General features: G+C 40.1%; 1 protein-coding gene across 5 annotated transcripts; it reads left to right on the forward strand.

The window, feature by feature from the left end:
* The first annotated feature begins 42204 nt into the window (after positions 1–42204).
* On the forward strand, positions 42205–115097 carry TAB2 (TGF-beta activated kinase 1 (MAP3K7) binding protein 2). 5 transcript variants are annotated; one of them, XM_066247907.1, is made up of 9 exons: positions 42205–42587; positions 43358–43496; positions 69600–69748; positions 84481–84671; positions 92702–94199; positions 108642–108802; positions 109009–109102; positions 110374–110454; positions 113190–115097. In XM_066247907.1, exons 4-9 carry the CDS (start codon positions 84570–84572, stop codon positions 113330–113332), a joined length of 2079 nt encoding a protein of 692 aa, XP_066104004.1. In that variant the 5' UTR covers positions 42205–42587; positions 43358–43496; positions 69600–69748; positions 84481–84569; the 3' UTR covers positions 113333–115097. The 5 variants fall into 5 exon arrangements, with proteins under 5 accessions (XP_066104004.1, XP_066104003.1, XP_066104002.1 ...); XM_066247906.1 differs by lacking the exon at positions 43358–43496 and adding an exon at positions 68739–68876; XM_066247905.1 differs by lacking the exon at positions 43358–43496.
* The last annotated feature ends 24746 nt before the right edge of the window (positions 115098–139843 follow it).

Raw genomic sequence — 139843 nt, forward strand, 5'->3', positions numbered from 1 at the left:
ACGTGAATTAGTCACACACTGAAGAGGCTCTGGCTGCCACCTCCCTCAAGGGAAGCAGCCCTTGCCATGCCATGTCAGACAAAAAAATTAGTGCCTGCATTAAAAAAAAAAAAACAATCTCTTCCCACCCAGCCAAGGTCATATTACATCCCAGAACAGCATTTTTGACTGCTGGTTCATAATGCATTGCAACTGACTGAGACAGCTTATGGGACCTGTAAGGTGAGAATGAAAGAATATGGGAAGATTTTACTTCCTACCTTAAGGAACAAAAGGGTGTCAAGTGACCACCTGGAGAGAGTGATCTAACAGTTATTTAAGAAATCAAACATTTCTCCAATTAGTAGGCCTGAGTGGTTCTAGGCAGGTGCTCCCGCTCCTGTCGCACTGAGCTCAGTCTGCACCCTTGGTGGATGCTGAGTGGGTGGAGATAGTAGAAGCTATGGATTTCAGGTCGTGACCTATGTAAGTGTGCTGGTAACCAATAGAGGAACAAAGAAAGTGATATAAGTATAATGGGAGTAAGGGAGGAGGAGAGAGGGTATGTTATATCTTTGTGCAAGATCACTGGAAGGCTATATTGATGATATCTGGTGTAAATAAATCCCAAAGTGTAAAAGAACATGACTTGGAAATGCAGAAGTAACTATCGAAAGACACGACTCACAAAGAAGGGGTGCTTTTATACAAAAGGACTAGAATGGAATAAGGAAGGGCAAGGGACTGTGACTTAAAAGTGTGTGTTTGATTTTAAAATCATATTAAAGGTATAAAAGAAATTACAAAAATTAATGGGGTGAGTAGTTCAAGATTCCAGAACTCAAAAAATGACAATCTTGTAGACGTGTTGTCACTACGATCCAACCACCAATGAGTAACTTGGCAACATCTCTCGCGCTCATTTGGGTTTCTCCAATTGAACACTCATTTGCCAGATCATGCACCTAAAACGCAAATTGACCTATGTCATTTCTCTTCTTGGAGCATTTAAGAGCCTCCCATCAACTACAGCAGAAAGGCAAGACTCCTAAACACAGTGTGTAAGGACTTCGTTAGCTCTCCTGTGAATTCTCTCACCACTTGCGGCACCTCTGCCAGCTTCACGCTGAAGCAACACAAAAATGCTTGTCTCCCCGCGTACCCAACGGGGCGTCTCCAGGTGTGCTCTCCACTCAGCCTGGTATCCATTCTTCAAGAACAGCAAGGCGTTCCTTCCACCACCGGAAACCCTTCCCTGACTTTTCTCAAGCTGAGTTGGATGCCTCTCCCCCCTTTTCCAGAATTCTTGGTGAATATTTTTGTCACTGTTCCTTGGGTGCTTCCCCACCCTTTTTCCAGAATTCTTTGTGACGGTTTTTGTCACTGTTCCAACAATGTTATATGGTGTCATAGCTTTGGTTCCCCCAGCCCCACTCCACCACCCCAAATTGCTTCCTGAAGTCAGTCTTTGTATCCCAGTGCCTATTGCCAAGTGCATAGTAAATGCTTGATAAGTAATTTTTTTAGTTTGTTCTAAGAATGCTAATCTCATTAAGACTAATAGGAGGTAATATTTAACAAAATAATTAGATCTAATTTTCAATCTGGGTTAACATGTATTTGTCACAGAATGATCCTTTTACATACATATTCCAAAGCATATAAACAATCTATCCTTACTCAGGGGCAGTGTAGGCAGTTGCCTGAATTCAAAAAGTTTCTGAGAAGTTCTCCTTAACCCACTCCCAAAGACTGTATTCATTAGATGCTAGAGAGGCCATCTCAAATTATTAATATCTACAGAAAGGCCTTCCCAAGCTTTTCCTTTTAGACACAAATAATCACGAGAGAGGTTGCCCCGAATTATGCTCACTCTCCTCGTGGAGTGATTTCCCTATACCCACCGTCCCCACAGAGCCAGGAGCATCTAAGATCACAGTCTGAGGGGGTGGGGGTTAGCTAAAGGGAGTAAGAGTGAACTTTTCTGGAATCCGGGGCACTATCATACAGAAATTAAGAGCATAACCCTTGAAATCAGGTAAGGCTGGTTTGACTTGCCCCTGACTCATATTTTTGTGACATTGGTCAGATTATTTTCCCTCTCTGAGTCTTAGTTGTTTTGAAGAGGCCACATTCTCCTGGTGTAGTTGCCAAGATTCAATGATGCAATGCCCAGTGAGTGCTTTAAGAGGGCACAGGATAGGCTATATCAGTAGAAGCTAGTTATCACCCACATTACCTAATGGGTAGACCAGCAGCACACCACCCCTAGGAGAGAAAGCCAGAGGGCACTGAAAACAATTCTCAAATATTTCACAATTGTGCCTGGTTCCTAGAACCTTGTACATTTCCCAGAACCTCTTCTCAAGGAAATAGCCTCCCACATCTCCTAGGCCTATCTTAATGCAATCTACTTCTCTCCTTTAACTGTGTCTGCATGTTTATCTATTCTGTTAACCTTTGGGAGCAACAAAGAATCTTGTCTTGTTATAAAGTAAGGAAAGTTTCAAAAACCTGTTCTTTAATATACTTCTGTATGGTCTTTATCACATACGGTCTAAGCATACTCAGTGACTCTTCTAAACACTAAGCAAAACTAGTGAGGTACAAGGTTCTTCAAGTTGTCTTATAGCCTCAGGCAGTGGTGGGTGGGTAGAAGCAAACTGATTTGCTTTTAAATTCTCAGTCAGTTTTTCTTGGGGATGCGTGAGAGTCACCTAGAGAGCTTGTTAAAACACATTGCTGAGAACTATCCACAGTTACTAATTCCTCGGGTCTTGGTGCCTGAGAGTTTGTGTTTCTATCAAGTTCCCAGGTGACGCTTCTCTCTGCTTGTTGGGCAGATAAAATATATTATGCTCACTTTGTTAAAGATGGCGCTGTCCACGTGGAAGCCCGTCACCCAGGTGATGATTTAGTTGCCCTTCTTGCTTGGGATGGGCGTGATTATATTAATGTGTGTTGGGGGAGGGCTTTCATGCCAAAAGGTTTTAAAAGGAGAGATCACATTGTTCGGGGGAAAAGTGATTATGTTTTAGGAGGAGCCCATGCTGTAGGAGAGCAGAGAAAGGCCACATGAAGGAGAGGAGAAGCAGTCAAGATGGCAGAGTGCTGAAGGAGAAGCCAGTTTGTGCAAACTTTGTGCAGAGAGAAGGAGATGGGGAACAGAGGTGAATAAGGCTAGTGAGCCAGAAACCTTTGATTCTAGGAAACTCGGATAAGTCAGTAGCTCTGTGCGCACTGAATGAGTGGGTTTTGGAGCCCAGTGTGTGATTTTACTTACTTGCCTGCTGGATGCAAGCTAGGATTAAAGCTAATGGCCTACTAGTTCTTGGCTCCATTGTTTCATTACCGTCTGTCTGAATCTAATGTGAACGTGCATGGGCCAGGCAGCTGTGATGGTGGACGTGGCTACTGGCTTTACACTGCTGCTGGCCTGGGATTGCACTTTGAGGACCACCGCTTCAAGTAACACAGTGTAGAGTTTAAAACAACCAAATTTTAGTTTTGCTTTCAGGGAAAGAAAAGCACCAAAAATGCATTTTATAAACTTTTTTAGTACTCTTTTAAAATAATTTATTTTTTGTTTGTTTGTTTTTTTGGTTGTTGTTGTTTTGTTTTTGGTATTTTTCTGAAGTTGGAAACGGGAAGGCAGTCAGACAGACTCCCGCATGCGCCCGACCAGGATCCACCTGGCACGCCCACCAGGGGGCGATGCTCTGCCCATCTGGGGCATTGCTCTGTTGCAACCAGAGCCATTCTAGCGCCTGAGGCAGAGGCCATGGAGCCATCCCCAGCGCCCGGGGCCAACTCTGCTCCAATAGAGCCTTGGCTGCGGGAGGGGAGGAGAGAGAAAGGAAGGAGAGGGGAAGGAGTGGAGAAGCAGATGGGCGCTTCTCCTGTGTGCTCTGGCCGGGAATCAAACCCAGGACTCCTGCACGCCAGGCCAACACTCTACCACTGAGCCAACCGGCCACGGCTTAAATAATTTATTTTTTTAATGAGGTATACATTACCCCCCCAAAAAAACTTTTCTTTTTAATAATCAAGTAGTTACAATCATGTTTCTCAAACTTAATTACACACTGCAATTAAATTTTTCCCAATGCCTGGTCTTAAATCTTTGAATTTGAAAAATTTTAGTTGCTATCAATGGACTTCTAGATCTGACATGGGCACAGAACATGAAAAATATTTTTCAAATAGTGTTACTACATGGTGCACATCTCTTGTGAACTATTTCTCTATACCCAAGAAAACTATTTGTTTTTATGGCTATTTTCAGTTTTTCTAAGTTATTACTAACTTTTTGTGGGTCAAATAAGTTTGCAAATATAATGTATATATTTGCTCGCTTATAGTTTGCATTGGGTGTGGGGGACAGGCTGTAAGCACGCAGGATCCTTATAGCCCAAGGCTTAGTTTTAAGACTAAGCCTTTCCCACCCTTTTAACACTAAGATCTTCTCAACACTAAGCTTTTCCCCACACCCTTAACTGTTGCAGAATATGAGGTGGTGCACTCTTATGAGGAATCCCATTATGCTCAGATAATTGGCTTTGTATTATTTGTATACTGGCTTAAAGGCTTTAACTTCTACACCATTAAATAAGGGAGACCAGAGGTGCTCGCTCTCACTCTCTCTCTCTCTCTTCCTGAAATTAGCATTTCAGAGGAGAAGCAGCGAAGATGGCGGAGTTCTAAAGGAGAAGCCAGTTTGTACAGAGAGGAGATGGGAAACAGATGAATAAGGCTGGTGAGGTAGAAACCTTTGATTCTAGGAATACTCAGAGTCGTCAGTGGCTTTGGGAGCCCTGAATGGAAAGGGAAGTGTTTTCCCACTGTGTGTATTTCTTGCCCGCCGGGTGCAAGCTAGGATTAAAGGTAATGGCCCACCAGTTCTTGGCTTCGTTGTTTCATTACCATCTATCCGGATCAAATGCAAACCTGCAAAGTCCAGGCAGCTGTGATGATGGCCGCAGCTACTGGCCTTAAACTTTTGATGTTACCCTACTTTGTTTTTTCAAAACAGGAGGTGAATAGCATTTTTTTAAAGCCTTCTAAACAGTTTTAAAGTTTTTTTAAAAGGGTGCCAGTGAGCCCACCATGCTTTGAAATTCTACCAAAGGCAAACTGGTTCAATCTTTCTGGAAAAAATTTTGCCAGTTTATATCCCAATTCCTAAAAGTTTTCACACATTTTGACATTAATTCCTCTTTCAGAAGCCAATCTTGATGAAATAACCTGACCAAAGCTTTATGAGCAAAACTCTTTACCACTCTGCATTATTTGTTTTAGCAAAACTTTGAGGCTCCACTATTGCAGCAGGCGAGGAGGTGAGCGACCTGTGGTACATTCATATGTTGGACTGTTTGGCACCCTTAAAAATGAAGAATTTATAGTAATATAGGAAAATGCTTCTGCTATAATGTTAAGAGAAAAAGCAGATTTAAGAATTGTATGTATTGTTTAACTTCAACTATGTAACCATAAAAGAATGTATTTTTTTAAAAGACTGAAAGCAGAACACAAAATATTAACTTGAGGTATCTCCAGATGAAAGGATTATAAGTGGTTTTCTTTTCTTCATTATACAGTATGTCTGTAAAGTCATGGTGCACTTTTGACCGGTCACAGGAAAGCAACAAAAGATGATAGAAATGTGAAATCTGCACCAAATAAAAGGAAAACTCTGCCAGATTCATATCTATTCTGTGCAGTTCGATGTGGGCTCACGCACAGAGTTTTTAGGGCTCCTTAGGTAGCTATCCCATATAGCCTCTACAGACTCGTCACTGACTGATGGCCTACCAGAATAGGGTTTCTCCACCAAATTGCCGGTTTCCTTCAACTGCTTATCCCACCGAGTAATGTTATTCCTATGTGGTGGTGCTTCGTTACAAACGCGCTGATATTCACGTTGCACTTTGGTCACGGTTCAAATTTAGCGAGCCATAGAACACACTGAACTTTCCTCTGTACCGTCCACATCTCAACTAGCATGGCCGTGCGCTGCTCTGCTGTATACACGGTGTTACATCATCATCTGCGCATGTGCACATGCTGCCACATCATCCTACAGAAACTGGGAGGGTTTTCCTTTTATTTGGTGCAGATTTCACATTTCTATCATCTTTTGTCAAAAGTGCACCGTGACTTTACGGACACACTGTATTTTCCTACACTGAGGATGTATTGATTTTATAAATAGAAGAACAATAAACACTGTTTTAAAAACAAGTAAATAAAACAGGAAAAACCCCAGAAAATGTGTGAATGTGTGCAAAAAACTGGAAATGCTCCCAGAAATATTAAGTTGGGAGAAATAAGAAGCCTCCCCTACACATATAGTGATGAGGAACTACAACAAGCAAACTTTGTTTTCTGGGTTTGTTTTTTAAGAGTGTACTAGGAAATTGTGACTTTTTCAAATGGAAAATGAAATCTGCTTTTCAAAAGTTGTTGTAAAGGCACTTTCTCTGATGCAAACTGCTGAGGTATATATACTGACTTCCCAGTCAGCCCACAAAGCGCGGGGCCTGTCTCGGTCAGCCTGTTACTGAAATCGTTTTCAATGCCGCACTGTGCCTGGTTTTAGTTTTTATATGTGTTAGAATAAAGACATTGTGCTCGCTTGAACCACCACATAACACGATTCCCTGTGGAGTGAAATTCAGGAAAAGGCAGGTCAGTGCTGAACACTTTCTGAAGTGCATTAATAAATAAAAGGCCTGAGAACCGATGCATGAAGCGTGTTGTTTATAAGGAGGACTTAAGCATTAATCTCAATTTAACAAAGCACCACCAAATAGTTTCACACTAGATAACATTTGAAGCTTTGATACTCGCACAAAGGTGGGTAACATGTTTAAATTCGATCAGCAAATTATTGTTAAGCCAAAGAATAAAATTATGGTTATGATGAATTAGTTAAAAAGTTAAACACATAGCAACAAAAATATAGCTCAATAACAGTAAATATTTTAAGTCGGTGGTAAGTGCAAAGTACCATGCGTGGATTATCTCACTCACCCAAAATCATTTCATAAGGTGGGTACTGCTCTTTCCAGATGAGGAAGTGGTCCCTGTGTTGTTTCTGTCTCACGCCACACTCTGCTCAATAGAGTGGATGTTTTTCGGGTTCCCTGTTCCTTCCTCTCGCCTCTCTACAGAACAGAGAATAGACAAGTGACAAACTCTCAGAGACTCCTAGACTCTGTGCACCTCAAGGCTACGCCCGAAGGAAACATAAGCTTTCTCCGTGACCGCATTACAGCAGTACCAGCGACCCCCCCACCCCCGGGCCGCGCTCACCCTGAGATGTCAGGGGCCCGGAGGGACGCGGCACAGTCCACATAGAGATAAAAGGGCCTTCTCTTCTTCGCCCAGCAAAACCTCTCCAACCCGCATCATTGCCAAAAACGGTAATCAGACTGGTGAAAAGCTTGATTTCCAGAACAGTTTAAAAACGATGCAATTATATTATACATGAAGGAACTTGCTAACTTTGGACTCATATACAAAGGACTCAGAACTTTGTTTATAAGTCCCCACAATATTCAGTTGTGGCACTTACACGATGTCTGATAATATTGTGATGAGAGTATTTTGAACTCATCTTGGTTCTCTATAAGGTTGAACAGAATAACTTTCTTTAAGTTAATGATTTTTCCTGCTTCTGCTCTCGCTCCTCAACAAAGGAACCAAAGTGATTCTTTTTTTTAATATTTTTTCAATTCTTCAAATACAGTTGGCATACAATATTATACTACTTTCAGGTGTACAACATAGTAATTAGATGTTCATATATGTTATGAAATGGTTACCCTGGTAAGATTAGTGCATCTCTGACACCTAGTTTTTACAATATTATTGATTATATTCCCTATGCTGCACCTTGCATCCCTGTGACTACTTTTATTACTGGCGATTTGTACTTCTTAACCTTTCTGACATTTTCGCCCACCCCTGCCAACCCCGCCTCCCCAATCTGGCAATCTGTTTGTTGGCTGTATCTACGAGTCTGTTTGTTTTTATTCTGCTTGTTCATTTGTTTTGTTTTAGATTCTACATATAACTGAAATCATGTGATGCCAAAGTGATTCCTTTAAATAGAGATCCTGTCTTTCCTCTTTGCAAAACCATCTGGTGGCCCCATATTGCTCAAAATGAAATCCAAAGATGGAAACAACCTAATACCCATCAAGAGGAGGACCCTTTTGTTATGCAAAAGCCACCACATCTTACTTGTTCCTTCTTGTAGTTACTTCTGCACTTCCAAATGCGATTCTTCTGACCCACTTTGGGATTTATTAATTGCAGATATTGTCAGTGGATTTCTGATAATAGTTTACGCAGATATAACATACCCTCTCTCCTCCTCCCATACTCCCATTATACTTATATCACTTTCTTTGTTCCTCTATTGGTTACCAGCACACTTACATAGGTCACGACCTGAAATCCATAGCTTCTACTATCTCCACCCACTCAGCATCCACCAAGGGTGCAGACTGAGCTCAGTGCGACAGGAGCGGGAGCACCTGCCTAGAACCACTCAGGCCTACTAATTGGAGAAATGTTTGATTTCTTAAATAACTGTTAGATCACTCTCTCCAGGTGGTCACTTGACACCCTTTTGTTCCTTAAGGTAGGAAGTAAAATCTTCCCATATTCTTTCATTCTCACCTTACAGGTCCCATAAGCTGTCTCAGTCAGTTGCAATGCATTATGAACCAGCAGTCAAAAATGCTCTTCTGGGATGTATTGTGGCCTTGGCTGGGTGGGAAGAGATTGTTTTTTTAATGCAGGCACTAATTTTTTTGTCTGACATGGCATGGCAAGGGCTGCTTCCCTTGAGGGAGGTGGCAGCCAGAGCCTCTTCAGTGTGTGACTAATTCACGTGACTCAGTCATAGTCTCAGTTTTGTTGAGGTGAGAGAGTCAATTTCTTGCTGAATTTGTATTTGCTCTGATTACTGTCCTAAAATATGGTCTGAAAAGTACAGTGAGTAACAGTTTTAATCACACATTTAATAATCACAATTACTTCTTGCCCCATTTTCTTACTTTCTAATTTAATTCCATTATAGTCAGAGAACATGCTTTGTATGACTTGGACCCCTTACATTTCTTTTTGAGACTTGTTTTATGGCTCAGGTTATAACCTAAGTTAGTAAATGTTCCAAAAAAGAATGTCTGTTTTGTGTTGTCCTATAAATGTCAATAAGTCAAAGTGGTGAATACGTTTGAGTTTTCTACCTTCTTACAGAGTTTCTGTCTATTTGTTCTATCAGTTATTAAGAGGGATCATTGACTGCTTCAGTTACAATTATGGATTTTACTATTTTTTTACAGTTCTATCAGTTTTTGCTTCATATATTTTAGAGTTTTATTATAAGGTACATAGTTACCTTAAATTATAATGATCACTTAGGGTTTTTATTATAAGATGTTTATGTCATTTTTTTATTTAAATGTCATCACATTTAGGATTATGTGTGTTTTAATGTATGTAAACATTTAGGATTAAATTTATACTACACTACATATAAAAATACTTCAGAATATTTTATACTCAACATTTTTTTAAATAAAAAAATAAATAAAACCACTCCACTTATACTTCCTGAAAATTCTTCTCTTCTCCTACCCCCTCTGTCTCCAATTCCAAACTAAGAGAAAAAAAGACAATTCAAAATTGTTCTAAGTATGATATTGCTGTTATTAAGCCCCCTAAACAGAAGTCTGCAGTCATGAAACTTGGCCTGAAAAAACAATTTCTGAAGCTCCCATGGTTGTTTACACTGGGAAGCACAACTCATTTGGAAACTTCCAACTTGCCAGCTTTTCAATCAGGGATACTAATGAAGAGATGTGCCCAGAAAAATTAATTTATTCATCTGGTCAAAAATGTTAATTCAATCCTCTTATACTGAGCAACAATAAAAATTTTCTAATTAGCTTGGGTTATATGATATTTTTATTAAAGAAAAACAAAGGAATTTAATTAAGATTAAGAATGTTAAGGAAATAGGTCATATGATTAACTGTAAAATAACTTTAATTTTTGAATAAGCTCATTGTTGCTTAATTAAGATATATTGATTTATGGAAACTTCAGAGGTGCTTTTGTTCCAAATCGGAAGTATGTTGGCTGTATTAATATGTAACTTTTATGCTTCTTAATTACCTATTGGAGCACTGTCAATAGCATAGTGTTCTTTCAAAAATAAATTTAATAATTAGTCCTTCCTCTATTTAAAGAAAAATTTATTTAATTTATTTTATGTGCTTTCTTAAAATAAACGAAAATTCTAAAATGCTACCTGGCATAGTCTGATTGTTTAATCTTACTACTTTAGCTCCAAGTCCTTACTAATGATTTTAATTGCATCAATCATTCTAAAATTGTGCTTTTTTATCTTGACCTGTTCAGTTCTCATGGATTCCTGATTATAGAACAGTTTTCTGATGCCGACGCTGATAGTTTAATCTATGGTCCATGGCAGTGGGAAATGAGGTTAATTAGTTTTTGTTGTCAAAAATTTACTAAACTATTCACTCTGTATAGAGCACTGTACTCATCAGAAGCACCACACCGCTGGCTAGAGAACCAATCTGCTTGCTATTCCTACTCTTGAATTCTGCAAATTCCAGTCATCCATTACTTCCTCCAGGAAGGCTGCTAAGATCCATTTATATTCCTTGATTATGTTAATTTGTATAATTATTATGTAAATTATGCTAATTTGTATAATTTTAATGAACATTCATTAGTATGTGGCTTCCTAACTTGTTTTTTAACGATGTAGTTCTTATGATCTGTCCTCATAGTTAGACAAAAACCTTGAGGACAGGCACTGTCTTCCGTTGCTCAGATGACAAGTAACTGAGATTCGCACTCATTCTCCTATAAAGCTCAAGTAATATGCCTAATGATCTCATTCAGCCACAGTAAAATCCTGAAGTCGACTTCTGGATAGTCAACAGAAGTTTAAACTGCATTTCATGCTGTAGTCTAATATGTTGAAACTTGACAATCCCTGAATGGAAATGTTCTCAGTCGCCCTCAGGTCACAGAGCCTGTGATCCCCAATCATTCTGATTGAACAGGAGTTCACAATGTGGTGTTCTGCCCAGAGCGGGAACTGAGAGATTGTGTTTGATTTTTCACAAAACAGAACAAAATGCCAGGAAGAAGAAAACCTTTTAAATTTCAGCCTCGTTATTTTAGATGTTATGATACCTTGTCAAAGTAGGCCCATGCTGAAGCATATTTCTATTTTTACTATAAAAATACAGTTTACCTAGTAAAATATTTATGTGGAAAAGGCGAGGGAATTTTCAATCATCCATTCAGTCAACAGCCATTCAGCACCTGCTAAGTACCATATATTCTCTTAGGCTCCTGGGATCATAAGAAAGCAGAACAGACTATTCTTCCTGCCCTTCTAGAGTTTATATCCTAGTGAAGAAGACACAATTAACAATTAGTAAATACACTGGACAGTGACAACTGCTGCAGAGGGAAAGAAGGCAGGCGGGAGGATGGAGGAGATGAGGGAGAGGATGCGAGAGGCGATTAAGGAAGTGCTCTCCATGAAGGGGACGCTGGAGCAAAGACCTGCAGGGGTGACGGCTAAGCCCAGGTCCATCTGCAAGTGCAAGAGCAGGAAGTGTGTACCTGCTGGGCAGACGAGCAGCCCAGTGGCCTGGAGGGGGTTGGGTCAGGAGGACAGTGGTGGACAATGAGGTTGGCTCCTGCAGGACTGTGGTTCTGCTCACTGGCTGCACATATGCGTCACCTGGGGGACATTTTTTTTTTAGAGAGAGAGAGAGAGAGAGAGGGGAACAGACAAACAGGAATGGAGATGAGAAGCATCAACTCATAGTTGTGGCAACTTAGTTGTCATTGATTGCTTTCTTATATGTGCTTGACCGGGGCTCAAACTGAGCCAGTTGACCCCTTGCTCAAGCCAGTAACCATGGGGTCATGTCTGTGATCCCATGCTCAAGCCAGCGACCTCGGGGTTTCAAACCTGGGTCCTCAACATCTCAGACCAATACTCTGTCTACTGCACCACCTCCTGCTCAGACTTGACTGTGGGATTTTTGAAGGACTCAACCTAAGATTCCAATCCAAAGACTCTGGTTTTCAAAGGCTCCAAGGTGATCTACTGAATGCCATGGTAAGGAGTTAGCTTTTTATTTTTAATTGGTTTCTAGTTGTATTTCAATATCATTGACATAGAATATTGTTTTAGTGTGAGATATGCAACAGTGATTTCATGTGTGTATAGATTGTGGAATAGTTATCAGAATAACTATAGTTAACATCCATGACCTCACATAGCTACAATTGTTTTCCTGTGAGAACTTGTAAGATCTACCCTCTCAGCAACTTTCAAATACTTGATACAACATTATTAGCAATAGTCACCAAGCTGTACATTACATCTTCTGGACTTATTTACCTTATAACTGGACGTTTGTGCCTTGTGACCACCTTCATCCATCTCCTCCTCCAACTACTGGCCTCACCTCTGTTTCTATGAGTTCAGTTTTATTAGATTCTACATATAAGTGAGATCATCCAATATTTTTCTTTTTCTGACTGGTTTATTTCAATTAGCCTAATGCCATCAGGGTCTATTTGTGGTAGGCAGTTAGACAGACATGAGCAAAGCAAGGACTATAGGCCAGTCACAGAAGGTCACCTGGGTGGAAAGCCCCAGGTGCCTAGCAACGGGCAAAATTGGGAAGACAAGGACCCCACCTCCAGGGTACCCTTTCCTCCACTAGCATGTTGCTGGTCATGCAGTTTGAACCCTTCCCTGACCTTTCCTGCCCTGGCATGTTGTTAGTCGTGCTGAATAGACCCTCTTAGAGGGGGAACTAAAAGGAGGCTGGACAATAACCCTTAAGCATTAAGGCCCCAGGACAATGAGGTTCTGACCTGCATCAGATACATCTCAACTTCAGCTGTGTTTCGGCTCCAGGCCCAGGAAAGCAACACACCTAGACAAGCAGTGCCAAGGCGGACCTCAGGACCACCTTCATTGACTGATGAAGCTGACCAATCAATGAAGACCGTGACTCTAAAACAGCACACCTGGAAAGCTGATGAGTATTCTACTGAGATTCTCCCCGGGACCTCCCCTAAAATCTGCACCCTTAAAAGCCCTTAGGACAGAAGACCCAGCGTGCTCTCCCTCCCACTAGCACAAGCACGCCTGCACCTTCCCCCAGGCACATTTTCCTTGCCTCTCTCCCTGTCTCCTAAGCACTTAGGGACCCTGTGAAACTCGCTATCAGGAAAACAATGGACAGTGGCAGCTCGTCCTGGGCTAACTAACCCAAACCTATCTCTAAGGCCCCTTTTCTCTGACTTCCCAGGGAGCCAAAGCAGCCCGCCTGCGCTCTCTCCTGCTGCTGCTTTTATCCAGGCCCTTCCTTCATTGCACTGTCCCCAGCTCGAACAAACGTCCTTCCCAGATCACCTGGATTCATGTTGTGAAATCTTTCCTGCAGGAAGTCAAGAACTCACACACTACTGGCCGGCCCCAGGCAGACCTGCTCTGGGCCATGTCCCCTTTCCTGTAACATACTAGTGTCTGAAATATTTTCTTATATGTAATACAGTGTAAATTTGTTTTATATAAATCTAGCATCTTATTCAGGATGATCAGTTTCCCTCTTCTGATTCTAGAGAAGTCTGAAAATTGCCACTGAAATTTTCTTCTTTTCTGAGTCCTCTCCAGTAAGCCGTCATTAATTCACTTCTTATGTGTGCTGCTGTTGTTTATTTGCATGGGTTTTTCTGGTTTCAAAATAAAACTGGTCTCAGATGCAGCTGTCCTGGCTTGTTCTTTGAATCTTTGCACATTCCAATAGCCTTTTCCACTGGAATGTTGAGTTTAATAAATGAAAAACCAGATGTTTCAGGTACATGCAGCCTGGGTTGAAAAGGACATCTATGACAGGCTTCCGTGCTTTTTGAAATAGTTCATTTATCAGTAGTATACATGTCAACTACGCAAAAATTTTTATTCTTTAAATGTAAGCTTGACTTGTTCTGTTAAAGAAAAATTTATATCTCTCAAAATGCTATCAGATCACTTCACAGACAATGACTTCATTTACACCGGCTGATAATATCAAAACTTATAAAAATACTTATTCTGCTATAATAATTGATATTATAATTTAATGATAATTTAATTACTAAAAACCTCAATTAATCCAAAAGAGTACTATAAAAACTATTGTTTCTATGGCAAAAGGGCAGAGACTAGAGAATATCAAACACTCAATAACAAGTTATTGTCTCTGAAAAAATTTTAGTTAATAGAAACTTTGTAACCATATATGTGAATAGCAATAAAACCTAAGCATCACTGTGTAAGTCCAGCATCTGATTACATCTGGTTTTTGCTGAAGAGTAATGCCATATATAATATATTATATATATACTATATAATATATATACTATATATAGTATATATTATATATAGTATACTATATTATATATATAATATAGTATACTATATATATAGTATACTATATATATATAGTTTGCTGGGGCTTCCATAACAGAATACCATTGGTTTGGGTAATTTAAACAATAACAATAAAAATGTATTTTCAAATAGTTTTGAAGGCTGTAGGATTGGTTCTTTCTAAGGGCCATGAGAAAAGGATATGTATTCCATGCCTTTCTCTTCAGCTTATAGATGTTTTCCCTCTACACCTATCTGTGTTCAAATGTACTCCTCTTGTAAGGACACCAGTTACACTGGATTAGTACTCAGCCTAATTAGGTCATTTTAACTTTACCTCTTTGAAGATGCTATCTCCAAAAATAATTACATTTGAGGGTGGTAGAGGTTAGGACTTAAACATATAAATTTGAGGACACAATTCAACCTATAACATTAGCATCATCAGTGGTTTCTGCCTGATTAGGTTGTGGCGCAGTGGATAGAGCATCGAACTGGGATGCAGAGGACCCAGGTTCAAAACCCTGAGTCACTGGCTTGAGTGCGAGCTCACCAGCTTGAGTGCAAGGTCACTGAGCATGGGATCATAGACATGACCCCATGGTTGCTGGCTTGAGCCCAAAGATCACTGGCATGAAGCCGAAGGTTGCTGGCTTAAGCAAGGGGTCACTCACTTTGCTGTAGCCCCCAGTCAAGGCACATGAGAAAGAAATCAATGAACAACTAAGGTGCCACAATGAAGAATTGATGCTTCTCATCTCTCTCCTTTCCAGTCTGTCTGTCCCAGTCTGTCCCTCTCTCTGTCTCTCTGTGTCAAACACAAAAAAATTGTTTCTAACATTTTTAGCACATGTCCTTTTCATAAGCAAAGACACTCAAGAAAAGCAACTTTGGCCTGACCTGTGGTGGCGCAGTGGGATAAAGCGTCGACCTGGAACACTGAGGTCGCCGGTTCGAAACCTTGGGCTTGCCTGGTCAAGGCACATATGGGAGTTGATGCTTCCTGCTCCTCCCCCTTCTCTCTCTCTCTCTGTCTCTCTCTCTCACTCCTCTCTCTCTAAAAAAAATCAATAAATAAAATATTTAAAAAAAAAAAAAAAAAGAAAAGCAACTTCATTGATTAATTTATAGCTTCTGCATATCCTATCTAACTCCAAGGTCATATCTAATTTGGCATCATTTTATAACTGATAACACCCCACATAAGGCAAATTAAGTTCCCAAATAAATAGATTGCTTTATGGAAATTGTTCTTAAAATGTATGCCATAGTAAAAGACCTACAAATTGGAAAGACTCTTGAAGAGTCAGTAGACCTGGGCTCTCTGAACCTTACTTAGTTTTCTCACATAATTGTGACAATCAAGTGTGATCATTAATGTAAGAGAGCATTGAAAACTATAAAGCGCTATGCAAATATACAAGATTTTAAAATCTTTTTTGAGTGAATTATAACACACATCACAGTCTTGTTTCTTTCTTTCCAGTCCTTATACAATATTTTTCCTCTTCACCTTATTATACTGCCAAAACCTCCAGTAAAATGTTGAATTGTTTTCTTCATCAGTGGATACTATAGTGGACTCTTAAAGTAGACTCAAGGTTCTCTGGATAAAATTGTGAAACATCTGATTTACTTATTTATTTTCTGATTTCTTTCTTTCATAGATGTTTAGTGGGGCTGCCAGTGAAGCCATCTAAGCCTTTATTTAGCCCCACTATCTCTCCTTTGAAGATAATCTGTTTTTTTTATTTTGCACTCACTTTTAAGACTAGTGTCACTGGTTTTGTTCAGTTTCACTACAATGAGTTTAAGTGGGGGGGGGGGTTGTGGGTTAATGTTTTCTTTTTCTTTTATTTATTTATTTATTATTTTTATTTTTTCTGAAGTTGGAAACGGGGAGGCAGTCAGACAGACTCCAGCATGCGCCCGACCGGGATCCACCTGGCACACCCACCAGGGGGCGATGCTCTGCCCATCTGAGGCGTTGCTCTGTTGCAACCAGAGCCATTCTAGCGCCTGAGGCAGAGGCCATAGAGCCATCCTCAGCACCCGGGGCCAACTTTGCTCCAATGGAGCCTTGGCTGCGGGAGGGGAAGAGAGAGACAGAGAGGAAGGATAGGGGGAGGGGTGGAGAAGCAGATGGGCGTTTCTCCTGTGTGCCCTGGCTGGGAATCGAACCCGGGACTCCTGCACACCCGGCCAATGCTCTACCACTGAGCCAACCGGCCAGGGCCAATGTTTTATTTTCTTTAACTTACCTGGCTTGAAACTCTGTAATTTGTGGATTAGTATCTTTCATCATTTCTGGAAAATTATCAACCATTAGTTCTTCAAATATTATTATTTCCCGTTATCTCACTCCTATTCTGAACTTCAAGTACACATATGTGAGACCTCTCAGTAGCCTCTGTGCTTCCAACCCTCTTTCTTCTTGTTTCTCTATGTTGTTCTCAGGATAATTTCTTCTGACCTATTACATAGTTCACCAATTCCATCTTCAGCTGCCTCTGATCTAGTTTTAAAACCATCCACTAGTTCTAAATTTTTCACTTATGTATCTATTCATTTACATAATTGGTAATTATAGTTGATGGTTTCAGACTTAATTAATCTTCTCACTTATCTTTGTGCTGGTTATTTTTGGCCATTGCACATTACATTTGTAAAAAGTATTTATAGGAATAATTCAAGACTTACCATCTTGGGAGGTAAGGGATTATCTAAATAATTTAATTCAGCGTTACTTTAAACAGGAAGTACATAGATTAATAAATGGGTATTACTTAGGAAGGAAGGAAAATAAATATGTGTTGAGAATATTGTATGTCAGATCCTCGTATGTGATATCTTACATAAGTCTTATAAGAATGCTTCAAGATAGATAGTATCTTTATTTTAAGGAGACAAAACTGAATCCCTCAGAGATTAACTAACTAGGCCAAAGTCACCTATTAGTAACTGCTAGAGTCCAGAGTTGGACACAGATATTTTTCCTACCAAATGGCTATTTTCATTATAACATGTTATTAGACTGTCTTCTATTTACACCCTTGTTCTTTTTATTTTGAAATTTTCAAACCATCAGATTGCATAAAATAATACATCTACGCGGTAAACATCTAGATAACCTTCACTAGATTGACCCGTTGGTAAAATTTTCACATAGTTGCTTTCCCTCTCCACCTCCTCCTCCTCCTCCTTCACCTTGCTTCCTCACACACTCCCTGCCTTCTTCTCTCCTATTTTCCTTTCATCTACCATTTGATGGTTACATTTCACCCTTAACACTTCATCACATGTCTCCTAAAAACAAGCTCTTTCTTCCACAGCCACAACACAATTATCATTACCGAATATGCAGTTAATTTTAACTTCCCAATTGTCCCAAAAATATCCTCTATAGTTGTGCTTTTTCTTATCTAGGATCCAATCAAGACTCACGCATTTTATTTACTTGTCAGGTCTCTGGCTTCTTATTTTTAAAATGAGTGATTAGAAAAACATCTGCCCAGATGCCGACACACAAATAATGGTTTAAGGTGTGAAGAGGAACATGAACGTGTTAGTTTATATCCTGATGTACTTTTTCAAAGAACATGTACAATTTACATAACCTTTAAACCAATATTTTTTCATTTAAAATGTTCATGTTTAATTTATTGAGTTGACATGGTTTCCAGTGTCTCATTTAATATAGCACCTTCTACCCACCCAATCGTGCCCCCTCATGCCCTGTGCAAAGTCTCCCTCCACCCCCATTTCACCCCTTTGTCCCTGCTCCCCCTTCCTCTACCCTCCCCTTTTCCTCTGGCTATTGCTACCCTGTTGTCTGTATCTCTGTGTTGTGTATATATGATTTGACTAATCCCTTCACCTTCTTTGATTCTATCCCCTCTTTCCCCTTCCCTCTGACAGCTGTCCATCTGTACTTGTGTCCCTGCCTCTGTTCCTATTTTATTCCTCAGTTTATTGTGCTCATTAGATTCCACATGTAAGTGAGATCACATGGTATTTGTCTTTCTCTGTCTGGCTTATTTCACTTAACGTAATAATCTCCAGGTCCATCCATGCTAACACAAAAAGGAATATTTTCGGCCCTGGCCGGTTGGCTCAGTGGTAGAGCGTCGGCCTGGCGTGCAGAAGTCCCGGGTTCGATTCCCGGCCAGCGCACACAGGAGAAGCACCCATCTGCTTCTCCCCTCCTCCCCCTCTCCTTCCTCTCTGTCTCTCTCTTCCCCTCCCGCAGCGAGGCTCCATTGGAGCAAAGATGGCCCGGGCGCTGGGGATGGCTCCTTGGCCTCTGCCCCAGGCGCTAGAGTGGCTCTGGTCACAACAGAGCGACACCCCAGAGGGGCAGAGCATCGCCCCCTGGTGGGCGTGCCGGGTGGATCCCGGTCGGGCGCATGCGGGAGTCTGTCTGACTGTCTCTCCCCATTTCCAGCTTCAGAAAAATAAATTAAAAAAAAAAAGGAATATTTTCTTCTTTTAATGGCTGTGTACTATTCCATTGTGTAAATGTGCCACAGCTTTTTTATCCACTTGTCTATTGATTAAACCAATACATTTTAAAGGAAGGTCTGCATTTTCTAATAATGCTGTTCATAATAATATTGATGTTCATAAAGTTCATGATACTTCTGCTTATTTTTATATATAAAAGTACTTAGTATAATATTTTTCTTACTGAACTGCAGGTTCCCTTTTTATTTAAAAATGCAGGGTTTTATGTGATAATACATTGAATTGTGGAAATTTGAAAAATAGTTATTTTATCTTTCACAATACGATAATCTATTCTGTTTTGCCTAAAATATAGGGGCATCAACTTAAAACACGCAAAGAAGCCATTGGTCCTAAATCACAATTTAGTTGAAGGAAAAAAATTAAATAACTTTAGGGGATTTTAGGAGATTATTATACTAAAGTAACTACTGTTCTAGATATCTCTGAAAATATGTGTACTATTCCTTGGAAATGTATTGTCTTTGGGGAAAAGTCATATAGTTTTAAAATCAGAAGACATCAGCCCTGGCCAGATAGCTTGGTCAGTTGGAGTGTCCTTCCGGAGCCAAAGGTTGCCAGTTGGATTCCCGGTCAGAACACATACAGGAACAGCCTCCTGTTCTTCTCTCTCTCTCTCTCTCTCTCTCTCTGCCTCTTTTAAAAATAATAATGATATAATAAATTAGTTAAAGTAAAATCAGAAGACATCATTTTAAGTCAAGACTCTACTACTAACTATATGTGTAACTTTGAACCAGTCAATTAAGCTCTTTGAACTTTTTCATTTGTAAATTAGAGATTGTAGTATGTACTCTTTAGGGTTATTTGAAGGAGAATGAAAATATGGAAGACATTGTACAAAGTCTAGAATATACACAAAACACAGAGAAAAACATCGATTTCTCTTATTTCAGGAGCAAATTCTTTTTTTTTTTTTTTTTTTTTTTCTGAAGCTGGAAACGGGGAGGCAGTCAGACAGACTCCCGCATGCGCCTGACCGGGATCCACCCGGCACACCCACCAGAGGGCGATGCTCTGCACATCTGGGGCGTCACTCTGTCGCGACCAGAGCCACTCTAGCGCCTGGAGCAGAGGCCAAGGAGCCATCCCCAGCGCCTGGGCCATCTTTTGCTCCAATGGAGCCTCGGCTGCGGGAGGGGAAGAGAGACACAGAGAGGAAGGAGAAGGGGAGGGGTGGAGAAGCAGATGGCGCCTCTTCTGTGTGCCCTGGCCTGGAATCGAATCCGGGACTTCCACACGCCAGGCCGACGCTCTACCACTGAGCCAACCGGTTAGGGCCTCAGGAGCAAATTCTATTAAGTGATATTTTATTCTCCCACCTGACAGAACCTGTTTGAGAATTTTGAAGTTAATCTCAGTTAGAGGGATTAATTCTATAACTGGCTAAGTACATTCCTTCTGCTTTTGTTGTTTCGGAATTTAAAAACCATGCCTAGTTCAATTATTGCTATCAATCATAACTTTTCATTGAGGATTTGCTTAAAGAATCTTTTTCACACTAAGTAAATATGGGGATTTATTTTTTTCCTTGACCAGAGAGCTAACTATGAACACTTTTATATATTATACACATAACAGAAAATGAAAAGTATTACAGTAAAAGAGGAAGACTGTGTTAAGAAGCCATCTGATATTAGTGGAAATTTTCATCAGCGGATATAGCACTGGTTTGAAATATTTCATTCTGATCAAAAGACTAATAATTACATTAGTGTCTATTGTCAGCTGCCATTTATTATTTATATCAGAAAGAAAGTTAATAAGCCTGATAGTGTTGTGAAAATTAATGGAAATCTATTTTTTTCTATATTTAGGTTTTCACTAGATAAAACGGAAGCTTCTGGATGAAGACAGAAGAATTTTTTTCTCACTTTTATTGAAGAATTTTGGTCTCTAAAGTATTAGCTATATAGGAACAGTATTGTGTATAAGACTAGGAAGATGGTAAGCTGAAGATAGACCTTGTAACCCTGAGACTTTGTGAGTGAATCCAGGTAAAGATGTCCATCCTAAAATGTCTATACATGAATAGTTACTTTGATTAAATTTAAACCCTTATTTGTATACTTGATTGACAGATCCACAATGTCCTACTTTTCACACCTAAAAGAAAAAATCAGACAGAATTGTTTTGATCCATAACATATGCTTACTGAATCATGGTACAAAATGGACTGGAGTCAGATCTTTTTTTTTTTTTTTTTTTTTTTTTTTTTTGCATTTTTCTGAAGCTGGAAACAGGGAGAGACAGTCAGACAGACTCCCGCATGCGCCCGACCGGGATCCACCCGGCACTCCCACCATGGGGCGACGCTCTGCCCACCAGGGGGCGGTGCTCTGCCCATCCTGGGCGTCGCCATGTTGCGACCAGAGCCACTCTAGCGCCTGAGGCAGAGGCCACAGAGCCATCCCCAGCGCCCGGGCCATTTTTGCTCCAATGGAGCCTTGGCTGCGGGAGGGGAAGAGAGAGACAGAGAGGAAGGTGCGGCGGAGGGGTGGAGAAGCAAATGGGCACTTCTCCTGTGTGCCCTGGCCGGGAATCGAACCCGGGTCCTCCACACGCTAGGCCGACGCTCTACCGCTGAGCCAACCGGCCAGGGCTCAGATCATCTTGATTCTAGAACTGGTTCTGCCAAAAACTCTGACCTTAAAGAAATTTCTTAGTTTCTGTGCAGGTGAAATGAGGAATTTCAATGAAATGGTCCCTCAAATCCCTTCCAGTTGTAAAGGTCTGCAGTTTTGTGGATTATTTTGAAATTTCAAATAAGACTGAAAGTGACTCAGCATAATTCTCTTTTTTCAACCTTTTCCGGATTGAATAAGAGTAGTCTTGAGAACAGATTAGTGTTATGCAATAGAACTTTCCATCAGTCATGGGTCTAGAACCATCCCTCCTCCCACAACTACATCTACCCCTACACACACATATATACACACATACACACTCCACTGTGGCTAAAACACAGACCCAGTGTCGGGCTCAGGAGAGACCAGGGGACCCAGTAGGGAATTAAGAAGGCAATGACAGGGAGAAGTGGGCTGAAGAGGCTGAGAGAGGGTGGGAGAAGTCAACCAATGATCTTTAGCTTTGAGGCCTACGTCATTGAAGTGGAAAGTTCTAGACTTTGCATTCTGCTATACAGAAAGAGAGGGTCCTAACTCAGTTATTCCCGTGCATTGGAAGTATCTTAGAAAAAATAAACCCATGTGTAAATTGAAATGCTGTATCAGGTGCTATACTACTCAGGGCTTGGCGAGTTTTGCTCTGAGACAACCTGGATAGAGAGTGAGCGATGACAAGAGGCCCCCTTCCTTCTCACTCTTGGAATCATAGTGAACTGGACTGATTCAAGAGGTCCACACTGGGATTGACCAAAACCACAACTCTATGACTGAGTGGGGGCTATTGACATGGTGGTCAGAAAGCATAGATCATCACCAGTGACACCAATGGCAAATCTCTGGCCCTGTCAGAAACCAAAACTAGAAGACCTGGCAAGGAGCCAACAGTTACAGAGTTCAGCCTCAAGGGACATTCAAGTTCCCGTTGCTCTAAAGGACAGTAACAAGGGAACTACAATACTCCTGGAAATAAACTGGAAAGCCTGCTAATCAAGTTATGGGTTCATGGGGACATCATAATTTAAAGTCCAAGGTAACTGTCATCTTATTTGTATATTGAGTTTATTGAAGCCTACACTGTATAGATGTTTTCAACTTTTAAAATTGCTTAGAAAGAAGGCCAGAAGCAAGTTAATACAAGGATGAAATGGTCATTTCTGCCTATTACAACAATAACATTCACCAAGAAACCATGGTCAGGAGAAACAAGAACGCATGTTTATAAATCCTAACTAAGTGAATGCCAGTCCACATGCTTAAATCTTTTTGTTTATTTATTTGTTTTTTCCATGTGAGTGTTGTTTTATGTCATCAGAAATATTTCCTCATGTGAACATTTCCATATAGTTCTTCATCACATACATAATTCTTAGTCACATACATTGTGACTTAGGAGAGGGTTTTGTATTCATGGAGTATTTGTCAGCGAACACTGTACTAATAATACTAACATCCTTTAAAATCTTATTTTTATTATTTCAAAATAAACCACTCCTATAAAGCTATTGCCTCAGTAGTCCATAAGGCACCATTTTGGAGGAAAAAAAAAAAAACTTTGAAGGTAAAAACATATTTTTCTATTACAGTCTTCTATTATACTGCTCACAAAAATTAGGGGATATTTCAAAATGAATATGAAGCAATTAAAAAAAGAAGCATTTGATTTTTTTTTATTAAACAAGAACATCAGAAAAGCAAATGACAAGTCAAAGAAAGTTCAATTATGCAAATGAGATGTAAAACCAACTTTCATTTCATTGGTGGAAATGCACTATAAAAAAAAAGCTGAAAGTACTGGAGTATCTGCAAGTTCCCTGATACCCTAATTTTTGTGAGCAGAATATGTAAAACAAAATTTTGACTAAGAGGTATACAATTAAACATATTTTCAAATCCAAGAAGGGGATTATTTTGGTATATGTAAAGTCTTAAAGTTGTTTATGTTAAAGACCTCTCGGTCACTACTATGAACTTATAACCTGCCCTGTTTCATATCGTCATTAAAAGAATATGCCCAAGTCAGGCTCAGGAGCAAATTGCACCATTCCCATGAATGTTAGAAAATTATTATCATATATATGTATACATATTTTGTGTGTGTATTATGTATATATACATATCCCTTATATATACAAATAGTATATAGTCATATATTTTACAAAATATATATACTTTATGTCAAAGAGTTTTTATTTTTTTATTTTTTTTATTTGAAAAGGCATGTACCAAAATGTGAACAGTGGATAATTCTAGTCTTAGAATTATCAGTACGTTTTATGTGTTTTCAGTTTGTTTTCCAGTTTCCCTAAAATGGTCATGTATTACTTGTGAAATAGAAATATCTATTGAAACACTATAGATGACCGGACAGCTAGTGGTGCAGTGGATAGAGTGTCAACCTGGAACACTGAGGTTCCAGGTTTGAAACCCCGAAGTCAACAGCTTGAGCTCAAGGATGTTGGTGTGAGCAAGGGGGTCTCAGCTTGAGTCTCCACATTAAGGACCGTACAAGAAGTAATCAATGAACAACCAAAGTGATGCAACTATGAGTTGATGCTTCTCATTCTCCACTCTCTCTCTCTGTCTCTCTCTCTCTCAAAGTAAATGATAAAAAAAAAAAAACCACTATAGATGAATAGTTATGGCCGAGAAAGATGTTCATAATAAAAAGTCCTATTTAACAGCAGACTTCCAATTTCAGGTGGGTACAATTGACCAAAGGCCTCAGTTGCTGGGCTTTGAAGTCCAGGACCACTCTCTCTAACTCTGTTCCCAGCCCATAACAGCCTGTCAAGGTTACTAAGGCAGGCCCCTTCCTGGACGACCTGGGACTCTTCTGACAGCCCATTTTACTTGAGGACCTCCCTGGAATCTTGCTGAAATTTCCCTAGACTAGACAGCTGTGCAGAATGCCACCAGCCAACCTCCTGTTCCTCTCCCCTTCCCTTGGAGTCAGATGTAGATCCTGGTCTGATCTTTTGCAACCTCTCCTAGGTCCCTGTACCATGTTCTCTGACAGGTGTCTTCCTATGGAATTCATGTACATTTAATACTTACTTAGTGTCCGCTTCTCAAAATACCTGAAATAACACAGGCTGCAAAGCATGTGGCACATTATTATACACCGCTCACAAAAACTAGGGGATACTGTATCACTTCATATTCATTTTGAAATATCCCCTAACTTTTGTGAGCAGTATATTTCGGTTGGAGGAAAAAAATATATGTGTGTGCATGTGTGTGTGCATAAGCATGTGTATATTTACATGTGGGTATACACATCGGTCTATGTATGTTTATAAATAGGAAAAAAATGGGACAGTGGCTTTCTCTGGGTAGAAAGAGTATAGGTAATTTTTGACTGATCTGTATATTCTTAAATTTCTACTGTAAGTATGTTTTACTGTAATAAATACATAATAAAAAAAGTAAACCTTACATGTTATTAAATTACTTCAATCTGTAAGATTTACTTATACCTAATTTTACACTTTACCAGATTTGTTTAAGAACGGATCCATTCATTCGTTTCTTCATGGACACATTTGCCCACTATCTGCAAGCTCTGTGCTAGGGACCGCCGTTGATGTGAAGGTGAAGATGACAGTGAAATCAGGTGGTTCCCCGAGAGAGGCACAAAGCAAGTGCTCTGAAGCTCCGAAAGATGGAAAGAGGACACCTGTTTGAAGGGCCAGGGGAAATCTGTGCAGAGGTGGCATTTTAGCTATGCCCTGAAGGAGCAGGTCACTTTTCACTGCTTTGGAAATTTATAGAAACAGTTTTAGCAGTTTGGGTCACAGTTTGAGAGTGCATCCGAGTTTGAGACTGAGTGGGTCCCAGCTACCAACTTGCTCCCTGTGAGGGTCCCCTTGCAGCCCAGTCCTGGGCCTGCATCACACAGTACTGAGCTAAGGTTACTGAACTCTTGGTTTTCTGGTCACTTGGCATGGTTTCCTCACATCGTTATCTCAGTTTAAAGGAGATCTCATTAATCTTAAAGATGCTTTTTGTTTTTATAGTGATCACATCCCATTAGTGTTGATGGGTATCGTGGATTTTGCCAGATAGTCCAATTCCCTGTTGACTCCTTTTTATCCTGCAGTGACAGAAGTCTGGGGATCTGACATTCAAGTGTTTGTTTTAGTTAGATCAACTCTCTTTTGGGAACTTCTAAAGATGGACCTGTCCTGACTCATCAGAAGCAAACATGTGATAAAACAGGTCAGATTCGACAGAGAAAGGTGGAAAAAATGGCAAGAGTAATCGCAAAAGGCTACGTCCCAGCGCTCTGCCTTCATCTCACAAAGCAGTTCACTTTACAAATGAGCAACTGGTGTCCCTCAATCAAGATCTCACAAGTTCCTCCACCATTTCACCTAAAGGACTAGGCTCATTTGTTTAAAAGTGGCTTAGCACTGCAGCCTTTCCAAATTTGGAAATATCACTTAAATAATGTTGAAAATTATTTTATCATGAATAGAACATCTTTCTTCCCATTCAAATAGCTTTCTGAAATGCTAGTGAGTGGTATTCATGGAGTAGAGTTTGGACAGAAGCGATAATCTAACATCAAATTCTGCTACATGAGCCCATAAAATTACTTGACTCACCACAAGCTTGAAATTCAAATACTGCAATAGCTTGTCACTTTGGCTACATTTCCTTTTTATAAAGGCCCTATCCAAATCTCGCAAGACCAGTCTGACTCAGGAACCATTAAATGTATAAAAACACCACCTAATCACTTCTGTACCTCAAACATCCTGCCTGTTCTTTGCTGTTAATAGATGAGTTGTTAGAATCTAAAACCTTGACATTATCATGTGGAAAGAAAAGTAGTTCAAAGGAAAAACAATAGAACACAAAGTTCTTCAGTGAAACGCTGACTTTGTGTGTAACATGGACAAAGCCGTTATTCATAAATCTGAGGTAACATTCTTTTCAATTTTATTTAAAGAAATGCTATAGTAGCTGAAACTGGAGTCTACAAGTGTTTCCTTAACATGTCATTTTTTCCTCCAATTAAGATACACAGACTTATTATTATAAAGTTCTTCAGAATTCTTAGGATTTTCCATTTTATAACAGCAAGTATTTCAACATTTATTTGGGGAAAAAATGTTTAGAAAACTTTGTGAATTTTTCTAGCTAGTAAACCAATAATTATGTCTAGGAACATGAAGATGACCCAGTTCCTTCTCCTCACCCCTGCCTGCAAACAATCACAGTTAGTTTTCTTTTCTTTTCTTTTTTCCTTTGTATTTATATGGGAATTTTGCTCTTAGAGAAACAAGAGGAAGGGAAAGAAGAGGGGGTGCTATTCTGCAGGTCTCTAACACCTGGACTAAACAGTCTACTGAAAACTTACTGTGTGCTGGGCATTGTGCTCCTGCTGGGTTCACCAGGACAAGAAACTAGGGAATGGGTGGGGGGACACTGACTTACAGCAACAGAAAGGCTTGAAAGACCATACAAAGTTTATTAATTTTGTCGTCTGTAAGCTTTTTGAGAATAATAACTCCTGTTTACTCTGTGTCTTAAAATGTGACGCTGTACACAACAGCAATTGTACTTTTGTCCGTTTAGGTTTCAGACCACACTTGGGACCTATAGGAAATCACTGACTCCTTACAATAATCCCTATGGTCCTGGCAGTTGGCCCTGTCCTCCTAACCCAGGATCTGGGGCTGAGACACTTTTTTTCTGTTCAAACATGGGCAGAGTTGTGATAAGTATTAGGGCCCTGAGTCTCACAGAAGAATGGGTTGAATTAAGGATTTTCGGCCACCTTAGTGAAATAATGGGTACACAGCCCAAACTACTTAATAGCCAGAGAACAGTGCACATAAGATCAGGTTCAATAAGGGTGGAAAAGAGTGACAAGGATAAAGAGCGAGTTGCCTTGCACTCTAAAGCCTTATTTATATGCATGGAAATCTACACAGCTTTGGGGGAAGTTTGAAACAGAATGACAAACCAAGGCAGAGACACACTCCCCACCTCTCCTCCGGTCCATCTCATCCTCATCCCTGCCAAAGAGCCTCCTGCAAAGCAAAGGCCAAGGCTACTCCAATTTTTTTTCTGCTGCCCTGTCATGGTTTATTTTCCTTTAGTTCTTTTAACTATCGTGGAAATGAGGTCAGTACTCCATGATTGTCATTTTGTTCCAAATTCTTGAAATATTTTATTATTTACAAAAGATTTCCCTACTGACTTAGGACAAGAAAAAAAAATAGGCAAATGTGCAAAATCTGAAAGTCCTAATAATAACAACTTCAATTGTCATGGTTTTAGTTAAAGATTAATCCTAAAGGATTTCTGAAGGAAAATATTTAAGAAACATAGTCTTATTTTGTTTATTTTTTATTAGACACTTTCATTTTGTTTATTGATGTATAAGTAATATATGCATTGTTAAAATTTCAAAAAATACCACCCCCAAAAGTATAAAGAATAAAACAAAAGTGTTGTCCCTAATGACGCTGTCCAATGTTATGTTTTGGAGTCTATCTCTCCAGACTTTTTTCTCTACATTCCCACATTCAGACACACACTCACTGTTTTAAAAGTGATCAGAGTATTTTTAATAATCTGTTATACAATGCATCTACCTTCTTCACTTAATATAATATTGTGGCATCTTTTCACATCAATGTATGTACTTCTACATTAGCTTTTTCTAATCATCGCCTCATATTATATCAGTGCACTATAATTTAGCTCGTTACCTATTATACTCAGGTTATTTTATTTTGGGTTTTGTTTTGTTTGTATTTTTCCGAAGTTAGAAGCGGGTAGGCAGACTCCCACATGCTTCCCGCCAGGATCCACCCGGCATGCCCACCAGGGGGCGATGCTCTGCCCATCTGGGGCGTTGCTCCGTTGTGGCCAGAGCCATTCTAGCACCTGAGGCAGAGGCCATGGAGCCATCCTCAGCACCTGGGCCAACTTTGCCCCAATGGAGGCTTGGCTGCGGGAGGGGAACAGAGAGAGAGAAAGAGAGAAAGGACAGGAGGAGGGTGGAGAAGCAGATGGGCGCTTCTCCTGTGTGCCCTGACTAGGAATTAAACCCGGGACTTCCACACACTGGGCCGATGCTTTACTACTTAGCCAACCGGCCAGGGCCTCGGGTTGTTTTCTATTTTTTTTCTATTTTATTTCTTTTATATAAAAGATTAAAATAAACATCCTTGAACATACACTTTCAAATATGTGTTCAATTATTTCTTCCTGGGATTGAAATTGGTAGGTCAGTCAGTTTGCATATTTAAAATTTTAACACATGCTGTTAAATAGCCTTATGGGAAGCTTACACTAATCTTACTCCCATCCCAGGATATAAGAATACCTCTGTTTCCACTGTGTCAATTTTGGGCCTTTGCTTTAGTTTCATTTTTACCATTTAATTTAAAAATTAAATGTCAATGTTTTTTAGTGAAATTGACTATGTAGAATAAATTTATTTTCCTATGTTTATGGACTATTAACAATACTTTTTAAAACCTGTTTATGTCTTTTGCCCACTTTCTTTTAGCTTATGGAGTTTGAACCTTATAATTTTTGATAACCCTTTGCATTTTAGGGATAGTAATATTAGTCTATGCAGGCTATAAACTCCACAAGGCCAAGACCATCTTTTTCATCATAATATCATCAGCCTCTAGTGCAGGGGTCTCAAACTCACAGCCCGCGGGCCGCATGCGGCCCGCCGAACAATTTTGTGCGGCCCGCAGACTAATCCACGAAGTTCAAAATATTTTGGATAAAATTAAGTAAGCCTAGGGGCCTACTTGTATTTGCCGAATGGCTGTGATCTTGCTCTGCGGCCCACATGCTGAGTTGAGTTTGAGACCCCTGCTAGTGCAACAATTTTCAATTTTTCATCTCATGGCACACATAAACTAATTATTAAAATTCTGTGGCACATCAAAAGATATAGTATCTAGTTTGTTGATCTGACAAATAAATATAGTTACAATTTTGTTTCACTTACACTAGTTTTTGCTGTGTTGGCTGTTGTCATTTATTTCTTTGACAATCTACGGGAAAAGAGGTCAGTGCTCCTGACTAAATAAATAGTCAAGTATGACATGTTTTAAAATTCTCGTGGCACATTGGTTGAAAATTGCTGCTCCTGTGCAATTTCTGCTCCAGGGTGAAAATTCAAAAAGTATTTGTGGTTTGACTGACTTTGCCCATCATATATATATATATATATGTGTGTGTGTGTGTGTGTGTGTGTGTGTGTGTGTGTGGTAAGTATATTTTTCCAACTTATGTTTCTCTATATCTTTTTTACATATTATCTCCCATCCAAAAGTTTTTAAACATCATATAGTAATAATCTATCCATATATTCCTTTATGATAAATGACATTTGAATCATGTAGTTCCCATATTAAGATTATAAAAATAATACAGCAAACATTTACATACATACTGCATGTGCCAAGATCCGTTGCAAATACTTAAGATGATCATTCATTCAATCCTGTAATAAAGCTTATGTATAGTAGAGTATGTCGTCCCAATCCCCCTCACCCCCAGCTATGTCTTCTTTGTAAAGCCATTCTAGCCATTTTTCTCAATTAATTTCATTAATTTAAATATGTAATGTTTCACATTTTCTAAATCAGAAGGAGGAGGGAGAATAAAATGAGATGTCTCGCTGTCTCCCCTTCCTCTCAGCTGCCCCCCATTCCTCCCATATGTGTGATTCCCCCCCTTTTTACACAAGTGGTAGCATTCTTATACACGCTGTCCTGCAACCTGCTTATGTGATTCCCTTATTGAAGTATTCAGGCGCTTTTCAAAATCACACTTTTGTTGTGAGTTAGTTAAATTTATGAACTTGTGGACAATTTTCATCCTTAAAGTATTGTCTTCCCACACAAAAGGATATTATTTCTATTTTTTCTAGCTTTCTTTTGTGTCCTTAAATAAAGATTTTAGCTTTCTTCTTATAAATCTTATTTATTTCTTAAATTTACTTCCAAATAGTTATTCTTTTCAGTCTTTATCTAATAAGATGGAAAAACAATATCTACTTTGTGTGTTTTTTAACTTGCATTTACATTATTGCTATTGGGGTCGCTCATTCTCATACACTTATTGGCCATGTCCATTCTCTGTAAGTCCAACTCCTCATCCTAAACATCTGAATGACAGAGAAGGTTTGAGAAGTTCTCAGGACAACTACAATCATTTTTCAATGCTTTAAAAATCTAATTCATTGTTCCCACCAAAATCAATTTTTTCACCTTACTTCTTTGTTTCTGTTAATAAACTAACAATTCTCTATCCTTCAGGCTCAAAAATCACGGTCTCTTCTTTGATCACTTTTTTTTTCTTCCTCACCCCCAACTTTATTTCATTTGCCTAAAGGGATTTTTTTTTAAATCTACCATCAAAATTCTTCTTGCTCTCTTTTCATCGCCACAGCTCTGTTTATGTCCTCTACATCATCGCCTAGGAAGAGTAGGTTTTATGGTCTCCCATATCCTTTCTTCCTTCTCTCCCTAAACAGAGGATAAATGAAGTACAAATGCAATTACAGCCTATTGCTCACAACCCTTGGAAGTGCACCCCTGCCTCCCAAATTTAGTTCACACTTCTACGTTTTTATGTCTGTCTCTCACCACTATCTTACATTCTCCCTACAGTTCACCAAAACCAAATGACTTAATGCCCCCCCAAATGCTCTATGCTTTTCTGACTCTTTCTATGCCTTTGCTCCCACCACCCCTTGCACCTGGAATGCCCTCCCTTTTAATTTACTTTTTATTTGCTTATTTCATTTTATTTATATTTTTTGGTCTCTTGCAATTCCATTCCTTCTTCAAGGCTCATCTGAAACATGGTCTCTAAGAAACCGTTCCTGTGATCTCTTCCTCCTGTGAACTGCTAGGGAATACTTACTTCTCTTAAACCATCTACCCTGTTATTATCGCCATTGTAAATTGTTCAAGCAAAGAGAGTTAGTCTTGCATGATAGTGAAAAGGACTTAGGATATGGAGTCAGAGGACCTGCTCAAAGGCTAACTGTTCACTTACTAATTATTTTAGATTGGGTAAGTCATTTAACCTTTTGAGCCTTAAGATCTTTAGTTGTGAGTTGATGGTCATAATAATAATGTACATAACAAAAGAATCTGTGAAGAACAAAGAAGACAATGCATGTTTTTTTTAAAAAAAAACTATGCAGATTGCAAAACACTGTGTAATAAATATTGGTTTATAGTTGGGAAGTTTTAAATGCCCTGAGTTCCTATACATTTGTGCATCACACCGATGTATCGATGTACCATATTCTACATCAGACAGTAGTAATATTTTCTGATAAGATTTGGCATCATAATCTAGTCCCCAAAATTAAGATGCTCACATTAAAAAACAACAGGCTTTTTTTAACAATGGTTTTATAGTCACTGAAAAGTGAAGAAGAGCCTTAGAAGTAGGGAGCACCCAAATCCAGCTTCGCGATGGGTGACATTGTTATAGACTGTAGAAGGTCGCTAATGCTGCTGACAAAATCATTCTAAATAAAACACGTTTTAATTACAGAGTATGATATATGGTGAAAAGGCGAGTCAAAGATCAGAAGATAGCCACTCTGAGTTTTTCAAGTCTAGTGCTGAGGTAAAGGGCAGCTGAATAGGTCAAGAGGACTGTTGTTTTTTCCTGCATCAATCTGCTATTATTATTCTGCTGAAATAAGTTTTTAAACTATTCATAACAACTTCTGGTGCCTCTCTCTACAGTGGCATCACAAAATACATGCATACTATATTTTGTACACATGAGAACATCACCTTTTCTATCCTAGGAAGAAATAAGACAAGAATGAATGAGTGACTCTTCCTATATATCATTATCTCCACTCGAAAGTTTTTAATCCCCTTTCTAATACTCTTATTCTGAGCAAAAGGCCTTGCTTTCTACATATATGAAAGGTAGGAGGCCCCCATTTCCTCTCTAGTGCTCCTCTCTTTCTAAGATTAAATTTCCCGGCCCTGGCCGGTTGGCTCAGCGGTAGAGCGTTGCCCTGGTGTGTGGGGGACCGGGGTTCGATTCCCGGCCAGAGCACATAGGAGAAGCGCCCATTTGCTTCTCCACCACCCCACCCCCCTTCCTCTCTGTCTCTCTCTTCCCCTCCCGCAGCCAAGGCTCCATTGGAGCAAAGATGGCCCAGGCGCTGGAGATGGCTCCTTGGCCTCTGCCCCAGGCGCTAGAGTGGCTCTGGTCACAGCAGAGCGACGCCCCGGAGGGGCAGAGCATCGCCCCCTGGTGGGCAGAGTGTTGCCCCTGGTGGGTGTGCCGGGTGGATCCCGGTCGGGCACATGCGGGAGTCTGTCTGGCTGTCTCTCCCCATTTCCAGTTTCAGAAAAATACACACACACACACACAAAAAAAAAAAGATTAAATTTCCCTACATTGTCATCCATCTTTCTCCTTTCTTTACTTTGTATTGAATTATAAGTATATTCAGTAAAGTGCCTAAATTGCACCTCAATTTTGGGTATATAACTCAATGATTTTTTTGTGTATGTTTGAATACCAACAACTACAACACAGATCAAGATGTAGAGCAATTCTGGCGCCTCAGTGGGCTCCTTCTTGACTCATCCTACTCAAAACTCCTCAACCTGGACCCCTCACAGGTAAGCACTATTGTGACTTGTATTGCCATCAATTAATTTTGCTTGTTCTTGAACTAGACATACATGGAATCAAACCATTTGTTTTCTTTTTTTCTCCTTTCAGAATGTTCATGAGATTCATCTACTTTGTTAAGTGTATCAGTAATTCATTATTTTAAAATATGTAACAGCTTTATTAAAGTATTATTCACATACCATAAAATTTACCCTTTCAAACTGCAAAGTTCAGTGGTTTTTTTAGTATATTCGGAGTTATGAAGTATCACTAATATATAATTTTAGAGCATTTTAATTATCCCAAAAAGAAATGCTGTATCAATTAAAAGTCGCTCCATATTCCTCCAGCCCCTGGCAAGCATGAATCTACTTTCTGTCTCTATGGCTTTGCCCATCTGGGACAGTTCATATACATAGAATTATACGATATATGGTCTTTTGTGACTCACTGCTTTCAGTCAGTATAATGTGTTCAAGTTTCATCAATGCTGTAGCGTGTATCATTATTTCATTCCTTCTCATTGCTGAATAGTATCCCATTGTGTGGATATATCACCTTTTGTTTACCAGTTGATGGACATTTGAGTTGTTTGTACTTTTTGGCTATTATGAATAATGCTGCTATAAATTATATGTACAAGTTTTTGTGTGAACATATGTTTTCATTTCTCTTGGTTATTGCCCAGGTTTTTAATTTAGATGAGGTACAATTTACTTATATTTTCTTTTGTCACTTAGGTTTTTGATATATGTAAGGAACCATTGTCCAACACAAGGTCATTAATGTTTAAGTCCTATATTTTCTTCTAAGACTTTTAGCGTTTTAACATTTAGGTTTGTAGTTCATTTTGAGTTATTTTGTTTGTTTGTTTGTTTGTATTTTTCTGAAGCTGGAAACAGGCAGAGACAGTCAGACAGACTCCCGTATGTGCCCGACCAGGATCCACCTGGCACGCCCACCAGGGGCGACGCTCTGCCCACCAGGGGGCGATGCTCTGCCCCTCCGGGGCGTCGCTCTGTTGTGACCAGAGCCACTCCAGCGCCTGGAGCAGAGGCCAAGGAGCCACCCCCAGCGCCCAGGCCATTTTTGCTCCAATTGAGCCTTGGCTGCAGGAGAGGAAGAGAGAGACAGAGAGGAAGGAGAGGGGGACGGGTGGAGAAGCAGATGGGCGCTTCTCCTGTGTGCCCTGGCCAGGAATCGAACCGGGGACTTCTGCACGCCAGGCCGACGCTCTACCACTGAGCCAACCGGCCAGGGCCCATTTTGAGTTAGTTTAGATACATGGTGTGAGCACAGTTTCCACTGCACACTTTTGCATATGGATATCCAGCTGTCCCAGTACCATTTGTGAAACAGCTGTTCTCTCTCCCCCTTCAATTGTCTTGGCACTTTCACTGAAAATTAACTGACTGTGAATAAATGGGTTACTTCTTCTTGTTATTAAGTAATATTTCATTGTACAAATATATTACAATTTATTCATTCTTGTCTTGATAGACATTTGGTTTGTTGTCAGTTTGGGGCTACGTATTAGCAAAAAGGGGACCTGGCCCAGAGCAGGTTGGCCCAGGGCAAGCCAGTAGTGTGTGGGTTCTAGACTTCATACAAGAAGAACTTCAAAACCCAAGTCCATTGGTAGGACATTTGTTCGAGCTGAGGACAGTGCAATGAAGAAGGGCCTGGATAAAAAAAAAAAAAGCAGCAGCAGCAGGAGAGAGCGCAGGCGGGCTGCTTTGGCTCCCTGGGAAGTCAGAGAAAAGGGGCCTTAGAGATAGGTTTGGGTTAGTTAGCCCAGGACGAGCTGCCACTGTCCATTGTTTTCCTGATAGCGAGTCTCACAGGGTCCCTAAGTGCTTAGGAGACAGGGAGAGAGGCAAGGAAAATGTGCCCGGGGGGGGGGGGGGGGGGGGGGGGGCACAGGCTCATTCCTAGGAGGAAGAGCACACTGGGTCTTCTGTCCTAAGGGCTTTAAAGGGTGTAAATTTTAGGGGAGGTCCCAGGGGAGGATCTCAATAGAATATTCATCACTTCTGTAGGTGTGTCCTTTCAGGATATGGTCTCCACTGATTGGTCAGCACCAGGGCAGGGGGTCATTAATCAATGAAGGTGGTCCTGAAGTCGGCCTTGGCATTGCATGGGTGGTTTTGCTGCTTCTCTGGGCCTGGAGCTGAAATACAACTGAAGTTTAGATGTATCTGATGCAGGTCAGAGCTTTGTTGTCCTGGGGGCTTAATGCTTAAGGGCTATTCTCCAGCCTCCTTTTTTGTTCCCCTTCTAAGGAGGTTTAACCAGCATGGCTAGCAACATGCCAGGGAAAAAAGGTGGGAGGAGGGTCTAAGCCACATAACCAGAGATATGAAAGTTCAGGGGGTCTAAACTATTAGACCAGCAACATGCTAGTGCAGGAAAGGGTACCCTGGGGGCAAGGTCTTTGTCTTCCCAGTTTTGCCCGTTACTAGGCACCTGGGGCTTTCCACCCTGGTGACCTTCTGTGACCGGCCTATAGTCCTTGTTTTGCTCAAGTCTGTCTAACTTGCCTTCCACAGGCTATTAAGAACAAAGCTACTATGCACATTCAGGTTTGCACTATTATAAATAAATACGATACGAATATTTGTGTACATGCTTTTTGATTGTCATATGCACTTATTGCCCCTGGGTACATAGCCAGGAGTGAAATTGTTGATGTAGTAGTCAGAGTTTTCCAGGGAGACAGAATCAAGAGGATAGGTAGGCAGGTAGGGAGACAAGCAGACAGACAGATAATGAATTGGCTCATGTGATTATGGAGGCTAGCAAATTAAAATTTTACAGAACAAGCACTAGCAGCCTGGAGAACCAAGGAGAGCCAATGTCACAGTTTTCTTTCAAAAGCCATGAGGCTGGAGAACCAGGAAGAACTGATATTACAGATCAAGTCAAAAAGCCACATACTGGAGAATTACTCCTGCTTGGGAGACAGTTGCTCTTTTATTCTACTCAAACCTTCCACAGTTGGATGAGGCTCACTCACATTATGGAGGGCAACCTTCTTTACTCAAAGTCCACCAGTTTAAAAGTTAATATATAAAACACCGTCAAAGAAATACCCTGAATAATGTTTGACCAACTGTCCAGGCACCACTGCCCAGCCAAGTTGACATAAAATAAACCAACATAGTTGGGTAATAAAGTAGGCTTATATTTAGTCAGTTTAGATACTGCCAAAGAGATTTTAATGTGGTTGAACCAATTTACACTGCCATCTGCTCTATATTTTTCTTTGTCAACACTTGACACTGCCAGACTTTTTCATTTTACTCATTCTGGTGGGTAGGTAGTGATATGTCATTGTTTATAATTTGCATTTCACTAATACAAAATTTTGTCGAACACTTTTCCACAAACTTAGCCACTTGGAAATCATCTTCATAGAATACCTCTTCAAAGGTTTTTCCCCATTTTAAAAATTCTGTTGTTTGGGTTTTTTTATTGATGTGTAGAATTGTTTTTACATATTCTGAATGAGTTCATTGTCAGATATATTTTCTACTCAACCCACTCTCCTGATAGTGTCTTTTTATTAATAGCTTTGTTTCTCTACCTTCTAAATTTAGGTCTACGATCCATCTTTAATTAAGCTTTTGTATATGGTGTGAGGTAGCAGTCAAGTACCTTTTTTCCATATGAATAGCCAATTGCTACAGTACCATTTACTGAAAATATTATCCTTTCTTCACTAAATTGCAGCAATGCCTTTGTCATAAATAAAGTTCTATTTCTGGATTCTCTATTATGTTCTTTTGGTGCATTCATCTATCTTTGTGCCAATACCACACTATCTTAATTATGGAACTTTTTAATAAGTCTTCAAACTTAGTAGAGTTTTTTTTTTACTTTATTTTTCTTCAAAACTGTCTTGAGTTATTCTAGATCCTTGTATTTCCACATAAATTTTAGAATCAACTTTTAATTTGCACACATACAAATACACATGCATACACAAATATCTGGCAATTTTCTTTCTTGTTCATTTTTGTCTCAGAAAATGTCCCTTCCCCTGGAAATTCAAACTCTCCTTTTGTATCATCATTGTTATTCTCATATGCTTCTCTTGGACGCTCAAGACCATCACCTCATTCTTGCATCTTCAATCTTTCACACTACTTTGAATTTTCACCTCAGCCTGTGAACATGGCCAATTATCTCTTATTTCTTACCAAATCAAAACAAACAAAAGCAAATGTTTTTCAACCTTACAGTACCCTCACATTGCCAACACTGAAGACATCAGAGCAGAGATAGAAAGAGCCTTCTTGGTCCTTGATGATAGTATCAAGTTTCTGTTCTGAATGTTTCAAACCTGAAGTCTACTCTACCTTGTAATTTCCAAAGTTGTGAGATATAAATTTTGTTATTGCTTAAAGTCATTTTAAATTGTGATTTGTTAAATGCTACTGAAAATATCCTTAATGATAGACCACTTTATATCAATTCCTCATTACCTCTCATTTGGGCTCTTGCAATGGTATGTGATCTTTATGCCTTTCAACCTAATCCATTTCATAAACATGCAGCTTGATTATCTTTCTTAAAGAACTATTTGATCATGCCTGGCCAGGCAGTGGGGCAGTGGATAGTAAGCATCGACCTGGGATGCTGAGGATCCAGGTTTGAAACCCCAAGGTCACTGGCTTGAATGCAAGTTCACCAGCTTGAGTGCAGGGTCACTGGCTTGAGTGTGGGATCATAGACATGACTCCATGGTCACTGGCTTGAGCCCAGAGGTTGCTGGCTTGAAGCTCAAAGTTGCTGGCTTGAGCCCAATGTTGCTGACTTGAGCAAGGGGTCACTGGCTCAGCTAAAGTGCCCCTGGTCAAGGCACATATGAGAAAGCAGTCAATGAACAACTAAGGTACTGCAACCATGAGTTGATGCTTTTCATCTCTCTCCCTTCCTGTCTGTCCTTGTCTATCCATCCCTCTTTCTCTCTTGCAAAGAAAACCCCAAAAAAACAAACAAAAAAAACCCAACAAAAACTATTTGACCATATCTTTTATCTCATTCAAAGACCATTAATTTACCTAAACAATAGTTCAGACTCAGTAGCTTAGTATTTGTGGTGTTATACACACCTACTTTTCTTCACATACCTCACGTTACAGATGCACAGAATTAAGTTCTCTCAAATATGCCTCTTTCTTTTCTGCCTACTGGATTACTCTTGCTTCACTTCCTCTTATGCATGTGCAATATTCTTCTTGAAACTGTCCCTGACGTTTCCCCTATTTTCATATCCTGCAAAGTAATCTCCTTCCCCTAACCTTCTATAGTGTTAATTACCATCTATCTTGTATTAATGTTGGTTATATAGTGTAATCTCTTCTACCTGTGCAGCAGAACTTTCTGCGAAGATGGCTGAGCACTTGAAATGTGGCCAGTGCAACTGAGGGCCTGAACTTTCCATTTTGTTTAATTAATTTAAGGGTAAATAGCTACAGGAAGCCAGTGGTCACTGTCTCAGAGGGCACAGTACTAGACAAAAAGGGTTCTAAATGTAGTACAAGGATTTTATCTTATTCCTGTTATCACTACAGAGAGCAACGGAAGGGCACGGACTGCTTTTATTCCCTCTTATTTTCTCCACATAGCCTTGTATTTAATAGACACTGAGTATTTATTGGATTATTAAATATGGAATTCACATTTACCAAACACAGAAGGGTTCCTAACTATTTTTGTTTCAAATCCAAATAGATTAAATAAGAAAGAAAAGCTGAATGACCAAAACTTCCATCTATTACTGAGAAACAGATGGCCAGTTCTTTTGAAAAGAATCTCTTTCTCTCTCTACCTGTCTATCTCACAACATTTCTCCTCTTTGTCAGAGGCAAATTCTCTGCAGTTCAAAGTTCTTTAGGTTGTTTTTTTTAATTTTCAACTTTGCAATAATTTTAAAGTTAGTGAAAAATTGCAAGAATAGCACAGAAAGGTCCATATTTACCAAGTTTTTAAAATACTTAAACATTTCTTAGAACTGAAAATACTATGTGGTTGCCAAGGACTAGGGAGGGGGAATTAGTATTTAGAGGGTATAGAGTTTCTGTGTTGCAAGCTGAAAAAGTTCTAGAGATCTGTTGCACAATAATTTGAATATACTTAACACTACTGAACTCTACATTTAAAAATGGTTAAGAGCCAGTTAGCTCAGTTGGTTGAAGTGTTGTATGGTAGTGCAGAGGTTGCCAGTTTGATTCTAGGTCAGGGCACATACAGGAGCAGCTCAATGTTCCTGTCTCTTTCTCCCTGCCTCTCTCTCTTAAAAAAAAAAAAAAAAGTTTAAGATGGTAAATTAAATAGTATGCTTTTTCACCACAATTAAAAAAACACATACCACCATCTTCAAGCATGAGAACAGTTAAGCCATCTTTGGAAAATAAGCTATAATTTTATTATAGACTCCAAAAAAGCAAATATATTCTCTTTTGTCTCTGCGAATTATTTTTGTAGGAATCAATCTGTTCTTATGTATATTTTGAAGACTCCATTTCTTGTGCTTTTTTATGGCTGATTTTAAGTTCCTTATTTTATAAAAGAACCCCTTTTTCATCATATTCTAACTTCAATGAAAATAGTTTCTTCAATAAAAACCATAATAACCTAGGTTCACCACTGTTTAGATTTTGTTCACCTCTCTCTTTCTGTATGTGTATGAAAGATGTGAAAGATTGTGTGTGTGTGCATGCATGTGTAAAATTTTCTGAACCATTTGGAAGAAAACTGCATACATAATGTCATTTACCCCTTAGTATTCATTGTGTTTTCTTAGGAATATAGTCTCATATATAACATATTCAGGAAATTTAACATTGATACAGTACTTTTATCTAATCTATACTCTATATTCCAAATGCACCAATTATCCCAATAATGTCCTATATATCAATAGCATTTTTCTCCTCCAGTAAAAGATCCAGTTCAGGGTCACATTTGCACTTAGTTGTCATGTCTCTCTAGGAAAGGATGCAGTTTAGGGTCACATATTGCATTGTTTCCTTTAATCAGCCGTTTTTGTGCTGTCTTTTATGATATTCACAGTGTTTTAAGAATAGAGGCCAGTTATTTTATGGAATTTTCCTTCGTTTGGGTTTGTCTGACACTTCTTCAGGAAGATCCAGGTCAAAGTTAAAGCTCCTCAGTTTGGGGGAAGGATGTACTATTATACATACTTTCTCTGCCACCCACTGGTTCTCAGACTTGACCTATTCATGCCTATCATATTCTCAAGTTTACGAAGCCCTGCATTTCTATGACAATATGTATGTACATATTTATTTTTATATACAATGCATAATTCTACCATTTCAAAAGCAGTCGGTTCTGTACTTGTACTGGTTTCAAAGACAAGTGAAATTTACTTCATAAGGGATTTAGTTTCTCTGACTTATTTCATCAATTATTTTCATATTGAATATGGAAATAATTCCTCAAAGAGGACTACTGTAAAGTATTATTAGTTGAGTGATTTCTCACTACTCCCAGTGAATAAATTAAAACTATAGTCTTTCCGGTTTTTAAATCCTAATTTACTTTAACACCTCTTAATGAAAACGACAATGTAGAGACAAATACTTAAATTATGATTTGTAAGTAATAATAAATATTTTGGGCTTTTGAAGTGGTAAAGGTTTTGAACTGGCACTGTATCTGAAGATTTCAGATATTTTTAAATGAGGGAAAAAGAACTGGGGATAGCCTCAACTTTAGAAGAAGAAAAAAAGCTTGTACTTAAAAGATGCTTTAAAAAAAAAAGTCTCTCACTGTAGCTATAGCACTCACACTGGAAACAAGAATAAAAATGGTCCGTGAGGATTTTTCTGGGGAGTAAGAATCGTTTCAAGGAAGAAACTGGCAGAGCTATGGAAATTTTGGACAGGGGCAGGAAAAGGCTGTAGCGTTTTGGACGCCATGAGAGCGATACGAAGAAGTATTTTTCATTGTGAGAAATGTTTTTCTTCTTTTCCTAGAGAAATTAAATATTTCTTTAAGAAGATAGAAGTCTCCCCTTCTCCCCACAAGTTAAAGTGTCTTTGGCTCTGCTTCTAGGACTTCTAGGAACGTGCAATTAAAATAAAAGCGAAACAACAAAACGCTTGCAGTATTTAGGGGTTTTTTCTTTTCTCTTCTTTTTGGAAGCGCTCAAGAAAACTCAAACACTTTCTCCAAGCGCGGAAGCTGGGAGTTGCGTGGCTGTCGGACAGCTGCCGCACACTCGGGGAGGACTGCGGTCCTGCACGGGCCGCCTCCGTCCGCCCGCGGCTTCGGCGCCGCGGCTCCAAGGGGGTGTGTCCCGCCCGGCGTGCCCGGACAGCGGCCTCCGCGGCGGGCCCACCTGCAGCGGCCGGCGGCCCGGCCCGGCCCGGCGCCCCACACCCCCCCACCCGGAGCTGAAGCCGGGTGCTGGTCTCTCTTTCCGTCCAGCCCCGCGGCTGTCGGCCGCGTCCAGGGGGAACCCTGGATTCCTCCCCACACGGACATCCCCCTCCAGTCTGCGCGGCCGCGACCGAGAGAGTCGGACAGACACAGAGGCCCCCGGGCCTCCCCGTTAGGCGCCGGCGCCAGTCCGCGCCGTGGGCAGCCTCCTCCCCGCAGCCTCCGCAAGCCGGGCGTGGAGTCAGCGAGCGCCAGGGGAGGGGTACAGGGCGGAGAAAGAGCATCCCCGCGCCGCCGCCGCCACTGCCGCCACCGCCGCCGCCCGGCTGGGAGAGGCCTCGTCACAGCCGCCGCCGAGGCGGCGGCCGCAGATCTCGCGGTGTTTGCCGGCGGCCGCGCCGCCATATTGTGTGACAGTATTTTGATTTGCACTGGGCTGGCGGAGCCGCGGCGAGAGCGAGCGAGAGCTGGGGGGGTGGGGGGAGGGCGGCGAGCGCGAGGGGGGTGGGGGCAGCGGGAGGTAGGGAGGCCGAGCGAGCCGGGGCGGAGGAGCGGGCAGCGGCGACGCCACCCAGCCACCGTTTCTGATCGGCAGCAGCCGCCGGCGGGGCGACCCAGCCCGACCCCCTCCCCTCCCCCTCAGCCACGAGCGGCGGCGGCGGCGGCGGCCGCGGGGAGGTGGCGGCGGCGGCGGCGGCCGATCGGAGGGGCTGAGCGGGGAGGGCGGGAGGGCTGAGGTGTCCCCCCTGTCGGGTGGAATCGGAGGCGGCGGCGGCGCTGGCGGCGGCCGTGGTGGAGGCGGCGGCGACGGTGACGGTGGAGACGGCTGCCCTAGTGGGAGAGGCGGCGGCGGCGGCCGAGGAGGAGGAGGGGGAAGCGGCGGCGAAGGGTAAGCGGACAGCGCAGCCGGGCCTCGGCGGGATCCCGGGTCTCGGCTCTCCCCTCCGCTCCGCGCACCCCCCTCCGCCTGGAACGGGCTCTGCCGTTTCGCAAGGCCCGTGCGGGGCGGCCGCTTCGCGCTCGCACTCTTCCTCCCTCCGCCTCCTTCCTTCCCCGGGTGGTGAGGCGGAGAGGGAGCCCCCCCAGGTCCTCCCGACCGGGTGGGGGTGGGGAGCATCGGGCCGGGCCTGGGCCCCGGGGAGGACCGTCTGGGGGAGGGGGAGGGGGAGAGCCCGGCTGGGGGGGTGCCAGGGGTGGGGAGGGCCCCTGCCTGCACCGGTGCCTCCGGCCTGCCCCTCGGGCGAGTGTGAGATCGGGGTGACGGATAGGCACCTCCTTTTGGGGAGCCGTGGTCCCGAGAAAGATGACCTGCAGGAGAGGCGTTGGCAGGAAAGACCGAGAGAATGCTTTCGGGGTCTGGGGGAGAAGGTCGTTCCCTTTCCAGTGTTGGTTTCCTGCAGCCCTGAAGTGAGGAGCAAGCCCCGCTGTGATCATGTGGCCCCTAGATTTCACGAGAGTTGGCTGCTCGATCAGCCTCACACCCTAAGACTGTGGTTGTGGCAGGGAGGCTGTAAAGGTCTGGGGAGCACTAGCCAGGTGACAGGTGTATCTTTCGGTTGCTGATGTTGTGGTATTGCTCAGGCAGAGTTGTATACCGGAGTGTCACAGGCCGGGTGAGTTTGTATTTATGTGTTTGGCCATGTTTCATTCCATATATAGTATATTTGAGATGTTAGGTTTCCATTCTTCAAGTCAGCTTAATTGTCGTGGAGAAATTCTTCAAATGTTTCTGATAAGAGGAGCTTCCAGGAGAGCGGAGGGAGTTTGCAGCTTCTCAGCGGTTTCTCAAGAAATTCAGGTACCCAGTCCCAGGCTGTTCTCAGTGCCTTTATTCATTGGCAAGTTCTTGAACACTAAGGTTGTATTCGAGGCAACAGTGAGGCAGTATAATTTTGCATCCATTTTGTCTGTTTTAGGTAAGTTTGTAGGTAAAGCTGTCGAATTTCAGGGTCAGGTTGGTTCTCGTTTTATAAAAGAAATTACTTTGTGCCTTAGCTCACACAGAGGAGTATGTTGCTCATTATGCAATTTCAGATTTAGCCGGGAATTTTGGTGGGCATGGAGAATTTTTGCTTTCAGTTTTTACACTCCTGCTGCTTACCACATTCTTCATACAGTAGCAGCGAAATGACACCTTTTAAAAAAATACCTTTGAGCTTTTCATAACAGTGAAGTCCTGATTGATTTTAAGAGCTAACAGCTTGCGAGACTTTAGACGAAAACATTGCATTCTCTACTAAAGGAAGACATGCTTTTCATCTCACTGTATGGTTTGCCTGAGGACATAAATTAGAAACAATAGGAGGAACTGTCAGATAAATGAGCTACAAATTAAATTAGAACCAAGTTGGTTTAGAAAGGATCCTATAGCTTTTAAAAAAAGGTGTGTGGGACGAATGTATTGAATGATGGTATTATCAGTGTGTTAACAGGAAATAGAACAAAAATTCCAGTGATTCAGAACTTCTGTTGGGGTTTTTCCCCCTTAAAATGTATTCAGTTTTTAATAGAGGGTGCTTAAGATTTAAATCTTGAAAGGATCAACTGAAAGTTGAAGGTGTTAATTAGATGAGTAAGTCATCCACTAGAAATATACTCCATTATTTCGTTTTTCTCTTGAGTGCATGGAATAACCTTTCCTGAATTAAAAAGTATTCTCAAAGGACACTAATGAAATGTAGCCTTTCAACCCTCTTTCGTGGACTGTCACATAGTAGAACCCGTGCTTTTGTAACTCATTTAAGAAGTGAGAAATATCAGAATGTCATGTATTACAGATTTCCTGAAAAATAAATTTTAACTTGGATCAATACCGTTTGATTGAAATAATACTTATATTTGTTCCTCCCTTTAATGGAGAGAAGTACTTGGCCTTCAACTAAGGATATTGTTTAAAACTTGCATAGCAATTATTGCACCTAATGAAATGAGGAGGTTTTTAAACTCTGCAGTTAAGTGGGTACTACCCAGAACCCTAATTATGTCATTACTGAGTACTGTTTTAGTATTTGTAACACATAGCACTTAGGTAAATGTTTTAACATGATTGGTCTTGTGGGTCTTGATAGAATTAAAAACCCATTCTACTTCTGTAGTTTTCCGTGTAAGGAAAATTCTTTTCTTCAAATACTGTTTAGATGAAATGTACATACATATCTATGAACATACTGCATTTTGGAAAATGGGTGTAATATAGACTATTTACATGAAACTCATATGAGTTTCAAGCCAAAAAAATCTGTGAAGAATGTCTGAATTTTATAAAACAGCATTTTTTTTAGGTATATAAACTGAACAAGACTATAAGTTTACCTTTTATTTAATGACCATCAACATTTTAAAGGCAAATTTTTGCCTTGTTATAGATGTTTGGTGGGGGGGAGTCCCTGCTAATCTTTATAATATATAAAGTTCATAAATAAAACTAATTCAAAAAGGCTTCAGTTCTGTTATATCTCTTCCTGGCTAGGCTCCCATGACCCAGAACAGCAGTAGCGTTTTCCCCTTGTTTCACTTAGGTCATCTGTATTTGATCCATCAGAAATTGGGACTCTTTAAAATAGAAGGGTAATGAGGTAAGAGCAGAGGCAAGTGTGAAAGTTGGGGCAAAAGAGAAATAAGGAGAAGATAGAGGATAAGATAGTGGGAGAGGATTAGATGAACAGTTTTAGGCAGCCAGGAATTTGGAGATGTAGGTAGGGGTGGCTGCCAAGCGTAGGAAAGTGATCATGCTGAACTGTATGAAGGAGATTTGCTCTGAATCTTTTGATAGACTTGACAATCTATATATGTCATCTTATTTTAAACTCTCTGTATTAACATGGTAAGGATTTGGAGACACTAAAATTATATGAAATTTGAATATATGTACATATTTATTTACCCCTGGCTCGCATTTCCAGAATACTTATTGTATTTTAACATTTCATCTTATGATTCTGATCCTAAAAAATCAAGGATACTTGTTTAATCAGAAAGCTAAAAACCTGAGTAAGTACTCTTAGGGGTAGCTAGTACTGTACTTTTTACATTCTCTTTAGTTAATCACTAAACTTGACTAGATAGAGTAAGATTAAGAATGGCTGTCTTTTTCTTTGTTTTCTAGATATTCCATCCCTCAAAACACCATATTTAGTACTAAGTAGTACTTAACTACTTGTAGTCAGCTTCATTAAAGTTACGCATTTCGCTTAGACTTTTCATTTGGATTTTCATTGACTCATTTCAGAATATGCTTAGTTTCCAGTTTCTTAATCCTCAAAAAAAGAATGAGCTACTGTTAAAAGCATCACTAACAAGTTGATGTTTCAGAAGGAGATCCAAGGCAGAATTGTTACAAAGTAAAAACATGGCAGCCTGACCAGGTGGTGGCACAGTGGATAGTGTCGGATTGGGATGCGGAGGACCCGGTTCGAGACCTCGAGGTCACCAGCTTGAGCGCGGGCTCATTGGGTTTGAGCAAGGCTCACCAGCTTGAGCCCAAGGTCGCTGGCTCAAGCTAGGGGTCACTCGGTCTGCTTTAGCCCCCCCCCCTCCGGTCAAGGCACATATGAGAAATAAATCAATGGACAACTAAGGAACCGCAATGAAGAATTGATGTTTCTCATCTCTCTCCCTTCTCGTCTGTCTGTCCCTATCTGTTCCTCTGACTCTCTGTCTCTGCCACAAAAACAAAACAAACACAACATGGCGATAGATAGATAGATAGATAGATAGATAGATAGATATCAATAAAAGATCTCTGAAATTTGATTAAAGTTTTGGCACTTAAAAATGCATTCATTTGAAATTCATTTATGTAGACCAGGGGTAGTCAACCTTTTTATACCTACCACCCACTTTTGTATCTCTGTTCATAGTAAAATTTTCTAACCGCCCACCGGTTCCACAGTAATGGTGATTTGTAAAGTAGGGAAGTAACTTTACTTTATAAAATTTATAAAGCAGAGTTACAGCAAGTTAAAGCATATAATAATAACTACTTACCAAGTACTTGATGTTGGATTTTTGCCAAGTTTGGCAGAATAAATCTTTATAAAACAACTTACTATAGTTAAATCTATCTTTTTATTTATACTTTGATTGCTCCGCTACTGCCCACCATGAAAGCTGGAACGCCCACTAGTGGGCGGTAGGGACCAGGTTGACTACCAGTGATGTAGACCCTCTTATCTCCTGATGGTGCTTGATGATGAGGCTTTGCTAAATGTGTCCATCTGATTTGCCTATCATTGTTAATATAAAGCTTTAATAAGAAATTTTATTATATTTCTAATTATCTATTCCAGTTCAACATTTGCTATCAAGGTATTGGTAAATTTCTTTTAACCTTTAATATCTTAATGTTAACATTTTTAGTGTTTGTTACATAGTAAAGGAAAGAGAAAGAAACTGTTGTAATATTTACTGAATGCCTATTGGGTACCCAGCTTTCATTGATTTCACAAATATTTACTGCACTCTTAGTATGTGCCAGGACCTTCAAGATACTGGAAATGCAGCAGTGAATAACATACACAAAATTTTTGTCCTCATATAGTTTACATTTTAATGTGGAAGACACAGATAAGTAAAATGTAGTTTATCTCGGAGAAAAAAGTACTGTGGGGAAAAGTAAAACAGAAAAGGGGTTTGGGAAATGGACATAGCCTATTCTTTTAAAAATGGTGTAATGGATATTATCCTTGCTTTCAGAAACAAAAACTATCCTATACATAGATTTTCTCGTTTACGAATATACTTTATAACTTGGGAACATGGTTGTGTTTGTACAGAGTTTCAATTAATAGCGGTTTCCTTTTGTTAGTACTTCAAAAGTTGGTTTGAGGCTCATAGAAAATTTGGAGCTTACTATCCTGGTAATCACCTATTAGCTTTGTGATTTGGGGCCAATTACAATGTCTTAGCTTCTCTGAGCTTGTTTTTTGTTTGTTTGTTTTTCTGTACAATGAATTATATCTGTAAGTTTGTTGTGATGAAAATTATACATTTTATGTAAATTATCTGATATAGAAGGGGCTCAGTAAATTGCAACTTTTTTGTTTACTGCCTATCTGGAGGTCAGTGAAACATAGCTGAAGTTGGTGACTCTTCCAAGATGTTCTCATAGTACTGTGGGACATTGTCTAATGTACATTTTATTTGAACAACTAAAGCAGTCTTGTCTGATAGCATGAGGTTAATTAAAATGCAACTGTAACTTATAGTCATTAGTGCTTTCGGGGGAGTTTGTACATGTTATCTGGTCAACATGATATCAGAAGTAAACCTGTTTTTTACCTTTTCCTGGTGAAGGAAGGTTGTGACTCGTCTTGTTGTATAGGTTGATGAGCTGGGTCTCAGCATTTTGACAAGTAGATACAAATACTGTGTAAGATCCCAATTCATGGAAATACTTGTAAAACGTTTAGTACAGTGCCTGACATAGTGTAAATGTTTCAATTCAGTAAATGTTTGCTATTTTTATTATTTATTACTTACTCCTTTGTTGTGTGAAGAAAGGTAACTCAAAGAATTTACAGAGTATTAAGGAAAACTTTTACAAAGATAAAATAATGCAAATGTGAATGACCTTTTTTGAGGAAAGAATAGACTAGCCAATCAAATTGCAGTTGTTTTTCATTTTTTGATTTGGAGATCACTAAATTGAGTTTCCCGGTGACCATCTCTTATTTTCTTTTCACTCCTGACTGCACCATGTCTTCAGTACCTGGCCTATAGTTAGGAGCTCAGGAAATTCTGTTCAACACTGAATGATTCTTATTGATAGTTTTTCTATATATCTCTACTCTTTGATAGTAAGCACCTTCTGAGTCTGAAAAGTGGCTACACTAGAATCTGTAATTTTAAGCACAAACTAAGATGTGATGCAAAGTCTTCTGAATGCCAATTTTTGTAATCTAGCTAAAAATTTGGAAAATATCCTAGAAATTGAAAGGAAGATATCATTCATTTGCAACTAGATTAATACATATTTGTTAACCATTCCCTGTGAGTTGTTGAAATAAAAGTGAATAGCAGTTTTAAAAAGTAGAGTAGAAAAAGTAATTCATGCATAAGTACATGCTCTTAGTTGCTAAAAGACAACTTTATCTTGTCTCTTCAAAACAGTTTCAATGAAACTGTAGGTTTATACCTGAATTTTATTTTTTAATTTTATTATGAATTAAGTGGCTCAGTCACTTTCTTAAATTCCTGTGATGTGGGAATACTGGTATTTTCATGGAAAAGGGAAGATATCCCACCTCACCCTACTTTAACAGTAACCATTTTTTATATGTTTAAGTCTTAGCACCAGTCAGCTTTTTCCTGTTCTGTGGCAAGTTATCCTCTGCCTAATGAATAATAATTTTAGCTTTCCTAAAACTTAGTACTTCCCTTAAGTTCTGAAACGTTAGTCATTTACACAAAATATTTCTTGGCTTTAAAAAAAATACCCACAAACATATATATAAGACAAATTGTTTATATTCAAATTTGGATACATTATTATTTTAGAAATGAGATAGAATTACATAAAATTGAATACTTTGATGCTCTAGTGGATTGTTTGCTTGTTTTGAACTGTAACAACCTCCCACCGGAAAAGGATATTACTGCTGAGTATTAGTTTGAGTGGCTTCAAAAAAGAAAATCTGATTTATCCACAAACAGGTACAACATAGACAAGGGCATATTAAGAATTTGTAGTATTTTAATTGCCTTGTTAAAGAAAACGGCATTCTTGTTTCACTTAAAAACAAAAACAGTCCTAGTACAAGTAACAGAAGCCAAACAATAAAATGGGTGAGGTCCTGTAGAAAGAGACAGGAGAAGCAAGAGTAAGCGATTAGAATTTAACAGATTTTTACATGAATGCTGATTATTATTAATAGAATTATTCAGAAGAACTAACCTGTTAAAGTGTGTGATTCTTGCAACCAAGCCCTCACCCCCAACATTGCCAAAACAGTAAGTCTAAAGTAATGCCACATTCCTGGATATATTACAGAGATTAGTGCTACCATCAAAGACTTGCAAGTTTCTGGGGGGTCATTCTGGCCATTTAACATGCCTGTTTAGTGCAGAAGACAGTTTCTGGGAGAATGAATTATTGAAAAACAAAACAAAACAAATGCAACTGTAACTTTGTGAGTTGGGGCCAATTACAATGTCTTAGCTTCTCAGCTTGTTTTTATATTTGTTTTTCTGTACAATGAATTATAATATCTGTAAGTTTGTGGTGATGAAAATTATACATTTTATGTAAATTATCTGATATAGAAGATAATTCTATATTCTATATGTAAAAGTAATTTTCACTTAGTAAATTCAGCTTTTTCCCAGGTTTATTAACTATACTTCCATCTGAATTAGTAAATGATATTTAGAATTTTAGCTTACAGTTTTACGCTAAGATTTATTAAGGAAACTTTCTTTTGACCTTTAATATCTTAATGTTAACCTTTTTAGTTTTAGCAGAATTAAGCACATCACAAGTTTGTTTCCTGCCAGTATGCCAGCCAGGCAGGCCAAGGATATTGCTTGTGTTATCAGTCTAGCGCCAGTAGTACCTAATTGAGAGAAAGGGTTTTCCATTCCCTATCAATGAGAGAAAATGCTTGCCAATATAAACAAATCTTGAAATCAACATCTTGATCTTGCTGATTCTCATACAGGCAAGTTTTGTTTAGTCAGAGAAATAAACAACAATAATTCTGATATGAACTGGAGGTAAAGGTATTAGAATGGGAAAAAATTATGAAATACATTTGGTCTTTTCAGCCTTGTTTTTATTGCTGAATAGTTCTGTTAGCAAAGTCAGCATGTAGTATATATGTATATACTACATGTCATCGCTAGGAAATAGTTAACTTAGCAATATAGGCAAGAAAACTTACTTTTTAAAAGGAATTCAAGCCCTGGCCGGTTGGCTCAGCGGTAGAGCGTCGGCCTAGCGTGCGGAGGACCCGGGTTCGATTCCCGGCCAGGGCACACAGGAGAAGCGCCCATTTGCTTCTCCACCCCTCCTCCGCGCTTTCCTCTCTATCTCTCTCTTCCCCTCCCGCAGCCAAGGCTCCATTGGAGCAAAGATGGCCCAGGCGCTGGGGATGGCTCTGTGGCCTCCGCCTCAGGCGCTAGAGTGGCTCTGGTCGCAACATGGCGACGCCCAGGATGGGCAGAGCGTTGCCCCTGGTGGGCGTGCCGGGTGGATCCCGGTCGGGCGCATGCGGGAGTCTGTCTGACTGTCTCTCCCTGTTTCCAGCTTCAGAAAAAAGAAAAAAAAAAAAAGAAAAAAGGAATTCAAAACAATGTGCATTCCATTTTAATCTCTTGAGCACAAATTATGCCATAGTTGCATGGTTAATTTTTAAAAAGCAATTAGTGACCTGATAAACTCTTAGGAACTTAAAACAAATGAATGTAGACATCACACGTAAGTAGTTATTAAAATTGAAAAGAGTTCTCAAGGAGATATCTAAGCGATCATTGTCAAAAGTTAGTAGAAATACAGATACTGTATTTTTGCACTGAGCATAACTGGCTATTTACCTTTTGACTAGCATGTACCTGAACTGTACTTGACTATGCACTGTCTGCCACTTATGATGATTTTTTAAGAAGTGGAAACATAAATACATGGAAATGGGGGGGGTGCCAAAAATTCCCATTTCCACATAGATGATTCTGTTTTACACATAAAAATGTATTGATATGTAGTGATTGAACTTGCTTTTTCTTTCAGGTTTTTTCTGAGATTTTTCTAGCTGAGGTGCTTGGTTGGCCTGAGTGAGACATCCTCATTCTCTTCATGAGATTTTTCCCTCAGGAACAATGGCATGAATTTACAGGATGACTGTTCAGAGCAGTCACTGTAGCTCTGCAAGTGGAACAAGAAGTACTTTTTGGGGAAGGTAACTGGCTCATGGGAAAATTGGACTGATGAACTTAGCCAAACCAAGCCACAGGATTAGTACTTCCACTTTTATAGGATATCACATGATCAAAAGAATAGCAAGAAACTCCACGGAGTTTGTTTCATATGCCTTTTATGACACACCTGTGCAAAGTAGCTGCCTAACCCAAGAAGTCTTGCCTGACTCATTCTTCCACTGTGTCTCAGCTCTACATTTTTTATTAGTCAATCTAATTCACTTATCCAGTAGTTTTGAGTTCCTACTGAGTGCCAGGTACTTTGCTAGGTGACAAGGATGGAGAGATGAGTAAGATAGTTCTTGCCTTCAAGAGACTTACAGACTAGAATGCTATTCTGTAACAAATGCAATGACAGGGTTAAACATAGAGCACTAGCACTTTAGGAATCTATAGCAGGGATTGTCTGACTCAGATATGAGACGGACATCTTCATAAGAAAGGTGACACTTCATGTGTGTGTGTCAGACAGATAAGAGGGACAAGTTGGAAGAAGAGCAGCCATTTCGGTCAGAGGGAAGAACATGTGCAAAGGATGGAGGAGGTAGGGAAGGCCAGGCATGTTCAGTAACTGAGTAGTTCCACAATGCATTCAACACCAGCGCTGGGTTAATAGGAAGTGAAGTGGAGAATCGGAAGACAGAGTATGAAGGTGCTTACATGCTTTGTAAAGTAGATTTGACTTCATCCTAAGTGATGGAAGACAAGTGATTAAATTCACATGTAGAAAGATCTCTGGCTTCATTGTAGAGAATATTTTAGAAAAGATCCAGGTTTAGGGGAGAGGCAGATATTTGAGAGTTGATAAAGAGCTGAATTAGGATTGGGATTAAGGAGGAAAATAGGTGATGAATTTGAGAAGAGAATACTGAGTGTGAAGTAAAACAAGGTAAGGATTGTGCGTGGCCTGGCTTGAATACTGGCTGCATAGTGTAGTGCCTGTCATTCATCAGTACAAGAACATACTGGGAGCAGTAGTAACAGGTGAGGAAGATATGAGTTGTGTTTGCTGATTTTAAGGTGTCTATGGAGAGAGAGGAAGAAGACATTGCTTTATATGGGAGGGGAGAAAGGGAAAACATCTCTGATTAGATGACATTTGAGCTGGTGCTTAATGAAGTTATCAAGAAATAGCTTAGCAAATGGAGAGGCCTTTAGGTGGGAACATGCTTGCAATGTTCCAAGAGCAAGGCGGCCATTGTAGTTGGAGCTGATAAAAGAGGGAGATGGGTAGATGAGATCTGGGTATGTGCTTTTCATGTTGTATCTTTAGATTCTAGTCAGGTCTTTAAATTTTATTCAGGATGAGCCAGGAAGCCACTAAGGGTTTTAAGACATGATCTATTTGCCTCTTTTCCCCTCACTTAAAGCATGATTTATTTTTTGATCATTGTGTGTACGTAGTTCTGTATCATTTATCATGTGTATAGATTCATACAGCCGTCACAGTCAGGAATAGAACTGGAATTGTTCACCACCACAAGAAAGTTCTTTGTGTTGCCCCATGTAGATGTACCTCATCTTACCGTGGGGTTATGTCTCAATCGAGCTGTCATAAGGCAAAATATTACTAAGATGAAAATGAGGTTGGTAAACCTAAGCTACCAACACCAAAGCTTAGTCTGCCTATTCCTTTTTCTTTCTTTTTTTTTTTTTAGAGAGAAGTGGGGAGGAGCATGAAGCATCAGCTCCCATATATGCCTTGACCAGGCAAGCCCAGCATTTCAAACCAGCAACCTCAGTGTTGCAGGTCAACACTTTATCTGCTGTGCCACCACAGGTCAGGCTTAGCCTGCCTGCCTTAAACATGTTCAGAACACTTATGTTAGTTGGGCAGTTTTCTTAAGGTTCATCTCAAAAGTAAATGTCTTCCTACTCTTACCAGAAGCAAGAGACACAAATGGGCACTTTGTAGACATGACGGGATGTGAAAACATAAAACCCTGTCCAGAATGCTGGCAACACTGTGCTATAGAGCATTGGTCATTTACCCTCGTGGTTGCGTGGCTGATGGGGAGCAGTAGCACGCTGCTGGTGGCCACATCACATGAGAGTATCTTATGGAATATTGCTAGCCTGAGAAAAGATCAAAATTTGAAGTCCAGTTTCTACTGAATGTGTATTGGTTTCACACCATCGTTAAGTCAAACTCTGGTAAGTCAGGGACCAACTGCATCTAGTCATACCTTTCCTTCAACCTTAACCCCTGGAAACCACTGATCTGTTCTCTATCACTATAACTTTGGTATTCTGGAAAGTGTTATATAAATGGAATTTTACATTATGTTATCGTTGGCTTTTTTCATTCAGCATTATGTCCTTGAAATCCATCCACTTTATTGTATCAGTAGTTGCTTTCATTTTAATGTTAAAAAGTATACCGTTGTATGGCTCTACTACAATTTGTTTAACTATTGACTGACTGAATGACTTTGGGGTTTCCAGTTTGAGTGGTAAATATAAAACTGCTATGAACAGTTTTGTACAAGTTTTTACGTGAAAACACATTTTTATCTCTCTACGATAAGTCCCCAGGAGTGCAGTTGCTGGGTTGTATGATAAGTATATGTTTAATTTTATAAGAAGCTGCCGCTTTCCAGAGTGGCTGAACCTTTTTACATTCCCACCAGCAATATATGAGAGATTCAATATATCCGCATCCTTGCCAGCATTTGGGGTATCCATATTTTTTATTTCAATGGTTCTAATAGGTAAGTAGTGACATTTCGTTGTAGCATTAATTTGCATTTCCCTAATGGCTAATGATGTTGAACATATTTTCATGTGCTTCTTTGCTGTCCTTATATCCTCTGTGGTGAAGTGTCTGTTCAAGTCTTTTGCTCATATTCAAATGAGACTTTATATTTTAAGTCTGGTGGGTTTTTTTCATATTCTGGATACAAGTGCTATTTTAAGTATGTGATTTGTAAATATTTTCCCATAGTCTGCAGGTTATCACTTCATTCTTTTTAACAGGGGCTTTTGCAGAGCAAAACAATTCTAATTTTGATAAAGTCTAATTTATCTTTTTTTCTTTTATGGATCATGCCTTTGTTGTCAAATCTAAGAATCCTTTGCTTATCCTTAGGTGCCAAAGATTTTTCTCCTATTTTCTTATAAAAGTTTTCTGAAAGCTTTATATCTTGTATATATAAATCTATAATCCATTTTGACTTAATTTTTATATAAAAGTGTGAGGTTTAGATTGAGATTTTTTTTTGTCTATGGCTGTCCAGTTGGTTTAGCACCATTTTTAAAATAAATCATCCTTCCTTCATTCAGTTGCATTTGCACCATTGTCAAAAATCAGATGGCTGTATTTGTAAGAATCTATTTCTGAATTCTTTGCTCTGTTCCATTGATTAATGTTTGTGGCTGTCCCTCCACCAGTAAGTACTATCTTGATTACTGTGTTTGTATTACTATATTCACTATCTGTGTTAAAATCAGATAGTGAAATTCCTTTAACTTGATTCTCCTTTTTGAGAATTGTTTTAGCTATTCCAGCTCCTTAACATGTAAAATTTGGAATCTACAAAAAAATTCCTGCTGGGATTTTGGTAGGAACTGCATTAAAACCATGGATCTGTTGGGAAATTGACCTTTTTATCTTGTTGTCTTTTAATCCATTAACACAGTATTTCTCTCCTTATATATAAGTGGTCTTTGATTTCTTTCATCAGCATTTTATACTTTTGAACACAAACCCTAAACATTTTTTTATTTAGAAATTAAATTTAATGGGGTGACATTGATCAATAAGAGTACACAGGTTTCAGGTGAACATCTCTATAACATTTGAACTGGTGATTGCATTGTGTGCCCATCACCCAAAGTCAAGTCAGTTTTCATCACCATGTTTGTCCCTTTTCTTCCCTCCCCTCTTAACCACTTCACTTTTATATATGTCCATAAGTCTGTTTTATAACCTATCTATCTATATGTGAAATCATACAGTTTTTAGGGTTTTTTTATTTACTTATTTCACTTAGGATAAATGTCCTCAAGGTCTCTATCCATACTGTTGTAAATGGTAATACATCATCATTTCTTTTGGCTGAGTGGTATTTCATAGTATATATGTACCACATCTTCTTATTCAGTACTCTGTCAAGGGACACTTTGGTTGTTTCCATGTCTAGGCCACATGAATAATGCGATGAACATGGGATTGCATGTGTCTTCGTGTATCAGTGTTTTTGAGGTCTTTGGGTAGATTCCTAGTAAAGGGATTGCTGGGTCATATGGTAGTTCTGTTCTTAATTTTTTGAAGAAACCACCATACTTTCCTTCCATAATGGCTGTACTAGTTTACATTCCCACCAGCAGTGAATGAGGGTTCCTTCTTCTCCACAGCCTCTCCAACATTTGCTATTACCTGTCTTGTTGATAACAGCCAATCTAACAAGTGTGAGTTGGTGTTGGTATCTCATTGTAGTTTTGATTTCTTTTTCTTTCTTTCTTTTTTTTTAGATTTATACCTAATACATTTTTTGGAGCAATTGTTAAGTATGTGTGTGTGTGTGTGTGTGTGCACGTGCTTTAAATTTTTATTGAATTTATTGGGGTGACATTGCTTAATAAAATTATATAGGTTTCAGGTATACAATTCTATAATCCATCATCTGTATGTTGTATGTTCACCACCAAGTCAAGTCTCCGTCCATCACCATTTATTCTCCCTTTACCTGCTTCTACCTCTCCCTATACCCCCCCCTTTCCCTCTTTATAATCCTCGTACTGTTGCCTGTGTCTGTGAGGTTTTTTTCTTTGCTTAATCCCTTTACCCTTTTCACCAAGCTCCCAAAACCCATCCTCTTTGAGTGCTGTAGTGTTTTTTATTTTGGTTTTTAGTTATTGTCAGTTTATAGCAGTATGCTTGATTTCTGTGTTGACTCTGTATCCTGAGACCTTGCTAAGCTAAACAGTTCTAGGAGTTCTTGGTAGATTTTGTGAGTTTTCTAATGTGTCTTTGAATAAAGACAGTTTTATTTCTTCCTTTCCCATCTGTGTGCCTTTTATTTCCTTTTCTTGCCTTACTGCTCTGGCTAGTATTTCCAGTTGTATGTGTAATAGAAGTGGTGAAATCAGACAAGCTTGTCTTGTTCCTGATCTTAAGGGGAATGCATTCAGTCTTTCGCCATTAAGTATATAATAGCTACATAGGGTTTTGGCAGATTCTGTTTATCAGGTCAACAAACTATTCCTAGTTTAAGAGTTTTTTTTAACATGACTAAATTTTGTCAAATTCTTTATTTGCTTTAATTGATATGATATGGCTTTTTTAATTTAAACTGTTAAATGATGGTAACTTTCCTTTTTAAAGATTCATTATGACTCTTCTTTGTTGAATAAACTGGGAGTGGGGCAAAGGTATAATCAGGGAAACCATATTGGAGAGTATTACAATAATCCAAATGAGAGATGATAGTGGCTTGGATGAGGGTAGTAACAGGGAAGGTTGAGAAGAGGTCAGATTTTGGATATGTTTCAAATGCTTGTGGGGAGGAATTGCTGAGGCATAAAAGACAAGTCAAAGAGGCCTGACCTGTGGTGGTGCCATGAATAGAGCATCAACCTGGAACACTAAGATCGCTGGTTCCAAATCCTAGGCTTGCTTGGTCAAGACACATACAAGAAGCAACTACTACGAGTTGATGCTTCCTACTCCTCCACTGCCTTTCTCTCTCTGTCTCTCTCCTCTCTCTAACATCAATAAATAAAAAATTTTTTAAAAGAGAGCAAGAAGTCAAGGATGACTCCAAGATTTTTGGCCCAAGCAATTGTAACTGCGGAGTTGTATTGACTAAGTTGGGGAAGATAGTGAAGTATCAAGTTTGGGCTGGGCAGTCAAGAATTTGTTTTTGGACATGTTAACTTTGAAAGGCCTCGTAGACATATAACTAGAGATATCAAGTAGGCAATTTAATGTACAAAATAGAATTTTGGTAAGGGATTCCGGGTAGAAATAAAAATTTGAGAGTTATCAATTGAGTTGATAGATGAGAAATTCTAGTGATATTTATTAAAAATTATACCTATAGCCTTTTTCTTTTCACTGTACTGTGATTTAAGATTTATTAGTAAAAAGCCATATTTTCTTAGTATTTGAAGAACTTTGCAAAAAGTTGGGTTGGTTCTCTTTATTACCAGACTGTTGTATATCTGACATTAAGTGTACCAGAATTCTGTGATTTGGAGAATATATATTTATTATAATATGTGTTTAACCATACTTATTTGATAGGTATATGGCTATAATAGTAGTATAGATAGATGTCTCTTACTAATTTCAGAGCTTTGTCCTAAATCTTTATAAAATGAAGTAGCTCTGTGTATTTTGAAAAGCGTTTGACACTACGTATTATTAAGTGCTTGGATGGCTTCCTATGGCAGCATTTCTCTTGTACTGGATAGTCAGATCAAAATCAAAAATTAAAAACAGGAATGCAAAATAGCTAGCAAGGAGAGAATTAGATAGCTAATCTAACTCAGAGCCAGAAATTGGGAAAGGGAGAGGGTAAGCCTCAGTTCACAGAATTGATAAAAAGACAGATCTTCTGAGTTCTAGTCAGATCGTTTATTTCATATTAAGGTATTCTGGAAAGTACTTTTTAAATGCCATGATCTTTTCTGTTGTAACTGGATAACTCTAATAATATTTTCTTATTGATAATTTCTATATCTCAAGCTCTTTATTTCATAGGATTTACCATATTGTAGTATAATAGTCTATTTACTTTTTAGTAAGTTCTTGGTCTTCAAGTCTCTTCTCTTCCTGCCTAGCATGTTTTTCATTACTACCAAGGTCAGTATTACAACCTTCTACTGAAAATCAGTACAGTATAATTCCATAACATCTCTTACCTCTCTTGGAGGAAAAGATGCAGCTGTAGATTTAGGAGATATTAAGTTCATTACAGCTTCGAAATGCCTTGGAATGGAAAAAGTCATCAGATAAGAGATAATTGTGTTACTGTGATTGTCCAGGTAACAGATACCTAAACAAAGATGTGGGAATAGAGAAGGAAATATTTAGGAGTAATCAGTGGAAATTTGCTATTGATTATATATGATGAGGAAAAGGAGAATTGAAGACCCTAAGATTTTTACCTTCAGAATCATGCTCAATTATTAATATTTAACATAGAGATACATTGTTGGGTGGGTGGAAGTGAGTTTTGGACAAGATGACTTTAGGTTGCTAGCATAGCATTGTAAGGCTATTAGTTTGCTTGTTCCAGTCTCCTACCCCCCTGCTTCCCCTTGACTCACTCACTTCCCTTTAGGAGAAGTAATTTTTTTTTTAATATCGTAATCAACAGTAGAGATTGAATTGTGTGGCAAGCAGTTTATTTTTTCCTACCCACATTCATATTATCTTCCTCTTTTGTATCATTTCTTCCAGTGAAAAAGATTACTTAGGATAGTATTTATTACCATCAGTACTACCACCCCACACTACCTCACCTCTGGATATTGGTAGATTTTATATTTTTATATGAAATTATAAAATAACTCGGGAGGACTTTGTGGAGAAAAACAAAACTTTATGAAGTATTTGTGATTCAAATATTAATGAGTAAGGAACACCTCATCATCTAGTATCATTAAGTAATAAGTAGTCTACATAAGATCATTAAAACATCCCAACATCTATTTCTTTATAGATTTTATATAGAGGTTTTTATATTTGTATATACTATGTAGATTTTATATATATGCATATTTTAATAGCTGCAAGTCTATTTTTTATAATAGTTTATATGATTCATTGCCTTCTGAAATGGGGAACATTCCCCTCCCCATACTTTACTCTTTTCTGAAAAATAGGAATGGCTTTTCGTTTCAGAGCTTCAGAGAGTCAGGAGCCCCAGGTCCTAGTCCAAGGCCTAACAGAAGATTCCTGTGTGAGATGTTTGGGTTTTTTACTCCTAAAACCATGGAATCTGGAATAGTGCCTGGCACATGTAGTAGGTGCTTAGCAAATATTTCTGGAATGAATCATTGTCTTATGCCTACTTTAGTACTCCTTTCCTGATTTATTACTTGGAATTTATTACTGCTGAATAAATAAGCTTCTGAGTTTTTAATATAATAGAAGTATCTATGTTTTGATTGAGGTAAACTATTAAGCTTACTTTATAATGTCTCTTTTAACTGCTTAGTGGAATTATTGGCCTTTTTATATGTTTTCTGCTATTTAAATTTGCCAAACAAAAGATACTTTAGTACTTTATTGACAATAGTTTATTGCATACATTCTGTATGCCTATATTATATATAGGCAGTCTTTTTGTTTGTTTTTTTAGAGACAGAGTCAGAGAGAGGGACAGACAGACAGGAATGGAGAGAGAAGAGAAGCATCAATCATTAGTTTTTCGTTGCGACACCTTAGTTGTTCATTAATTGCTTTCTCGTATGTGCCTTGACCACAGGCCTTCAGCAGACCGGGTAACCGCTTGCTCAAGCCAGCGACCTTGGATCCAAGCTGGTGATCCTGGCTCAAACCAGATGAGCCCACGCTCAAGCTGGCAGTCTCAGGGTCTCGAATCTGGGTCCTCCACATCCCAGTCTGACACTCTATCCACTGCGCCACCGCCTGGTCAGGCCTATAGGCAGTGTTCTTTATGCAAGCATAGAACTCATGTCCTCAGTGATCTTATGCCTATGAAGAGGCAGAGAAGTGAAATTGTAAGAGAATAATTAAATGTTGGATCGTGAAAGCTTGACCCAGAGTACATTAGGAGTTCTAGGAATAAAGAAATTCATGGGGACTGAAGCAGTAGAAAAAGGATTCAAGGAGATGCAACTTGAATTGGTTTTGAAGAGGTAGTTAAGTTTTTGATAAGCAGCGAAGTGGGAAAATGACATTCTAATAAGCAAGGGCAATAACATAGTCAGGAAAGAAAGCATAGTTGAACATGTTCAAACAAGCCTGACTGGCTTCTTCTGGGTGAAGGGGATAGTGGAAAATAAATCAAGTGGATTTAACAGTTTTACTCTAGTCTCTGTGACCCCTGAAGGGATCTAAGGATAGAATTTGGAGGAATCCATGCAATCAGATGAGGAAAAAAAAATCACATCTTTATATTTTCACTAATAACCTCACTGAAATTTATCATTCCTTTGATTATGATTTTAAGCAATAAACCACAGTAGAATTTACAATGCCTGTGATTATTATTAATAGAAAAAACACTGATATTTTCATATTAAATCACAATTGTGAATATCTCTGAATATAATTTATGTAGATTACTACTTCAAAATTATGGTTATTGTTAGACCCCTGCTAGATTTTAATGTGTTAAGTGTTAATAAAGAAGCAGATATATCAATATATCACAAATACAGATTTTAAAAGCACCTGGTAGCCTGACCAGGCGGTGGCGCAGTGAATAGCGCATCGGAGTGGGACACTGAGGACCCAGGTTTGAAACCCCGAGGTCACCAGCTTGAGCGTGGGCTCATCTGGTTTGAGCAAAGCTCACCGGCTTGAGCCCAAGGTCACTGGCTTGAGCAAGGGGTCAGTTGGTCTGCTGTAGTCCCCTGGTGAAGGCACATATGGGAAAGCAATCAGTGAACAACAAATGTGCCGTAATGAAGAATTGATGCTTCTCATCTCTCTCCCTTCCTGTCTGTCTGTTCTTTTCTGTCCCTCTGTCTCTGTGTCACACATACACACACACACACACACACACACACACAAAAGCATCTGGTAATGGTGTTTCTATACAATTAGTTTTTTGTAATCTTATATTTTATGCATTTAAAACCATATTTTAAAAAATTAATTATATTTCATTAAAATTTTCTTTCTCTGTGACAATCCTGTGTACTGTATATTATGCATTTAAAACCATTCTGAGGGCCTGACCTGTGGCGGCGCAGTGGATAAAGCGTTGACCCAGACTGCTGAGGTCGCCAGTTCGAAACCCTGGGCTTGCCTGGTCAAGGCACATATGGGAGTTGATGCTTCCTGCTCCTCCCCGCTTCTCTCTCTCTTTCTCTCCTATAAAAAATGAATAATGAATAAATAAAGAAAAATAATTTTAAAAAAAAACAAAACAAAAAAAAAACCATTCTGAGTGGGAATCTGTAGCTTTCTCTAGACTGCGTGAGGGGCCCATGCACCAGATCTAGTGGAACCAAACTGGAGAAGGCCTTGAAAACCACACCAAATTTATTTGAAGTGATAAATAAGGGAGGATCCTAGTAAATTTTTCATGTGTTTGTTTTAATTACAGAATAAATATGTTAATTTAGAAATTTAAAAATTTTTGTTTTTAAAAAGAGGGGAGACATCTTTTTAGCTCACTGTAGTAAACTAAGATTTCAGAGGTTAAAAACAATTGTCTATAATCCCACAATCACTTTTGTTACTGTCTTATTATATATCTGTTCCAGTTTATCAATTTCTTGTTCAAAGGAGTAAAATAAAGTGATTATGTAGGAGCATATCTTTATGTGCTATACTGGGCTTCACAGGTCAAGTGGGAAGACCTTGGTGGCAAGGAGGTAAGCTATGGGTCTGGGCATTTAGATGTTGAATGAGGATAGCATAGTAGCAGAAGGGGTGAATTAGAATTGACAGTTCCAAATGGTGTTTGGAAAGAAGGACTTATAGGACTCGGTGCTAACAAGTGGGGCTAAAACGCATGGTGTGGTATAAGGGTAAGTAAGTATCAGAAAGAAAGGAATAGGGTGCCTGAATTAGGATTCTTGGAATAATTGTACAGGTCTGAAATGCCTTACCTGAAACCCAGAGGCTATGTTTTGGAATTCAGAATTTTTTGAGTTTTAGAAAGGTAATGTGTATATATATTATATATTATATATTATGTAACATTCCCAGCAAGGTCTGAGGCATCACTCAATAATTAAACACTAATACAATATTTCTGCAGTGGAACATGGAAATATTTGCAGTAAGTAGGCCAAATAAAGCCTATAAATAGCCTCATATCAATTCAATATAAATAGCCTCATATCAGTTCGAAGCAGATTTTTGCCACTACTAGATGAGTTTGACATGAAGTTCCATGAAAAAATCATTTTAATAGGTTTTAGACTTCAGTACTGTGAAAGTGATTGGAGACTATTGACTGTAACATCAGTAAGGAGACTCTTAGGAATTGTGTTTTAAGGAGTGATCATTATTAAGTGGATGAAATTTAAAGAAATTGAGAAAGCTAAAGAAAGGTAAGAGGAGAGCTTAGCTAATTTCAGTTTCAGGGTAAAAAGAATTGCTACTTCTGATAAAAATGAGAAGTTGAGTAGGAAAGCTAGTTTGGGAAAGAGTTGAAGTTTAAACTTGCTTCACTTGAGATTCTCTTTTATTTTTCGTGTATTCTGTACATAATGTGGGTAAATGAACTTAAAAGTTCAGATATATTGGAGTATAAAATTTCCTTTTGCCCTGGCTGGTTGGCTCAGCAGTAGAGCGTTGGCCTAGCGTGCGGAGGACCCGGGTTCGATTCCGGCCAGGGCACATAGGAGAAGCGCCCATTTGCTTCTCCACCCCTCCGCCGCGCCTTCCTCTCTGTCTCTCTCTTCCCCTCCCGCAGCCAAGGCTCCATTGGAGCAAAGATGGCCCGGGCGCTGGGGATGGCTCTGTGGCCTCTGCCCCAGGTGTTAGAGTGGCTCTGGTCGCAACATGGCGACACCCAGGAGGGTCGCAACATGGCGACGCCCAGGATGGGCAGAGCATCGCCCCCTGGTGGGCAGAGCGTCGCCCCTGGTGGGCGTGCCGGGTGGATCCCGGTCGGGCGCATGCGGGAGTCTGTCTGACTGTCTCTCCCTGTTTCCAGCTTCAGAAAAATGCAAAAAATAAAAATAAAAAAATAAAAAATAAAAAATTTCCTTTTATTTTTTATTTTTTAAATTCTTTTCATTCATTTTAGAGAAGAGAGACAGAGAGAAAGATAGAGAGAGAGAGAAAGAAGGGAGGGAGGAGCAGGAAGCATCAACTCCCATATGTGCCTTGATTGGGCAAGCCCAGAGTTTTGAACCAGCGACCTCAGCATTGCAGGTCGATGCTTGATCCACTGCGCCACCACAGGTCAAGCTAAAATTTCCTTTTAAAATAAGCCCTTGGTCCTGGTTGGTGGCTCACTGGTTAGAGCATCAGCCCAGCATATGGGCGTTCCTGGTTTGATTCTGCTCAGGGCACATAGAAGCGACCATCTGCTTCTCGCCCATCCCCTTTCCCCTTCTCTCCCTTCTCCCTTCCCACAGCTAGTGGCTCGATTAGTTCAAGTGTGGCTCCAAGCACCGAGGATAGCTGTTAGTCTGAGCACATCAGCCTAAGGCTCTAAAAATAGCTTGGTATTCACGCATTGGCCCAGACAAGGTTTCCAGGTGAATCCTGGTTGGGGCACATGTGAGAGTCTATCTCCCTCCTCTCACCTTAAAAAAACAACTAAATTTTCAGAGCCTTTAGGCTTCTGGGCTGGGAGAGTTAGAAAGGTGTTTCTAGACAACTAAGAACGGGAGCCCTGCTCATCTGGAAAATAGACTGAAAGGAGTGGAGTGAGGTACTTGTCCCTTAACAGTATTCTTTTCCGTGTGGTTGAGTTATTAATATGGCCATATTTATAATGATATAAATATATTCGAAAGGAGTAATTGTTGTAGCAGCAATGGTAGCTGACATGTTTTGAATACTTACCATGTACCAGACACTGAACTAAGTGCTTTACAGCAAGCAGTCTATGGCATTTTTTAACTGCTGGTCTGGAGACGGACTGGTGTTGGTCTACAAAGAGTTAACCAGCCTGATATACGAAAATTATAGACCCATTATTCTTAGTTGAATTCACTTATGCTCAGGATGATGTCTGCCTTAGCAGTTCCCAAAATAACTCTATTTTCTCCGGTCTCCAAATGTAAAAAGGTTGAAATCTACATGGCTAGGAGGGCAACTGTTTGTGCCTTACAGATTGGGTCGTGATACCTAGATGGAGAAGTGTTAGCGTAGCTAGTGCTGTGATTTTGAGTCTGAGTTCACTTAAAAAATCTGAAGTATAGATAATGCATGAATATATAGAATTGAATGGGTTTTAACTGTATTGCCATTCTGTGACTTTTTAAAAAATCTGCTTTGATAATTAGACTCTATGTTAATACTGTTATATAAATAAAATCTCTTATAAATAGGGACAAGCCTTTCTAAATAAAAATGAAGATCCAGTAATTACGCTTAAAATTAGTTTAATTACTTTATATTTACTGTATATAAATGTATGCACTTATTTTGTGATTCATATGTTTTAAAAGGCAAATTTTGTTTAAAAACTTTTCAAATTCTGCTACTGATTTGTATGATTTGAACTTTGTTTTTCATCTATTAAATAAGGAAGTTGGACTAGATAATCTAGAATGTTCTTTTCAGTATCAAATTCTACAATTCTGAAAGTATTACTAAGTAAATAGAAAATTTGAACTAAAATTCAAAGGAGATTCTCCTTAGATTATGCTCTATGTTTAGATGAAATGCCAGAGGAAGAATATAGAAAATATCATAGCTTTGTACCTACATTCTTTTGACAGACAGTAAGAATGAACATAGAACTAAGGATCCAATGAAACTAGAACGTGCGGTGTTGACCAGAAAAGTTTTGAAAATGATCATTAATCATTCAAGTTAGTAATAAGTCAGTCAAGTTAATATAGAAGAAAAGAACTCCTGGACCTGAAGTTAGAAAGCCACGAATATATTTCTGGCCCTAACTCGGCTGCTTAGTGGAGTTTTGATAATCAGTAAATTACTTAGTTTTCTGAACCTTGCAAAGTGAGAGTAATTGCTACCTAACCTTCTTCAGTGGTTTTTATAAGGATCAAATGATATAGTAAATTAGAAGTGCCAAATAAAACTTAAAAATATTTGTGAACTTAAGTTATTGCAAAAAGGTGGATGAGGTTTCTTAAGAGGTTGGATTTAGTGATTTGAATAAAACTATTCTCAAGGGAGGAAACTTGAAGGCAGATTAACACAGAGTTGAGGCCATAGTGTAAGTACTCAGTAGATAAGTTTGACAAGGCGTGAATGGTAAGAGAGACATAGACTGGCATAGCATTCTCGTTCCTTACATTGCTACTGCAATTTTGTATGCGTGTTTGTATTTCTTACTGAATGAGGAGTAGGGAGAGGGCAGGAACTGCAGCTCATCCTCTGTTTCCTCAGTGCCTTGAAGAAAGTAGCAATTTTAATAAATACATAGCTTTGTGAACAAATACTTGCTAAAGAAGACATAACTTGGTAAGGAAAATTTTTCTTCTATTTTCAGTATCAAATTCTACAGGGAAGGTGTATGTTTAAGATGGTAAAGACTTAAACATGTTCACAAGTTGAAGAGAGGGAGGGTGGTTTCATCGAGGAAATGTGAAAGAGGAGGATATAGGATCTGGAGTCACAAATGAGAAATACTAGTCTCACTAGTCAGAGACTGTTCCCCCCAAAAAGCACCAGACCCGGGAAGGTTTTCCATTGAGTTTCTTAAAACAACAAGCACCGGATCACTAATTTAGGACATAAAGGGGGGTGGAGGGACATAAGCTTCCGAGTTCTTTTTACAAGGACAGCACATAACATAATAAAATGTGAGCGTAAAAGACTACACACCAATCTCACAAAGTTGGTGTAAAAAAAAATGCTTAATAAAACTATCAAATGGAATCTAGCATTACACTTATAGAATAATACTGTAATTGGAGTCACCCTAGGAATATAATGATAAATCAAGTTAATTCATATTAGTAGTCGGTGGGGGCGGGTATGAGTAAGGGATAGCAAAAAGGGGGAAAAATCATTTATTTCTGATAAGAACCCTAAGTGAAACAAGAATAAATTAATATACCTAAGATTTTATATATCTCAGACCAGAAGTCAGCACTTTTTATGGTAGAGTACTAGAATTCCTATTTTAGTATTTAGTGAAAGGTAAATTCCTTTTTAAAAGCCATGAGTCAAAAAAAATGTGGCCAACATTACTATTATATAACATTGGGAATGCTAGCCAATGTAATTAGACAAAAAACCAAAATAGATAGGAGGTGTAATTATTTGAAAGGAAGGAGGCAAATTTATTATTTATAGATGACATTGTATGCTTGGAAAAGCCAGAAGAAACAGCTGAAATATTACTATGAAGAATAAGATATCAGTGTGATTGCTAATTCATTCAAAGTGTATTTTGTTGTTGTTTTTTTAATGTCCTTTAAACTGAAAGCCTATCCATATAGGTTAATGAATGAGAATCCTCATTCTTAAAATACTTTTTTTTTTGCCTTCTGGGGAATGCACATTTAATCTTATCTAAGTCAACTGCAGTCTATTTTGACTAAGACACTTTTTTGTGTGTGAGAGGAGGCAAGGCAGACTCTTGTATGGGCCCCTTCTGGATTCACCTGGTTAGCCCACCAGGGGGCAATGCTCTGCCCATCTGGGGCCATTGCGTTGCTCCCTTTGCTCAGCAACTGAGCCATTTTTTTATCACTGGTGGTGGAGGCCACAGAGCCATCCTCAGCGCCCAAAGCCAACTCAAACCAGTGGAGCCATGGCTGCATGCAGGAGGAGGAGAGGGAGGGAAGGGGGAGTACTGGAGAAGCAGATGGGCGCTTCTCCTGTGTGCCCTGGCTGGGAATTGAACCCCGGACTTCCACACACCATGATGCTCTACCACTGAGCCAACCTGCCAGGGCCCGAGACACTTCATGTTAACTTTTAAAAATTACTTTGAAATAAAGTTGCAGCAGTAAATACAATTTGAATGACTTTAAGGAAATCTTTTTTTTATTATTATTCCTTGTGGCTGTAATGCCAGGGAAGGTGTAATCTGATCTTGAACCATATTTGGTAAATAATGATTTTGTGTGGAACCCACTGTTCACCAGTAAGAGGAATGTTATTGCACAAATTTAAGGCTTTTCTTTGCTCTTAAAACATTTCCTCACTTAAAGACCCAAGTTATAGCATGTATTGATTCCTTTGTTTTCTAAAAAGCACTGTGTTCCAGATCTATAACCATAACAAGAAGAGTGTTGGCAAAAGTATTTTCTACTTTACTTGAAGAAGTACATGCCTTCTTGTTTGCCACTAATTCTCTTTGTATCCTGAATGCAAATTATATTGTTATTCATCATTAGCTGTCAGAATTAAGCTCTCTCACACATTTACTTTGTAGTTAGCTGTTCTACAGTCAGTGATGATAAAGTGATCATATCTTTTAGAATGTGATACAGATGAATTATTTAAAACTAAGCTTGTTATACAGCTGTTGCTTTAGCATTTATGAAAATGTAAACTTAAGTATACCCATGTTTAGAACCAAAAAGTATGTTTCATTCTTTAGTAATGCAGAAATTGTATTGAATACCTACTATATGCCAGTTTATTGGGTGCTTTATATACTTCAGCTAATTCTCATGGCAATCCAGTGAGGTGGGTGGTGGTGTCCCATTTGATAGAAAGGAAACTTTTGCAGTTTTAGTCCAAAGCCAGATTTGGATCTAGAGCTGTCTCTCACCAACAATATGCCATCACAAAAGATGGAAAATTTATATTTTTCTTAAAAACTTTTATTCTGTATTGCTTTGTTGTGTTGCTAGTTACTAAAAATGCAGAGAGTTAAGTTATTTGAATCCTTGTCTTCACAATTTTTTGTCCCATTTCAGTCTCACAATCAGTCATTTGACTGCTGCGGGATTGGTTTCTTGGAGAAACTCCTTAGGGCAATGGTCCCCAACCTTTTTTGGGCCATGGACCTGTTTAATGTCAGAAAATATTTTCACGGACCGGCCCTTAGGGTGGGACAGATAAATGTATCACGTGACCAAGACAAGTATCAAGAGTGAGTCTTAACAGAGGGAATCTGATCATTTTTAAAAAATAAAACATCGTTCAGACAAATATAAATAAAACGGAAATAATGTAAGTTATTTCTTCTTTCTCTACGAACCAGTACCAAATGGCCCACGGACTGGTACCGGTCCGCAGCTTGGGGGTTGGGAACCACTGCCTTAGGGTGCCAGCTCACCAAGCATAAGGACATTGTTTCCAACCTCTAGTGATCTAAGCAGTACAACAGTCTCCCACTTTTTTTATTTTTTTTTATTCATTTTTTAGAAAGGAGAGAGAGAAAGAGAAGGGGGGAGGAGCAGGAAGCATCAACTCCCATATGTGCCTTGACCAGGCAAGCCCAGGGTTTCGAACCGGCGACCTCAGCATTTCCAGGTCGACGCTTTATCCACTGCGCCACCACAGGTCAGGCCCAGTCTCCCACTTTTAATGTCCTACCATTTTTGTAATCTTTGTGGTTGCAAGGTTTTTTTTTTCTTTTTTTCCCCAACAGGGACCTAACCCAAAACTTTTTTAAATCATTGAATCTATTTTAGTAATGGAAAAAAAAAATTTTTCCAGTGTGGTTAAGAACCACATCTTATAAACTGTTCTTTGCCCCCCTCTTTAAGAATTACCAAGTATTTTTAAAAATTGTAACTTGAAATTCAATTCATTGCTTGGATATATCTAAAACATTTCTTAAAGAAAACTCTGAGAATTGCTTTTAGGATATTAGGGGAGTCGTTAGAAGACGATTGTAAACAAAATAGCAAAAGAGAAAAACAAAATGACCTAAAAATGAGGACTTTGGGAAGCTTCACCATTGAAAATGGGTTGTTTTTCTCTTTGTTATATCTTGGTCAGTCTATTGCTGAAACCCGTTAGAAATTTCATAAAGGCTGCTGTTTCAATTTCTAGAATTGGGAGTCCAGAATAGAGTTGGATAAATTTTAAAAATGACTTAACTAATGTATAGCATCTTCTGGAAACTTGTAACTTCAGAGACTCTCTTTCCACTTTGGAGTATTTTATGTGAGAGACATTGGGGACTACCTCACTGCTGCTGTTAGATCTCATAATGTTATCTGGTCACGTTTCTTGTTCTGCCGACCTCTAGTTTACTCTAGTTTCTCTTCTGCTTTCAAGGCTCCAGACCCAGTTCCTGGACCTGCCCTGGAAAAGAAGTATCCAGTAGAGATGAGCTCACTGCAGTTACTTAATTAAAATTTTGTAAGCTGCAAAAATGGCAGTGGGCCAACCAAGAACAGCTACAATTTGAATTTTTCTATTTCCAGGTATGCTAAAGTAGATGGCACCAGTCAAGCTTAGCCTATGTAACTGCCTTACAATGAAATCTATAATAACCAAAACTTTACTTTCAGAATTTGTGGTCATCTTGCTTTAAAGTATAGTAGCATCCCTAACATCTTGGTACCTATGGCTAGTGTTGCCCTTAACATACCTTTTGCCTGAATATTTCTAATTTAACTTGTTTGCTGGTAGTAGCAAATTAATCCAGAAACAATTTAAGGAAAGTATATTTGAAATGCTATTGAGTTAAGCCCTGTAAATGTACAAAAAAATAATCTGATCTTCATTGAAAAGTACACATTAATCACAATAGAACTTTCTTCCTTTAAGAGGTTCACACATTGTAAAAGTTACATAGGAAATTAAATAAATGACATTAGTTCTTCATCCTAAATTCCTCAATCATTCTACCCTACAAATGTCTTCACATAAATAGTTAATATAGTCTTCATTAATTGGAGTCATAAGGAAAATTGCTGGATATGACCAAATAATATACTACATAGAACTATTACCTGAGGAATTTAATTATATTTTAAATGTAAGTATATAACTAGTATTTTCTATATTTTTACTTGATTGTTTAAAAGAAACCAGACTAGAAAGTTCTAAGTAGTTGGAATTATAACAACAAAACTAAAAACTGAGGTTTCCTGCTGCCTTAGATTTTAACCAAGAGAAAACTACTTAAGAATGGTTTGTGGGTTGAGGTCAGTTAGTTTTTTAAGGACATTTATTGCTTTTACCAGTTTCTATAGATTTAGAAGTAGTACTTACCAAAAAAAGATAACCATACTTATCTTTTGATTTAAAATTTTCTTTATTGATTGATTTTAAAGAGAGGAGGGGAGAGAGAAAGAGACATTGATTTGTTGTTCCATTATTTATGTATGCATTAGTTGATCCTTGTGTGGGCCCTGACTGGGGATCAAACCCATAACCTTGACATACTGGGACAACTCTCTAACCAATAGAGTTGCCTAGCCAGGGCTTATCTTTGGATTTTAAAGTTCAATTCAGATAGGTTAGAGATTATTACCCAATTGAACAGAGGAATTTTATATTCCAGTTGTGCTTTTAAGATATTCTAATGTTCTAGTTTGTGCTTTATATTTCTGCTTCCTTTGTTACTGTGTGATGAATTTAATGTCAGCCCATCTAGTCAACATTAGGTCACTGGTTATGGGCCATATGATTTGTTTGGTACTGAAAAAATTTCTGAGTGTTAAATTTAGGACTGAAAAGAGAGCTACTACTAAAATAGGAGCATTACCACTGTTAAGTGAATTAAAGGAAAAATTGGAGAATTGCATCTGAATTCAAGACTTATTAGTTATCACTGGACATTAGTAATGGTAAAAATTTTCTGTATTATTGAAAGAAAATTATGTTTAAAGTACTGTGCTAGGTGTACAGTAAGGATATCAAAATGAATAAACCTTACTCTCAGTGGGCTTAAAGACAAATTTGTTGTTTTTTAAGTGTCTAGATAGAGGTGCAAATAATATACTTGAAAGTACCAGAGAGAATTCGTTTTGTGGGGAAGGTAATGTTTTTACTGAATCTTGAGGGTAGACAAAATTCTTTAGAGAGTGATTGTCAAGAGGACACACTGAGGTGATCAGCTTTGTATACTCGTCTTTGAACACATGTGTTTGTTTCTGGAGTAGACAGACATAGAACTCTGGTATTTTATTATTAGTAACTAAATTCACTCAGTCCAAATCACACTGATTGCAGTAGCAATGGCTGGTGACGCCACCACAGTTGTGAACTACTGGCTTAGAATACTGATCTGCTACTGACTGGATATATCTCTTAATATGTGTGTTCATGATTCTCTTCGGGTTAAAAAAAATGGTGTAACAGTTGTCTTCTCTGCTTCTTGTGAGGGTGGGATAAATGAGGTAATGGATATGTGCTATAAGAAGTCCAATATAAGTGAATTCTAGATTATAATCTCAGAAGCACAGACTATATTTTATTCATCTTTGCCTCACTAGAGCACATTGCATGGCATGTAGTGGGCAACATTTGTGGAATGGATCCCAGAAATGGTGAACCAAAAAGTGGGTCATAGTTATGAGAAAGTTTCAGACCAGTAGAATTGTTTTATATGTATATTTTACTGTATCTGAAATCTGTATATTTTTCTTTTTCCCTTTTTTTTTTTTTTTTTTTTTAGAGAAAGTCAGGCAGAAGGGGAGAGATGAGAAGCATCAAGTCATAGTTATAGCATGTTACTTGTTCTTTGGTTGCTTTCTCATATGTGCCTTGACCAGGGGGCTCCAGCAGAGCAAGTGACAACTTGTGCAAGCCAGCGACCTTGGGCTTCAAGCCAGACATCTTTGGGGCTCAAGCTGGCTGAGCCCATGCTCAAGCTGGCGACCTTGGGGTTTCAAACCTGGGTCCTCAGTGTCCCAGGCCGACACTTCATCCACAGCACCACCACCTGGTCAGGCTGAAATCTGTATATTTTTCACTGAAAATTTCCCACCTTTTCAACCTCATCTCACTTCCCTACTGTGTTACAGCCACAGTTTCTCAAATATATCATGTTCTTTCTTGGCCTTTTTCTCAACACAGTCGTCAATAATATCCTACAAGACTTTTATTATTTATTTCTCAGAGCTAAGCTCAAGCACTACATTCTTTGTGAAGTTTCTCCTGCCTGTCCTTAATTCCTAAGTTTGGGCATTTCTTTCTGTTGACCTCCATTGCAGTTTATACATCTTTACATGGCACAGTGTTGCTGAATGAATGCATGGTCACCTCGGGGAGTTGGTGGCATATCACAGAATCAGGCAGGGTCTGGAACTTCAGGGATAAATTATCTGAATCAGAAAAGTGAGGGGCACATTGTTTTTGTTAACTTGTGAGATGCAGCATGCATGGTGCAAAGGAGGGCGATTAGATCTTCTATGATGTAACCCTGCCTACCCCACTTCTTCAGCATTGTCTTTCATCCTACTTTCTCCCTGTTAATCTCATTCCCTGCTCGTCAAGATTAGCCAGCTACTTGTGGTTTCCCAAACTTGCCATGCTATTTTACTCCTTAATTTCTTCCCCAGGCAACTACTTATATCTGAATTAGTCTTTTCCTCTCACCTATCTACCTAGTTAAACATACTTTATCTTCCAAGGCCCAGCTTAGCTGTCACCTTCTTTAATGAGTCCTTTCCTTAAATCTTCCCCTTATGTCAAATTGACTGATCTCTTCTCTTCCTTTGTGTACTGCACATCATATCTCTAAGGACTCAGATATTTTAACATTTATTTGTTGTGTTTGTCTTCTCCTACTAAAACGAAAATTTTTTGAACATAGGCGACGGTGTTTCTTATTAATTTTAATACTTCAGCACCCATTAAAGTATTGAGTTTAATAGGCACTCAAAAAGTTTATTAAGAGAGGACTGGCAATCCAGCCTGGGGGAAAATCAGCTGAGGGCCGTGACAGTAGAAAGAAATGGCAGCCTGACCAGGCGGTGGCGCAGTGGATAGAGCGTCGGACTGGGATGCGGAAGACCAAGGTTCAAGACCCCTAAGTCACCAAAGCACAGGCTCATCTGGTTTGAGCAAGGCTCAACAGCTTGAGCCGCAACAGATCAACGCTGCAGATGGACAGAGCATCACCCCCTGGTGGGCATGCCTGGTGGATCCTGGTTGGGCGCATGCAAGAATCTGTCTGACTGCCACCCCACTTCTAACTTCAGAAAAATACAAAAAATAAAAAAGTGCATGGAGGATAGTTGCTGGAATTTCTCATAACTTTCTTTTAATCTTCATATTAAGATGCCATTTTAAATTAATATTTTAACCAAATTATTATAATTTTGCCATGTCATTGATTTCATTACAAATGTTTATGGTTAATATAATATGAATATTGGTTCTTTCAAGTGCTTTTATTATCTTTCTCTCTTTTCCCCCCTTTACCTATAAATATGAACTCATTGTCACATTACATATTGATATCATCTTTTTTAAAGGTAATATCTATGCAAAGGATGGATTATCCAAAAATTACATAAAAGGAGGGTACCAAATGATAACTGTTTTTATCTTTAAGTGCTAATGTATTGGAAAATAATGAGATATGAATTGGAAATTACACAAAAAGATAGTTATATAATATGTTTTGATGAATTATAATTATTCTGTCTTAGATTTATTGTACTTTTCGTGATCTTTAGAAGATGGTAGCACTTACCACAAAACCATAGTACGTAAATTGCCAAGTGTGGCTGACTTGCACATTCCTTTTAAAAGAACTTATTACTGGTAAGCCTTTTAACCATAAGGGATGGTCAGCCTTCATGGACTTGAGGCAGTGTATTAAATGAGAAAATTGGGAAGTTTTCTTTTTAAGAGACATAGTATGGATCATAATAGTATTTCAACTATTATGTTTATTTTTCTGTAAGAGTAAATTACTATAGGGTTATAAAACTGAGAAATCCATTGTTTGGTAACCCAATTCTTTGTATACTTCAAGCTTATAAAGAACACAAATCTGAGCAAAATTAAGTAGCATTTAAATGACTGGTTTGTTATTTTATTTTTGCAAATAACTGGTTATGTAAAATGATCGACTGACAGCTGTTTTATGCTAAAGGTAGCTTATAATTATCTTTTTAATCTTAAATAGTATTAGCATTTGAATTTTAGGTTTTTCATTAATAGCTATAAGTCTTGAACTTGTAGGAATCAACTTGATATTATAGATTTGGGAGGGAAAGTTTGCTTTGCTTCATAAAGTTGTAACATGCTCCAAGAAGTATAAATCTAATAATTTTCTATTAAAAACAGTTTTGAAAATGCTCATTTTTAATGACATTTGTAAATTATTTTGAAGTTAAAACATATGAAGTGCATCAACAGTTACCTAAATGGCATTTGACATATTCACATAGTACATTAATAATGTAAAAGACGGTTAAAATAGTATATATCATTAGGTAGGTAGTATGATATTTTTCTTCCTTAATCCTACTTCCTTTAGAATAAGTTTTCAAAACTTGCTTTAACTTTAATTTTTAAAAGTACAGCATTATTCAGCTATTTTTCCTGCATATTAGTGCTTCTCTCTATGATGAAAGTATATAAGGTCTACCGGAAAGTTCTGTCCGTTTCTATCACAACAAGTTTCGACACGTAAGCACGTTTATTTGGCGCATGTGTGCCTCTCTCTTTTTATCACTTAATGTATACATACTGATGTAGCAAACTAAAACAAAGTTGATTCACGTTAGTCTTATGTGTGAAGCCATAGTGTACCCATGGCTACTGATAAAGTTCATTTACGCCACTAATTTTTATGAATTTCAACAAGGAAGAAATGCTACAGAAGCATGTCTGTCGCATCCACTGTATTCCCCGGACTTAGCACCCTCTGACTACCACTTGTTTTTGTCCTTACAAAATTTTTTGAAGGGCAAAAAATTAAAAAGTGAAGAAGATATCAAACAAGCACTGGTTCAATTTTTCACATCAAAAGATAAAACATTTTTCAAAAATGGAATATACAAATTGCCCTCACGCTGGCGAGAAATCATTAATAATGGCAATTATATTATTTAATAAAGTTTATTGGCGGTAAGAAAAATTTGTATTTTGTTTTATTCCCAAAACGGACAGAACTCTCCGGTAGACCTTATATTTCATCTGCCCTGTGATAATATCAAGCAGTTCACAGAAGAGACACATTACAGTTAGTGATAAAAAAACTGTTAATATCATATTGATAACCAAGGAGACAAGTTGAAACACTGTCTTCCTTTTAGACATCCTAGGGAAGTTAGTGTTAAAAGTTGTTCAAGCCCTGGCCAGTTGGCTCAGCGGTAGAGCGTCAGCCTGGCGTGCGGGGGACCCGGGTTCGATTCCCGGCAAGGGCACATAGGAGAAGCGTCCATTTGCTTCTCCACTCCCACCCCCTCCTTCCTCTCTGTCTCTCTCTTCCCCTCCCGCAGCCAAGGCTCCATTGGAGCAGAGATGGCCCGGGCGCTGGGAATGGCTCCTTGGCCTCTGCCCCAGGCGCTAGAGTGGCTCTGGTCGGGGCAGAGCATCGCCCCTGGTGGGCGTGCCGGGTGGATCCCGGTCGGGCGCATGCGGGAGTCTGTCTATCTGTCCCCGTTTCCAGCTTCAGAAAAAAAAAAAAAAAGTTGTTCAAGTCAGAGGAGCTTCGCAGTACAGACAGTTCTGCTAAAATTTGATATATGTATTTCTAAAAATCACCATACTTTGCAAATTTTGCAAAAAAAAAAACAACCCTCAGAGTTTATGGAAAAAGAGGAATTCGAAGTACAACGCTCAAAAACTTCATCAGTGGCATTAAAAGAAAGATAGGAACCTAAATAAACCATGGCAGTATAAATGGTAAGTGGTTAAATATGTACCGTATTTTTAGCTCCATAAGACGCACCTGACCATAAGACACACCTAAGGATTTAAGGAGGAAAATAAGAAAAATATTCTGAACCAAATGGTGTGTTAAACTATTTCATAAAATACTGTATTTTTCACTCCATAAGACGCACAGGCATTTCCCCCTCCATTTTGGGGGGAAGTGCATCTTACGGAGCGAAAAATACGGTAATTCTACAGCATTTATACAAGTAAATTTTGTTCTTTGAAAAGCCTGAAGTTTGCTTAGGGAAGAAGGTGTAGGTGTGGCAGCTGATTATTGTGAAGTGGTCAAGGGTTTTCTGAAATCAGAAGGAAAGCGGAACGCCGGGTAGGGGTGGTCAAGTTGGACAGATGTGGGAAAGTGGAAGTCAAGCAAGGAGTCTGCTGCTCAACAAGGCTTTTCTCTAACCTCTGAGCTTACAAAGTTTTTTACAAGATGGTTTTCTAGGGTCCTGTGTAACTCAAGATTCCAAGTCACAGAGAAGATTATCATCTGTAGAGGTTACTATTAAAATACCACAGTTAAATTTTAAGATGGTATATATGTTAAAAGTGCAAAAACCTCTTTAAAATGGAAGACTTCTTTACCTTCTTCATAAGCTAAAGGAGGATCCCAGTGTAGTTGAGTAGTGAATTTTAATTCATCTTATTTGTCTTTGACAGTCAACATGAACTTTATGTTTCTGTTGAAGTATGTAATTGTGTCCCAGTAAAACTCATGTAAGAATGGAGCAAAGATGAAACACGTGGTTTTACGTAACGCTAAAACTTGAGGGTCCGTGTGTATCAAAGCCTTCTATAATGGCCTCTTTACTCTTGCAGCCTTCACTGGCCCTTCTCAGCTTCTCCCACCCTGAACTCCTTTTCACAATCCTGTCTTTCCCCTGTCCCACCTTTCTTCTAGCAAGACAGGTGACTGGCTCCCTCTCACCAGTATTTGGTTGCCTTGCTTCACACTGAACCTCCTTATTTAAGTGCCCATGATTCCAGACCCTTCCCCACGCCCTCCCTCAGCCCAGACAGCCTTCTAGGCATCTACAGGGCAGTTCATACACCTTACCTAGCACTGATGTGCCTCCTTTGTGCAAGTGCCCCAGTTACACCAGTTATTTGTCCGTACACACGGAAAAGGAAAGCCTGCGCGGTGCAGTCCCCTCCTTCAACATTCTGCAGCCAGAGTTTGTTCAAGCTTTCTCACCTTTATTTTGGAGATATTCATGCCATTTAGAATAGTTATTACTCTCAGTGTTGGTATTTTTTGCTACAGGCCAGACAGGTACAGTGTAATTAACTTTTACTGTATTACTAATACTTTAAATTCTTTGACTTATTTTTTCTATTTTACAAAGAAATAACTATTACTGGCTAACGTTTATGTAAGCTATTTTATTTTTTGTGCCTACTATGTAATATTTTTTATTATCTTACATGTATTTCTCATTTAATTCTTATACTCCTATGAGGTAGCTAGTCTTATCACCACCATTATGTAGATGGGGAGACTGAGCCACTGAGAAGTGAAATGATTTGCCCAGAAAGACACTCCAGGTGGTAGGTTAAATTTAATAAATGAACACATTATAAAATCTTAGAATTTATACTTAACCAGCCACCACTGTTTCCAGTACTTTACACTTTGTATACAATACATCATTTAATTGTTCTACTGAAACAATGCCCGCTAATATACAGGTTGAAATATTTAGTAATGTTAGCTCATCTCTTTTTAACTACTAACCTGTTCTTTCACCAGAAAAATTTTAGAAACACGTGGCTAAAGTCGAATACTGGGTTGTTGTTTTTTTAAGTCTACTCTTTAGGAAAAATTTAAGCATGTCTCAGTGACATTTAATTTATTCAGTAAATTATTTTTTGATAAGATTTTAATAATAAACACCAATTCTTTGTCTAGTTTAAATTATAAATCTAAGTAGTTTATACAAGGTACATTACCAGTTATTACCTTTATTTTAAAAGTGGTTCTCTGGGAATTGAACTTGATCACCATTTACTTTGTATCAGGCCCTTCTGGTCAGAGGCAGTTAACGCCAGTCTTTGATGTACCTCTCTATATCTCTGTAGTAATTGTTTTGGGGTTTTCTTTTTTTTTTTTAATACCTTATTAAGGCAGTTTGCTTGCTTGAGAGTAATAACATGTCATCTAAATCTGTAACTTCAGTAGTAGAGGAGGAGTGTTTTCCCCTTGCCCCCTCCTCCCTTTTCTCCCCATTACACCTGTGGTCAGAATTGCAAGACCTTTGCTGTTTTATTGGACTTGATGGAAAACCAACTTTTGGTCACAGATGATTAATATTCTAGTTTTTACCACTAAGAACACACAGTTTTCTTCCTAAAATGCTAGAATGGGAAAGAACCTTGGAGATACAGTGCATACCTCATAATATACTAAGTGTCTAGGCTAACAATATTCACAGAGAAAAAAAAAAAGATAATACGGATTTAAGCAAAAAATGTGAAATAAGTAATTGCACATAGGAGTGGAGAAGCTTGGTGTAGATATGAGAGAGCAACTGAGTTATAAAGCTCTGTCTTCATTTTCCACAGTAGAAAACCCAAAGATAATGTGTAAAATTAAAAAAAAAATCAAGAAACCACCCTATAATCTTTATGTGTAGCAATGTGGAACAGTAACTTGTGGTTACCTCTATAAAATACGGTAAGAGTGGGGGTTCTGATACAGGGAATTTTCTGTTTCCCGGTAAACTTGGTAGTACTATTTAAACTTTGTAAATGTTTTTTTCTTTAATTTTATTTAAATTTATTGTAGGGTATGTCATGTTAAAAGATTTCCTGAACACAAAAATTAATAATTAAGATATTTGAAAATCAATTTTTGTATATACTGTTTAGTTTGGACTTGTGGGGTGCTAAAGAAAAATTAATACTTTTTCTCCCACCTTCTAAGTTCTTTTGGCTGGTAGAATCAACTAACTAATAATCAAATTAACAGGTAGATTAACTGGAGAAAATCAAAGTTTTAATACATGTGCATGGAGAGTTCACATAGGCATGGAAATTTCCGTGCAATTTCAAGGACAACACTGGACAAAGGAAGAGGGGGGTATTCGATCTCAGAAGTGAGAGTGGATGACTACAGTTAGTAGAGAGAGAGGAACAGACATAGCAGGAGAAATCCTGCTCGGTGACTCTGACAGTGGGACATGAGGTATCTCGGCTGGCAGGCACACATCCTGAGGTCCTCCTGAAGCAGCTTTCTCTGTCCGAGTCTCTTGGGCTGGAAGAGGCGGGAGGGCCAAAGGTTCTCTTTAATTCTTTTTTCTTAATAAGTAACTTAATATCCCAAAAAGGCAGCTTCAGGGTGGCAAAACTTTAGTCCCTTTGGCCTTTAGGGGAATAATTAATAATGGCTGTATAATGTTTTATACAACATATAACAGACTATTTTCTTTAAGTGTTCATAAATTGTATGGTAGGATTATCTCATCTACATTCAAGTTTCGATAAATGCCAGCACCAAAGATGCCTTCTAAATGTTTATCTGCAGCCCAGACCCCACTTCTAACCCATATATTCCAGCTCCTTCTTGTGATATCTCTACTTTAATGTTTTAAAGGGGTATGAAGTACAGCATAGTGAATATAATAATAATGTAATAACTGGGTGGCATCAGATGGATTATGGACTTACTGGGGGGATGACTTCATAAGTTATATAATTGTCTCATCACTATGTTGTACATCTGAAACTAATATGTCAATTGTAATTGGGAAGAAATCAACCAAAAATAAATGAATGAATGTGCCCTAGACTCAGCATGTTCAAAACCAGACCTATAATGTACCCCTTAGTTTATACCCTTAGACCTTTTCTATTGTTCCCTAATTTATACGTGAACTGCCATCCAATTGAGCAAATCAGAAATCAACCTTGACACCTCCTTTTTTTTTTGGATTTTTCCTGAAGTTGGAAACAGGGAGACAGTCAGACAGACTTACGCATGCGCCCGACCGGGATCCACCTGGCATGCCCACCAGGGGCCGATGCTCTGCCCATCTGGGGTGTTGCTCTGTTGCAACCAGAGCCATTCTAGCGCCTGAGGCAAAGGCCATGGAGCCGTCCCCAGCGCCCGGGCCAACTTTGCTCCAATGGAGCCTTAGCTGTGGGAGGGGAAGAGAGAGACAGAGAGGAAGGAGACGGGGAGGGGTGGAGAAGCAAATGGGCACTTCTCCTGTGTGTCCTGGCCGGGAATCGAACCCAGGACTCCTGCACGCCAGGCCAATGCTCTACCACTGAGCCAACTGGCCAGGGCCACACACCTCCTTTTTCACTCCGATACCTACCTAATCCATCACCAATTCTATTAATTTTTACTTCCTAAATATCTCTTAAGTTTCTCCTACTCAGTCTTCATTGCTATCTTTGCAATTATAAACTGTTACCATTCCTGGTTAGACTATAGCAGTAGTTTCCTAACTGGTCTCATATAATCTTTTTTCGTTTTCTCCATACTATAGCCATTCTCCATTTATATATAACTTCTTGATCATGTCACCTTCTCTGCCTCTGAGCTCAACTCCTTCAGTGGCTTCCCCTTACTCTGAAGATAAAACCTCCAAGTTTTAATGGCCAGGAAGGCACTTCATGTTTTGGGCACTACCTTTTTCTTGCTCTATTCTCTAGTTTTTCATAATGTACGATGCCCCCTTTTTATCTGTTTTTGAGTGATGCAAAAGAGATTTTAAAAAATGACTGATAGCAACAAGATAAACTGAGATGGCAGGCATCGGATCTGGTGTCAGGAGAGACAGAAAGTAAAATAGCAGGCAAGTTCAAATAGTTGCCTAAATTATGAACTTGTACAATGTGCCTTCAGTCCAGGAGTTCTGTGACCTAGAGAGCAAGGGCATTATGAATGACTGAATTGTTTTCCTCCAGTGAGTATCGATGTTTTGTTGGTTGGTTGTTTGGTTTACTTGCTTACTTGCTTGTATGTTTTAGTTAATTTTGCTGAACTCCAATTATCGACTGAAATCTCAGTTTTGTATTTTATCCTTAGCTTGACTTCTTGGAATCACTCACGTATATGTAGTTTGGGCATCAGAAATATGTATAGATAGAATACATAGAATTTGGGGCATCTGTTCTTTCTGTTAGTTACTCACTAGGTTTTGGGCTGTTGTGGTTATGTCGAAGTCTGTTCTTTGGTTCTTTAAGCGAGTAAGACTGCAGGTGTTCTGTCTTGGTTTTATCCAACCGAACCAGATGGGGTCTGCTGTCTGACTACAAGCCATTAAAAAATGGAAAGCCACCCCATGCTCTTCCCTCTTCTAAGTGCTGACTCCCTTCTCGTCCCCACCCCTAGTACCACCACAACCACCACAGTCACCCAACTGCTGCTTCAGGAAGCTGTTTTCTATGCTTTGTCTGTTTATAGTTGTTCTTAGTGAGACAGTTGGTCCAGTAGGAACTGCTTAGCCATCACAGGAATTGGAACTCCCGGATGCATTTGTACATGTGAACAGCTTGCTCATCATCTTGATAGTCATAATTAGAAAAGCAAGGTTTTCAGAGAATTTTAGAGAGTTCTGTATGTGTTTTAATAATGGGATTAGTTGAAATTTATTTTCATGATTCATCATCTTTTAAATAATAATGGAGGTCCTGAATTAGACTGAAAATTTGCTTCTCCCTCAATTTGTGTATACATTTCCAAATCTAGTCAAGGGAAAATGTTTTAAAACAAAGTAATATGAAAAAACCATATGATAAAGCCTTCACCAAAATGTTGCATCTTTGACCTAGCTCCTGGGGAGACAGCAGTAAACTTCAAAGTCCTTGATCCTGTGAGCTACATTTGGGGATGGCAGGATAGATAATAAGTGTATGTCAGATACAGATAAATGCTGTGAAGGAAATGGGGTTATAAGAATGTGATGGGGTAGGCAAGTGTGGCATCATTGAGATAGATTGGTCCGGGAAGTGGTCTCTGAGGAAGTAATGTTTGGTCAGAGATCCTAATGAAATAAGAGGAGGAGCCACACAAGTAACCCAAGGGAACAATGTTCCAGGGGAGCAGCGAGTCCAAAGCCCCCAGGGAAGGGTGGGATTGGTTTCTTTGAGAAATCGCAGTTCAAAATTGTGGGAACAAGGAAGTATTAGGAGATGAAGTCCAACAGATGGTAGTTATCCAGGAGCCTTGTGTTGTAGGATTTTGAGCGGGGAGTAATTGCTGTCACTCTCTTTTCACAAAGATCACTCCGTTCAATAGAGTGCGGGTGCAGATGGAACAAAGAGTGAAGGCAGGAAGGAGACCATTAGGAGATCTTTGCTTTCAGTCTAGGTGAATTATGATGGTGGCTTGGACAAAAGCAGTAACGGGTAGATTCAGAAGATGTTTTTGCAGATACCTCTAACATGACTGGATGGTGGGTTAGATGTGGAATGTTAGAGAAGGAGCACTACTGAATGAGTGATGGTACTGTCTACTGAGATGAAAAAGACTGGGAAAGGATTGGTTCGGATAGTGGGAAATTAAGGGTTCAATTTTGGACATCATAAGAATTTTGGATATCCAGAAGATGTCAGATAGGCAGCAGACTGTGTTAGTCTAGGACTCAAGGGAGAGCACTCGATTTGTAAAGCGTCTGTTTAAAGCAGTGTGTTTGCATGAGATTGCCTTGGAGAGAAATGTAGGTCTTGTTGAATAGAAACCCCAGATCTGAACTCCCTAACCCACCAACACTTATATGTCCAGGAAGGGAAGAGAATCAGACACAACTAAAAAGGAGCTGCCAGTGGGTAGGAGGAAAATCAGAGGGTGTCGATCTCAGAAGCCAAGGGAAGGAATTGTTTAAAGAATGGAGTGACTGAGGAACAGGCTGGTTAGACAAGTACTGAGGACTGAACTTTGGGTCTGACAACCTGGGGGTCTAGGACGCCTTTGATGAGTCTAGTTCCAGTGGCTGAAAAACGGAAAACCTGACTGTAGTAGGTTTAAGAGAGTGTGGAGGGAGGAAGGGGAGACAGCTACGTAAAAACCCTTTTCAGGAGAGTAGGCCCCAGAGAGGGAAGGGGCAGAGAACCGATAGCTTGAGTGAAGTAAAGGGTAGCTTTCCCAAGATAAGAAGTACCCCTTAATTGTATTTGAGTATCATTTACTAACTTTCAGTACTTTTCTCCTCTAAGTGTTGAAATTGTGTGTGTATATGCGTTTTACATAGAAGTAGATTTAGGAAATCTATAATGCAAATAACTTGGTTTGGCAGTGCTTTCATCTGATATGTAACCAAGCTGAAGTCACGTATAATTAAGTAAAATTTAATCAGATGATAATAAAAAGCTGAAAGGCTTTATTTACTATGCAGGCTATCTCAGTGAGCTTTTATTCTGTTGAAGACTCAAGAGTTCTATTGTAACTAAATTTACTCAACAATATTTTAATACTACTGCTACGCTGAAAACTGTCTAAGAGTGCTAGATATATAATAATAGGGCAGTATTTTTAAGTTTATGTTAACAAGGTTAACAGAAATACTATAGATAAGAAATTTGTTTTTTAAGAGACTGTCTTTTAATGTGCTGAGTAGGTTTAATACACAGTACTTATATACTATTTATACATCAAAGAGGTTTCAAGGATCAACATAATTTACATTAGGAATATTAGGGATAAATAGATAGTTCTCAACTTTGGCCACACATTAGAATCACTTGAGGAACTTTTAAAAATTTACTTTCCCTGGTTCCTCCTCAACCAATTCAATCAGAACCTCTGGGGTTGGAGCCAAGCATTAGTATTTTTTAATATTGATTTAACAGAAACACAGAATAAAGCCCCTGAGAATGAATTGATTACAATTTAAGGATTACGTTTATATAAAAATTAGGAAAAAATATCAAATATATTGGGTTGTAGATCATTTTTAAACAATCATGCAGTTATTTGCAGAACCAAAACAAACTTTTACTCTCTTCAGGCTGGCCTCTAGTCATTAAGAAAAAAATCAATATTAAGTTACTTTCCCCTTTTAAAAGAATGAGGGAAGATCACCTCGACAGTAATTTCTTATTTAAATACTTTTTGGCACAGCCATTGTAAAGTGAAAAAATATGTAGGAATTTGACAATTTAAAGTTTGCCATCAAGAGTTATAAACTGAGAAGATAGTATAACTGTGAAAAGCATTATAGGACTAGATAATATTTTTATAGTTTATATAAAATGTTAGATACTAGAATACAATAAATATCCTTTTGTATTGAAATTTTAAATCCACAAAATATTCATTCTATAATCAGTTTCATTAAAATTGTTTTTCTCTCTTTCACAGAAAATGCTTGGACAGAAGAGATGAGTACTATTTCCACTAAGGCCTAGAATTGCCTACTATACAGATAGTCCTGATCAGGCAATATACGAATGGCCCAAGGAAGCCACCAAATTGATTTTCAGGTTTTACATGACCTGCGACAAAAATTCCCTGAAGTACCTGAAGTTGTTGTATCCAGGTGCATGTTACAGGTCAGTGTTCAATGATTTCTGAATTTATTAATATAAACCTGGTAAATTTTTAAACATTGGAAGAAAACTCTTATCTTCTTATTGGCATTAATGTGCTATGATGGAAAGAGATGAGCTTTGGTACCTGATAGTCGTGTGGTCTTTACCGAGTTGTTTAGTGTCTGCGCCCCGTCTGCTACGTGGACCGCACCTACCTTGTAGAGTAGGTGAGAGGATGAAACGGAACCCCAGCCGGAAGCATTGAGGCATGGTTATACTCACAGGAGCTTGCTTTACTTCCCCCCCGTTTTGTCAGGAGAACTCCAGATCTTCATGTGAAAGTGAGAAAATCATTATATAGGGGTCAAGACTCTTGGGTTCTAATTCTAAATCCTTAGCATAGTTGGCAAGTACTGTGCCTTCTTTGTACTGTACTTGAGTTTTCTTATCTGTAGAAGTGAAGGAAGTTGACAAAGCCTCAGTCCCAGTGCTAAAGAAAAAAGTTTTGTTTCTACATTTTTAATTTAATCTGTTTTCTGTGAATTTCACTAAACAGCCAATACGTACATTTTTACATTTAAGAAAATGTATGTACAATTTTAGAAATTCATTAATTCTAAATACTTAGTTATAATTGTGCCTTCTCATTTGGTTAAACTGGAAATCTTTCTATCAAAAACTATTTTTCAGTTTTTTTTATTAAAGCAGATATAAAAAGTATTTTGGATTTGGATATATCCAAATCCATATTATTCTTAACAAATTATTTTTAAAGTTTGAAATTGTATGAAAATTTTAAAGACAATATTTATACTTGATATTAAGTGACCGCATTTTGTTCATACCCTGATACCTTTTATCAGTATATTTAATTGGTGTGTCCCTGCTTTTACTCCAACCTAGTTTTTGTCTCTTGCATCTATCCTCCTCACTTCTGCCCAAGTGTCTTTCTAAATGCTGATTTTAGCAGTTGATCCTTACTGCTTAAACCTGGTTATTCTCCATACCTTCCGAAGCAAGCTCGTGTCTTAGCTCGGAGATGTCTGCGACTGAGCCCTGCCTTCCTCTGCAGCCAGTCACCTGCCCAGCCCTTCCCCTCGCACCCTATGCTGTCGTCTTCCTCAGCCGATTGGAATTCTTTACACAGGCCAGGCTCTTTGTATATAATAAGTGCTGAAAATGTTTGTAGTTCATAATAATGGATTGCTAAAAGAGTAGATCTTAAGTGTTCTTACCACTGCCCCCCCAAAAAATGTTAACTCTCCGTAAAGTGGTAGATGTGTTAATTAACTTGATTGTGGTAATTTTACAATGTGTACTTATATGAAATCATTGCATTGTTGTATATCTAAAAATATCATATTGTACAATCTGAATATATAGTTTTTGGCAATCATACCTCAGTAAAGCTGGGAGGAAATAAAAATAAAATTTAAAAATCAGTAGCATATGTTTTGGTGATAAACAGACTTAAGTTCAAGTTTTGACAGTTACTAGCAGTATTAACTTCTCTGATCCTCGTTTTTCTTCGCTGTCCAATGGGGATGAAAAATTCACAGAGAATTAAATATGATAATGCAGGTAAAGCAACTAGTAGTATAGCTGATTCATAACAAATGCTCAATGAATGTTAGTAGCCAGTACTAATAACGATAATAATAGAAGACCCATAATAAAGATTTGGCTAATGAATCAGTAGACCACATTTGTCAATACAGGGTGTGAAAGAAAAAATAAAAGGAGGGGGAAGTACTAAGAATAAAGTCCTAAGTTAAAGTATGGGGAGAAACAGTGGTAGTGCAGGAAGGTGTCTCCCTGAGGACCCGAGTGCCTCTTCCTAACCTTGCAAAGAGAGATTTGTGATAAAAGAAGATTATGCTGAGAGTGTTGAGTGAGTCAAAGAAAAATACTATAGATGCTTTAGTAAAATTTTAAACTGAGGGAACTGTCCAGAACACTTTCCCAATAATACAGGTACAGAGATTTTGAACTACCTTGACTGGAACTAAAACAAGAGCCTTATGTAGAATTATTTAAAATATTTTGTTTTTATTTTTAATTTTCAATTACAGTTGACATTCTATTTAAAGTATTTCAAAAATAAAGAAGCTATTTACTCTTACAGTATATCTGCAGGATTGTATTAGGTTAAGAAAACAAAACACAGTATATATAGATGAGAACAGGGAAGTAAATACACACACATGTATATATCTGACCATGTTTGCATAAAGAAGTGCTGGGGGATTAGAAACAATGTTAGTAAAAGACGGTAACCAATAGTGGACAAGAGGGAACAGGTCAGACAGGGATTGAGATAGGGGTGAGACTCAACTTAGGCCCTTCTAACTGTTTTGATCTGTGTAAATGCCCATTTTTAAAAAATGTAATTAAGCATGTTTTCAACTTTATCAAGAAATAGAAAATAGATGATTTTTAATTTCCTTTGGGCACTCAGTCGTACTACCTATGTTAATGTGGTTTTACAAGAACAAACCTTCCTATAACTTGAGTGCCGGTGCCTAGTGATTACTAAGAGGAGCTCTGTTTTACCTGCTGTTACCTGTTAGGCAGAGCATATTCATTTCTATTGAGTTAACAGTCATTCTGGGCCTCCAGGTAATGTCCTTTTTAGCTGATATAACAAGAAATACAAGGAAGTGATGGGGAGGGCCCCTGGGAGTAAAACTAGGGTGTCAGTCCTCCCAAATTTGGAGAAATATTTTTAAACTATAAAGGTAAATTAAGCTACATCTAAGTGTCATATAGTTTTATTTGGTGACAGCCATTCTTTGGGAACTGCTGTCTCTCACAATTGCATAGGCATCTGTCCTTTCTCTAGAGCGATCCTCCTTATAATACACTGGTTTAGAACTTTTCCAGATGAGAAAAAAGCATAGTATACAAAAATAAGAAATTAGTAGTTAAAGGATCATTCCCTGCTGCCACTTCTGTTCTTAGGAGAACAGAAGATTCTTTCCTCTGGTCTAGTCTTTTTTTTTTTTTTTTTTCCCCACAGAGACAGAGTCAGAGAGAGGGATAGATAGGGCCAGACAGACAGGAACAGAGAGAGATGAGAAGCATCAATCATCAGTTTTTCGTTGCGACACCTTAGTTGTTCATTGATTGTTTTTTCATATGTGTCTTGACCGTAGGCCTTCAGCAGACTGAATAACCCCTTGCTCAAGCCAGTGACCTTGGGACCAAGCTGGTGAGCTTTGCTCAAACCAGATGAGCCCATGCTCAAGCTGGCGACCTCGGGGTCTCAAACCTGGGTCCTCCACATCCTAGTCCAACACTCTATCCACTGTGCCACTGCCTGGTCAGGCCCTCTAGTCTATTCTTGACTTTATTTACTACTCAGATGCCTGTTTCTGGAACTACACATCATTTCCTTGTGCTGTAGATTCTTAAGATAACCATATTATCAGCAGGTGTAATTTGTATCTTTAAAATGTGTTGATACTTGGTGATTAAACCTTTAGAATAGTGTGAGAATATAGCATAGTTGGCACCTGAATTTTTTAATTGAATTTTTCACTATTCTCAATATTATTGATTTTTTTTTTTTTTTTGACTTTTCTGAAGCTGGAAACAGGGAGAGACAGTCAGACAGACTCCCGCATGCGCCCGACCGGGATCCACCCGGCACGCCCACCAGGGGCGACGCTCTGCCCATCCGGGGCGTCGCCATGTTGCGACCAGAGCCACTCTAGCGCCTGAGGAAGAGGCCAGAGAGCCATCCCCAGCGCCCGGGCCATCTTTGCTCCAATGGAGCCTTGGCTGCGGGAGGGGAAGAGAGAGACAGAGAGGAAAGCGCGGCGGAGGGGTGGAGAAGCAAATGGGCGCTTCTCCTTTGTGCCCTGGCCGGGAATCGAACCCGGGAATATTATTGATTTTTAAAGTTTAAATTTGCTATTTCTTTTCAAAGTAATACATTGTGATGTTCTTTCAGTATTTGTAAAATTTAGTATTTAAGTATTGTATCCTTAGGTGATGCCTTCTCAGAAGACCACCGCCGCCTATAGTCTTTATTCATATTTCTGTTAAAATACCTGCCATTCTGTATTATATTGTGTGCTCATTAATCTCCTCCACTAGGATTGTGAGATCCTTAGAGCAGTGATTTATTCCTTTCTGGCTTGCCTGCTGGGTGTTCAGTAGATACTGATTGAAGGAATGAATGAATAAGAGTTTGAGAAGGATGTTCATAATGCATATATACTTTAATTACTATTTGTAATCTCCATGTCTGTACAAGAAGCTTGGAGAAGAAAGAAAGAGGAACTGGAATTATGATTCAGGTTATTCTATAGTTTTGAAGAGATTGCAGATTTGTATATATACAAAAAAGCAATGATTCTCAACCATTTAAAAACTCACCCACCTATTTTGATACACTTAAAAGGAGTCTTCTACAATTTCCAAGTAATAGCAATAATAACAATAAATAAGGACTTATTTGGGAAATAGCTGATTTCAGATCTGGGGCAGGGCGTATACTAGGGGATCTGGACATCTTGTCATATCAGAAGCAAGGAAGATATAAAAGACTACTGGATTCATGTCATATGCACACAGGAATCAACTTGACGTTATTCCCACTAGCCCAAACATGGGGTATAATGACCTTAATCAGCTGACACACAGCAAAATTTTGAAGATACAGGAGTTTATAATGATATAAAAAAATTTAATCTTACCACCTTTGGAGGTTGCTATAGTACCAATTCATTAGTCTAAAAACCGGTAAAGAAAGAATTCATTTATCCTACCTCTTCTGTGCAAAGAATAACCAACAGTAGAAGAGAGCAAGTTCTTTGAGAAAGAATTACAGTAAATATGTGAAGAAGGAGTCTTATAATTAGGGTCTCACCAATATCACCATTTTGCAAGCCCTGATTAAATAAAGTTTCTAAACAGCGATCACCGGTACCTGCTAAAAATCATTAGTTGGATCAAGCTAACACCATCAGAATCTACCAATCAGCTTCACAATCACAGAAAGGCAGGCAGACATTATTGTGCCTCCTTGTGTGATGCAATAAGAAATAGACTATAAAAGGTCTTGCCAAAAATTCATGCATGAACCTGCTCCCACCCACCTAGTTACAACTACTGGTTTACAGTGAAATGCAGAGGTATTGACTCCGTGGGGTATAGTCAGCCAGTCCCAGTGGGAAATTCTGCTAATAAATGAATGGTCAAGCTTTTTGACAAATAGTTAAGTTTGTCAACAAACGGCTAAAAAAATTAAAAAGATATAAGAACATATCAACCAAATAATTGGACCTTGCCTAGGTCCTGATTTAAACTAACTAAAAAGACCTTTATTAAACAATCAGAGAACTTTAACACTTTTTGGATATTAGGTAATATTAAGTATTGATTATTTTAAGGTGTGATAATTGCATTATGGTTGTGGTTGGGTTTTTTGTCCTTATTTTTTAAGAATACATATTGATGTATTTCCAGATAAAAACAAAATAACGTCTAAGATTTAAGAGGAGTTGGGGCATACACATTGGATGTAAAAACTTGCCATCTATAAGTATTGTTAAAGATGGTGAATATAGGGAAGTTTATTATATGTACTTTCTATTTTTGTGTTCAAATTTTTCGTTAAAAGTACATTTACTTTTATTCTATTGTAGCCTTATAAACTCCTTTTAGGTTCTTTTATGTTTTGCTGATTTAAAAAAAGTAATGTGAGTTATGGCATAGCTGGGACTAAAACATTAAATAATCAGAGATTATGAAGGATTGTAGGGATTTTTGAGAGCTCAAAAGATTAGGAAGATAACTATGAGTGCCAGCTTTTAAAAAGGAAGTTTGTGATTAGATTTGGTAGGGAATGTACATTTTAACTTGGGAATGTTGGCAAAGAAGAGAAGATGGGGTCTCTGTGAGCTTTGGCTTAGAATAGAAAAGTTAAGAGGAATAGCAATAAAGTTAGCTTGAAGCAAATGCACCAGTTAGGTTTGGCTGAAGAAAAGATCTAAAACTACAGAAAGGAGTAGTCAGTTGCTAATGATTGTGATGAATTTTTAAATTGCATTTGAAAAACTAATTTGTATCAATTCAGAGTTAGGAGTAGGATAAAAGGATTTTTATTATAGCATGAGCGATATTGAACTGGTTTGGGATGGGGAAAAAAATAAACTCTTACTAACCTTTTCTTTTACATTCTTCTTCAAACTGTGGACTGTCATTTCCAAGACTTAACAAGACTTCAAAATGCCTTTAGTTTAGTTTTCTCTAACAAGCTTTTATCTCATATGAAACCACCTGTAGACATTTTTTTTTTTTTTTTTTTTTTTTTACAGAGACAGAGAGTCAGAGAGAGGGATAGACAGGGACAGACAGACAGGAATGGAGAGAGATGAGAAGCATCAATCATCTGTTTTTTGTTGCGACACTTTAGTTCATTGATTGCTTTCTCATATGTGCCTTAACTGCGGGCCTTCAGCAGACCGAGTAACCCCTTGCTCGAGCCAGCGACCTTGGGTCCAAGCTGGTGAGCTTTTGCTCAAACCAGATGAGCCTGCACTCAAGCTGGCGACCTTGGGGTCTCGAACCTGGGTCCTCGGCATCCCAGTCTGACACTCTATTCACTGCGCCACCACCTGGTCAGGCTGTAGACATCTTAACATTTTTCATCTTTTTTATATCTCAAACTGCCCCCTTTCTGGCAGACTCCTAAAGTTTTTTTTGAATTATCTTTCTCTCTTGTAGCCAAATTGGGTTGACTATTTGTCATCTTTCATAATTTGTTTCCACTATCAAATAGTCATTAATGTCATATCATCCAACTAGTCTTATCAGAGTTTTCCCTTTTCCTGTTTTTGTTGTTGTTGTTGTTTTTGGTGTTTTTTTTTTTTTTTTGTGACAGAGACAGAGAGAAGGACAGACAGACAGGAAGGGAGAGAGATGAGAAGCATCAAGTTTTTGCTGCAGCACCTTGGTTGTTCATTGATTGCTTTCTCACATGTGTCTTGACTGGGTGGCTCTAGCAGAGTGAGTGACCGCTTACTCAAGCCAGTGACCTTGGGCTTCAAGCCAGCAACCTCTGTGGGCTTAAGCCAGCAACCATGGGGTCAAGTCTATGATCCCACGCTCAAGCCAGATGAGCCTGCGCTCAAGCTGGTGACATTGAGGTTTCAAACCTGAGTCCCCTGCATCCCAGTGTAGTGCTCTATCCACTGTGCCACCGCCTGGTCAGGCCCTTTTCTTGCTCATTTTAAGTATCCGTAGACCTGTCTTCCCTAAATACCCTTTGTGTCTCCTCTTCTCTATTCACTTAATGTTTAGTAGCTCTCCCCATTGCCTATATTAAAGTCCAAACCCCAGTGTGAATCATTTTCAAAGTCCAGTTATTTAATCCCATTTGGCTTTTCTAACAACTTAATCTGCAAAATATTCAATACAAACTTTTAACTCCAGCCAGATCTGTTACAGTGTAGAGTAGATTTTTATATGGTGCTGTCTAAAGGTAGATATGAACTCAGTTATTCTAAAGGCTACATTGAGCTTACATTTATTTATATATGTGTTTGGGGGTTTGTTTTTTACACAAGTTAAGAACATGTAAGGAATTGTGATGACTATGGTTTTTAGAATTTTTTAAATTTAAATACTACAAATATAATTTAAAAAAAATCTTAAAATGTTTTATAGTATTATAATGTATAAAATATTTAATCATACAGTATTATATGCTTAAGGTGAATATCTAGCACTCAAACTGCATTTTTAATTACATTGTGATTTTATTATATTTGCATGAATTCATTTTACTATAAAATAACTTCTGAAACAGCAATAACTGGGTTCACTTAACTTTTGCTAGTTAGAGAACTTTTCTGTTATGTTATTAGTAATAAGGATTTTTAATTAAACTATTTGCATAATAAAGTTCTCAATTAAACTGTTTCAAATATATGTTACTTTATTAACTAGTCATTTGTTAATTACATAATATTTTAGTAGTGATGAGTCTCAGCATTAGCTTCTGATTCTTAACATCGAGCTGTTTTACTTTTGTTTTATAGAATAATAATAACCTGGATGCCTGCTGTGCAGTTCTCTCTCAGGAGAGTACAAGGTATCTTTATGGTGAAGGAGACTTGAATTTTTCGGATGACTCTGGAATTTCTGGTCTACGCAATCACATGACTTCTCTCAACTTGGACTTGCAGTCACAGAATGTTTACCACCATGGAAGAGAAGGCAGTAGGATGAATGGAAGTAGGACCCTAACGCATAGCATTAGTGATGGACAGCTTCAAGGTGGTCAGTCCAATAATGAGCTCTATCAGCAGGAGCCACAGACAGCACCGGCTCAAGTTCCTCAAGGCTTTAATGTGTTTGGAATATCCAGTACATCTGGTGCTTCAAATTCAGCACCACATCTTGGATTTCACTTAGGCAGCAAAGGAACATCTAATTCTCAGCAAACTCCCAGATTTAATCCCATTATGGTAACTTTAGCCCCAAATATCCAGACTGGTCGTAATACTCCTACATCTTTGCACATACATGGTGTACCTCCACCTGTACTGAACAGTCCACAGGGAAATTCTATCTATATTAGGCCTTACATTACAACTCCTAGTGGTACAGCTCGACAGACACAACAGCATTCTGGCTGGGTATCTCAGTTTAATCCCATGAACTCTCAACAAGTGTATCAACCTTCACAACCTGGTCCCTGGACTACTTATCCCGCATCTAATCCTCTGTCACATACCTCAGCCCAGCAGCCAAACCAGCAAGGCCACCAGACCTCTCATGTCTACATGCCCATCAGCTCGCCTACCACCCCACAGCCACCAACAGTTCATTCATCTGGTAGCTCTCAGTCTTCTGCCCACAGCCAATATAACATTCAGAACATTTCAACAGGACCTCGAAAAAACCAGATTGAAATCAAACTTGAACCTCCACAAAGAAACAATTCTTCAAAATTGCGTTCTTCTGGACCTCGAGCCTCCAGCAGTTCCTCTTGTGTCAACAGCCAGACTTTAAATAGAAATCAGCCCACTGTTTACATAGCTGCCAGTCCCCCAAATACTGATGAGGTAATGTCCCGTAGTCAACCCAAGGTCTATATTTCAGCTAACGCTACCACAGGAGATGAGCAGGGCATGCGCAATCAGCCCACCCTCTTCATATCCACAAACTCGGGAGCGTCTGCCACCTCCAGGAACATGTCTGGGCAAGTGAGCATGGGTCCTGCCTTTATTCATCACCACCCTCCCAAAAGTCGAGCAATAGGCAATAACTCGGCCACTTCTCCGCGGGTGGTGGTCACTCAGCCCAATACAAAATATACTTTCAAAATCACAGTTTCTCCCAATAAACCCCCTGCAGTTTCACCAGGGGTTGTTTCCCCTACCTTTGAACTTACAAACCTTCTAAATCATCCTGATCATTATGTAGAAACAGAGAATATTCAACACCTCACGGACCCTGCTTTAGCACACGTGGATAGAATGAGTGAAGCGCGGAAGTTGAGTATGGGATCTGATGATGCTGCCTACACACAAGGTAATGATGCTGACGGGAGGGGCATTTTCCGTGCTGGAGCACGGCCTGTGTTTGATTCACTGCGGAAATGGGTATCAGCATTATTAGTTCATCTTTTAAAAATGAACTAAATCATACTATTCTAAGACCCTTTGCAAGTATTCACATAACTTTTAAATTTCAGTTTTATGGTATGTATAACTTGGAGTTTGAATGACAGAGGTATCAAATGTTCAGAATAATCAACTCTGATTTGTTGTTTTCTTAATGTTTATAACATATTCTTTTCAGTTATTTTCTTACCTGTGGTGATGCTTACTTTCCCTTTAAAATTTCTTCAAATTAAAATTCATAAAAACACATTTTAGTAAGAGTTAGTGGAATAATATAGTAAATATGCCTTCTTTGACTAGTAGGATCCCCTTCATTTCTCTAATACCGTGATGGCGAACCTTTTTATAAAAACCGCCCGCTTTTGCAGTGCTGGTCAACCTGGTCCCTCCTGCCCACTAGTGGGAGTTCCAGCTTTCATGGTGAGCCAATCGCGGCGCCTTTTGGTTGCTCCGCTACCTTCCACCATGAAAGCTGGAACGCCCACTAGTGGGCAGAAGGGACCAGGTTGACCAGCACGGTCCTAGAATAATATAAAGAAAAATTTGAATCCTGTTCCTAGTATTTGTCTCCATCAGCCTCTCTTAAAAGATAAGTTCGTTCAGCCTTTCTCTTACTTAGAATTGTTAATAAGAACATTAGTTTTAAATCTATGTAACTGGAGCATGTTTTTCTGCAATAGACTAGTTGACATTGGTATAGTACTAAATTATATCTATTAATTCAAGTAGAGATCATTTCTATTATGTCATATTTTTTTTAATTATTTTTATTTATTTTATTTTTTATTTTTATTTTTTTACCGAGACAGAGAGAGAGTCAGAGTGGGGGATAGACAGGGACAGACAGACAGGAACGGAGAGATAAGAAGCATCAATCATTAGTTTTTCGCTGCGCATTGTGACACCTTAGTTGTTCATTGATTGCTTTCTCATATGTGCCTTGACCGTGGGCCTTCAGCAGACCGAGTAACCCCTTGCTCGAGCCAGCGACCTTAGGTCCAAGCTGGTGAGCTTTTTGCTCAAGCCAGATGAGCCGGTACTCAGACTGGCAACCTCAGGGTCTCGAACCTGGGTCCTCCACATCCCAGTCTGACGCTCTATCCACTGCGCCACCGCCTGGTTAGGCTATTATGTCATATTTTATCTGACCCCTTAAGTTGCTCTCCAGTAGAAAACTTAAATTTATTCAGATAAGAAGGTGGAGGATGTGTTTGTTCTCTTGCATAAGGATGCAAGTTTGCAGATTAGCTGTGAGGCCTCTACAGTAACAACATATCTTAGTCACCTTGTATCCCCAATGACTTGTTCACCTATATCATTACCCCTGAGTAACATGCAGTCTCCTACTCCTGCTAGTTCCACTTGTTCTTTTTTAATATTTCTAAAAACAGTAATTTTACTGCTGAGTTTCTTAGAGGAGCCTGAGCTTATTTTATGTTTTAAAACAATTTCATTCTTGTGAGTCTTACCCAAGCTGAACTATGGTGCTTTCAGATTCCATAATCACCTATGGAGTTTTCAAAACACTGAGCCCAAACTTGCTCAGTTAGAATCTGTGAGTGGAGAAGCATGTGCTTATATATACCTGTGTGTTTTCAAGATCCATGGACGATGCTGATTGCACTAGAAGCTATGATAAAACTTTTCCCTCATGTATCTGTGACTAAACTAGAACCATGTTTGTTTAGTGCAAGCAGCATGTGAATTTAAATATACCATTATTTGTTTCACTGATATTTAATTTCTATCCTTCTCCCTTATTCTCCTACTCTCCATCCATTAAAATAGCAGATTTCTTGTGTTTGGATAACTGCCGATTCTTAAAAGAATAAAAATTTTGAAGATAACTTGATAAGAGAAATTTTATATTGAACTAGATATAAGATATTCATATCTAACTGGCTATTCCCAATTTTTCTCACATTCTTTCTTGAATCTAGTCAGGATTTTTTCCACTAGTCAACCAAAACTGCTCTTGTCAAGGCCAGCAGTGACAGCACTGTCACTACCCCAGTGGTGGTCCTTCAGGCCTCATCTTCCTTGATCTTGATATCAGCAGCACTTGCCACAGTTGGGCACTCTCTTCTTTGGAACAGTTTGTTCGTTTGACTTCCAGGATTCTACACTAGGATTTCCACTCTCCTTTAATTCTTTGCTTGTCTTCCCGCATCTTTCTGACCTGTCTCATGTTGTTCTTTAAAAAGTAAGGTCAGAGTCTCACAGCTCAATCTTTGGCCCTCTCTTTCTGTCTGTAGTATTTTCTAGACGATCCCATTCAATCTCATGACCTTAAATGCTGCTTACGCTTCATAAGAACATTTCAGTTAACACTGGGCCACATAATATGGTTCCATAAATTTAGAATGGATTATAAGCAAAAAAATTTGTTTGATTTGTTGAAAGAAAAGGCTGGACCTAAGGTGTTGAATTTACTGCTAGCTCTGGGTGGTTTAAATAAATTCAGTTATCAGCATGTTATCCACTTGTGCCCCACTGTGGCTGGGATCCAGAGCGGGTGAGGGAGAGGGTTGGAAGTAGGGGACCACAGGGGCTGCTCATGCCTACCCCTGCTGATACATGCACACACGCATGCGCACATGCATACAGTCGCCATCCTGAACACTTACTCCCCATTGCTCTTTATCTCTTTTCTTCCCAGCCCCGGTTCTCTCGCTCTTCCCCCTCTTTGTTTTAGTATTTCTAGTTTCTTTGTTTTATTATTTCTAGCTTTATCTCTCTGGGCCTCTTTCTCTTGCCTTCTCTTCCTTGTTCTCTTCTGCCTCCCTCCCTTCTCCTGGTGTCTACTCTCCCACAGATGATGCCGCCCTTCATAGCCCTCACCCCCCCCCATGTCCCCATAGCACAGCACACATTTTATCTCATACCTTATTTTCACTGAGTTTTTCTATATTAATATCTTTAGATACACAGATACTTATTGTGTTACAGCTGCTGTAGTACTCACTTTAGTAATATGCTATATAGGTTTGTGGCCTAGGAGCAATAGGTTATGCCACATAGCCTAGGAATACAGTAGGCTACGCCATCTCCATTTGTGTAAGTGCACTCTGTGGTGTCCACGTGACGATGAAATCACCTAACAGCACATTTCTCAGAACAGATCCCTGTCAAGTGACTTGTGACAGTATTATTATGTGCTAATGACTCCCAAATTTATAACTCGAACCTGGACTTAGTCCATGAATTTTAAGCAAGTTTATTTAAATATTTGTTTGACATCTCCATCTGAATGTTTTCTAGGCATCTCAAGTTTATTAAGTCTAGAACAGCTTCTCACATATCCCCCAACTTTCTCTTCCTATGATCATTCCTCTCATCAGTTAATGGCAACTTAATTTTTATTTAATGATTAAGCCAGAAACTTCAAAAAGCCCTTGACATCTTTCTTCCACATTTCACATCTAATTTGACAATAGATTCTATAAATTCTAACTTTCAAAGTATATCAAGAATTCTAGCCCTGGCCAAATGGCTCAGTGGATAGAGCATCAGCCCAGCATATGGACATCCTGGGTTAGATTCCTGGTCAGGGCACACAGGAGAAGTGACCATTTGCTTCTCCTCCCTCTCCCCCTTCTCTCCCTCTGTCTCTCTCGCAGCCAGTGGCTTGATTGATTGGAGCATAGCCCCAGGCACTGAGGATAGCTCTGTTGGAGCATATCAGCCTCAGGTGCTAAAAATAGTTTGGTACTGGAGCATTAGCCCTAGATGGCATTGCCAGGTAGATATCCCAGTCAGGGTGCATGTGAGATTCTGCCTATCTCCCCTTCTCTCACTTTAAAAAAAAAGTCCTATCGTTTCTTACCACTCCCATTGTCACCACTTTGGTCCTAGCTACCATCATCCCTCAAGTGAATTATTGCAGTTGCTACCAGTTTTCACCCTTGCCTCCTAGGTCTTCCTTCAGCCCAGTAGATATGGTGAAAAATCATAAGTCAGATCATATCACTCCTCTGCACATGAATATTTCAATTCAGAGTAAAAACTACAAAGCCTTACATGATCAACCATCCCTCTCCCATTCTCTGTTCCAGCCCTACTAGACTTCTTGCTATTCCTTAAACAGAAGAGGCATACCTTAGGCTTAGAGCCCATGTCCTTGCTGTGCCCTAGGTTTAAAATTCTCACAGAATCCACAGGTAACTCCCTTCAGGTCTTTATTCAAAAGTCACCTTTTCAGTGACATGGGCCCTGGGCTCCCTGTCTAAATCCACACCCCAGCATTTCCTATCTTTCTATCTTTGCTCAAGAGGAAAAATGAATAATCTTAATTTTAAGATATATAATAATACCTGATGGAAGCTTATGTGTGCAAGGCACAGTTCTGAATGCCCATCTCAAAAGCAGCTATAAAGTAGGCACTAGTATTATTCCTATTTTCAGATTAAAATACTTAGGACCAGGTAGTTTCAGTACCTTACCAAAGGGTGAATTGCATAGTCAAGATTCCAACCTAGGAATTGACAGCAGAGCCCACACTCTTAACCACAATACTAATGGCTTTTGAGATTTTCAAAATAAATCCTCTTTGGAAGGTACACCATTTTGGGGGCCACATGTGCCTCAATATGAGAAACATGGAGCTAAATGTGACTCAATAAAAAAAATACTTGACCTTAGTCAAAAGGCAGAGAAGCGATCTCAGTAAAAAAATAAAAACAGGCTGCTGTAGAGAAGGAAGTCACAATATATAGATATAATTAAAAATAAAACGATCAAGTAATACCCTTGATAGGTATAGGGAACACCTTCTAAATGCATCTGAAGATGAAAAAAAAATTGCTGATGAGGGAAGGCTGTGCTTTCAGAGCTCCAAGCCTACCCAAGAAAGCAGGGTCCCCAGACTCTGCTACTTACTACTTCGCTTTGCTGAACCCTTCAGATAACTGTGACAACCATGCTTACGTTTTCAAACATTTTAAAACATACTACATACACACAGAGTTTCCTAGCATTCACATGGCTCTGCACCTCTGCACTGCTGGTGTATGTGCACGCTGTGCTGGGTGGCTGCTGTTGGGCCTTCCGTCTCATTTCCTGTTTACACTGGGCCTGACCCAGATTTATGTGTCATCCAGTGATCTAGTGTTCCTTTGTCTTTGTTCAAGTGAAATCAGAGGATTGTTCGTTCCTGAAAAATGCGTTTGTGTGATGTTAACTCACTCGTGTGATGCTTTACAGTTTACACAGCACTCACTATAGTACTAAGTGGGGTGACCTGAGTAATACTGATCTTTAAGCAAGGATCTTTTCTGAACTCTCATTTGTGTAGTGTGGATAATAAGGAGAAAAGAGATGCCTCTGCCTCCTACAGTGAAATATTTCTAAAGCTGCTGGAACATAGTTTTAGAGTGGAAAAATAACTTGAGCCTTGTACTAAAATCCTAGGAAAAGATCTCAAAGAGGGGACATAAGTAAATTTGGCAGCCAAAATGCATTATTTTGCATTTATATTTTCTCTATTATTTGAAATCTAAAAATGTCAACAAGAATTTATGTTCTTAAAGAGATACATTGTTTGATATGCCTTCTGCTACAGAATGAGCAGAAGAAAAGGAGGTAAATTAATGAAACTTCTACCAGGACCCTGCTCAGCTCGCCTCCAAGTCTGCCCCCATCACCACCACCAGCCTAGAGGAATGCAGTTACGCTTGAGTCCTTAAAGTACTACAGGAATGGAAACAAGACTGAGTGCTGAATAGAAATTTTAAACTAAAATCTATAGCTATGAAGAAGAGTCTTATTTTACCTACAAAGAACAAATACTGAGATGCAACTTGCTTACCAGTAGGAAGGATACTGGCTAGATATCTATCTATGTTTTACCCTTTTCAGTCTCACTACCTGACCACCCAATTTCTGGAAAGTACCAATAAATATTTTATCATTCACTGTATTCTGAGACTTCATGGTGCTTTCTCCTATTCATAGAACTATGCTTTTTTTTAATACTGGCAACTCATTCAATCCAATTCTTGCAGGGGCGGGAGGTGTGGGGGAGGCCTGCTTCCTTTGTTTCGTTATGAGAGCCAGAGACTCTTACAAAACTAACATTGCTGCCAAAACTGATTTCTCATTCTCTGTTATCTCTGCAGAAATCCATCTGTGGTATTTGCTCTAACTGGTAAACTACAGTGTTTCTTTTAATTACTTATATAAAGTTATAAATATTTTTAATGATACTTTCATACTGGTTTTCTTTCATTTCTTCTTTGATCTGTACATCTATCCTTATGCCAGTACTAACCTCTCTTATTGTTATTTACTTCGTAAGTTTTGAAATTGGGATGTGTAAGTCATACTTTGTTCTTTCTTAAAATTATTTTGGCTATTTGCAGTCTCTGGCTATTCCATATAAATTTTAGAATTGTCGATTTTAAGTTTTATTACATTCAAATATTTTTCTACATATACTTGAAAAATCAAATACATGTAGGAACAAAAGGGTGTATAACTGATAGTTCCTCTCACCAGAGACAACCAATAGCTATTCATAAATAGTTTATTTTGTATTCTGGTATTCTGAGTATTCCAGGTCAAAAGTATAGTATAGATCTGTTTTTAAAAATGACTGTATAGTATTTTATTCATAATGTCTAATCAGTGTTTTCTTGATAGGCCTTAAAGTCTTGCTTTTATAAACTGCTGCAGTAAAAATTCTGCATATATACACTTGTGTCTGTATCCAAGTATGTGGGCAGAAGAGATTAGTAGAACTGCTGTGTCATAGAATATGTGTATTTTTAATTTTGATAGAGATATTATTTAGACTTGGTATACTGTCTTTAAACAACAAACTGTCAGTGACAAACTGTCTTTAAAACAACAAAGGTTTATTTCTAGCTCACTTGCCATTATAGATTAGCTGGTGGGCTCTGTTCTATATCATTCTCACTCGGGGACCCAGGTTGAGGCAGCTTAGTCTCTGTTTCCATGATTGTTCAAGCAAGACAAAGGAAGTACAGCGAATCAGCATTGACTCCTTAACCCTTTGAGCAGTACGAAGGTTCATGTATGTCCTCGTGCCTCCTGACCATCCAGAGTATGATCGTACATATATAAGGCAACATTAAAAAGAGGCAAATGTATGTTCTTCTTGTTTCCATAAATTGGTTATCAAACAAACATGATTTTAAGTTAATAAAACTGGAACTAATTACATTTTTTGAAAAAGAACTCTCAGGGGTCAGCGATCATGAAAAAAACTCACTACTGAAAGGATTAAGCTTCTGTCCCAATACATTACTCTAGCTAAAGCAAGTCCCATAGGCACATCTAGTTTAGACAGAATGGAGAAGCTCGATTCTACCGTACTGTAGTCCCCTCTTACCTTTGGGGAATATGTTCCAAGACCCCCAGTGATTGCCTGAAACCACAGATAGTACCAAACCCTACACACACACACATACATACACACACACGTTTATTCTGTAAATACATATCTGTGATAAAGCTAAATTTTTAAGTTAGGCAGAGTAAGAGATTAACAACAGCAAAAATAAAATGAGTCATTATAACAATATACCATAATAAAAATTATGTGAATTATGATCTCAGTCTCTCTCAATATCTTATTTACTATATTCACCTTTTCACTTAAATGAAGTACTCTACGGCTCCTCTAGCATATTTGAATGGCCCATATCGCCACTCTTGAGCTGCAGAGCCATTAGTAAGTAAAAGGATTACTTGAACACAAGCACTGAGATACTACAGTTTATCTGAAAATCAAGAAGTAATTAACAAAGGGGTTAGAGTCATGGCATGGAGATGCTGGACAAGGATGATTCATGTCCCCATGCAAGACGGCACAAGATTTCATGTTCATAATGCTACTGCTCAATACAGGGGACAGTTTAAAACTTATGAATTTTTCCTTTCTGGAATTTTCCATGTAATATTTTTGGGCCATGGTTGACCGAGGGTAATTGAAACCATGGAAAGTGAAACTGCAGATAAGGAGAAACGACTATACCTAGAAGACAGAGAGCCAGAAATATTTGGTGAAAGGCATGACCACAACAGTACGTGTTGCCGGTTTTAATTTTAAGACCCTCCAAAGAGATTCTTGTACCAGAGTATAAGCTGGTAGAATATTTTTCCCCATATTTATAAATGGGGAACATTTTGGCAACATTTATAAGAAGGTTCTTTTCTTCCATTTCTCCCCCAACCATCATTATGAAGGTGATTGAAAAGAAAAATACATGTTTGTCATTCTGTAGGTAAAAATGTCTTGTTTTGGTATTTTTAAATTTACATCATTAAATGAGTAAGATTGAGCATCTTTTAAAGTACTAATTTTTAAACCATTTGTATTTCTTATTATGTGAACTTGCCTTTTTTGTAGAAAATCTAGAATGTTTTTTCTGTTATTTTAACTTGGTCAATAAATTTCTTCTTGTTTTGTAAATTTTTTTACTTTTATATATTCATACGTATCAATCCTTTTTCCTTCTGGTTTCTGGGTTTAGTTTTATGTCTTATATACAAAGCTCTTCTCCATTCCAAGATTTTGAAATAATAAAATAGAAATCTTAATGTTTATCTTTAATTATAATACTTCTTGAAAAGAATATTGAACTGGCCTTACTTCTTTCATAGGGCACCCTTCAAAAACCTGAAAATAGCTACCATGTTCCCTTTTAAAGTATAAACCTTCCTAAGCAGTAAGCATCCCCCATTTTTTTAAAGACATTTTTTAAGGCTTTATGTATTCATTTTAGAGAGGAGAGAGAGAGAACAGGGGGAGGAGCAGGAAGCATCAACTCCCATCTGTGCCTTGACCAGGCAAGCCTGGGGTTTCAAACCGGTGACCGCAGGCATCCCCGGTTTCTATAGTGGTTCATCCAGTTCATCTGCGAGGCTCTTTTGGTCTAGGCCCCAGTTTTCTTTTTACTAAAGCAAAAGTTTTAACCAATGTCTATATCTTAATGCTGTAAAACTACGTGCAGCATCTTAATTATATACAAATAAATGCCAACAAAGTATTATTCAAGCAGAGGTCTTAAGTTGACCTGTTATTAATGCAAATGTATAAATAATTTAGATTTCTTAAAAATAATTACAGGGGTTAAACATCATTTCTTGCAGTTTTCTGCTAATATCTGTTGCCCAAATTATGGGCTCAGTTGCAGAGCTGTTGCAAGATCTGATTTCAAACTGATCTTTAAAATGGCAAAATAAATGGAACATCAGGATGCTTTAGAGTAATTGCCATCTCTAAATCTTTTGTCACTCAATCACCAAATAAGTGACTGTAATTACACAGTGGTATATAAAACAAATCTTCCTGCTGTCAACACTTACAGTCTAGAAAAAAAAATCTTGGTTTATTTTAGAAGCTGACATTGTATCATCTTGGGTACAATGACTTAGGCATGTACCTGACTTAGACATAAAATTGTCATGACAAGCAAAAACTTAAGTACTTATTACATTTCCACCGCCATTTTAATAAGCCTAAGCTCTCTGTATCCATGTATAGCTGGTACATTTTCCAATGGCAAAGGTATTTTTTTAATATGCACATTTCATTCTCTATCTTGTTTTTGGCTTTTGGAGAAACTAAGACATTATTTATACTATAGAATGCCAAAAATTAGTAAAGCTTACATCATCTGGAGCTTCAGGTGTGTTTTTCTAATTACAAATAAAGTTAAGAGAAAATATGTCTTTGTTGTCCATCAGAAGCTAACAAAACTTGAGTAAAGGCTAAACTTTCTGAAATTTCTGTATAAAAAATCTAGCGTACTTACTGTGAAGAGCCCTACTTTTAACTGATGATTATCTTAACCACAAGAGGGAGTTGCATGCTTAACCTATCTTTACTCATTAAATTTCAGTTTTGACAGGACGATGATTTAAAAGGTACTAAATATTTTTTCTACCTGTTATTTCTCCTTTTTTGTCGATTTCAGAGGACAAGTAGGTAAGTTTAGAAAACTGAAGAACTTCATGTATGTTAAATACATCGCTTACTTTATTTCTTTGGTAGAACTAGCATATAAAAAAACGCATTTCTACAATGTCAGCAACCTAACTAAGACTTGGCATACTTCAAAATGTATTGTCTTATTAAGTGAAAAATATTAAAACATTGAAGGAGACTTTAAAATCTCAGCTTTTTGTTTTATCAATATTTCTATTCTATTTCCTTTTCTATTTTTATTATCCATAAAAAGCTGCATTGTCATTATTTTACATATAATAGTTACCGAGTTCCTACAATTTTCAAGGTTTAATACTAGATACCAGGTAGCACAAAATTAAATTCAGTATTTACCCTTAAGGAACTTGAGGTTTCATTGAGAAGTATACTTAATAATGAAAAAATTTAAACTACTGAATTTTTCCAAGTGTGAAATGCAATGAACTTATCTCTTAGTGTGATAATGACTTATAAATACAGAGTAATGATATGTCAACTCTTGCAGTAGTGGTTCAATGTGACCTTGCCGGGTAGCTCATTTGGTTAGATGTACCAGGGTTGCGGGTTCAATGCCCAGTCAGGGCCAGATACAAGAGTCAACCAATGAATACATAATAAGTGGGAAAACAAAACAAGTGTTTCTCTCCCTCTCTCCTTTCCTCTCTCTTTCTAAAATCAATCAGTAAAAAAAAATTATTTAACAAAAAGGAAAAAGTTATTCAGTGCAAATACCACCAACAAAACTGCAGCACAGTCTTTACCCAGACCTTATTATGGTTCAAATACATGGATATAATTGGATATTATTTTAACTTTATCAAGGTATACATATTTGTATAAATGTTTATTGATGTTCCATACGCACATTTTATATACACTGCTCACAAAAATTAGGGGATATTTCAAAGTGAATATGAAGTGTTGAAATATCCCCTAATTTTTGTGAGCAGTGTATAGATCCTTGCTCAACCTTTAGTAGATTCCCTTGAATTAAAAGCTGGTGTCTCGCCTGACCAGGCACTGGTGCAGTGGATAGAGCGTCGGACTGGGATGCCAAGGACCGAGGTTCAAGACCCCGAGGTCGCCAGCTTGAGCGCAGGCTCACCTGGTTTGAGCAAAAAGCTCACCAGCTTGGACCCAAGGTCGCTGGCTTGAGCAAGGGGTTACTCAGTCTGCTGAAGGCCCGCAGTCAAGGCACATATGAGAAAACAATCGATGAACAACTAAGGTGTCGCAACGAAAAACTGATAATTGATGCTTCTCATCTCTCCGTTCCTGTCTGTCTGTCCCTGTCTATCCCTCTCTCTGTCTCTGTAAATAAATAAATAAATAAAGGAAACGTTAAAAAAAAAAAAAAGCTGGTGTCTCCCTTCAACCATAGAAATCCCCTTTTTATTCCCAGTTTCTCCGTTCTCTCTTTCTAGAACTTTTCTTATTCAGTTTTTTAACGTCCTGGACCAACTTTTTATTTATTTTGTATTGTCATATCCTCGATATATTCCATCACCTTTTCTTCCATTTTACTATTAATTTTTGTTCCAACCTATGTACGTTGTATATGAAATTTTCATTTCAACAGTGATTTTTTTTAATTTCTAAGACAGTTCTCTGGTTCCTTTTTCATAGCAGATTATTTTTATGGGTGCATTATCTCAAATCTGTTAACGGTGTTTATCAGAATCTAAGTTCTTGTCTCTCTCCTGAATTATCTCCACTTAATCTGAGCTTAGTCTTTCTCTTTGTTTATCTAGATCTTTTTCTTATGTGTTCCTCAGATGTGTTGTGATTCCTTGTTTGTTAGTTCATACTTAACGAAGAATAACTGTGAAGGCTAATTGAAAACCCTGTGTAAGAAAATGAGATTTGTTACTTGGCTGACTGCTTTGTGTTGAATAAGTCAGGAACCAGCTGCTACATGAGAACAGTCTGCCACCATCACCTAGCATTCTTTGTATTTGGGGACCAGCTTGAGAAGTGTGTGTTTGGGTGCCTTACAAATAAAATAAACATAGATAAACATAGTCATTTGCCCTTCTATGGGATGGAGAGAGCATGTTCTATAAACAGGCATCCAGTTAAGCCCCTGGTTTCTGGCCTGTTCCCACTTCTACCTGCTGTTGTTACTTGCATTCCCCAAAGTCTGGAGCCTCTTCCAGTTTCTACAGGGCACGCTCTGCCTCTGTTCTAAGTGCTCTGCTTGTTTGTGAGACTGGAGCTTTCTTCACCCTCCTTCATTATTGTCTGTGCCATCTCATCTGCTTTCACTCAGTTTTTTAGAAACTGGCCAAAATCTCTTGTCCATTAATTGCTTTCTTTCTGTTGTATCATTGCATAGTACCAGTTTTATTCCTCTCATTTTCATGGCGTTTCAGGAGGCAGAAGAATATATTTATAAATACAATGCTCCGTCAGCTATCCTCAAATGAAAGTCCTGGCTAATATAATTGATTCTTCATAGCTTGGCTTTTCAAGTCCATATTAGTCTATACTTAAATGATAGGAATGGAGAGAATTTCTCCTTCAGCTTACCTGCTGGAGTCTGTAACAAATCACCTCTCCTATATAAGTACATATTACTAAATGTGCATGAGCCTCATTCATACGTGTGCATGGTTGGTGTGATTTTGTTTATAAGTTTCTTCACATGCCAAAAGAAAGAAGCAAGACCCACACAGCCAGTTAATATGATTCCTAATGTGCCTTTGCCTTGACTTCATTCCACTTCCTGCCTCCATTTTTTTTCCTCTTATTCTGCTCAGAAAGGAAAATGCACATCCTCATACACTTTTAGGACAGTAAATAAACCCTAATGCAGAGTTTTTATATTTTGGTAATAGAGGGCAAAAATTCTGTGATTCACATAAAATCAACCAAGTTAATACAAGCTTGACAAAACAAGCTTGGGAGGTATGGTGTGCACAGATATGGCATGTTTTCAACCAGAAGAATGTATATCTTCAAAAACGCCTGAGTAACAGAGTATGTATTAAAATGGCAGAGAGGGTACCAGGATTTTAGTGTTTATCAGAATTAGCCATAGTTTTTGAAACTGGAAACAATGCCCTCATATTTATTTTTTTCCAATAAATAAGAAAGGAACAGCCTGACCTGTGGTGGCGCAGTGGATAAAGCGTCGACCTGGAATGCTGAGGTCGCCAGTTCAAAACCCTGGGCTTGCCTGGTCAAGGCACATATGGGAGTTGATGCTTCCTGCTCCTCCCCTCTTCTCTCTCTCTCTCTCTCTCTCTCTCTCCCCTCCTTCTCTCCTCTCTAAAATGAATAAAGTCTTAAAAAAAAATAAGAAAGGAACATTACAGAGGGAAACATCTGTGGGTTATATTAGTGTCAGATTTTTGTTGGGAAAAGTTACCGACTGTTTGAAGGCGATTTTGTTGAAGCATTTGAGGCTAACAGCATCCCCAATCACCCACACCCTAATTCTGGTCCTGGAATACATGCCATAGCCTTTTCCTTATTTTTTAGATTCTTGGAAGTTTGTGTTTAGTTGAAGATGACGTTCAGCATCAATCTAATCTGTTGAATCTGCTTGACTTTTTATTTTAATTACTATTTTTAATTTTTTAAAGTTTTTTTTTTTCCAAATCTGCCTATTTTCTCATAGAATTATCCAAACACCTTTTTTATGAAAGTAGCTTCTGGTATCTTCACTTTCAGTCCAGTATCCTAAAAAATGAGGCCCACATATTCCAGGGGTGGATCATAAGAACATATATAAAAATTTTATGGTTTTATAGGTGTCCCAAACAGTTCATCATTCATGCTTCAGGATTGATTGTTTTTCTTTTCTTTTTTTTTTTTTTCGATCTTAGGAAAAATATTTTCATGAAATGTAATTGGAACATAAGAAAATACATGTTTGATTTCTCTAAATAGTATAGTTTATACTCTATAATTTCAACAATTTAATGCTAGCATTCATGTGGATTAAAATCAATGTTTCATTTGTTGCATACATCAAAATGGATTAGACCTAACCCACATTCCCTTCTAAAATATCTATAAAATTTTTCTATTAGAATACCTTACACATAGACCAAACATACCACTTTTTGGAGTAGACGGTCAGATGTGAATTAAATAGAAGTAGGTCAGATGACAAAAGTAGAGCCTTTAGAGAATAAGCTAAATATGCTTTCTTTAGCCATAACATAGGTTTATCCAAATCCTGATAGGTGACATTTGTCCACTTAAATAATTAGGATAATTTTCAAGTTAAAAATTTTGGAATTTCAAGTGTTTAAACACAATATTTTGTTTTAATATATCTTTGGGATTGTTGGCAAACTCTTGTCATAGAAATATTTGTTTTCTCAAGACTGCTTATAGGTGAATTGACTGCAGTGGGTAAACCCTCATGTTTACTAATATGCATTACAGCTCTGCTGGTACACCAGAAGGCCAGAATGGAACGACTTCAAAGGGAACTTGAGATTCAAAAGAAAAAGCTGGATAAACTAAAATCTGAAGTCAATGAAATGGAAAATAATCTAACTCGAAGGCGCCTGAAAAGATCGAATTCCATATCCCAAATACCTTCAGTAAGTGTTTCTGTACCTGTGTGACCAATATGCCTGAACATGTGAAGAGGCAATCTGTAATAAGTATAAAAGTTTGATCTAGTTTTAAAAGCTCTTAATTCATGCTTGTTTTTCTGTTCTTACCTTTCCCTGCCAAAGTCTACTTTTTCTTAACTAATGACACGAGAATTCAATGTAGATCCTTCTCACATGGAATTATCTTTCAGCTGGAAGAAATGCAGCAGTTGAGAAGTTGTAATAGACAACTCCAGATTGACATTGACTGCTTAACCAAAGAAATTGATCTTTTTCAAGCCCGAGGTAAAGTTCAGTGCACACTCTGCAGAAGTTCATTGATTGTTTAAATATACCAGCTCTTTCCCTGTGGCCAAAAGCAGATGCATCAATCATAATCTTATTGTCTTAGATTTGACTTCGGAGCCAGATAGTGCTAAAGAACTATTGGGTTTTTATTTTCGACCCCCCCCCCCAATATGTATTTGGTTGCAAAGTAACTTGATATATTTTATGTCCTTCAAATCTGCTTTAGTCATGTATTCAGGGAATCAGGGAAGACAAGGAGTAGTATCTCTGGCTGCATTGTCCTAAGTTGCTATTATGTGTTACAATAATATTTATTAAGATTGCTCATATAGCTATTTTGTATTTCCCTTATTTCTTTCTACCTTTCAAGAATTATGCTCTTCAAAACATAATTAAAAAGGCACCCCCACCCCAATGGCACTATCTTAATTGGCAGCATAGAGAATAAAAATATGGCTTACATAGTTTTAGAACCCTGATTGCTTATTATACTTGAGTGATTGACAAGTAATCATTGCTTATTGTCGTAAAAAAAAATGTTTATAATTTAATTCAGTTCCATAGACAATTAAAAGGAAATGTTATGACTTAAACCTAATTCTGAAGTTGGAGAAATAATAGAAATATATAAAAGGGAAAAGATAGGAAAGGGAAGGAAGCCAACCGAAAAGCAGGCTTTCCTCACACTTGGAGTGTGTGCCAGAACCCATTAAACTGCAAGATGAGTCATCGCATTTTCTTCTAAAACATTAGTAAGCTGTTTATCTTGAAACAGTCATAGAAAATGCCATAATTTAACTTTGGAGAGAAAAGTAAAGTTAGGGCTGGTCTAGAAGCTATAATTCTGAACTTGTTCCTTTTGTTCAAAATCTGAACCATTTATTAACTCAGTACAAGGTTTTTGTACTTCCTTGAGGCCAAGCTGTTTAGGTGCTTAGGGTCATGTTTGCTCATTTAAAATATTTTAGATTGCTAAAATTTTTAGTTACTTTAATTTGTCCCAAAGAACAGGGGTCTGGTTCTAATCATATTATCTGACCAGCATTCATTTGACTTCTTCCCCAGCTTACCACGTTCACCTCTGTTATGGGTACTGTACTATACTTACCTAAGCTGTTTTGAAATCCTTACATACAATTGAGATTGTAGGTACAAAATAAATGAAAAGCATTTCTGTGATTATTTTTTAGAAATAAAATATTTTATTTTTAAAAAATAAAATATTTTGAGCTATAAACATTGATATATTTACTTTTTATATATTTCAGGACCACATTTTAATCCCAGCGCTATTCATAACTTTTATGACAATATTGGATTTGTAGGTCCTGTGCCACCAAAACCCAAAGGTTAGTGTGTCCATTAAGTGTGAGAATGGTTACATTTTGAAAAACAAGAGTGTTAAAATTTTTATTTTTAGCAACCTTGCACTGGAGATGTGCTTCATCACATCTTCATCACATAGGCATTCTTGGATGAATTCATTAGGCACATATTGTTGGGGGGTGGGGAGGATGCAAAAGTGTCATGTATTTAGCAAGTCTTAGCCAAAAAATAATCATCAGGTGCAAAAATTTGTATTCTTTAAATTTTTAGACAAATGATGAGGAAGAAACCATCAGGAGGCATATTTTTCTTAATTAGCTAATTTTATCTAATTTATGCATAATTCTGTGCATTGAAATACCCTGAATTCCAGATGAGTGGTTTTTGAAAACTATGACCTACTATCATTTTACATCACTGATATTCATAGAGCATATGTAGAGTATATGCACTCCAGACTAGGAAATGTCAGATATTTATGTGGACTTTTTGCTCCCGGCATTAAAGAATATATGGAAATAGGAATAAGATAGATGTTACTGGTTCTTTGGTTTGTTACAAGAATTATAACATTCTCAGTATCCTGTTCTCTTCACTTCCTCATTTTTGTTTAAATATAATTTAATCAGACTTAGCTAATCTATTTTTTTACTTAAAATTATTTGTAGCATAGTTGGAATATAATGAACTGTTGCTGCAGAGAAGCAAAGGTGAGAGTGGGGTGTTTGGCACAGTAAAGCAAGTACTCAGACACCGGGTGCTACTTGCTGTGAATTGAATAAAGGAATAAAGAAAATGGTGGCCTAGCCTAACACCCTAAAATAAGCAAATAGGCATTTCAGATTCTGAATCAGGTGCCTGTATATGATCTTTTTACTTTTTCAAAAACTAGAATTTTTCTTACAGAAATTTTCTGTCTTGCTTCAGCCTAGTCTAGTACTTATTGAGGGTTCAGAGGTGGAATAAGATAAGATTGGTCTTGTCAGTTACTGAAGCCAGATAAGTACACGATGTTTTATTTCACTATTCTTTCTGCTTTTGTATATATGTTTGAAATTTTCCATGGTAAAAATTTAAAAAAGGAAAAAAAAGTCATCACTTAAAAGCCTTTTCACAAGATATAGAACCTTGTATACTAGCTATTTTTGGAGAAAGAAATCAACCGTTTTTGCCTTATGGCTAAAGTGAGGGGTTACTAATTTTACTGATAAAGGTTTATTTAGTTCTTAAAATCAGCTCCATTTCACAATGCATTTTTAAACAACTGAAGTTACACATCATCTTTTGCAATGTAACTTTCTCCTTTTTCAATTCTGATGGTTTCGTTTCCAAATGCCTCTAATAAAAAAGATGCATAATTCTAAGTACCAGATGAAATTGGGCAGATGTAAGAAAGCCATTGGAGATTTTTCATTTAAAAAAAGAAGTGTAGTGCCTGACCAGGCAGTGGCACAGTGGGTAGAGCATCAGACTGGGATGCAGAGGACCCAGGTTCAAGACCCCGAGGTCACCAGCTTGAGCGCAGGCTCATCTGGTTTGAGCAAAAAGCTCACCAGCTTGAACCCAAGGTCGCTGGCTTGAGCAAGGGGTTACTCGGTCTGCTGAAGGCCTGCGGTCAAGGCACATATGAGAAAGCAATCAATGAATAACTAAGGTGTTGCAACAAAAAACTGATGATTGATGCTTCTCATCTCTCTCCGTTCCTGTCTGTCTGTCCCTATCTATCCCTCTCTCTGACTCTGTCTCTGTAAAAAAAAAAAAAAAGTGTAGTATTGTCAGACCCTTGGTTTTTCAAATATTATCACATTGCTCATGCATGTGGCAAAATTTGTGAGGATACCTAAAAATTATGACCAAGACCTGAAGTTGAGATGTTTGCAATAAAATCCCCTTGAAGACTCATCAGTGCCTAGTGAGGTGGTGCTGCTGAAGAGGCACGGATAAAACTTCACTTCATTATCTTCAACTGTTAGAAAAACTTTCTACATTTTCACTTAGTTTGTCTTTCAGAATAGCAGAAAAGATATCATTTAATTAACATCTCAGTAACTGAATATTAGTAGGTGGAATTTGCAAAGTAATACACATTGTTTTGATATTTTGAATTATTAATTATATCCCTAGGTAGCAGAGATCTAAGAACGCATGCTCTTTTTACTCTAAACTCCCCAAAACTAATTAGTAGGCATACTATTCTAAATTTATAATGGGATCTCCCCACAAAAAGTTTTCTAAATATAATTTTATTTTAACCACAACCTTGGAGGAATGTATTCCTCATATTTAAGATACCTCTATTCATGCAAATACTCTGGCACATTGGCCTCTTAAAGCTGCAATGACTTTATATTTATCAGTAAGAAAGATTAGACTTAGAGGTGATGTATCTAAGACCTTGATGGCGAACCTTTTTATAAGAACCTCCCACTTTTGCAGTGCTGGTCAACCTGTTCCCTCTCGGGCGTTCCAGCTTTCATGGTGAGCCAATCGCAGCGTATATTGGGGGGAATGATGGTCCCTTCTCCTTAAAAAGAGACAGGTGACGGCATGGCGTCCATGTTGCTATTCCCCAGAGGAAGTAGCAGCTTGACAGAGATGGGTGAGGACGGGGTGAGGACCGGGCGTGTGTGTCAGTTTCAGTGAGATGCTTCATCTGGTCAACAGCCGGCTTCGTGCTGTGCAAGTAGTGTGTAAGATTGCCAGCAGTTTCTGATTTTGTGATTTTTACTTCTAAAATAATTTTTTTGCTTTCTTACAGATCAAAGGTCCACCGTCAAAACCCCAAAGACTCAAGATGCAGAGGATGATGAGGGAGCTCAGTGGAACTGCACTGCCTGTACTTTTCTGAACCATCCGGCCCTGATCCGCTGTGAACAGTGTGAGATGCCGAGGCATTTCTGAGCCAGAGGCCTAGACCTTCTCCACAACCACGTCTGAAGTGCAAGAAACCGGCCTGGCATCGGGGGAACAGTTTCACTGCTACACAGGATTTTGTCAAATTGAAGGTGTGACAAGACGGTGTGTGCTAATGTTAAATGTCAGCCCACGGAGCTCATAATACCTCAGTCTAATGCCATGGGCGGTGGAAATCCATCCCGTGAAAGGTGGTCTGCTGAAGGACTCGGTGGCGCTGCCTGGCCGTGGACAGTGTTCCCAGTAGCTATCACGGATATTCTCAGTATGTTCATGCCTAGGGTTCCCGGACCTTTTCCCCTCCTGTCACTACTGAATTTTGACAGGAGGAAGGAATAAAATGATGGCTTTTTTTTTTAAGCTTTCAGTGAAACACTACAAATATGAAGAAAAGGAACAAGGTTTAACTATTTAAAAACTGTTTGCTGCCACGTAGTGCCAACGGCTAGGGGAGGAACTTCCCAAATCTGTGGTCCTCTGGACCTGGCCGCGTCTTCCCCGAGCGTCTCCGCTCTGCGCCTCCCCGCCCTCCAGCCAAGGGCGGGACAGCAGCGCTGCGCTGTCTGCCCAGCCCCCAGAGCCCGCGCCGGTCCTGTACAGCTCTCCAGTCTGCGCGGGGCTCTGGCCTCCTCGTATGTCCTTATACTTCTGTATGTACAGTGTAATAGTCTTCTGTTAGCAATTTTCCTTTCTCTTTTAGTGAGTTAAGTACGATCATGTCCCTTTCTAAGCCTTACCCAAAAGAATGCCTTAAAATAAGAAAAGCATTAATGAAATGAAACTATGCACCGCACAACTTTCCTCCACGTCCTCTGTACGTGCCCTCGTGGGTGCCGACCCGGTGAAGACAGGTGCTGCACGGTGGCTGCAGACACTGTCACGAGACGGTGCCCGTAGGTCACACCGTACACTGGAGCGGTGGGTGACACACACAGTTTTATCTTCCACAGGGAAGCTTAAAGCAAAAGAGATTCTGAACCCGCTGACAGAGCGACAAGGCTAAGTTTGCCGTCTGCCTGGTGTCTCACAGAGCCTGCGCAGGAGGTCCCTGCTGGGCAAGTGCTCCAGTACCAGCCACAGCGCGGTACCCACAGCCCCTTTGCTGCGAGAGAAGTTTAAATGCTCTACTGCCGGCCTATTCGTTCCTTCACCTGAGTTGGTGGCAGTATCGTGTATTTATGAAACAAGGCTAGTCATATTTAGGATAACTGAAGAAAAGCTGGAAAAGAGGAAAACAAGCAAACTTGAACACTGAAGCAACCTCAAGCATCTCTTTATTTTGATGATATATTTTTATAAGGAAAATAAATATCCAGGTGATCAGGAATGTATATAACTAAATAAAGTCAAGGAAAAGAAATAGCAGTATGCATTTAAAAAGACAGCGTTATGAAATTATATATCAGTGCTTAGAATGGGGCTCACGGAAGTGCTGAAATGTAGCAAAAGATAAGAGGTAATGTAGACTGTCACCCACTGTAAATGTTTGCAAATGGATATTTTTTAAATAAACAGGATTATTACAGGTGATCTATATGAATGTCAGAGCCTTGATTCACAGGCTTTGCATTATGTATATGGGAAGAAATATGACAATCTTGTTAATTAGACAATAGACCCAAAGCCTTTACATTTGATGCATTTTGCTTTAAAAATAGGCCTTGTTTTTTCAGCTTCATCTGCAGTTCTATGTGAAGATTGATAAATCAGTTTTTACTTGTTTTATTAATAAAACATAATTTGGATATCTTGAGTTGATGGTTTTGTGATTTAGCTGGGTAAACTATCTTTGTAACAGATAAGTTATTTATAAAAATTAAAAAACTTATATTCTAATGTGGATTTTGTGAGTTGTTTTTAAAGATTGTGGGACAAGAGATATTTTCTAGTTAATTGAAACCAGAGAAAACTCATCCTGTAGTCTTCTGATTACCTCATGGCATTCGACTGCATTTCTGGATTATTTTTATTCATTTCCCTGGGCTTTTTCATTGAAGAAACTACATTTCAGCTGAGCAAGAAGAATGAGTAGAGCTTTTTTCATAGTTTGTTATAGCTTTTCCTTTTCTGGTTTTTTGTTTTTTTTTTTTTTAATTTACCCCATTGATGGAAACATGACTTCTCGGGTCATTTAGCCTGTCATTTAGTTAGTATTTGCTCTCCCATAATGTATAGTTGATGAGGATGGTGATGTTTCTCTTGAAGAGAACGTTTATGTTAAGAATTTTCAAAAAATTATGCCTCAATTTTTCTGAGCTTGAAAAGAGCAAAGTAGCACTTACGATCTCTTTAAGACATGGGAAACCCTGCCTTGCCTTGATTGGTCTTTCAAACCTAGTGGGACAGGGTTATAGTCTTCACGGGCAGATGTGAGGCCTGGATATGGTGGTGGTCTTCAGGAATTACTGTGCTCAAATGCAGTCACAAGAAGACGGGCTTCTGTTTCCCGTCACTGTCCTCGGGCGCTGACACTGACTGTATCTTAAGGGAAGGTGGGTAGTTAGCAAGCGGTTCATATAAACTGGATCCCTCAGGAAAACTTTCATATTAAAACAACCAGTATCTACTGTCATAACTAATACATTATATAAAGATGTATGTTGTATTGCACACTTATGTGGGGGAAAATGAAATTTTAACTTGTAAAATTTTTATTTTTAAAAAAATAACCTGGACCAACCTACAGTCTGATATTAATAGACTTTATATCACAGAAATGAAATCACGCAGAAAACCATAGGTAGTCCAAAACTATAATGGCTATTAACTTTAAACTTTTATTTTACAGCATTGATAAATAGCAAAGTTAACTGCATTTCAAATTTTTCTCTACCCCCATTTAATATTGACAGGAAGTTCTGGTGAGCAATGATGGGTTTGAGAGGGGACTGTGTAAGATAGAGTACTCAGTCCACGAGTGGCTGCAGTTGGCCCTGTTGCCTTAGGAAATAGTAAATCAGTAGCGGCAGCCAAGGCCATCCCAGATGTACTGTCTGCAGGCTGGGCATCAGCATAGTTCCCCAGACACTACTACAGAATACTCCTCTTTCTCTAGGACAAGTGAGCACATTGGACTCCAGTTTTCAGAAGCTGCAATTATATCCATTTTACTTGAAGATAAAATGGCTCAGAGCTGCATTTTAATTTTTATTGTTTCCATCTGAAAATATAATTAGGCAACTGAGAGAAAAAGGATTTTTTTCTAAAGACGACAATTGTGTAGCTTTATATTTGTTGAGTTAGGTTATCCCCAAGCGGTTTGGGTTTTCTTTTTTTAAAGGAGTATATAGTTAATTATGTAAAAATATTTGATGATGCATTATATTTGTTACTAACAAATTTCTTTGTTATTGGTTCAAAAATAGCATCGCCGTGTTATAGTATAATAGTTTATCGGTTTACCTAGTTGCTTGGAAAGGGTACAAAAGCAATTGCCTTTTTTACGCTGTGGCACATTGTTCCTCAAAAAGAACTTGTAAATCTCAAGAGTCAGGACAATTGGGGTTCAATTCTGGCATCTCCCCAGAAAATACTCCATAACTCTGGAATACTTCCCTGTGCTGTATTTCTCTGCCTGGGAAGTGAAGATAATTGTAGTCATGCCCCACCCCCTCGTGCGGTGTTAAAGGACTAGTGGGAAACTAGCTGAGCCGGCCCCTCTCACTAGGACTGGATGGTCCTAACGCAGCAGCTCATGCTCCTGTGTGAGTGGGTTTTCTCACTAGGACTGGATGGTCCTAACGCAGCAGCTCATGCTCCTGTGTGAGTGGGTTTTCTCACTAGGACTGGATGGTCCTAACGCAGTAGCTCAGGCTCCTGTGTGAGTGGGTTTTCTCACTAGGACTGGATCGTCCTAACGCAGCAGCTCATGCTCCTGTGTGAGTGGGTTTTCTCACTAGGACTGGATCGTCCTAACGCAGCAGCTCATGCTCCTGTGTGAGTGGGTTTTCTCACTAGGACTGGATCGTCCTAACGCAGTAGCTCATGCTCCTGTGTGAGTGGGTTTTTTCACTAGGACTGGATTCTCCTAACACAGTAGCTCAGGCTCCTGTGTGAGTGGGTTTTCTCACTAGGACTGGATTCTCCTAACACAGCAGCTCATGCTCCTGTGTGAGTGGGTTTTCTCACTAGGACTGGATCGTCCTAACGCAGCAGCTCAGGCTCCTGTGTGAGTGGGTTTTCTCACTAGGACTGGATCGTCCTAACGCAGCAGCTCATGCTCCTGTGTGAGTGGGTTTTCTCACTAGGACTGGATCGTCCTAACGCAGCAGCTCATGCTCCTGTGTGAGTGGGTTTTCTCACTAGGACTGGATTCTCCTAACGCAGTAGCTCAGGCTCCTGTGTGAGTGGGTTTTCTCACTAGGACTGGATCGTCCTAACGCAGCAGCTCATGCTCCTGTGTGAGTGGGTTTTCTCACTAGGACTGGATCGTCCTAACGCAGCAGCTCATGCTCCTGTGTGAGTGGGTTTTCTCACTAGGACTGGATCGTCCTAACGCAGCAGCTCATGCTCCTGTGTGAGTGGGTTTTCTCACTAGGACTGGATCGTCCTAACGCAGCAGCTCAGGCTCCTGTGTGAGTGGGTTTTCTCACTAGGACTGGATCGTCCTAACGCAGCAGCTCAGGCTCCTGTGTGAGTGGGTTTTCTCACTAGGACTGGATCGTCCTAACGCAGCAGCTCATGCTCTTGTGTGAGTGGGTTTTCTCACTAGGACTGGATCGTCCTAACGCAGTAGCTCAGGCTCCTGTGTGAGTGGGTTTTCTCACTAGGACTGGATTCTCCTAACACAGCAGCTCATGCTCCTGTGTGAGTGGGTTTTCTCACTAGGACTGGATCGTCCTAACGCAGCAGCTCAGGCTCCTGTGTGAGTGGGTTTTCTCACTAGGACTGGATTCTCCTAACGCAGCAGCTCAGGCTCCTGTGTGAGTGGGTTTTCTCACTAGGACTGGATCGTCCTAACGCAGCAGCTCATGCTCTTGTGTGAGTGGGTTTTCTCACTAGGACTGGATCGTCCTAACGCAGCAGCTCATGCTCCTGTGTGAGTGGGTTTTCTCACTAGGACTGGATTGTCCTAACGCAGCATCTCATGCTCCTGTGTGAGTGGGTTTTCTCACTAGGACTGGATCGTCCTAACGCAGCAGCTCATGCTCTTGTGTGAGTGGGTTTTAAGGCATTTTTTTCAACAGTATTAATGAACAAAATGGTAAGTTTGCTATTTATTTCTCTGAATTGGTCTATTTCAGTGCATCAAAATTTAGTATTTCAGTTACTGTGATTGAATTCTGTACCTTATCAAAAGGTCAAAAGGTTGGTTGCTTTGCAAAGATAAAATCATGCTGACCTAAAGATTAAGTGTGTTCATATTTCTGTTACTTACATGTCCAGCTATCTAAAGAATGTACATTTTATGGTGGAGCATAACAAATTATTTCTTCAGGAAAATAAACACTTTCTTCAAAGGATTTACTCCGATGTTTGCACAACTGCATATTTGTGTTAAGCCTAAGATTGACCCAGGGTACACTTCATCCTAGCCTCTCTTACAGATCTTTTCCCCCTCCTTTCTTCCTTTTCTGAGGCAGGAATATATTTCTCCTCTATCTCAACTACATAAGAGAACCATTACAGCTTACCAATCTGCATTCCAACAATGTTTATTGATCCTCATAGCACAGTGAACAAACACTGCAGTGTCTTCCCTGTGAAATGCTTTCCAGAGACACTGAGGAGAAGGATTTTTTTTTTTTTTTTTTTTACGGAGTCAGAGAGGGACAGACAGGGACAGACAGACAGGAACAGAGAGATGAGAAGCATCAATCAGTTTTTTGTTGCGCATTGCGACACAGTTGTTCATTGATTGCTTTCTCATATGTGCCTTGACCACAGGCCTTCAGCAGACTGAGTAACCCCTTGGTCAAGCCAGCGACCTTGGGTCCAAGCTGGTGAGCTTTTGCTCAAACCAGGTGAGCCCTCGCTCAAGCCGGCGACCTCAGGGTCTCGAACCTGGGTCCTCAGCATCCCAGTCCTATGCTCTATCCACTGTGCTACCGCCTGGTCAGGCGAGGAGAAGGATTTTCACTCCCACGTGTGACCCACTCACCAGTTCTTAGCAGGCTTGGTCCTTTCCACACTCATGGCTCATTGGTTCTCCTGCTTCCAGCTTCTGACTCACACCTCGGCACACTGCCGTGAGAATAAACACCAAGTGAGTCCACTTTCTCCTGTTCAGAAGTTTTGTTTCTCCAGGGCTGACTGGGCTTACTTGTGAGATTTTATAGTCTCATCCTTACCTACCTCTTCAGGATGGTTTGTTACTTTTCAATTGAATACTTTTACACTAAATTGGCCTAGTCACTTCCCTTAAAAGATCTTGCACATTCCCATTAATGTGCTTTTGTCTACCCCATTTCCGATCTCTCTACTTGAACTTTCAAGGATCGGGTCAAGGATCAAGATTATGAAACCCTTCCAAACTACACCTTCCCGTAGCACTTGCTGTATTTTCTGCCTGCTTGGCATTCATTGCTATTTTGACGTCCCTGTTTGCATACCAACATGGTAGGTGTTATGACATACCCCTCCGTGTTCCCTGCAGTAAATGCCCTTATGTCCTGTAAGAGGTCCGGAATCATTGATGGTGATAATGGTTCTTGAGGGCCAAGTTAAGTTTAAACATTTAGTCCCAGGTTAATCCGTGGTTGTAGCCATTTTGAACTTGGTATATATAATTATATTTTCTTACAGGACCAGTATTATCACAGGTTCCCAGGCCAACCCCCTAATTAACTGGAACACTTCGCATTTGATATACGAAGTAAGGCCAGTACTGCTGGGAAATGTTCATGTAACCGTGCAATTAACAGGATGTTTCTGTTGTCTTCTGTGTGGTTCTGGAAGAGGATGGACGAGTAGAGACCTTTGTAGATATTCAAATTGGCCTTTCTTGAAACAATTTTATTTATTGATTTTACCAGGCTGGAAACAGGGGGTAGGGGGCAGAAGAGAAGTAGTTACTTTACTCTAGCTGTTCATCAGTTGCTTGTCCAATGTGCCTTGACCAGGCAAGCCCAGGGTTCCGAACCGGCTCTCGGCGTTCCTGCTTGGCACTCTTAGCCACTGAGCCACCACAGGTCAGGCCAGAAGTTGGCATTTGAAATTGAAGCTCCTGGTTCTGTTAACATTCTATTTTAATTAATCTACAAATTTTAATTTTGCCTTTACTTGGATACAAATGTCTAAATGCCCTGTTGTTCTTAAGAAGGCTCAATTTTTTTCTCATAATTGAAGTAGAGAGGGATAGGGGCGATTTTTTCCTGAGAAAAATGGTCAAGGAAGGAGAAGAGAAGAAAATTGAAAGTGTGTAATAACCCTGTCCTCCCCTTTCCCAAAGAAAGAAAAGGCAGGCTTCTTACTAATGGAATGAGAGCAGAAAGCAGGACTATCCGCTATCACTTGGCTACATGTAACCAAGACACCGTGATGAATGCCATGAAAAGATGTTTGTTTTATTGCATGAATTGGCTCAAAGTCTTAATTACTACCTTTCGGTTTTTAATAGAACGATTTCACAAACCCTTTTGCTCAATGCCGAATTCTTTTCATACTAGGACAGTACACATCTAAGAACACTCATTAACTAACCCAGGCAGCCAAGCTCTGCTCAGCTACTGAATGAGAAGCAACTTCATTTCAGTGAATCATAACAGGTGATTTTGTTAAGACTGTGAAATTTCCAAAAGCATAATTATATTTAATATCAAATGACAAAAACAGCAAAGTTTTTAAAACTTGCTGCTGGTATGCCTCTTTATTAACCACAGACTGCCTCTTTCCCACTGTGTATGACCGTTACATACACGCTCCAGTTAAATGCACCAGCGTCACGTTACATGAAACAAATGACCCCCATGCTTTAAAACAAGTGAAGTCAAGAATAAGCGGGACTCACTGAAAACCTTAAACCCACTGTCACTTCTCTGAGCAGATGCTCTGGCATCCACATTTGCCATCGTGCAGACATCTTGAGGCCCCACCCCCACCCTCAGTTATATAAGGCTTTTGTTTTCATACCGCCTGACATCCGTCCACAAGTAAAAGGATTTTATTACTGTAATGAGTTCCAATTGTTTTCTGGGTTTTCTACAGGCCTGGCACTGAGGGAAAAAAATCCCTATCATTCTCCTCCGGGAGGGGTAACCACCTTCTGTCTTTCTTCCTACAGCCTGTTTTCCTTCCCTAAGGGGCCAGCTTCCGCGGCCATCAATTATGATTGGACATTGGCTTTTGGCATCCTGATTCATTCAGAAAGCGGGCTGAATGCTTGTTTTCTGACTCTTGCGTGTCATGTGCTTTTGATTATGTGTTGGGGGCGTATTGGACGTTTCTCACTGTGGTGCGGTTCATCCCAGCCCCCTGCCTGCGCTTTTCAGAGCAGTTCCGTGGACCCCGGCCAACCCTGGAATTGTGCGATCCCATCACTCCCTCTGGTTTTTGCTTTTGTTGTGTTTTTTAATCCACCAATGATTTTACGTTATAGCTATTGGTACTATTTTTATAATCATTATTCCTAATGTTGTCTATTTCCAGTCCATTCTAAGTTAATCCTTCCCTACAAGTCAGCATTTTCTCGGTCGGTCTGTAAGTCACACACCCAGAAGCTGAGCAGAATGGCCACGCTGACGCTTCCCTGGAACCGCTCGCTCCTCAGTCCTGAGCAGTCAGACCAGCTCTGCTCGCACATCCTCACACTAGACTGCGCATCTTCCTCACACTAGACCGCCCGCCCGGGCCGCCACGGCCGCATCTTCCTCACACTAGACTGCGCATCTTCCTCACACTAGACGGCCCGCCCGGGCCGCCACGGCCGCATCTTCCTCACACTAGACCGCCCGCCCGGGCCGCCACGGCCGCATCTTCCTCACACTAGACGGCCCGCCCGGGCCGCCACGGCCGCATCTTCCTCACACTAGACGGCCCGCCCGGGCCGCCACGGCCGCATCTTCCTCACACTAGACCGCCCGCCCGGGCCGCCACGGCCGCATCTTCCTCACACTAGACCGCCCGCCCGGGCCGCCACGGCCGCATCTTCCTGGCCTGATCAGGAGAAGCAGGAGCAGCTACTGCACATTTCCACTTCACCGTTTCTCTCAGAATCGAACTGTTCTGACAAGATTTGCTTCTTCAGATAGAGTACTGTTGTATATAATCATCCAAAATATCCTGAGCACATGCTTATTACTATGCTAGACACTGTTCTTCATGCTTTACAAACATCCTCATGTAACCCTCATGCCCAGAAGGTGGTATCCTGTCCCCATTCTGTAGAAGAGGGGTGGAGGCAGAACGAGGTTAAGTAACTCGGCCAAGGCCACACAGCTCATTAGACTCGGGGCCAGGGTTCAAGGCAGAGCGGCCTGCCCACTGCGGTGTGCTGCCCGAGCCTCTCCTGGGGACTGCACATTGCTTTTTCTTTATTCCAAAGCAGCTACATACATCATCAGCTGTCTCTACAGTCTAGATTTCAGATATATTTGAGTTTTACATTTCAAGTTTTGCTACTTCCACCTTTTGCTGGTCTTCCTAATCATGTCCCTCTATGTGAGGACAAGGTCTCTAATTTTGTTCACCACTGATATCCCCCCGGTGTGGGCCTGGCACAGAGTCGGTACACGGTGAATTTTAACTTCCATTTTTTCTATCATTTCCCCTTCCAATGCTTCTCGATAGCTCATTCCTGCCGCAGGCCGGGCAGTGTGTACGGGATATAAAGCGGCACCTCGGAGAGCTTACGAAGGGGAAGTCTGCGCGTGTGCTGACAGCCCTCACCGTGCTCGGAGTGCGCAGCTTAGGACTCTGCCCACTCACCACGTCATCGTTCACTTGCGTAGAACGGTGAGAATCGTGAGTCACCTGATGCTCACATGCCCGCTGAGATCAAAGAGCCTGACAACACACTGCCTCCTTGTTGCAACTCCTACTGTATACAGGTGTCCTTTTCTATGGTCTGTACAGTGCCACCTTTTTGCATTTTTGTGCCCTTATTGGTGATTTTGCTGTTTAAAATGACCCCAGGCGTAGTGCTGGTGGGTTGTCTTGCGTTCCTAAGTTCGAGAAGCCCCTAATGTGCTTTCAGAGAAGAGTGGGTGTGCGAGATAGCGTTGTCCAGGCAGCAGGCACCGTGGCCGGCGAGTCCAATGTTAGTGGGCCAACAAGGTATATTAACTAAGGTGTCTTTAAACAGAAACACATATAAAACAATGTCATGTGTTGACTGGTTGATGAAACTGTAACCAAAGGCTCATGAGAACCTACTCCTGTATTTACCTAGGAGCGAGAGTTCAGTATTTGTTAACTCAGTGTTTGGAGACTTTCTACAGTATAACTACTATAAACAACAAGAATCGACTGAAATTATAAGTGCTGTACGAAGATACAAAGTTCTGTGAAGGGAGAGATGACTTCCAGTGAGTGAGCCAGGGGCAGTTTAGAAAAAGGAGGCATTTGTGAGGGGGCTCAAAGGGGAAGGGGGAAGTGAGAGTCTGAAAGAGGTGGGAAGACCCTCTGCTTGCAGAACACAGAGCCGGGTGGAGTCTGGAAACTAGGGGCTCTTCAGAGATCTGCACTTAACCTGCTTGGCTAAAAGGGTGTCCGGTTTAGGAAGACAAGCGTCGTTTCAGGGTGGACGATTAAGAGTGTACTTAATTTGACAGGCAGAAATGAGCTGTGAAAATAATTTGGGTCATTTGCTCAAGAGAAATGAAAATGTAAATCAACATAAAGACTTGAACATGGAGGACTGTTGAACAGCCGAATTCAAAGTAGCCCCAACCTATATGTCCATCAGCAGGTGAAGGGATAAACAGATTGTGGCTCGTCTATACATTGGAATCCTACTCTGCATTTTAAAGAGACATATACAACAATACAAATGAGTCTTTTTTTTTTTTTGTATTTTTTCTGAAGCTGGAAACGGGGAGAGACAGACTCCCGCATGCGCCCAACCAGGATCCACCAGGCACGCCCACCAGGGGGCGATGCTCTGCCCACCAGGGGGCGATGCTCTGCCGCGACCAGAGCCACTCTAGCACCTGGGGCAGAGGCCAAGGAGCCATCCCTAGCGCCCAGGCCATCTTTGCTCCAATGGAGCCTTGGCTGCGGGAGGGGAAGAGAGAGACAGAGAGGAAGGAGGGGGGGGGTGGAGAAGCAAATGGGCGCTTCTCCTATGTGCCCTGGCCGGGAATTGAACCCGGGTCCCCCGCACGCCAGGCCGACGCTCTACCGCTGAGCCAACTGGCCAGGGCCTACAAATGAGTCTTAAGTGCATTATGCTGAGTGAAAGAAAGCAAAGAGTACATTCTGTATTATTTGATGAATATGAAATTGTAGAAAGGGCAAAGCTAAGTAGTGGTGGAAAGCAGAGAGGCGGGGATAGGATTCACAAAAAAAGGCACAAGGGAACCTTTTGGAGTGGTTGGTATTTTCTACATCTTGACTATAGCAAGGTTATGTAGGCCTATTCATTTGTCAAAAAATTTTAAATGGGTGCATTTTGCATAAAAATTGTTGAGTGTGAGTTTGTGAATGTGCTTTATTATATGTAAATTAAATTTATTTTAAAAGGTTTAGAGGAGGAAACATCTGATATGATTCAATACATTGTCCCATCCTGCTAAACAAACACCCACAAGAAAGGCGAATAAAGAGAAAGGCAGAAACAAGGTCCCAATGCTCCCTTAGTAATTATGAGGAATAAAGTAAAACCTTGTCACATCTAAAGCTAAAAACTCACAGGCATCATTCCATTCGAGAACATCCATTATCTATACAGTTGCTAACTTGCATTTTATTTACAATTCCATATTAGTGGTATACATACTGTAAGGCCATTGGCCAAGGCCAGGCAGGTTCACATTGAATTCGGGCAGACGGTAGAGAAACTGTGAAGCTGGAAAGCGTGGGGCCATACCCGCTTATTGGAGGCTCGCAAAGACAGGTGGGCAAATAAACAAAAGTGAAGGAGCTAATAAACAAAGGAAAAGCTGCTATTCGCAGTAAGGGCAAGGGAGCAAGGAAAACCGCACCTCCCGGCAGTGAGAGAGAGATCTGGGAGAGAGATCTGGGAGAGAGATCTGAGAGAGAGATCTGAGAGAGAGATCTGAGAGAGAGATCTGAGAGAGAGATCTGAGAGAGAGATCTGGGAGAAGCCGCGCCCCAGGGGAGGCACCCACAGCCTCATATAGGCTGTGCACACGGGCCTCTGCCACGGGCTCACGCACTCATCAAAGTGCTTGCAGCTGGTAAACCCGTGAGCAAGCCAAACGCTGCTGCCCCACAATAATATTGCTATCTCTGCGTACATTTCACTATGCAGCATCTTGGACTGACAAATCCCAAACAACTATTTAACTACTAGAGATGAAGCTGCATTTAGAATTTCTTTTTTCTTTTTTAAGTGCAGTCATATGTGCCAAGTGCTCTTCTGGATTCTGGGGATACAACAGGGAGAAGACCCAGTGTCACCCCGGTGCTTGTCGGTCCCTGGGATCGCTGGTAGCCCTGGACTGCCATGCCACTTCCTCATGTCCCCTTTCAGTATGTTGTCTGATTGCTTCCAGAAGGGTCTTGTTTATACAGTGTAACGCCGGTGGCCAAGGCCAGACAGGTTCACATTGGATTCCGGCAGATGGTAGAAAAACTGGAGTCGGAAAGCGTCAGGCCATTCTGTTTCATAAAAGTCTCACAACGGCAGACAAGCACACAGGCAGGGAAACCACCTCTCACGCAAACAAACAGCAAAATGGCTTCTCGAAGTGGCGGGCAGGCAATCACCATCCGCAATTCCTCCTGAGCGAAAGCTCCCACATAGCCTTATAGAGGCCACACACGCGTGGTGCTTACCTCGTGCTCACCCACTAATCAGGCAAAGCGCTTACACCTGGAAAGCCCGCGAGCAAGCCTACCACAGCTGCCTCACATACAGTATCTTGGTTTCAGATTCTGATGCTCAAAATCAGAGTAAGTTTCTAAATGTGAGCAAACATTACCTTTTGCCGAGAAATGATAAACTTGAAAGCTCTTCCGACTTCTGCTTTGTGATACAGTGAAGAACCTCATTAGCCAAAGGGTTAGGCTAAGGGGTTTGGCTAAATGCCCTGAAAATGAGCGTTTCGTTTCTCCAGGACCGGTTTGAGTTGTGAAGCAGTTGAGGCGGGTGACAGGGAGATGGGCGAGTAAGCAGGTTGGGGGCACCGCCCCCTGAAGGCCCACAGCCTTTGCCCTGGGAGCCGCCCCGGATGCGTCTCACTCTCGTGCTGCGCTTATTGATATCGGGTTTTCTTTCAGTCGGATGAATTTTCGCAATCTGACATCATTTTTTTGTTTCTTTCCCACTGTCTTTCTTTAAATATTCTCTTTAACAAGGAAGCTGGGGCATCTCAGAAAGTTGATTTCTTTCCACCTTAAACTCTGTGTTGGGGAGAGAACAGCACATGTGTGGTTTCTTTCCTTGGACTCCACTTTCTTGCTTTCTAAGCACATCGTGAGGACGTCTTTCATCAGCTGAGCCCTATGTGGCTCAGCTCCGAACTGCTGAATCAACAGAACGGAAGTCAAGCAAAAGAAAAGCAGGAATACACACAGAGGCATAATTACAAGGGACGCTTTTTAGGTCGAAAACATTGCTCACCCGGAAAAAACTTGACAGAGAAAAGTTTAAGCTGTTTCCAGTTTTCTCATCAGCAGTATTTTCTTACAGAGTGCATATTGCCATAGTTCAAAAGAAAAGATTCGATGCGAGGACTAAAGGTTTGATGGATTCCAAAAAATGACGGGAGCTTTCAGAACACCTGATATTGATGGTAGGAAACGAAGGCTAAGCCGAGAAAGCTGGGGGGCCCAGGGGTTCGGGGCCAGAGGCAGCGGTCTGCGTCCAGAGCCCCACTCTCTCCTCCCTACTCCATGCCAGAAGGGCCTGGAAATCCACGTGCGGCCATCCCCTCTATGCACGAGAAGGAAGATCTTCCTACAGTGGGCCTTTACCTACCCACGTTAGCTTGTGAGGGCATTTACACTTGAGGAAGACCACCTCTACCCCTCTTCACAAAGTACTAACGTAGTAAGGTATTTGAAGAACTTCCTTGCTTTTTCAATAGGAGATATAATTTGTATATTGCTCTCTTTCTCCCTCTCTTTGAATCCTAGGAATAACATGTCCCTAGGCAATGGAGGGAGGGGAGAGACATGGGGAAAATCTGTGAAATGTCTGTCTTGTGAATCCCCGCCTGTATGTAGTTGTAAGCTTGCGTCATGATGTTATGCCTCCCCCCACCTGTATGTGGTCAAAGAGTATATAAGCAGCCTCTGAGAGGTAATCAGGGTAGGAGGAATGCCCCCTGTGTGCCGCCAGCTTTTTCATAATAAAAGTCCTCAAAATTCATATTGGACTTGGTGTCTCTACATGAACCCACAGAAATGAGGCACAGTACTTTATAACACTAATGGCGATAGAACACATAGGAACTATTGCAACATTAACACAGACTTCGTGCCTGGACCTCGGGGAGGAACAGCAGCTGCGCAGAGGAAGCCGGGCAAGCCCAGCAGGGTGAGCCCTATTCCTGCGGCCCCCAAATGCCAAGTGTCAAGCTCACCGCAATCTGTCACCGAGTGTTTCCGTGAACTGGGGCAAAATATGAAAAATGAGAACAATGTGCTGAATTTTCATAAAGAAAAATTGATTTTGTTTTCAAGGCTGCTTTTATTCTAACATTTTTAAACTTCTTTATAGAATGTCACCCCCTTGAGAAATTGCCCAACAGTAGAGCCATACAATCCCAAGACAGTCTGTTAGTTCACAGCCCCCCCCCCCCCGGAAGCAGACGCTGAGACCGGGGTGAAGTGGCAGGGGGTGCAGGATGAGAGGCGGGGGAGGCGGGGACAGCCTGCGGAGCACCTGCAGCTCGCCCCGGGGGGGGGGGGGGGGGGGCCGGGAGGGAGAAGGGGCGGGCAGAGCGCAGACGGGCGGGCGGATCTGAGACTGCGCACTGACCACTGGCCGGCTCCGAGGGCGCCCGGGTCGGGGACCGCTCTGGGCGTGCAGTTTCAGGAGCTGCGGGGGGAGGTGGGGCCGAAGTAACGGAGTCTCAAAGGCTCGGCGACAGGAAAGAGCCTGGAGCACCTGAGGGACTGACAAGAGCCCAGGCAGCCTAGAGTCCAGAGCGAGGAGGGGCGGTGGCCCGAGCAGGGGCCGCACTGGGAGGTAACAGCGGGCAGGCGCGAGTCTGAGGCCACTTAGGGGTCTGCTTCGAGCAGCCGAGGGTGTTAAACCGGGAGTGCCGGGTCTGCCTGCTTTTTCCAGAAGCCCGCTTTGGCAACAAGTGTAGAAGATGAGTTGGCGTGGGGGCAGGAGGGGCCCGAAGCTATCGTAAGGACAACATTGCCCAGCAGGCAGTGCACAGCGCAGGGAAACAGCAGCCAGTGCGCCAGGGCAAAGCCTTACTCGTAAACGGAAAAGTGCAAGCAAACCACAGTGCAACGGGACTCACGCCCATCTCGTTAGCAGCAGTGAGAAGGCTGTCGATGCGTTTCCGGTGAGAATGGGGGAGAACAAGCTCTGAAACCCGGCCAGACAAGTTAGCAGAACCAAGTGAGGGTGAAGATGTTCTCCTCAGCAATTCTATTGCTAGGAAGGCGCCCGATGGACGCTCATCCACGAGCCAGAGAAGATATAAGTTTAAGAACATCTATGCTAGCATGGTTTGTAATCCCGGGGGGGGGGGGGGGGAGGGCGGATAACCTAAATGCCCTCCTACCTGTGAATCAGGACACATTCATACCCTGGAATCTACACAGCAATGAAAACAAACTGGAGCCACCTGTGCTAACAGAGATACAGCCCCAAATAAAAAGTGAAAAGGGCACATTGCAGGCAGGAGGATTACATGGCATTTGGTACCACTCACATAATGTAAATGCAAAGCAGTGTGTTTTCAGACTTGCATATACGGTACATGGTAGATGAATAAAAGGCAGAAGGATGGTAGACACCAGCTTCAGTGGTTCCCATGGGGGGAGGGGGCAGGCGGTGACAAGACCTGGAGTCGGAAGACCCATCTCTGTCTATAGTAGTCTCGTCCTTTGAAAAATTTGATGCGTTTAATGGCTATCATGAGCACTTATAAAATCAGAGTTGTACAGTAGATGCACAGGTATATGTCGTAACGTTTTCTGCATTTTTGTATGTTTAAAATCTTTTATTCAGAAAGTTTGGGGGTGGGGAGAGATGATCCAAGTAACCCAGGAGAGAGTCCCGCGGGGGCGATCACAGTGGAGAAGAAGACAGGGCAGGGAGGACACAGATGGACTGGAGATTTGATGTTGTCAAATGGAGAGCGTCGTGCAGGGGTGTCCCCAGCTTCAGGTAAGGGCAGCCAAGCAGGTGGGGGAGACAGGACACAGATAGAGGGAGTTGGGGGGAAGTTCAGGACCTCAGGTTTGAGCGTGTTGAGTCCCAAGCACCAGTGAGTCACTCCAACAGCGCAGTCAGAGGACAGCTGACCCTGTTACAGACCGAAGAGGCAGCTTACGGTCCATGATGACCCGAGCGAGGTGTGATGTCACCCAGAGAAAGGGAGTGAGGAAGGCAGCCTGACCCACCCTCCCTCTCTTCGCAGGTGGGCAGAGCAGGGGAGAGGGGCAGAAAAAGGGGAATTTGACATCTCTGTTTATTAAAACAGCCAGATTATACAAAGCGAACAGGAAAATGTTCACAACAAATTAAAAAGACTAGCATTCTTAAATGAATAAATAAAGAGAAGACCCTGCTAACCAAGCAGGTAAAATGCTTACAGACAAACCACCAAAGGAGAATCAAACGTGTTAGGAAACATATGGGAAAAAATGATCATCAGTGACGTGGAAGTTTTGAGTGCCCTCCTCTCAGATGGCTGGCGTGGACCTGCTGGTGGCGGTTTGAGGGTTTGTTTTTAATAAATTCTTGCTGGTGGGGAGGTGGTCAAGTGCAGGGCCTCCTGCGCTAATGGTGAGGGTAGAAATTTACATGCCTTTTTGGGAAGCAATTTGGCAATAGCCTTCGGAGGCCTTAAAATATCAGTTACTTTGCTTGCATCCAGTAATTCCACTTTGGGTAAATTCTGAAATGGTGAAAAAGCTTTACCCCAGAGACATTTATATTTATAATAGCAGTAAACAAATGATATTCAATAAATTAGTGAACTGTAGCTCTCCACTGTGAAAAATATCACATAGTTTAACAGGTGATGTTTAAAAAGTGTGTTATAAGATGAGGAAATGCTCATGTTATCATTTAAAACACAGAATAATTATATCTGGAGAATGATTTCAACCATACATCTGCAAACCAACAGCAGCAACAACTAAATACTCATATATTGAAAACATATCGGGAAATGCAGCAAAAACATGAAGTGGTTGATTTTTTTCCCCTTATCATTCTTCTATATCCCCTGTGTTTTCTATAATGTGTATTATTTCTTTAATAATGGAATATACACGCATATTATTTTCCAAAGAAAAACTAATGTTAGGACTTTTCACTCAACATGTGGATGTGTCGTGTTCAGTTACCACGAGGTAAGTGCCACTCCCGGCTTATGAGGAGGGGCGGGAAGCAGGAAGGCCTGGGCAGAGGTCATCACATGACTTTTTCCCTGCATCATGTTTGGCTTTGGCTTCAATGGCTTTTTAATATTTCTCCAGGGAAAGCAATAGTCTTGCATTCTTTATCACAGGGGTCCCCAAACTTTTTACACAGGGGGCCAGTTCACTGTCCCTCAGACCGTTGGAGGGCCGGACTATAAAAAAAAACTATGAACAAATCCCTATGCACACTGCACATACCTTATTTTAAAGTAAAAAAACAAAACGGGAACAAATACAATATTTAAAATAAAGAACAAGTAAATTTAAATCAACAAACTGACCAGTATTTCAATGGGAACTATGGGCCTGCTTTTGGCTAATGAGATGGTCAATGTCTGGTTCCATATTTGTCACTGCTAACCGTAACAAGTGATATGATGCACTTCCGGAGCCGTGGCGCGAGCGTCCCACATTATGGGAAGTAGTACTGTACGTGAGCAACGCAGCATCCGCATCCTGTGCTCCTCTCACCACCAATGAAAGAGGTGCCCCTTCCGGAAGTGTGGCAGGGGCTGGATAAATGGCCTCATGGGGCTGCATGTGGCCCCCAGGCCGTAGTTTGGGGACCCTGCTTTATCATCTTTCCTGAAGAGCCCATTCAAGCGAGAAGAATATAGAAGATAAACTCTGAGCAACCTCACAGATTAGCCAGCACATGGCACACAGCTAGACTCTGCATAGGGCACCCACGGGCCACATGTGGCTGCTCATGTTTATGGTTAAGTAAAATTGAAAGTCTGGTTCCTTAGTCACACTAGCCACATTTCAAAGGCTCAGTAGCCATATATGAACATTGACCCCTCTTGGACAGAGTAGGACATGGCCGTCTTCACAGGAGCTGCTATTGATCAGAACTAATGGAGAAAATTTCCTGGCTTTTCCCATCTGCAAAGATGGCAGCTCGACATTAAAACATTATAAAAGAAATGCACATTAATATATTAAAGGAGAAAATGTAACTATTTCAATAGATATAGACAAAACATTCAGAGAATTCAAGGTTTATACAAAAATCGATACACCAATAATAGACTATAGGAAAGTATAAAGAAAAAAAGAACCAATTTAAAATAACAAAATTTACAACGTACCCAGGGATAGTTTCAATAATATGTGTACTCATCCCTTTGTAGAGAAAATTATAAATCATTATTAAACGATAATATGTCCCTAGCTGGGATGATTCAACATTATAAAGATGTCGATTCTCTACAAATTAATCTATAAATCTATAAACTCAAAACAATCCTAATGAAATTTCCAATAAGGCTATTTTTGTGAGACTTGACAAACTGATCCTAACATTTATCCAGAATTAAGGACCAAGAATGCCTAAGACACTTCCAAGAAAAAAATAGGAGAGGAGAGACTTGCTCTACCATAAACTTATTCATTCATTCATTCATTTATTTGACAAGTGTTACTGAGTACCTACTGTATGCTCTAGCTTTAGGTGCTGGGAGTATAGTAGTCAACAAAGCGATTGGCAACCTGTGCCCTCACAGGGTTTAGTAACACTGCAAATATCAAGACTTGCTCTAAAGCCATAATAATTGAGATGCTGTGGTATTAGCACAAGCACAGGTGGGCAGGACAGACAGCCCAGAATCAGAAACTTGATAGGAGATGGTGTTTGATAGAGGAACAGGGTGTCCATGTGGAGAAAAAAATTCCTCACCCTACACAAAAATCAATTGTCGGTGGATTAAAGATCTAAATTGAAATGTAAGACCTTAAAACTTTTAAGAGAAAATATAGAATAATATCTGTGTGATAGTCCCTAGAGTTTAAATAAATCACAGACTGGGGAAAAATATTTCCAAAGCATGTAACTAAAAAAATTATTATCCAGTATATGTATGTGACTACTACAAAACAATAGGAAAAAGACAATGCATTAGAAGATGAGCAAGTGAGGTAAACCAATAATTCACAAAAGAGGAGACTCAGAAAGGTAAACACCAAAAGATAGAAATTAGAAAATGCAATTTAAAACAATAGAATTACAAATCAGATTGGCAAGGAAAAGAACAAAATTAAAGGACAAAGGAAATACGTCAATAAAGTGGCTGAAGAAGTTACAACCCATTGGTAAAATGTAAAATTGAAATGTACCTGCTCATAGTCTTCAAAATTTCACTCTTAGGTAGAGAAACCATCCTGCACAGAGCCCTGTGTAAGAACAGACATTGTGCAGAAGGCAGATTGATACTTGTCTGGGCTGGGATTTATTGTAAGTGATCACTGCATCTTACTGAAGTGATAGAAATGGTTGAAATCTGATTTGGTAATGGTTGCACAACTAAGTAAATTTACTACAAATCATTGAATTGTATGCAAAGTGGATGAACTATATATATGCTATGCAAGTTATAACTATGTTTTAAAATTGTCTTTGCAGACTTATCTGCCACAATGAAAACGTTAGAAACTGCAAATAACTTTACAAATTGGTTGTTGTAGAGATTCAATTGACTGCAATACAGTGGTTCAAATAAATAAACCAGAGCCACTTATATCAACATGAATAAACCCCCAAAATAAAAATAACAGTAGAAACAACTAGCAAATTAATGCATATACTGGAAATGATAACAGTTATATAGAATATGAGAACAGGCAGAACGGTGTTATATACTGTTTATTACATACAAATGTAGTGGTGGTGTACAAATACACACAGGAGTGCTGAACACCCGACTTTCAATAGCGATTGTCTCTGGAGAGCAAGGAGTGTAGATAAACCGTTACTGCAATGTTTGATTTCTTTAAACAGGACACTGGAGCAAACATCGCAAGTTGTTAACATTCAACTCAAGTCGGCATAATTTTCTGTACATGCGAAACAGAATTTGAAAATACAACATAAAAACTTTTTATGAGTCTTTCCAGTTGCTGATGATACCCACAGCTTTTACATCTTCCACAAAGAGCTAGAACTACCAGAGTGAAAGTATAGGTGACTTTTATCTATATATTTTATAATCATCTTCAACTGTTTACGGGTTATTGGCCTCAGACTGGGCACCGCTAGACCTTTGGGAACCCCACGATGATGCAGAAAGCCAAAGGCAGATAAAGTTGGACAGTGGTCAACTGTCTGGAGCCCCGGTCAATACAATACATGTCGATACATGTTGTGTACAACAGTGGCACCTAATGGTCAGTGTAGGTACTACAATGCGCTCTTGGGTCTAAGAAGGGCTGGGAAGCAAGGCCGAGCCTTGCCTCTTGTGGCCCTTTCGTCCAAAGGTTCTTACGTGAAAGAGAAAGGATTTCGGACTGGAGTGGGTAACGGTTTATGAGCTCCCTTCTTACTTTAGCTGCAGCAGATGAACACCCCCTTAGAAGCCTTAATTAGTTCTGAGAATTCCAGGAGTTAAGGGAATCCAGCTTAGCACCCTAAACTTTTCTCCCGACTTCCTCCCCAAGACCAAGGCAGTGTCTGAAGCCCCTCAAAAATAATGCTTCAAACCTACAGTTGAAGTGAGGTTTCAGGGGGAAAATATTTGGGGGGGAAAGGTCGTTAAATGAGTAGTGCAGGGAGAGAGCTCAATTCATTAGTATATTAGGGCCCTCCAGAGAAACAGGACCGGTGAAAAAGAGAGAGAGAGAGATTGCACATAATTGGCTGTCAAGATTATGGGGTGGGGAAGCTCAAGATCTCCAGGATGAGTCAGCTAGCTGGAGACCCAGGAGAGCTAATGGTCTAGTTCCCATCCAAAGGCCAGCAGGTCTGACACCCAGGAAGAGCTTCAGACACCCGTTTGAAGAATGTCAGGCAGGAAGAGGCTCAGCTTTCGGGTCTCATCTAATCAGGCCTTCAACTGATTAGATGAGGCCCACCCACACTGGGGGGAGCAATCTGCTTTACTCAGTCTACTAATTTAAATGTAATTATCCAGAAACACCCTCACAGACCCACCCAGAATAATATTTAACAAAATATCTGGGCACCCGGCCCTGGCCGGTTGGCTCAGTGGTAGAGCGTCGGCCTGGAGTGCAGAAGTCCCGGGTTCGATTCCCAGCCAGGGCACACAGGAGAAGCGCCCATCTGCTTCTCCACCCCTCCCCCTCTCCTTCCTCTCTGTCTCTCTCTTCCCCTCCCGCAGCCAAGGCTCCATTGGAGCAAAGATGGCCCGGGCGCTGGGGATGGCTCCTGGGCCTCTGCCCCAGGCGCTAGAGTGGCTCTGGTCCCAACAGAGCGACGCCCCGGAGGGGCAGAGCATCGCCCCCTGGTGGGCAGAGCATCGCCCCCTGGTGGGCGTGCCAGGTGGATCCCGGTTAGGCGCATGCAGGAGTCTGTCTGACTGTCTCTCCCCATTTCCAGCTTCAGAAAAATACAAAAAAACAAAAAACAAACAAACAAAAATATCTGGGCACCCTGGGGTCCTGGGGTATGCACTGAGGGAGGCAAGTGCCCACCGAGTCCCACAGATGACTGTGCTGTGAACCCCTCCCCAACACCTTGCAGTGGCCATGCCGCCCTGGCCAAGGGCCTGATTCCCCACAGTCTGGCTGCTTGTTGTTTTCTGCTCCTGGAAAATGGGTTGCCAGGCTTAGAGAGAGGTCCTCTTATCTCCCTTCTCCAGAACACGGTCTAGTCATTGTAGCTATTGGAACGGAAAGAGGGTGGAAACCAGTTCTCGTAGCTTCTCAGCAGTCTTTGGGCCTGGCCTTTCGCCTTCAAGGATCTATGAAGATTCAGGTTGACCAGCTGTTTGCTTTGCCCAGGACCAGAGGGACGTGGAATTTTTTAAACTAAATTTGAAGTAGTCCTGGGTAACCTGGATGATTGTCACCCTAGGATTCCTGCCTGCCTCACAGCGCTGGACCCACAAGTGTTCAACAGTCTCGTGGCTGAGTGGCTCTGAGGCCAGGGTCAGCTGCAGCTTTGGGTCCCAGAGGTTTTCTCAGTGGTGTGCCAAGGATGGATTTTGGCAGCTGCTTTGGGTCACTGCTTCTGCAGCCCTTGATGCCATAACAACACTGTTGTGGGCCATAACTTCCCCCTCCCCACACCCCAGATGGACCAAGAACAGCCACAACCCTGCCCGTAGCCCACAGCCAGGCTCAGATTATTGCTAACAAGGTGCCTCTCCTGGGCGAGACCAGGCCGCGTCCTCTGGGCTCTCAGACAGCGGGCTGCCGCTGACTTCACTCAGAAAGCTGAGCAGAGTTGGTTCCTCCCTGGGCAGCACGCCGGCTCCCCACCCCCTCACACTCACGGGTGCAGCTTTAACACGAGCCCCGGGATGTTAGAACCAGAAGGGACCAGGGACCCGACTCTGTCCGAAGTGTGGTCCTTGCCCCACTGACAGACATAGGAAGATTCAGGCTGTTACCCAAACCAGCTTTCTTTTTGCTATTGTAACAGCTTTATTGACATACAATTCACCCGTTTCAAGTGTATAATTCGATGGTTTTTAGTGCATTCACAGAATTGTACAACCAACACCATGATCAAATTTAGAACATTTTTATCATCTGCCCCCCCAAAAAAGCCCCATACCCTTTAGATACCATGTCTTAGCAACCCCATCCCTCAGCCCTAGGAAACCACTAATCTACTTTCTGTCTCTTTAAAAATAGCTGTCATTTACATATTTATTTTAATGTGTAGAGGGGAAAATACATCTCGCATAGGCGCCCTGGAGTTCACAGATACTGCTCCTTGGAAAATGCTGGGTAAAAATGGGTAGGCGTAAAACCACTTAGGGAGAACTGCCAAGCAAACACTAGCATGGCAGGGCCCACAGCCCACGCAGGAAGGTGCTTTCTCTTTTCCACGCTGTCCTTTCTCCCTCCCAGACCCCTTTTTCAGTTGTTCCTGGAGCCCTTATTTAGGAGGCTGTCTGTTTCCCCTCTTTTTTTTTTGTTTGTTTACATTTTTTTTATTAATTCTAATGGGGTGACATTGATCAATCAGGGTACATATGTTCAGAGAAAACATCTCAAATTATTTTGACATTTGATTATGTTGCATAACCCCACCCAAAGTCAAATTGTCTTCACAAAGAAAACCAGATAGAAGGTGACGGAAGACCATTTATTTCCCCCTCTTTGTCTCTCCCTTAAAGCTCTTCCAGGGGCCGTTGGGAGCTGGGAGTGAAGTGGGAGGGGCTGCCACTCTCCGGGTTCCTCCCCCAACGCCAGGGTATCCATCATAGGGCAGGGATGAAGGTCTTGGATCAGGGTCCGCAACCAACCTCTATGGCCAGCAGCCCAGCCGTGAGAGGACTGTCCTCAAGGAGGGGGAGCCGGGGTACCGCAGGGACAGGCCACTGCGCTGGGGGGGGGGGCAGCTCAGTGGTCTCTCCATAGACCTCCCGCACTTGCCCCTGAGGCTGCGATGGGCCCACCCCACACCAGGGAAGCACGTTCTGCATTCCCAGGGACAGACAGGGCAGGAACACCCCCTGCTGGGCTGGTGCAGAGCAGAGAGGTGACAGGGAGAAGCTGGGACCCAGCTCCTAAGACTCGCAGGGAGAGCCTGGTCCACATCAAACCCTCCAGAATTAGTTATTCTGGGAACACAATTTTCATGCTGGTTGTTTTTCTTCTAAAGAGCTTTACTAAGGTATAATTAATTGACCTATTCCAAACTACATCTATCTAAAATGTACAGTGATGAGCTTCGATATCTGTATATACACCCATGAAAGCACCCCTAAAGTCAGTATGATGACAGTCATCACCCCAAGCTTTCCCTGCCCCTTGGAAACCCCCTCTGGCCCCTCCCCACCCCTCATCTCCAGACAACCTTTCCCCTGCTTTCTGGCACTGGAGATGCATTACATTTGCTCTTTCTAGAGTTGTATACAAAGGGAATCCCAGGGTGCGTGCTCTTGGTTGACTGGCTTCTTTCACTCAGCACCATCGCTTTGTGATTCATGCATGTTGCATACACCGGTAGTCCCGTCTTTCGTGTCACAGGTCCTGGCTGTGCTGACTCTGACAAGCTCACCCTCCAGCATGGATATTAATGATTCCTCTTTCTGCCTTGGCCCCCAGCGGCGGAGGAGCAGGAACAGGGGGGGACGCTGGGCTGCTGGCAGCAGCCGTGGAGGAGACAGGCCGCTGGGGGGAAAGGGGGGGTCTCCCCAGGGACTTCTTAACCGGGTTCCAAGCCAGGGACTGTGAGTGGCGTGGCCCAGGCCATCCAGAGGATAACTGCCACTCTGTAAAATATGAGGCCAGCCCTACCCAGGGTGTGAGCCCGGGGCAGGGGCCGCGAGGTCAGGCTGGGTGGGAGGAATAGGGAAGCCTTCTTGGCACTGCGCTCCTAAATCACTCTGGGTAAACAAGCAAAGGAAAACCTCCCGGGGCCAGGCCCTGCTTTGCCAACCAGCCCGAAGGCAGCAGGGTCATAAATCAAACGCATTTGCACCAAAGGGATCACGAAGAGTTATTTTGAACATGACTTGACCAAAAAAAAAAAAGAAAGAAAGAAATTCCCTGGAGCTGAATCAACTTAAGAACATTAACGGCGAATGGGGAAATGGTCGCTTTCCTCCTCTCCTGAGAGATGAGGCCATCAGGCCCCACAGGGAGGTCCGGCCCCTTTCCCTGGATCCTGTTCATGGCCCAGGACGCCACGAGGTGACTCGTCTTCCCCAGAACAGCCACTGCAGCCAGCAAACCTGGAGTCTGGGGGAGTGGGATGGGAACCTGCCGGGATCCAGGACGCCAGGAGGTGACTCGTCTTCCCCAGAACAGCCACTGCAGCCAGCAAACCTGGAGTCTGGGGGAGTGGGATGGGGAACCTGCCGGGATCCTCCAACCTGTCCAGGAATCGGGCCCTGCACGGGACTTTCTGGGGCTGGAACCAGCCCGATGCTCACCCATCCTGTGAGGTTTCTCTTCCAATTAAAAATGCACGCATTTTGGCCTGACCTGTGGTGGCGCAGTGGATAAAGCTTCAACCTGGAAATGCTGAGGTCGCCGGTTCGAAACCCTGCGCTTGCCTGGTCAAGGCACATATGGGAGTTGATGCTTCCAGCTCCTCCCCCCTGTCTCTCTCTCTCCTCTCTCTCTGTCTCTCTCTCTCCCTCTCTCTCTCCTCTCTAAAATGAATAAATAAAAATTTAAAAAAAAAATGCACGCATTTCTGCAGAGATCTGGAAGGATCTACACTTTGATATTATCAGATGTCAATTCAAGGGGTCTGAATTTTCTGTATCTTTTATAATGTATGTATATTTTACTACTGTTTAGCAAGGAATTTTTTTCTTGTTACCAAAGTTTTTAATTATAGTAGATTTAGAAAAATAGAGAGAGACCAAAACAGAGAGAGTCGTCTGTAATTATAATTGCACCATCCAGATATATTCTGTTAATCTTTTAGAGAATTTCCTTTGGTTATATTTTATGAATATAAAATGCAAATTCTAACAAAAAACAAGATCATATGGTACATTCTTTTCAATAATTTACTTTAATACTTCATAATGTATGCTCCACATTTGTGAGTTGTTAACACCCTCCTACGATGTCATTTCAGTAGCTTACTGGATCCCATTAAATAGATGTGCCATGCTTCTGTAACTCATTCCTTTCTTCGAGCTTTTCAGTCAACAGTAGCTCTCCCTAGCCCACCAAAGGCCACTTATTGTGCTGCCGTTCTCCCGATATGCCTGCCCTGTGGCCGACACGCTGCCCTGTGGCCGACACGCAGTAGGACTGCACTCTCTGGCCCTGGTGAGTTAGGGGTTACCATGTCACTTGTTCGAGCCAATGGAAGGTGAGCACTGATGATATCCACGCGGAAGCTCTAAGAGCCCATGTACACTGGACAGTTCTCTCTTTTCCTGCCCCACC

This window comes from Saccopteryx bilineata, chromosome 12, assembly GCF_036850765.1.
Source record: "Saccopteryx bilineata isolate mSacBil1 chromosome 12, mSacBil1_pri_phased_curated, whole genome shotgun sequence".
NCBI classification, from domain to species: Eukaryota; Metazoa; Chordata; class Mammalia; order Chiroptera; family Emballonuridae; genus Saccopteryx; species Saccopteryx bilineata.

Excerpts from the sequence above, each read along its gene's own strand:
- TAB2 (XM_066247907.1), top strand. The coding sequence starts at position 84,570 with ATGGCCCAAGGAAGCCACCAAATTGATTTTCAGGTTTTACATGACCTG. Across the intron at positions 94,200-108,641 it reads TGATGCTGCCTACACACAAG|CTCTGCTGGTACACCAGAAG; the intron begins GTAATGATGCTG and ends TATGCATTACAG. Across the intron at positions 108,803-109,008 it reads CCATATCCCAAATACCTTCA|CTGGAAGAAATGCAGCAGTT; the intron begins GTAAGTGTTTCT and ends ATTATCTTTCAG.